The following is a 138,256-nucleotide window of genomic DNA, read 5'->3' on the forward strand; positions in this document are numbered from 1 at the left end:
TATACCACATTTTATTTATCCAGTCCTCTCTTGGAGGACATTTAGGTTGTTTCCGTGTCTTTGCTATTGTAAACAGTGCTGCAATGAACATTGGGGTGCATGTATCCTTTCAGATCATGTTTTTCTATGAGGAGAAATTTTAATGACATGGGAAGATGGTCAAGTGATAAAATGAAAGACACTGACCACGTGACAGCTGGAGGTCACATGAGCCCATTTTGGTAAAACCCTGGGCCTCTGTCAGCATTTCCCCGGGTTCAAGTTCAGAGCCAGTTGCATGGAGCAAAGTCCTGAGACCATAGAGAAGGCCACCCCCTCATATCCACTTGCCTCTATGTCCACCTAGTGAATCAAATAATGTCCATCCATAGTTATGTCCACCCAGAACCTTAGAGTGTGGACTTATTTGGAAATACAATCTTTTCAGATGTAATTAAGATGAGGTTATCCTGAATTAGGGTGGCCCTTAAATCCAATAACTGGGGGTCCTTATGAAAAAAAGGAGAGACACACAGAGACACAGAGAGAAGACAGCCTTGTGAAGACAGAGGCAGAGCTGGGCCAGGGTAGGTGGGGTGACTACAAGCCAAAGGATGCCAAGACTGCCAACAACAGAGACCCTTGGACTGCAAGGAGATCAAACTAGTCAATCCTAAAGGAAACCAACCCTGAATATTCATTGAAAGGACTAATGCTGAAGCTGAAACTCCAATAGTTTGGTCACCTAATGCGAAGAGCAGACTCATTGGAAAAGACCTTGATGCTGGGAAAGATTGAAGGCAAAAAGAGAAGGTGGCAGCAGAGGATGAGATGGTTAGATAGCTTCGCCAACTTAATGGACATCAGTTTGAGCAAACTCCGGGAGATAATGAAGGACAGGGAAGCCTGGCGTGCTGCAGTTCATGGGATCGCAAAGAGTTAGACACAACTTAGCAACTAAACAACAACCAGTGGCAGGAATGGCCTGTAAGGGCCCTCCTAGAAGAGTGAGCATGGCTCTGTGACACCTTGATCTCAAAAGGGGAGAAAGCCTTTCTCCTGCAGACATGCTGGCCTCATATTTCCTGCTTTCTCATCTGTAAAATGGGGATGTGTTACACAATGCACAGGATTTTGAAGAACCAATGTGCTTATACGTACAGAGCACTTAGCACAGCCTAGCTCGCTGTCAATACTCAATAAATACTGTGAAAAAGATGACTCTGAGGCAGGGACAAGCAAGGAGGAGGAATGGGGACGGCCCTGATTCTATAACAGCTGCCAATGACCTTCCCTTTCTGGGCCTTGGGGTTCCCATCTGAAAACAAAACACGGCTGATATCAGCTGCGAAACAAAGAGCTTTATGGGACACCTCACAGAGCCAGACCAGGCAGGTTCTACTTCACTCCTTGGTACAGGTGGGGACCCTGAGACTGTGGCCCATCTGCCCCCGGGGCCACTCAGGGTAGTGGAGACACGATGCTACCTCGGAGAATCTGGCCCTTGTGTGCACCTCCGGGGTGAAGCTGGCCACCAAATGACTCCCTTGGCCAGGATGCTGGGAGATTTTAAGTGGAGGGTCAAGCAAGCAGAAAGCACTGGATGAACATGAGTTGCTACTGCTGCTATTGTTGTTATTATTATTATTGAAAGCAGCAGGAGGGGAGGAGGTGGCGGATGGCGGGGTGCCCCTCCCCTTAAACCCTTTTCCGAGCTTATTAAGCGCTTCGGGCCGCGGCGATCGATGGCCACTGGGCGCCGGCTGCAGTATCCCTCCCGGCTGCGGGCCGCGCATGCGCGCGGGTGCCGGATTGATCGCGACAGCCTCGGATCCATTGCTCTCCGGCCCCGCCCCTCCTCCCGGCCCGCGTTGCCAGGCAACCGCGGCTCGGCGCGCTCCCATTGGCCGGCGGCGCGCCGGGGTCCCGGGCGGCGCGTGGTCAGTTGGTCAGCGTGGCCGGGGGCCTGGCTCCGGGCGCGGGTCGATGCCGCCTCCCATCTGACCTTTCCCGGCTTGGGGAGGGGGATGCAGGCGGGAAGGGGGCCAAGGGAGGATGGAGCAACCGGCCCGTCTTGGAAAAAAGTTTATTGACCCGTGTGTTATCTCGGGGACGCACGTCTTCCTGAGGTGGGGGCGACTGAACAGCCAGGGTAGGGGGTGAGGCGGCGGTAGGAACCCTCCCCAGCGCTCCCTTGGCCCCAGGATGCTCCGGACTGCATCGGTGAGGTCCACCCTCCCTGGCTTGGCTGGGCCCGTTCCCTAACTGGGGAAACCTAGACTGGTAAGAGCTCAATACTTGCCTGAGTCACAGGTGATAGGATGAAGATGGGCCTGCTACCCAGAAAGTGTGGCTCTGGGGCGTCGGATTCTCTCTGCCACATCAGTCTGACCACTAGACACTCACACCCAAGGGAGATAGAAACATTTATTCAGTGCTCATTGGGTCCTACGTGATCACTCCCCCGTAAGGAAAAACAATGACTTAAACTAAAATGTAATGTTAAAATTAAGGACTTGGGGATGCTGTGGGTTCTTCTTGTTTAAAGGGCACCCCACTTTCGCAGAAGTCTAAGGAGGCCCAAACTGAAGAGTATGGACTTCAGAAAAGACACTGTTTATTTTGAAAGGGTTGGGAAAGTGTGAGGTGTCCTAAACCTCCCAGTTTTATAAAAAAAATCCCCAAACACCCAATAGTCAATTGGGTTTGTTAAAATGCACAACTGGATTTTGTCAAAGGAAGGTTTATTTTAAAAATAAAGACGTTGTTTATAATAAAATGGTAGGGTTCTTGACATGGGCAAAAAATATTTCTTCGAGGGTGAAAAACAGGATTGAATTATTTGATGCAAATGTGGACTGTTAAAAAATTTAAATATACACAATAGTTTTAATATGCATCCTGGACCAAGCCCAGTGCTGAGAGGTTTATTTAAATGATCTCAAACACACACAGCTGCAAATCAGTGTGGTTTTGCGGGGCGGGGCGGGGGGGGGGGGGCTACTCTAAATTCAGTTCTATAACCACTTTAAAGGGAACAGAAAAGGACAAAACTACTGGCTGCAGTCTCTCCCACCTAAAATCAGCTGTGGTCTTTCTGCTCAGGCCTCCCCAGCCTCTCTGCCGCACGCAGACACACTTTATAAGGCTGTCAGCCTCCCCTGGCTTTGTATTTATTTTATTTTATTTTTCGCATCATACTTCACCCAGTCTCCTTCCCTGGCCTTTGCGTTTCTAACTCTTAGCAACTGAGGAAGGTTGCATTGACCGGTGGAGTGTGTGGGGGTTATTTTTGAAAGCAGATGCTGGAATTCAATTTTTATTTTAACCTGGTTATTGAGTGGAGTGGGGGAGGGAAATGGAGGTTGGCCAATTCATGTACAAGATGAAAAAGCTGGATTTTATCAAAGGCTGGGCTGTTTTGACAATGGCTGATTGGGCTTGTGACATGTGAGTGGTTCCTTGGCAGTCCAGAATGTGTGTGTATGTGTGTGTGCAAATCTGGGTGCACTTGAGTGTGTACCTGTGCATGCATTTGAGTAGCTGTGTGCACATATGAATAGGTATGAGTGTGCGTGTGTGCACTGTATGAGGAGGTAAGGAGAGGGAGGAGGCAGAGGCTGTTCTGTGCATGTGACTGTATATTCTTTGTGTGTGTGCGTGGGTGTCAGTGGGTATGTGTGTGTGATATGGATGCACGCATGCATATATTTGTGTGTGTGTGTGAGCATGTGTATCATGTGTAAGAGTGTGTGCAGGTATATTTATGCAGGAGTGTGTGAGAAGATACGTGTGCAAGTGCATGCCTATGTGCATGTGTGAGTGGTTACAGGTTACACAGGTGTGTGTGCTTGCAACCATATGCCTTGCACCTCCACCCCTCTAGCTTTCCTCGCTCGCCCGAGCTCAGCTCCCAACTTTCTGAAGCTGGTCTGTCTCTGCCTGGCTTCCCTGCCTTTCCTTCTGAGGTTCCTGCTGCAGGGAACCCTCTACACAGCTGACCCTTCTCGGGAGCCCTAGGATTCACCACTCAGGACAACACGCAGAGAGGCATTCATTCCATAAAGGTTCACGTCCCCTGGGAGCTCTCTGAGGGCAAGGTCTTGTGTCTGAAGCATGGCTTGACCCTCAGTCCCCAGAGCCCAGGACAAGACAACCGGACACAAGAACATGACCTGGAAGATGTGACTGGAGACTAGTTATCTGGACTGTCGGTGCCAGCACCCTGTGCTGTGGCCGTCGTGGATGCCTCCTTGGTGGATGGGAAACTGAAGCCCAGACAACAGGCCCCACCCCAGGATGTGCCTCCTGCCTCACCAAGTCCTGACACCACTGGGTGTCAGCAGTCCTAGAACACTGTCCCAGCTGGACGCAGCCGGGTGCATGGATTTCCGAAGCCATCTCTCCATTTGGCAGCTTTATGAACCTAGTTCGACGGATCGAGTGATTGACGTGTTCGCTTATTGGCTACTCCTGCCCTCCTAGGACATCAAGCAGGTGCGCCCACCTCCATCTCTATCAGCCCAGGAGGACAGGGGACACCAGGACCCCCTTGCAGACCCATCACACACACACACACACAGTTGCTCACAGTTACATACTTGTGGCAACTGTGTCCATTTGAGTGGATCTTTCCAGAAGGCAATGTGCCAACATCCAACAAAACATTTAAAAGTCAAATTGAAAATGACAGTTTGGTGAAGACAAGGACTTTTATCTGTCCCCTTCCTCCCTACCTCAGGTCCTGAACACCTTAAAACCATGCCCAGAACATGATAGGTGTTCAGTAAATAGTAAACAAATTCCCCTGGCCTGTGTTCTCATTGCTAGAAGTGTATTCCACAGGGGCACACACAGTGTGGCCATATTCAAGAGCCTGTTCTCAGCGCCTTGCATTGTTCCAGCAAAAATCTGGAACCAGCCTGAACAGTCAGGGATAAAGTGAAAGTCGCTCATTCATGTCTGACTCTTGGTGACCTCATGGACTATAGCCTGCCAGACTCTTCTGTCCATGGAATTCTCCAGGCAGGAATACTGGACTGGGTTGCCATTCCTTCTCCAGGGGAATCTTCCCAACCCAGGGATCGAACCCAGGTCTCCTGCGTTATGGGCAGATTCTTTACTATCTGAGCCACCAGGAAATACAGCCAGGGATAAGATGCTGTTGAAATCACCTACAGAGCGCCTGCAACTCTGAGCATGACACGGCTGTTCCAAAGGCGAGTGTCACCCAGGCAGCAGCATTGAATGTTCCTAAGATGTATTTGGTGCAAAGGTTGACTGCCCCCAAAGAAGCTAGCAACTTATGTCCACGCAAAAACCTGCATAAGGTTGTTGAAGGCAGCATTATTCTCAATTGCCCAAACCTGTAACAAATGATGCCCTCCAGCAGGTGGACAGATCAACCAGATGATGTGGACTCAGCACTAAGAAGAAAGGCGCCATCAAGCCCCTTAAAGACAGGGAGAACCCTTAAACAAACATGACTAAGTGGAAGGAGTCATCTGAAAATATTCCACACTGTGGTTCCAGTTCTGGGATGTTCTGGAAGAGGCGGGGCTCTGCAGACCATAGAAGGATCAGTGGTTTTGGGGAAGGGGCATGGATGGGTGGGGCCAGAAGTGTTTTAGGGCAGTGAAACCATTCTGTTCTGTGTGGTGCTATAATGGTGGATGAACAGTATTGTGCTGGAAAGCCCACAGGACTTAACGGCAGAAAGAGTGAGCCTTCATGTAAGTTCTTGCTATTTAGTCACTCAGTAGTGTCCAACTCTTTGCGACCCTGTGGACTGCAGCATGCCAGGCTTCCCTGCCCTTCACCATCTCCTGGAGCTTGCTCAAACTCATGTCCATTGAATTGGTGATGCCATCCAACCACCTCATCTTCTGTTGTCCCTTTCTCTACTTGCCTTCAACCTTTCCCAGCATCAGGGACTTTTCCAATGAGTCAGTTCTTCCAATCAGGTGGCCAAAGTATTGGAGCTTCAGTTCAGCATCAGCCCTTCCAGTTGAGTATTCAGGGTTAATTTCCTTTCAGATTAACTGGTTTGATCTCCTTGTAGAGACTCTCCAAGGGACTCTCAAGAGTCTTCTCCAGCACCACAATTTATTTATTTATTTATTTTTTAATTTTTATTTTATTTATTTTTTTATTAGTTGGAGGCTAATTACTTCACAACATTTCAGTGGGTTTTGTCATACACTGATATGAATCAGCCAGAGAGTTACACGTATTCCCCATCCCGATCCCCCCTCGCACCTCCCTCTCCACCCGATTCCTCTGGATCTTCCCAGTAGCACCACAATTTAAAAGCATCAGTTCTTTGGTGCTCAGCCTTCTTTATGGTCCAAGTCTCACATCTGTACATGACTACTGGAAACACCATAGTTTTGACTACATGGACCTTTGCCAGCAAAGTGATGTCTTTGTTGTTAAGTACACTGTCTAGTTTTGTCATGTAAGTTACGGACTTTAATGTGCCTTAACAAAGGACCTCAAACCAAGTGGCTTAAACAACAGAAACGATGATTCCCTCACAGCTCTGGAGGCCGGAAGTCCAAGATCAGGGTGTGGGCGGGGCTGGTTCCTTCTGAGGCCATGAGGTCGTGTCTGATCCAGGCCCCTCTCCAGCTTCTGCGGGTCGTTGGCAATCCTTGGTGACCTTGGCTTCTGGAAGCATCCCTCCCCTGATCTCAGCCTTCATCTTCACATGGCCTTTTCCCTGTGTGTGTGTTTCTATGTCCAAATGTCCTCTTCTTAAAAGGACATTTTAAATACCTATTTAAATATCTATTTGAAATACCTCTCTCAGCTCGATCATCTGCAAAGACCCTGTTACCTAAAAAGGTCACATTCACAGTTACTGAGGGTTAGAACTTCACTCTTTCTCACAAGGGACACAATTCAACTGATAACAATTACTTGTAATGTATTAATGTTGGTTCATTAATTGCAGCAAGTGTACCACACCACTGCTAATAGCAAAGGATGCTCAGTGTGAGTATATGCATGTGTGGTGGGGGTGTGTATAGGAATTTCCTACACACTGTTCATTTTTCCTATGAATCTGAGACTATTCTAAAAAAAGCAGAGACCAGGGCTTCCCTGGTGACTCAGTATTGAGAATCCACCTTGCGAGGCAGGGGACACCAGTTCGATCCCTGGTCCAGGAAGATTCCACATGATGCAAGTACTGAAACTTGCATGCCCCAGAGCCCATGCTCCACAACAAAAGATGGCACCATGCTGAGAAGCCCATGCAACACAACTAGAGCATAGCCCCTGCCCTCTGCATCTAGAGAAAGCACACAGACAGTAACAAAGACCCAGTGCATCCATAAATAAATAAATATTTTTTAAAAGCAGAGCCTATCATTAAAAAGAAGAAGCTAAGTGCCAAACAGTGAATAGAGATGCTCACAATTGAGTGCAGAAACCGGGTTATGTCTATGGGGGGTGGGCTCCCACTTGTCCTAATAGAAAGACCTCTGAACAGGGGCTGACACGCCGCCAGGATGGGGCCGGGATCCAGCCCCTCATAAGCCCACCCTCTTCTTACCACCAAACCTTTGAATATGCTGTTCCCACTACCTGGAATGCTGTTTCCACTTCACTTAATTAACTCCTGCTCTACCTAGAGCTCTCAGGGCAAACGTCCCCTTCTCAAGGAGGCCCCAGGCAGCCTGTCCAACCTCCTGGTCCCCCTCCCGTTCAGCCTCCCTGAGTCTGGGTCACGCTTTAAAGTCTGCCAGCTCCAGACTGGGGTGCCCTGACCGCTGTCTCCCATCCAGTGCTGGCGCACAGTGGGTACAATAAAGAACATCTGAGTGATTAAAAGATTAAAATAAATGGAGACTCCACAGCCTCCTGCAGCAGGAACTCAGCAAACAGGATCACTGTTTCAAGGGTTATTAGCAGCCGTCTGGAGTCCCTCCTCCCTGAGCCCCCCAAGCCTGAGGAGGGGACAGAGGCCCCTTTAAGGGTCCACCATCACCCAGCACCCACCCACCTGCTCAAGCAGGCCATTAAGCGATTTTTTTCCTCCACTTACAGCTAGCGGCATCGACAGCGATGCTCAATATCTGAGGGGCCGCTGGCCTTGGAAGAGAGATTGCAGCCGCCTCGATAAAATATTCCCTCTTGTCAGCGCCTCCCCCGCCCCACCAAAGCTGTGCGTCTGATCCCCTCCCTTAATGACTTCGTTCTCTCCCCTCCAGGAGGATGAGAAGCTGTCCCCCAGCATCCCTGGCCTCAGGCTTTCAAGGATGAGATGACCCCCCCGCCTCAAGCTTTCAAGCTTAGCTCAAGAGTTGGGGGTAGTGGTGGAAGAAGACCCGTTCTCATCTCCCTCCTCTGTCCAGATTCTGGTGGGGTCACCTCCCCTAGGAAGCCCTCCCAGACCACGTGACCCCAGGCTCCAGATTCTTGCAACCCTACTGAGCTCATGCTTTGAGAACAGGAGGGTAGGGTACACAGAGGGACAGGGGCTTGAGTGGGGTCACCCAATAGTGTCTGCATGCCACCATTCTCAACTGTCCCTCTGCTCAGCAGAGAGGGAGGCATAGCCTGGTACCCCCAGCCCTGTGGGGACAGCATGAGGGGCCGGGCAAGGTGGGGTGGGGGCACCAGAGCTACAGAGCAGGGAGGGACCTAAAGAGTGCAGGGCTAGAGGAAGCCCCCTCAGGATGTGATGGCAGCAAACTGAAGGGCAGTCAACCCGATATGACTGGTCTCGTCCAGTCTGCCCAGGAAGTGGGGATGTGGGTCTGAACCCCTGTGGCAGGGGAGGGAACTCAGATGGCTAGGTTGTGGGGGACAGCCCCTCTTCACACAGAAGACCTCCAGTTCTAGCTTCAGCACCAAGAACAGCTCCTTCCTCCTCTCCAGATGGGAGGGTCTTCATTGATCAGGGCACTCAGAGCCCAGGACCCCCAGAGTCATGCCTCACAGGACCCCCTTGGGCCTCCTTGTCTTCAGTAAAATGAGAATGGTGCCTCGCCCTCAAGGGGTGGGGGAGTGGGGGGCAGCAGATGGCAATGCTGGAGTGAATGAGTAAATAAATGACCCCAAAATTTCCAATCTGACTCAACCTCTTGTTCAAGAAAAGGGAAAATGAGACCCAATGAGGGTGTGGTTCTTCCCCTCCTCCCTAGCCAGATTCCAGAATCTTCTTTTCAGGCCTAAGGGTGGGAAAATTGGCAGAAAGAGGTGGAGAGGGAAAAGGGTCTCTGGGGTGGGGGTGGGGTTGCCGCCCACAGAAACAAGCCCTTGTCATTGTCCAAATACTGATCCACTAAACTGGGCAGTGCCGGAGTCCCCGAGGGCCAGCTCTGGTCTGGATCTCAGGAAGCCTCCCCCAAGCTGGTGGGGAGGGAAGTGAAGGGGTGGCTGGGTGAGCCGCAGTGAGAACCCCAGGGATTGGGAGTCCCTGAGGGAAAGTGAGGATGCTGGGGTCAGGGGGCCAGGGAAGGGCACTGAGGGCTCTATCTGGGAGGGGAGGACAAGTTGTATAGAGTAGGGGGCATTGGGACTGGGTTCTGCAGACAGAGTAGGAGCTTCCCAGGGTGAACAGAGAGACAAACTGAAGCTCAGACAGGGAGGCGAGTGAATGTGAATCATCTGGGGAGGGTTGGGGGGAACTCAGCTTGGGAGGATGCCCCCCCACGGGGGAGGATGGGGGTGGTCTGGGAACCCACGGGTGCCTCGGCCAGGACTAGAAGCAGGTGGGGGCTGAGGGGGGCCGTTGGAGGCAGGGGGATCAAAGTTTCACCTTCTCCCCACTAGCCAGACATCAAACCCAGCCTCCCTGTCTTCCAGGTTATTAATTTTTCAGAGAAGAAAATGCTTTTTGTATTTTTTTCAGGCTAAATATTGATAATGGGCTTAATGTGCCTTTCCTGCTTTTGTGTGTTGAGAGGGCTTTTCCATCGGCTGCTGCAGAGACTGCAACGGACCCTACACACACACACACACACACACACACACACACACACACACACACACACCCGCCACAGCCCCCCATCGACAGACCCGCTCAGCTGCAGAGGCCCGGGTGTCAGCAGAGACTGCTAGGAGTGGGGCGGGGGTGTTTTGATTGCTGCAAGGGGGGTTGGCGCAGCCCCCTACCCGCCTGGAGCGCCCCACCTCTGCCTGCACAAAGCCAGACGCCTGCCCGCCCCACGGTGGGTCGATGCACCCTGCCAGGGGAGCTGGTGTTTCCAGCGGCTCCAGGCTGAGAGACATCTTCGGGTTGTTTGAAATTTGCCTGCCTTTCTCTCCTGATGATCAGGAAGCAGGAAGGTAGGGAGGCCATTTGTCCATCCATCCACCCATCCATCCTTCCTTTCATCCATCCGTTCACTCACTCACTCACTTGAATGTCACCCAGTCACTAGGTACCTGCTATATGTCAGGCTAGGTGCTGGGGCCACAGCCACCAGCAGGTAGCCTTTTACCCCTGCCCTTTTGGAATTCAGTCTGGTAGAAGAGAAGGGTACTAACTCAAAAATTCCAGGAAAAAAAAGATATCACTAGAAATTGTGACAAGACTGCTGTGACAGACACAGGAGTATGAGCTCGTAAAGAAGGGAGGGGGCTTCCTTAGCACCGTGACACCAGCTGAGTCCTGACGGACTAGGAAAGTCGACCTCTGGGAAGAGGGGCAGTGGGGTGCTAGGCCCTCCTCAGAGCCTGTGCAGGGCCCTGAGGAAGCAGAACCTGCTCTCAGTGGTTCTGAAACACAAGCATGTATCATGGTCCCATGGAAGGCTCAGTGATGCCAACCCAGGCTGCCCCCGCCTCTGGGGCACTGAAAGCCACTGCACCAGGGGAGGAGCCAGTGACCGGTGAGAGCCAGACAAGGGCCAAACCTCCTGGGACAGAGTAAGGGGGGGCCCTGGGGCTAGACACCCTCAAGGCCCAGTTTATTCTCTATGTGCTCTGGGGTGGTGGTGTGTTCACTTCAGCCTCCAGGCCTCAGTTTCCCTATAGGGAAAATGAACATGGTGAGCATCTCTATTTCTTACAACTAGAGAGGGGACAAATCTACATGATTAAATGCTTAGTGCAGAGCCTGGCACACAGAAGGTACTCAACTAATGTGAGAACCTGTGATAATTGTATGTGTGATCGATGAAGGAGCAGGAGACCTTTCCTGAGTTGGTGCCCAGTCAAAATGCAGAAAGCAAGAGCAGGTCACACCATGTATAAGTTAGCTACTGCTGTATAACAAAACTTCACAAATTTACCAGCTTCAAAAAGCATACACCTGTGATCCATCACAGTCTGCAGGTCAGGAGTCTGGGCACAACTTCACTGGGTCATCTGCTCTGGTCCTACAGGCCACAGTCAAGGTGTCAGCCAGGCTAAGCTCCTTTTCCAAGCTCACATGAGTGTTGGCAGAATTCAATCCTTATGGGTGTAGGACTGAAGTCTGGGTTGTTCCCCCCTCCCACTCCAGCTTTCAGTAATGAATATGCCAACTGTTTCCCAATACCTGCTCCCCTCCAGGGACCTCTCACAACCTGGCAGCTCAGGGACTTCTCTGGTGGTCCAGTGGTTAAGACTTTGCACTTCTACTGCAGGGGGGCACAAGTTCAAATCCTGGTTGGGGAACTAAGATCCCACATGTTATTCAGTGTGGCCAAAATTTAAAAAGTTTTAAATTTAAAATTTTCTTTAAAAACAAAGAAACCCCAACACACCAGGGCAGCTCACTCCTTCAAGGCCAACAGGAGAATCTGCTGGGACAGGGGCTTACATAATCACGGGCAGACATCCATCACATTTGTATTCTACTGGCTGTATGTCAGCCATACTCAAGGGAAGAGATGATATGGGACTGAACACCTGTGGGTGGGGACCCTCCGGCCATTAGATCTCTGCTAAGCACATATTCACATGCACACAGGCCCAGGTCCAGACTTTGCAATGGCCACAAAAGTGGTTGTGGCCATAGATAATGTTCATACCAGCAACTGTTTCTCTTTTTGCATTGGCTGCTGGGGAGCTCAGCTCCAGTACTATGGCCCACCTGTGCCAAGGGTTTAGAGCCACCTACTGTGGGTTTTGTGGACTAACTTCTCTTCCAGCCATTGCTTCTCTTGAGCTCATTTCTAACTTATTTTCTCCAGCTGCCTTGCCTCTCTGCAACCCCAGCCAACTCAACTTTCTGGACCCCAAACAGGCTGAGAAGCACCAAAGTTCTGCTCTGCTCAGCATCAAAGCACCATTCTAAGGACTGTACATGAATTCTCTCCTTCTATCATCCCTAAAACTCCCTCTTGTAGATGAGGGGATGGTTTCACAGAGAGAGTGTGAGAGCCAGCCCAAGGACAGCAATTAAGAAGAGGAATAGAGAATCCAGGTTAGAAGCTGGGCTCCATTCTAGGAGGCTCATTGGGTTTGAGATCTTGGGCTGTATGCAGGAACCAGGCACCTTTAATGAAGACACCCACAGAGAATGATCTGTGAAGCAACCTTGGAGTGGGGTGAACCAGAAGCAAGGATGCGCTCAGTCACCCCCTCCTTGACCCTGAGCCCTGAGCTGGACTGTGGGGTTGCCCCAGCATGAATAACCTTCCACAAATGTACCTCCACCCACACATCGATCTGCGGGTGGGACAGAAATGCTGCTTCAGGGAAACAGTTGCTCAGGGCACCAGCCTGCTGGGGACCATCCTCCAGCCGCTGGACAAAGGCCAGAAACCATGTCCCTCCCAGAGACCCCCAAAGGGAATATGAAGGTCCTGGGGCCAAGGCAGGCCTCTTGCTCACACCACATCCTCTTGAACTGCCTAGGTCCCAGCCGCCACTGAAGTGGCATTGAGCAGACCTCCAGGCAGGTGTTCATCCCTCCTGTGCACCCCTGGCCTGAGCAGAGTGATGGGGACACCAGGGCTCTCCAAACCTTCTGCTTGTGACTTCTGGAGATGCCCAGTCTGGGAAGAGAGACAGTAGACAAGAGAGAGGGCAGCACATGCTTTGGACAGAGAGTAGATGAGGCAGGAAAAGACAGGATTCAAGGGGGACCTCTTGGGGTGCAGTCCTCAGATACCCTGGTCCCCTTTCCAGACCTGCTTCTCTTCAGGTTTGTGCAGCTCTGGGTTCCAAACTCAGACCTGAATATTCCTCCAGCAACCCTCATTAGAACAAAGGCCTTGCACTTCTCTTGCATCAATTCACAGAAATTCCCCATCAGATGGGGAAACTGAGGCATAGTGAAATGGGTGTGTTTCCCAGAGTCCATCAGCGGGGGCTGAAGCTCACATCCCCAGTAGTTGTCAAGGTAGCTGGGGAGCTGCTCACCTGTCAAACGGGAGAGGTCACCCTGGCCTTGTCCCCCAGCCGGGACTGGGGCAACAGTGAGCTGAGACCCACACTCTGATGATGCCCAGCGATGCTGGATCCTGGCCCCCACCACTGCCCCTCCCTTCTGTCATTTCTGCCCCATTGAAAGAAGCTGGAAAAAACACCCTGCCCTGGGAAGGTCCAAGGAACAGAAAATCGGGGGCTTGGGACACAGAACCCACACAGGAAACCAGGGCTGGCTAACTGGAGGCACCTAAATCTACCATGTGGGCCGGGCACTGCGTCCTCAGAGCCCCCTGTGAAGTGGGGCTGGGGTCTGGCCAGGCCTGCGGGGGTTGGGGGTGGGGAAGAGGGGCCTCGCTGGCCTCTGCCCGCCCCTCACCCTTCTCTCCTGCCTCCTCCCAGGATCAGTGTGGGGTCAATGCCAGGCCCTGCTTCAGGGCTCTCTGCCCCCACCCCGACGTGGTTTGCCCTCACTCAGACACCTCTGAGCGGCCGCAGCAGTCACAAGCACCTCCTGGATGACCCTGAGCTCATACATGCATGCTTTGTGTTCATTGCACAGACAAGAAAACTGAGGCTCTGACAGGACCCATGATGTGGGGAAGAGGACCCTGGGATTCAAATCCTGAACTCACCTTTGACCTTGTGGGGGTGACCCCTGATACCAAGGACCCTGGGCAATGAGCACTCACAGGGGGTTGGCGAGGGCTGGGGCCAGTGGCCTCAGCCAACAGTCAGCATGAGGCTCAGCCTTCCTACCTGTGAAATGGCCAGTCCTCGGCAGGGCCCAATCAGCCACGGAGGGCCTTAGCTGGCTTGACGCACATGGTCCACCTGCTCCCTGTCTCCCATGCTGCTTCTGGGACCTCCAGAGGGCTTTTCCCCAGGCAGCTGAGAGGCTGGGTTCCACCTCAGAGTCCTCACCTAGAAGACAAGCAAGGGGTTGACCAGATGACCCTCAGCCCTCCCCAACCCTTCCCCCTCCCACCACTGCTGTGGTCCCCGGGGGCTCTTGCCTGGGCCGCTCCTGACAGGAGCATCTCGCCCTCCCCTCTAGGTGGAGGGTGAGCAGGCGAGGAGGGCGCTGGAGGGGGGTTCTCTCCCAAATTTCCCAGGAAGACATGCCACTGGGGGCCTGGCTTCCTATCTTCCCAATGCACAGGGAGTTCAATAATAATAGAAATGTTGTGTTGCATGTGTGTGTGTGTGTGTGTGTGTTAGGTAAGGAGGAGTTAGCCATGGGTTCCGACGCAGCCAAAGTCAGGGATTTATTATGGAGACAATTACACGGGAGCCGGTGGGGACTGCTGAGGGCCAGGGTGCTTGTTAGGGAGGTGGGTTAACCAGCAGTTACAGCTGTTAGCGCCAGAGGGGAGAAGAGGGGGAGAAGGATGGAGAGGCGGGGAGGGAGGTGGAGGAGGGAAGAATGGGGAAAGCAGGAGGGAGGCGAAGAAGGAAAGGGTTGGGAGGAATAGGAGAGAGCTGGAAAGGAGTAGAAGGTGGGGGAAATGGAGGGAGGGGGAGGGGAGGGGCATCAAGACCCCCTCTTTCCTTCCTGGCAGAAGAAACTGAGCCCCTTCTTGTGGGGTGTCTGGGCCAGGCTCTGCTCTCCGCACCCCACCCCTGGGATCCTCAAAAGTCAAGTTGGAGAGAGTTTGAGGAGGGACAGCAGTGGTCTTTTCTGGAAGAGCCTAGTTGTCTCCTCCTTTCTCGGTTCCTTGACCGAATGATCAGATGCGGGGCCACCAAGGAGGATGCAGGAGCCCTACAAACTTGAGTCCCAGAGGCCAGGCTGCCTGTTTGCAGGTGCCAGAATAGGGGATGCCCCCAAAGTGCAGGCTGAACTGTCCCTTCCAGTCTCCTCGCCATCGCCCCCCACGTGCCAGGGTTTGAGGGAGCCCCGCATTCCCTGGGATTGTCCGAAGGACTCCCCACATCCCACAAATTCCGCTGGGACTTCAGCACTGCAGCCAAGACCCACTCTATCCCTAACTGCACACACTGATGCGTCCACAACAGTGCACACTTGGGCACACACTGGGACTAGGCCCAGGGTTGGCTCATGGGCTGGGGGCCTTGGGCACCCCCAGACCAGCCTTCTGCCTGTTTCCTCATCTGAAAAATGGGGATGTTAGCCTTGCTCCCTCAGAGTCTCACCTCCCCAGTGGGCAGCAGGCATTGTGGAGGATGGTCAGGCAGGTAGAACCAGGTTCTGCTGGGCACATGACTCCCCCAGAGTTGGGGCCCCCCACCCCCACATCTGGGGAGGGAGGAAGGAGGCAGCAGATGACTGAAGGGAGGAGAAAACAGTTTCCTTCCAGCCCGGTGGCCCCATGTGACTCACCTGCTGGGCTCAGGAACAAACAGCTCTTCCCCCACACCTCGCTGCCCTGGGGGGAGGGGAGCCATTCAACCCCCAATACATCCAGGAGGATGTGTCTTTGTGTAGACTGGGGCTGGAAGGGTTGTTCTAAAGGCCACTGGGACCCTGCCTGCGGGCCTCCCAACCCAGGACAGAAAGCCCAACCCCACTTAGCCTGGCCTTCAAGGCCCAGTTTTGACATCCACCCCCTCCCGTCAGATCCCAGCTTATCTCCTTGACTTACTTAACAAATATTTCCTTGATCAAGGCCTGTGAGCTAACGCCAGCCTCCTGCCACTGCTCCATCCCCCTTTACCCCAAATTATTATAAGGGGTCTTTTCATCCCTAGACTAACCTTACCTAACTCAAACTCCTGCACATCCTACAAAACCCAGCCTCGAGGTCCTCTCCTCCAGGAAGTCTGCTCCCTCCTCCCAGTCCTGACCTCAGGCACCTGAGTGACTGTGTAGTCTTTGTCTCCCCTTCCCCAGTACAGAAGCTAACCTGGAGGGTGGGGCTGCCCAGAGGGATTTGTTAAATCAGGTGAATGCCAGATCCCTTCCTCCATCCCTGACTTGTAGATTCCGCTTTGTGGGGCGTGCACCTGTCTCAGCATCTCAGTGTCCCTCTGAAGTCTCCCGAGTTCCCTCAGCCCAAAGGGGTGCAGGCAAAGGACACAGACCTGGAAGGCGGAAAGGAGGAAGGGGGTGGACAGCCGTGGGGAGTGGGGCGGAGCCCCCTGCCTCCCTTCCTCCTTCCTGGCAGGGCGGAAAGGGCACGGGTGTGTTCAGATAAATGGCACATTAATGGGGCGCCAGGCCAGGGCGAGGCTCGTTTGCCGGATGCCGGGGGGGGGGGGGGGGGGGTTACCCACGGGTCGGGGCCTCGCACCTTCCCAAAGTGGGAGGACCGGAGTCGTCCCTACCGGCTGGGGCCTCTTTCTCCGCGTCTGGAAAGTGAGTGCTCTCCCAGGCGGGTGCTCCCCACCCCCGCATCGGGTCGTCTTGTCCTGGGCTCTGGGGACCCAGGGCAGGACCCTCCCGGGGGTCGAAGCTGGCATGCTGGGGCTCAGCAGAGCCAGGGCCATGACTGGACTCCGGCCGAGGTGGCTCCCGAAGGCGCCCCCAGGAACAACTCCGCTGCAGCCCGGCCCGGATACCCGAGCCTGGGGCTTCCCGGAACGCACCCACTCCGCCCCGCGCCACCCGCCGCTCCAAGATCCACCGGCTGGCTTTCTGCAAGGAAGAAAGCGTTGTGGGTTAAATATATACACATTTACGTTAGTCTTCAAAGGAGAGACCCTGCCGGGAAGGGCCAGAGGGCGCCCAGGGCCGCCCGGGGACGTGGGGGCGGGAGCACCTCTCGCTCCCCTGTCAGGACCCGATCTGGCGCGGGGTGGTTCTGCCCCTCCGGAGCGGGCGCCGAACGCGGGTTTCGTTGCTGCGGGGAAATCCGCGGCCCACGCGGTCAGCCGAGGCGGCCAGCGGGGCGCCCTCTCCACCATCTTCTGGAGGCAGCCGCCCGCGCCCTGCCTGCTTTGGTCTCAGTTTCCCCGACTGCAAACCTCAGAACAGGCTCCAAGTTTCCTCACTACTAGGGTTTCGGGGGGATGTGATCGCGATGGAGAGGAGTGACCGGGGGTTCGGGCCTGACGGGCGGATTCGTGCCCTCAGTCCCTTCTGGCTGCGTCTCCAACTAGGTCTCTCCGTGTTTACGAGGCGGGCGTCCGAAACTCCGGCCAGCAACCCAGCTCCCGGACCTGCACGCGATCCCCGGCGCGCAGAGGGAGCGAAGGCAGAAGGAGGAGGCGGCAAGAGCGCGGGCCGACCTCGGGCGCCATGGGAATCCCGAGCTCCCGAGGATCACTTTCCAGACCGGACAGGCTGAGCGGCCCCAAGCTACACAATCCGGGCGCCCGCGCGCCAGTCGGGGCCTGGCTGCGACCACCCACCCAGAGTCGTAGAGGTGGGGGTGGAACACCCTCCGTTCTCTGCGCCTGGAACTCCTGGGCCCGCGGAGGCCGAGCTGCTGGGGCAGGCGGAGGAGGACGCGGTGCCCCAGGGAAGCCCCTGCCAGCCGCGGACTCCCAGCCCCGGTGCCCCGGTGCCCCGGTGCAAACAAGCGCGGTGTTTGCAGAGAGCGCGGCGGACGCCGTGGCCCGAGAGCGATGAGGATTCGATGGAGCCGCGCGGCGCGGCGGGGGCAACCGAGCCGGGGCGGGCTCGGGGATCGATCGGGCGCAGCTGTCGCCGACACGCCCGCGGGAGCATCCACTCGGCGGGCCAGCACGACCGGGCGTCCCGCGACCGTGGGCAGGAACCTTGGACCTTCTGTCCGCCAGCGGCGAAACCCCAACGTCGTGGCGCCCCAGATTCGGTGCTGAGATGTCCCCACACCCAACCTCGGTTCGAGAGTGGGATCTTCGGGGCGCCGTGCGCCCAGTGTGGCCGGGACCCCTCGGCCGGAGGAGAACAGTCTAGCACCCTCCCCGCACCCCCCAATCTAAATAAAATCCTCCGACCCGGCCGCAACGAAGGCGCAGAGTCAGGCGGAGCACGCGGGTCCAGCCAGGTGTACACGGCCAGAATTTGGGGTCGTCTGCCGGTTTGGGGGTCCGTACCGGGGGCTGACAAGGGTCTCTGGCTTGGGCAGGACTTGAGGGAGATGTGGATCGCCACTATTTATTTAAACCTCGCTCTAATAAAATGAAAGAACGCACAGCAGTTGGTGAGTTTCATTTCCATGGGGGACAAATCCAATCACAGAATCAGCCACCAACAGTGGAGGGGCCTAGGGGAAGCACAGAAAGGGAAGACTTTTGAGTATAATACCCACCCACCCACATATTTTTAGCTGCCATCGCGAGCTAAAACGACAAGGAACTCAGCCTATCCATGAAGGCAGGAGATGGACGATTCTGACTCTAGCTATGGTAGAGGTGGGCAGGAATCCTGGCTGGAACCTGGGAAGAAGGCTGGGTTCCCCCAGAGTGGGGAGGAGATCTGAGCCCCAGCTAAGCCTCCCAGCGACTGGATGGACCCTGCAAGCCCTCAGGTTAGCCAGAGGTGAGGTTTGCTTCTCAGCTTCTCCCAGGCTGTGAACAGAGAGGGTGGGCATTGATCAAGGCAGCGCAGCCTGGGTTGAGACACCTCCAGGTGCAGACCTGGGCTCCAGGGGTCAAATTCCAATATTCTTGGAGGGGATACTGAGGCCAGACAGCCTCTGCTACTTGGCCAAGGTCTGGGCAGGGTCTAGGATCAGGGGTCGCCCTGCCCCCATCTGGCCCACCCTCCCCCAACCCGCAATTTGCCTAATGACTGAAGATCGATCAGGGCCCCAGCCACCGGCCGGTCCTCGGCCAGTTCAATTCTATTTTACTAATTACTAAAAGGTTGCTGGTGGGGGAAGCCCATTCTGGGGTTCCAGAGGGCTCCCCACTCTCTCTCTCTCTGTGGAGGGTGGCAAATTTTCGCTCAGTCTCCCGGGGGAACATAGTCTCTGCAGGTGCGGAATCCCCGCCTCTGAGGGTGTCGGAGTGTCCAGGCTGATTAGGAGGCTCCATGTACCTGGGGGATGAGGCTGGTCCCCCCACCAGGAAGCCCTGGCCCAGAGGAGACCTTAAGAGTGTCCCGAGGCAGTGGAGGGGAGGGGGCCCCTTCATCTCAAAGTGGCTGGTCAGCCTCTTTCAAAATGGATGCTTTCCCTGTTACAACAGTCACATAAGCTTGTTATGAAATTGAAAATGATAATCAAGCTGGAGGAACTATACAAAGATGGAGGTAAAAGGCTGCATGCTCCCGACCCCCACGGAGCACCCCTTAGTTGACTTTGGGGGTAATTCCTCCATCTCTGCTTTCCCACCCATAGAGACCCCACCCCCACAGCACCCCCCCGCCCCCAGGCCTGATTTGAGCTTGCTGGGCCTGGGATGCAATCATTTTATGAAGGCTGATTGATTTTTAGATCCTACGATTATTTTTAATTATCTGTGATTGTTGGCAAGTGAAACAGTTGGGGGTGGGGGTGGGTGGCTGGAGCCGGGCAGAGCCAGAACCCACCTCCCAGACTTGGAATCTGCATGGGGAGGGGTTAGTCAGTTGCTCAGACCTGTCCCTCTCTGCCGCCTCTGTTTCCCTATCTGGAAGATGGGTGTCCCTGAAATTCTATGTAAATCCTGAATTGAAAATTCAGTGGACCAGGACCTGGGGGAAGTGTTGGCACTTGGATAAAAACCCAAACAGCCACAACCGCCACTCTCCACCTTGGTCCTGAGGTGGATGCTGAACAGAGGCACAACTTCCCCTTCGGTAAAGCAAGAGTGTGTGCCTGGTGAACAGTAAGTGGCTACTAAATGCTGAGTCCTAAGCACAAAGCACTGGGAGGCAGTGTTTTTTCAGTGCCCTGTTCCACCCTAGGAAATGGCTCAGGCCATTCTACTGTCTGATCCCACCCCCCACCCCCGCCATGCAAGCTGAGGGTCGGATCATCTTGGTCCCTCAACCTCCTTGCACTGGTGCACTGGGAGACAGCCCACCCCCTCCCCACTATGGTGGACAGCAAAGACGTGCCCAGGCTCTTGGGGGGGGGGGCAGGCAGGAAGGCACCCTCCCCTCCTCTTACCCCCGCCCCCCAGTCAGGGAAAAGGAAACTGGGACATAGGAGCCACCACACAGGCACCAAGTCCAGTGGCAGTTCCCAGAATCAAACCTCCAATCCTGCTGAAGGTGGTGAGATGCGACGTGCCCAATGGTTCGCATGGAGGGGGAGCTCCCTAACAGGGCCTTCCCAGCCCTCCACCCACGGTTTAGAGTCCTGGCCCTCCCTGCTGAGGTGGGGGTTCCTGGGGGACTCCATCACAGACCTTACTAGCCCTACCCTTCTCCTCCCACTTTGGGAAAAGGCAATGGTTATCCTCTGGGCAGGAAGAAGGGTTAGGGCTGGTTTTGGGAATCCCTCCTTGCCCCACACTCTGCTCTTCAGTTGGGGGCACCTTTTGGGGTCTGACTTGGTCACTCTGGACTCCCCTTCCTGACCTGCATCTCATTCCCACAAAGGGATCACGGTGGTGGAGGAGAGGTCTCTGAGTGTGGAAGGCTCCCTCATTTATCCCAGCTCCAGGGGTCCCTGGGCCTCACTTGTCTCCAGGTGGTGAGGGAAAGGAGCACCTTCCCTTCTCTCACCCCAAAGAGAAACCCCAGGGAGAGGGTGGAGTCTGACCAGGGAATTCCTGGGAAGCAAAGAGGATGTGTGTGTATAGGCCTGCCTGATCTGGAGGGGGACAGAGATTCTTTCAGAGTCACCCCCAAGCTGCTCCCACGCTGGAGATGGAGGCAACTAGAAGGAACTGGAAATAGGAATAGCCTTTGGCATCCCTGAGGCAGGGTGCTCCAGTGTACAGTTGGGGAAACTGAGGGCCCAGTGCCTACACATGGGAGCAGATCCATATACTCGGAGACACAGGCTGGGAATCAGCCTGAGGACCTTCCTTTCAGCACCCTCCCGCCAGAGAGAACTTTGGAGGCAAGATGTGACTCCCGACCTGTGCAAGGAGAGAGGGAGGAGGTTTGCGAGCAGAGGGCCCACCTCCTAGGGATCTTCGTGAGTAGGGAGCAACACCTGGATCACAGGCCCCACTGAGCCACACTCCGGTGCACTTCCTAAGGATGGACTCACAGGTGCCAGGGAGGAAAGTAATCTTCACGACCCTCGGGAGAGACAGAGAATCTGAGCCCCACAGACGAGGTCCGCAGCCTCGGTGAAGTCTGTCCTCGACCTCCGTCCATTGTCCCCAGGTACTACTGATCCCCAGGGGGCACGGTGGAGGCAGTGGCAGGGTGTCTGGCAGAAGCCCGGAGTCTAACCCACTCCGGCCAGCCTGGCGCTCCAGGGGGCCAGGGCGGGCGGAGAACTAGGCGGCGGGAGGCGGCGGCGAGGGGAGCCGGTGGGCGGGGGCGCTGACGTCAGACCCGGGCCCGGGCGCCGGCGGCCGCTCCCCCGCCACATCCTGGTGGCCGCGCTCGCAGCTGGGCCGGGCCGTACGCCGCGCAGCCGGGCAGCCTCGCGCGCAGCCACCGGGGAGCGGGCGAGGGTCATGCGGCGGCCTTGAGCGCGCCGGGCCGGCGCCGAAGAGCGCGCGCGGCGGGCGGGCGGCCGAGCCGGCGAGGAGTCCGCGCGCGGCGGCCGAGCATGGAGCTGAGCCTGGAGAGCCTGGGGGGCCTGCACGGCGTGGCCCACGCGCAGGCGGGCGAGCTGCTAAGCCCGAGCCACGCGCGCTCGGCAGCGGCTCAGCACCGCGGCCTGGTGGCACCGGGGCGCCCCGGCCTAGTGGCCGGCATGGCGAGCCTGCTGGACGGCGGCGGCGGCGGCAGCGGTGGGGGCGCCGGGGGCGCGGGCGGCTCGAGCGGCGCGGGCGGCGGCGCTGACTTCCGCGGGGAGCTGGCGGGCCCACTGCACCCGGCCATGGGTATGGCCTGCGAGGCTCCGGGCCTGGGCGGCACCTACACGACGCTCACGCCGCTGCAGCACCTGCCCCCGCTCGCAGCCGTGGCGGACAAGTTCCACCAGCATGCGGCGGCCGCAGCCGTAGCCGGAGCGCACGGCGGCCATCCCCATTCGCACCCGCACCCCGCCGCCGCGCCGCCCCCGCCGCCCCCGCCGCAGCGCCTGGCGGCCAGCGTGAGCGGCAGCTTCACCCTCATGCGCGACGAGCGCGCGGCGCTCGCCTCCGTGGGCCACCTCTACGGGCCCTACGGCAAGGAGCTGCCCGCCATGGGGTCGCCGCTGTCGCCGCTGCCCAATGCACTGCCGCCCGCGCTGCACGGCGCCCCGCAGCCCCCGCCGCCGCCGCCACCCCCGCCGCTGGCCGCCTACGGCGCGCCGGGCCACCTGGCCGGGGACAAGCTGCTGCCGCCCGCCGCCTTCGAGCCGCACGCCGCGCTGCTGGGTCGCGCGGAGGACGCGCTGGCCCGCGGGCTGTCCGGAGGCGGCGGCAGCGGCAGCGGCGCAGGCGGCGGGAGCACCGCGGGGCTGCTGGCGCCGCTGGGCGGGCTGGCGGCGGCTGGAGCGCACGGGTCTCACGCGGGCGGCGGCGGCCCGGCCGCGGGCGGCGGTGGCCCCGGGGCGGGCGCGGCGGCGGAGGAGATCAACACCAAGGAGGTGGCGCAGCGCATCACCGCGGAGCTGAAGCGCTACAGCATCCCGCAGGCCATCTTCGCGCAGCGCATCCTGTGCCGCTCGCAGGGCACGCTCTCCGACCTGCTGCGCAACCCCAAGCCCTGGAGCAAGCTCAAATCGGGCCGTGAGACCTTCCGCAGGATGTGGAAGTGGCTGCAGGAGCCCGAGTTCCAGCGCATGTCGGCGCTGCGCCTGGCAGGTAGGAGCTCAGCGCGCACCGCCCGACCCTAGAGGTCCTGCTTCGGGGGGCTCCCTAGCACCAGGCAGTGCGTCGGCGGAGAGTCCCGGCCCCCTCCCGATTCGGTGGCCTGGCACTCCGCCGCCCGCTAGGGACCCCCTTGCAGGAGGTGAGAGCGCGATCTTCGCCCCTGTCCGTCTGTACCGTCACCAAAAGGGGGGAAAGGACTGTGCCGCCGTCCCTCCCCTACGGGAGTCTACACTCCCGCTCAGTCCCTCCAGGAACTGGGAGTGGGGTCCCTGGGTCCCTTCAGACTGCTGGAGGACCCGCAAGTTGCCAGCAGGGTCCTCATTGTGTGCGATGTGTATGTGTATGTGTGTGGCGTGTAGGGGGTGTGACCCAGACGTGCCGCCGCTCTCAGCTCGGAGTGCCACCCCCTCCCCCCGAACGGCCCCTCGCTGCGCCTCCCGCTCCGAGGGCAGAGTGTAGGAACCGTGCACCGAACACCGGCGCCTCCGCAACCAGAGCCGGGCCCGCGCTCAGCCCCCGGCCCCAGCGCGCGCTTCTTTGTAGCTGGGCCTCCGCGATCGATAGCCCCCTCCCCCCTCCGGCCGCTGGCAAAGGTCACTCGAGAACGGGCGGGGGAGGGGCGGCCCCGGGGACCCGCGGCCCGGAGGCCTTCACACCCCAGCCGCCCCACTGCCCTCCCCGCGCGGTTGCTCCTGGCTCGAGTGCGCGCACCGAACCCGCCTCTCTTTTCCATTTTGTGTTTCTCTCATTTCTACTCTCTCTGTCGGGGCAAACTGGTATCTATTTCTTTGCTCGATCCACGTTTTCATTCTTCCTCCTCCTCTCTGTCCTGCTCCCTCTCTACCTCTCTCTGCCTCCTCATCTTACTCCCACTGATGCTCATTGACCCCCTTCTCCCTCCCAGCTGACAAGAGCAGGGTCCACACCTGCCCCTAGCCAGCCGGCGCCCAGGACCCCGTCTGCTGAGTTGGGGGGGATGCAGGAGAGCTCCCACTCTCACCGTCGTGGCCTGGCTCGGGTGGGGGAGTCTTTTCCTGGCCACTCCGGGGAGGGACTGAAGCCGCCCCAGCCATGGGGACAATAGCAGCCCCAGGCACCTGATCGATCGCTTCTGTGCACAGGGGCGAGTGGGGCTGGTTGGAGCTGGCTAACTCAACCAGCCGACCCTGGAGCAGGGAGGATGGGAGGGAGCAGGGGCCGTGTCTGCAGCCTTCTGCTGTGAAGACTGGGGTGCCAGTGGTGGGTGGAGAGGGGTCCGTGTTATTTGTTTCCTTCCCTCAGGCAACCTGGACAACCTGGGGACCCTGCACCTACATGCGTGCCTCAGTTTCCCCTCTGCAGAGCGAGGTGATTGAGCCTCTGATAGGCTTCCTTCATCCTCCACGTTGGGGAATAAATCCTCCTTTCATGTGGCAGGTGACCAAGTGCGTGGGGAGGTTGCCATGAAATGTTAGAAATGGTGTCAGGAACCTGGGTGGTCTTGTTTGAGGACAGGATCCACTCTGTCCTGCCCCACCCCCCTCGTGACACATGCAGTGACACAGGTATGTTCACAGGAGACACTCAAGCACACCAATGCACAATCATGGCCTGCCGTGTGTGCGTGATGCAGGTGACATTAGGGAGCAGGCCAAAGGCAGAGTTCTGACACCACACATACTAAGCGGCCCTTGTCGAATGGGGTCACTGGTGAGGTCTGACTTACCGCCACTCACCACTCTCGCCACCTTTGACCTCCTCCCCAGCGCATGTATTTCGGGGACATTGTGTCTGACACACGTGTACACAAAAGACACACACCAGTTTCCTTTTTTTTTATTCCACTGTCACAGCATGTAAGAAACAGAACCCATTTGTGGCATTCGAATGGCACATTTCCGGGCCATGCAAGAGATTGATCAGGGCGTCGTAGAACGGCAAACCTCAGGGGAGAAGTCCCCGTGGGGGTGCTGCTGTGGGAGAGCAGCGCCTAGCGGGCAGGGCAGGGGGGCGGGAACTAAGGCCGAGCTTGCATCCCGGCCGGCCCTCCCTGACTTCTGTGGCAGCAGAGAGCCTCCTCGCCTCTTTGAGCCTCGGTTTCCCCATCTGGACTGGGACTCAGAATAGCGACCGTCTGGGGGCCCCTAGGGGAAATGCAGGGGATGAGGCAGGGCCTGGCACAGGCTCAGATCCAGGGGACACTGAACCGCAACACCCGGCCTGTTGCGGTTGTTTCCCCAGGCCCCTGCCCACTCTGTGACCCTGCCGCCCGCCTGGTCCGCGCACCGGGCCCTGGGCACCTGCCGCACCTTGGGCGCGCTCAGGACCGCGTCCAGAGCGCGGGGCTGGTCTTAGAATGTTAGAGGTGGCTGGGCCGTGGGGTAATTAGGAGCCGACCGGCCGACAGGCCTTTAGTTCCGGTCGCTGCGCAAATGAAAAGCGGTTAAGTGGCGGCAAATCGCAGCGGTTAGGGGGAGGCGGCCTGGCTCATTCCTACCCCACGCGCCAGCCCCGCACGCGACAGCCTAAGGCGCCTCCAGGCCGCCGACCCTCACAGTCCGACCCCGGCAGGCCGCACTCACCGCCCTTCCTCCTCCCCAGTCCCCATCCTGAGCCCAGCGAAAGTTGCCCGCCATCCCCGGACCGACTGGCAGCTCCGCGCCCCAGGCCCGCCCCCGCGCGCTTGCGGGCCTCTGTCTCCGGCCTTGCTTCTTGGCCCAGCAACTGTGGGCGTCCCGTCGGGGTGTCCTCCCCACCGCCCTGGACCAGGAGGCGGTAAGGACGGAAAAAGACACACGCAGAGACAGGCAGAAAGACACAGAGGTAGGTAGGGAGAGATACAGTGGCAAAAACAAAGTGAGAAAGGCAAAGAGACAAAGAGGCAGAAAAGGAGACGGGAAGCTGGAGGTGAGGGCTTCCAGCAGCCGCTCCTCAGCTGGAACCTGACAGCTCCCAGCTCCTCCACCTCTCTCCCTCCCCAGGAATGAGGGACCGTTTAAGCCAGTTCAGATAATGAACCCACTTTACAGACCACCGAGCCAGGGCTGAAAGCGACGCACTTGCCGAAGCTGCACCGCAGGGAGACGTGGAGCCGGCAGTCCTCTGGCGTTGAGGACTGAAGGGGGATTTCTTTCTTTTGAAGCACCCAAGAAATCTGGCCAGGTAGACCTCAGGGTTCCCCACTCCGTTGCTCCCAGACCTGTCTGTTCTTTGTGACTCAGTTTACCCATCTGTAAAATGTGTGCATTGGGGGAGACAGGCTCTGGTTCTGAATTCTGAGATTCTGGGGACGGCCCATCCTGCAAGGCCCCAACCCCACTGCCCTGGTGGGGTCTCACCCTGCTCCACCCCCAGGGTCCTTAGAGTCCCACAGCTTCCCAGCCGCCACCTCTTCGAAGCCCTCCCTTCGAAGACTCGGTCTCAAACGGTAATTACGGGAGAGGGGCTGGGGGAGGGGCTGACGGACTCCTCTGCGGGGGCGGGGTGGTCGATGAATTCGAATTACCGGCTCTAATTCATCACCGCCGCCTGGTCGATAACTTCGGCCGTCTTCAAATATTGTTTAAATTGCAACTCCGGAGGAAAAGTATTTTTTGTAACTGATCAGAAAATATATATAAAATATCAGATGGTGGCGATTGAAGGAAGGGTCCCCTCCTCCTGGCTCACTAGTGAGCCCGGAACCCAGAATCCCTGAAGGATGAGGGAGACAGTTGGTGGGGGAAACTGAGGCAGGGAGGGAGCCATTTCTGGAGCTGAAGGGGGTGGGCACAGTGAGGGCAGTGACCGGTGGCTGGGAGTCTGGGGGGGACGGTGATGGAAGGGGAAAAGACACACCAGCTGCCCCTCCCCTCAGACTAGGACAGGCCTGTCCCCCACCCATCCTGTATCCACCATCAGGTGTTGAAAAGCTGGCGGGCAGGTGGGGTGGGGGCTTTCCTAGACTGAAGAGACTCAACTCAGAGGTCTACTCTGGGAGGACCACTACCCATCCCTCATAAATGCTCTGCCCACCCCCCACCAAAGGCCAATGTACCTTCTGTAAAACTTGACCTTAAACCAACTACAAGGGCCCACACCCCTTACAGACCCTATAGAAAAGACATCCCAGCTGAGAACTGGCCTCACCTGGGTTCTATGACTAACTCATCCTGGTCAAGGGTCTGAGTCTCAGTTTCCTCATCTGAGAAATGGACAGAATCAAGTGCCACCTCCGAGGTACTTGTTGAGGTTTTTCTTCTCAACCTGTTCCCTACCACCACCACCAGAACCCCTGAGGACACATTCACAGAACCTGCACCCTGAGGCCACATTGCTTACTCACCCTCACCTGCTCACACCCACATCTCCTAGTCTGTAGGGAAGACCCGGGTCGCCACCGGCAGCCTGTGCTTCGTGGAACCCACAGAGAGTGGGCAGGGGAGCTGGAAGGGGGTCTGGGACCCAGTGGGGACACTGCAGACCTCCCCCCTGAGAAACAGGGAGTAGGGGGAGACTGTCTGGTGCTGTGGGTACCAGAGCCTTGTGGGTCTGGGTACAATGCCCAGGGGCCTTCATACCAGCCTCCCATTCTAGAACACAAGCCCCAAGTGGGGTGGTGCCAGCTCCCTGCCCAGGTTCCGTGATTCTGGCTGTCAGATGGGGAGGGGGCTGTCTGGGGTGCCCAGAGCCCTCCCTCTCCCCTAGGAATAATGGACTGTTTAAGCCAGTTCAGATAATGAGCCCACTTTACAGACCACCAAGAAAGGGCTGAAAGGGACGAACTTGCCGAGGCCTCACAAGCAGGGAGATGTGGAGCCAGCAGTAAGTGGGGCTTGAGAGGCTCAGGCTCCTATCCCACTCAGGGCCCAGCAGAGACAAAGGCTGGGAGGCGAGCTCAGCGGACTGAGGCCAGGACTAGGAGGAAGGCTCTCCAGGTTACATCCAGGTCCAGCTTACAAACACTTGGGTGATGCTTGGACCAGGAGGGACGGCCTGCACTTTCCTCCTGATACAGAGTTGGACAGACTCCTGCGCCCACAGGAGACCCCCCATGGACCACCAAAGACCCTCGAGGGGGGAGGGGGGGGTGGAGGTCGAGTCCCAGTGTCCTCCTGCTGCACACAGAGCCACCTGCTTCTGCTCCTCCTGGCTGCCGGCCCTCAGGGGGAATTTGGGGCACTGAATGTCCAGCTTCCCTGGACCCCAGGTCGGAGAACTCCTTCTTGCCTGAGAGACTGGACGGTCACCCCCACGTGGCAGAGAAGCACACAGAGATACTGGAGCTGTGCTTTGGCTTCTTTATTCTGAAGTCTCCTTAGCTGAAAATCGTAGGGCTCACCAAGACATGGCCATTTTCCCTCGCCTCCCCCGCCCCCCGACGCCCCGCCCCTATCAATTATCACCACTCTAGTCGGAGCAACCCACCTCTGGCCGCCGCCTCCTCCACTCTGGTCTCCAGGCTCCACCCCCTCCCCTGGAGTCCTCTCCGCTGCTGGAGTGGGCTCGCCATTCCTCTTCTTAAAAAACCATGCCTGGTCGCTCCCCAGATACCAGAAGTGGCGGCAACTTTCTGTTCTGCCTCAGAGCGGGTGGAAACACCAAGGACAAAGGCTGGGAGGCGGGAAGCCAGAGCTGCTGTAAAGATGGAGGCCGGGCCCCTACGGCTGGAGTCTTTGTGTGTAGCAGCGAGTTCGGCTTAACCAGGGCAGCTCAGGCTGGTTTGAATCAAGTTTTTAATTAAATATGGCCCTTGATCAATAAGGAAGGCTGTGCTCCTAGGGGAGGGGAAAAGCTGGTCTGGAGCCAGGACCAGCCTGGGAGACCCATCTGACTTTGGGGTGTCCTGGGGCACCTGCGGCCTCAGTTTCCCCTCGGCCAAATAGGTGTGGATGTGAGTGGGGCCGGTAAGCGGATGGGGCCAGGATGTGGGTGGGGCCAGGATGAGGGTGGGGCAGGGTCCCTCCTGCCGCTGTTGTCTTGCCGTACGGATTGATGTGGGAGTGGGCGAGGGGCTTAGACCTAAAGAATCACACGCACAAAGCCACAGAGTGGCAGAAGGAAACAGACCAGTAGGGCGTCCATGACTGGCGCGGGCCGCCGGAGAGAAAGGACGGAAGTGTAGACGTGCCCGGGACGCAGTGTAGACGCGCATGGGGAACTCAAGCGGAGATGCAAAGGAACGGGGATGTGAGGGTAGGTCCTCACGGGACACAAGTAGGCGCCCACGTCCACGCTAGGACAAGAGAGCGCAGTCTTCGGCTCAAGTCGGGTCTGGCGATCCGAGGCAGCACCGGGCGCTGGGGGTGTGGGGAAGAACCCGCTTCTCTCTCCTGAAACTGCTGCGAGCGGCCAGGAATTATTCCTGGACCCCCAGCTAGGCCGCCTGACCACTTCTCCACACCCGCTTCCAGGCAATTGCTGTCCCACCTTACTCCCTAGTGCTGGGGGCTTGGGAGAAGGTCGCGTCCGCGAGCGGTGACGGGGTGGGCAATTGGGGGCCTGGTGCGGATACAGCAGTGTTCATGCTTCTCTACGAAGCCGAGCGCATCCGCGCGCGCCCTGGGGAGGATGTCAGTGCCTTGATTCCTACTGCCCCAGGCCGCCGCCGTCCTGCAGTGTCGGCCAAGCCCCCGAGTGCAAAACCCGGGCCGCCGCGTTCCGCCGTTCTGTCCCCGGCGGACGTAGAATCTCCCAGACCCGAAAGGATCTAGCGTGTACCTGCCTTCCACAGCTCGGCGGGAGGTGGACGCGCGCGGCCCGGTGTAAGGAGACCGGAACCCTAGCACTGCACACCCGCGGCGTCCCAGCAGGGTCACCGGCGGCGCTCGCGTCCCACCACTGCGGGAGGGGGGTGGGGGGGGCGGTGAATCACATCTCACCCAGCGGTAGCGATAACTGGGTTCGCCTCCCTCCCGGCCCAACCCAGGGCGGCGTCTGACTTGGCGCGCTCCACTGTGCGCTCGCTTGGAACGTCGGGTCGCTGCGCCTGGAACGCAAACGGTTCAGCGCGGGGGGACACGGGGCGCTCCCAGAGAGGCAGGCACGGGCCGGCGGCAGCTCGGGCCCGTGACCGTGGACGAGGCGTGTCCCCTGAGCACTTCCGTTTCCCCAAATGGAGACTAGAATCCGCAGTTGGTCGGAGCACAAAGCGGATAAAGAAAAAAGCTCCTGTGTGCTGGGGAACCTCGACAAAGACCCTGCTCACTCCCTCCTCCTGCCTTCTGCCTCCCCAGCCTGTTCTTTTAAAAAAAATGCTGTTTTGGTTTTTTTTTTTCCCCAAAACAGCGGACACATTCGCCAAGTCCTTCTTTCTATAAATTCCAGTCTCTAATTCTCCTTCTAAAGAGAAGTGACACTTAATCCAGCACCCCTTATGCACGTTTTCTTTTTCCTCTTCAAAAAAAAAATACCACCGAAAGACCACCCACCCCCACTCCCCCGCAGTTCTCCTGTGCTTCTGCTTCCTGCCACGGAACATCCACATCAGGAAAGAGAGCGCCTCGGGGGTCCTTTTGCCAGCTGCGTAATATTCTCTTTGGCCGTTCCCTCCTTTCTTCAACCACCTCCCCGCCCGGTGGACAGCTGGGAGGTTTCAGGTGGTTTGCGGTCTGCCCCAGGCCGCAGCGCGCACGTGCACCGCCACCATTTCGCTTGTGAGTTTATCTGTGGCTGAGTTTCCCAATCACCGAGATGCCGGCTTCCCCTACCCCTCCCTTTTCTGCGCTTCCCCCCACCCCTCCCTTTTGTGCGCTGGCCTCTCTACGCTTTTTCTTATCACCGGTTCCTTTCCTGTCATCTTTTTCAAATCCATTTCCAACTGCTGGCCGCTGTGACTGTTAACAGTTTTTTTCTTTTTTTTTTAATAAAAGCTCTGTGTGCACACTGATGCGGTTTGCCGCCCCCCCCACCCTCCCCCGTAGTGCCTGAATGGGGAGGGGGTTAGAGGCGTGAGAGTTGCCCCTGGACACCCCCAGCGTCCCCCACCACAGGCGTTGCAACCACCAGATGGAGCCCCCCTTACCCCCCCCCCCACCAGGGGCAGCCCAGAGTCCAGTGGAAATGCTCATTTCTCTGATAAGTCTTTGAAAGGCTCAGAACTAATTTGAAAATGCGGCCATTAAAATCCCATCAGGGGAAGAAAAGGGGGGAGGTATCGAGGGAGGGAGGGAGGGAGGCTGGGCGACAGCCAAGGTGGTTCAGATGCTGGGAGATGGGAGGTGTGGACCTGGCAGGCAGGGGAGGAGAGGACAGAAGGACAGAAGGAGCGGGTGTGGAGAGCCGAGATGCAGCAGAGACAGAGGGGGCTGTTGAGGCTTCCAGAGGGTCCTCGGTTTCCCTGGAGATGACTCTGCCCCCCATCCATGAGAACCTCTTACTGGGGACCGCAGGGATGCAGGGTGTGTTACGAGGATGGAGTTATGAATGTGCTCAGCTCCCCTCCTAGTGGCTCACCGTGTGACCTTGGGCAAGTCACTCACTGTCTGTGGCCAGGGGAGGCCAGCGGGGGATGCTGAAGGCAGACAGCCCAGTGGGGACAAGCCACCAGGTGGGTGTATCAATGTGCCCCACATCTGGGGCTGGGCAGCTGGTGGCCCGGGCGGGATGTGTCGCCAAGGAAACCAGTCATCATCCCAGCCGGGGACTTGGCTCCGTATTGAATTGTCTGCTCCAAGAAGCTGAGCTGAGCTCAGAAGGTGGCCGGAGGGAGGGGACAGCGACTCCAGCTCCTGCTCCCACACCCCAACCTGTGCCCAGGTAGATGGACACTGTGGGGTACAGGCTTACGGGGCCAGGGGGGCAGGGGGCAGACAAGAGCAACTCTTTGGGGACCTTGAACACAGCACAGAGTGTAACACAGGGACTGAGACAACGCTCCTGGGTCGCTGATTTATGGGGCCACCGTCTGGCTGTTGTCCTATCCTGTCAAACCCAGCCTTTCTTGGCGGGTGTCACCCTCCTAGTGTGACCCTGGCTTCTGCCTCGTCTCCCTGGGCTTCATTACGCCTCTCCCCCGTTGTCCCCAGATGTCATGCTCGGCCTCATATTTCACCCTCCATGCCCAGATCTGTTCCCACTCAGCCAGCCTCAGGTCTTCCCCTACAAATAGCCCACCCACACCCGCCTCCACCCCCGCTGCACATTGGGGCAGCCATGGGTCTCCCTATATCTCTGATTGTTTGGCTGGCATGTCATCACATCAGATCGCGGTTCCATCAGGCGGAGGCTGCATCCATCTTACTCACTGCTTTCCCCAGCAAAGCTATCCAAGCAGCGCACACAGTAGGCGCTTGATAGGTGTGTGGAGAAAGAGCTAGTGAAGGGAGGAGTGACGGCTGCAGGCCCACTCTGGCCTTCGTTTGGACTGCTGTACGGTGGGACCCCCACCTGCATGGAAGGATGGGGACATCAGGACCAGGGTCATAAACCACGGATTGTATGCAAAGGGCCACTTGGCCCCCGGAGCCTGCTGACCGGGAAGGAGAGGGTGGCGGTGGCGGTGGCAGGGGGGCAGCTAGCAATCCCAGGACAAGAGCAGACAAGAACCACCCTAGGGTCTCGGTGGCCCATCCTGCATTCTGTACACTCAGACCCCCTGGGCTCAGGGCCACCCACACTGGCTGTCACACCCAGAAGTCACATTATGCCCTTGACTCTTCACACAGCACCCTCCATCTGATGTCCACGCTGTGTCCCCTTCACCCCCCAGGCCAGCTGCAAGCCCAGGTCACGCTGAGGTCTGCTGGCCCCTGGGTCTTCCCCTACTGCCCACTGACCAACCACATCCTCTGAGCCTTCCCACACTGTCCCTCCCATCCACCCATCACACCCACGGCTCTGCCTACCATCATAGGTCACTTGCTGTCACTCACACTTGGGGTCTGCTCTGCATGGACACCCCCCCAGTGCAGCAAAGCGCACTGCACACACCATCTCCCCCTCAAACCTCTGTCCACCTGGCCAGGCCCTGTGCATCTTCACACAGGCACACCCAACAGACAGGGACAGACAGCCCACGTGGTCAGCTGGCTGGGCTAGGGATGGTCCCGGACAGGCATAGCGGGACCACTCATTCTCCAGGTCACCCTGGTGGACCACAGCGGGCCTCTGGAGGAGGAAATGGAAGGAGGAGGGAGAGGAGGAGGGAGGAAGATGCTGAGGAACCTGAAGGGGAGGGGGACACTGGTGGGAGAAGGGGAAGGCAGAGAGGAGAGAAGGAGAGGGGCTGTCTGGGGAGAAGGAGGGGGAAGGCGGCAGGTGTGGGTCAGACCGGAGCTAACAGGTGCAACCCCGACTTCCCCCAGTCGGGGCCTGGTTCTCACCATCCACTGAGGGGGGTGACTGAATCCAGGGCCCCAGCTTCTCCCTGGCTGACTGCAGACAGGGTGCTCTGGGGGTCCCACTGCCTTACCCGGCCCTCCAGGGCAGTGGCCACGAGGTCTCCCTGTGCAGGGTCTTCCAGTCTGGCCTGGTCCCCCACCACCCACAGTGGGAGGGGCGTCAGTCAGTGGACAGACACAACCAGTCCACAGCCTCCTGTGTATCCACTCTGTGCTGGACATCAGAGGCTTCCCAGGGAAGGGAATTGGGGCTCTGCTGAGGGTGAGGGGAAGAGTTTCCTGGGGCAAGGGCCTCAGAGGCTGGGCCTTAAGGGATGTGTAGGAGTTCTTTGGCTGAGGCAGCCCTACTCCGAATCGTGGCCTCTCCATCTCTCCCTTCTCCAGGAAGACTCCTGGGAAGGTGCTGAGGCTTGAGGCATGTCCTGAGGTGGGGAGGCACTTCACAGCTGCACTGCAAATGGGGGCTGGAACCTAGCCCCTCCCCCACACCCCCAGACAGGAGCTGAGAGTCTCAGCTCAGTGCCATTACCCTATTCAGGACTTTCCCAGCTAAACCCGTTTGCAGAGCCTGGCAAGGCAGGGCTCATGACTAAGACCATTTTCCATGTGAGGAAACAGGCTCAGAGGTGGGCACCTGGCAGTAACCCACGGGCTCCTGGAGGTGAGCAACTTCCTAGAACGGCAGGAGGGACAGAGGTGCTGTGGGAGCAAGCCTCAGAGGGTCTGAAATGAAGGGGAACTTGAGGGTGACCCCCACTCTGTTCCCCTTGCCATCGCCGCCTGGATGCAGCCCAGCCTGGCTGACCCTGCTCCCCGGAGCCCGTCCTGTGCTGGGGCGGAGACCACTGCCTACTGCCTCCTGCCGGTCACAGCGGGGAAACTCGGGTCTGACCGACAGAAAAGCCCACCCTTAGCCCGTGAGGGGCACCCTAGGAGCGAGCTAATTTGGAAAGAGGCCTCTTCTGTATCCCCTTGGATCGCCTCTGGGACTCCCAGGAGCCAGCCCCAGAGACCCCTCATCCCTGGACTCCAAAATGACTGACAGCAACGAGGTGGGGCCCCTGGATGCTCTAAAATCATGGAATCTGGCTCCGAGTATCAGAGTCTCCATCCCTGAGATCATGGAGGGCAGAGACGAGAGAAAGTTGGAGCCAGAACCCTCATTCCCTGAGAGAATGATAAATACTGTCAGGGGAAAGGGAAGAAAAAAGCTGAGCAGGGAGAGTTTGCAGAATTAAATTGGAGAGGGGGGTCAGGATGGTCCTCGCAGGTGAGGTGAGAGCTTTGAGGGAAGATGAGAAAGAGACGAGGGAGCCATGCGGAAACGTGGGGAAGAGCAATGCAGGCAGAGGTGGCAGCCAGTTGCAAAGGCCTGAGGTTGGACTGTGCCAGGGGTGAAACCAGTGTGGTTGTGAGGCTGTGAGCTGAATCGGGGCAGCAGGAGGACATGAGAACAGAGAGACGGTGGGGATAAGGGGCTGAATGAGATGGAGGGGGCAGATAGCTGACAGCACACTGAAAAATGTTTGAAGGAGGCAGAGGGTCCCAGTTTTGCAGCTGAGACTGAAGCTGGCCTTGTAAAGGAACGGACTCCCCCGGGGTCCCAGAGAGACAACCCCCCCGCCCAAATCCCACAAGCCAGCCCAGCTGGCTCCTCCTGTGCTGTCATGGCAACCATGGTTAGTGGTGTGGGCCTGAGTCTGGAGCCCGCCCCCCTGTCCCCCCCACCGCAAGCTGGGAAGCCCTGGTAAGGGGACTGGGCTATGTACTCCCTGTGCTAGTCACATACAAAGGTGAGCCCTATGATGGGGTTTGATGGTACAAGTGAGGATATTGGAGGAGACAGTTGTGGAGGTGATAAAATGGATGGTGTTAGGAGTGCAGGTGGAGGAAATGATGAGAGCAGAGGTGGTGTTGATGGGGTGATGGAGGTAGACTGTGGACGGAGGTGGTGGTGTTATAGGTGGCGGTAACGGTGGAGGAGGAGGTGATGCTGGTAGAATTACTGGTGGAGCTGGAGGTGATGCTGGTATAATTGGTGAAGGTGGAAGTAATGGAGGTGATGATGGTAGATGGACACCATGGTGGTGGAGATGAGGTGAGGGCAGAAAAGGCAGCGATGGTGGAAGCAATGCAGGTGGAGGAGATGGTGATGGTGGAGGTGACAGAAACAGAGGTGATGGAGGGCATGATGAGGTATAAGCGACTCTGATGGGGGAGGAAGAAATGGAGGTGGAAGAGTCACAGGGGGAGCAGGTGATGGTGGAGGGGATGGCGGAGGAGGCTTTGTAGGCACTCCACAGTGGTGGTCCCCAGGGGAGATCACTGTGGGAGAGGCGGCCCTACAAGTGGCAAGGCAGCGTCTGGGGGCGGTGGGTGAGGAGGCCCCAGGCTGCCCCACCCAGCCGTCTGTCTTCCCCAGGGCTACTTCCTGCTCAGTCCTCTCACAGCCTCTGTTTTCACTTCTGTGAAAGGGGCCCATTCCCTGTCCTCTCCTCCTCCTGGGGCTACCTCCAGGGACTGCAGCGGTTTGGGGGCTGGACTGGGGTGATCCTGAGTGCTGGAAGGGATACTGGTGGGCGGAGGAGGCCGCTCTGGGCCGCCTCCCCCACCCACACTGACACCCCCGCGGGGCCAGGGGCCTCCAGGCCGGCGCCGCTGGGGGCTGTGGGGGATGAAGCGGTGACAAAAGCTGCTCGCGGTAAACAGCTCCGACTGGAGCCCGGATCGATCCGGGCTGTGAGGAGCTGTAATTAGATTGAACGCCCAGGAAGGGGGTGGAGAGCGGAGCCTCTTTTTGCTGTGATCGACAAAATGCGAAGTTTTTTCACGACTCTGCTGTGGCTGGCCCCTCCCCCAGCCTCTGCCTCTGAGGCCCCCACTGGCTCTGGATTGGAGAAGAGGGAGGTGGGTGAGGAAGAGGTGACCCCCTCCCATCTGCCAGTCAACCCTGGCTCCTGTCCTGTCCCTGCCAGGACTTGCTGGGTGACTGGGGAAGTGGCTTACCTTCTCTGAGTAAGAAAGAATATCCTTGCCTTATGGAATTATCTTAAGGATGAAAAAAAAACAGCACATGGAAGGCCCTGGACGTGTAAAGCTCCTGCAGGCTTTCTGAAAAGTGTTTGTCTCTCTGCCCTTCCTATAAATGCATGTTGAATTTGTGAGAACAATTCTGAGTGAGTGAATGAAAGCATGAGTGAATGAATGAATTGAAGGTCACAACAGGTGGCAAGAATGTAAAGGCCTGGGCTGAGTTTTGACTCTTCCCTGGTGTTCCTGCCTGAGATCCAGCTTTTCCTTAAAAGGATGGAGATGTGGCCTCCTCTTGTGAGCTTCACAAGCTGGCCAGTTCCAAGGAGATGACAGGTCAAGGTGGTTCCTGGTGCTTCCTTTCCGTGTTTCTTTCTTTTAAAATTAATCCTTATGTTTAATTGAAGGATAATTGCTTTACAATATTGCATTGGTTTCTGCCATACAGCGACATGAATCAGCCATAGGTATGCATATGTCCCCTCCCTCCTGAACCTCTCTCCCATCAAAGTTTCTTTATGCAGATAAAACGAACAAATGTTCCCTCTCCCCACTTTGTATACAAAAAAAAAAATTTACAAAATGTACATTGTTCGTCTCCTAGGTTTTACCTCATACAGTACTAGGATTGCTGTCTCCTTTCTTGTACAGCTGTTTGTTCTTCCAGGAATTTATGGTTGCCTATCACAAACTCTCCCACATCCTTCAACAAAATGCAAAACTAACACCTGTTAGGACATCTCCCCTTTCTGCTTCTGTTGATGCACCAGCTCTGATCTGGGGCTGACCTCATGTCCTTGATGCCTTTGTCCTGCTTTCAGGATCTCCCTTCCTCGAATGGGATACCTCTTTTCCTTTCTTCTAGGTTGAATCACATTTCCTGAATCCCACATCTTCCTTTTTTTAATTTACTTCCTCATGTTGATAAACCATGCCCTCTAATAGCTTTCTGAGAAAAGAGTGCACAAAAGTCAACTTTTGGAGACCTTGAATGTCTGACTATATCTTTAGTCTACCTTCATGCTTGAGTTTGACTGGGCACACAATTCTAGCTGAATATAGATTTTGCTCAGAATTTTGAAGGCATTGTTCCACTGGCTCCTAGCTTTTGAGAAACCTAAAGCCACTCTGATTCTTAGTTCTCCAAATGGTAGGTGGCTTTCCTCTCTGGGAGCATTTATCTTCTTTTCACCCTGGGTCCCTGACATTTCACAAGGGTGAGCCTCAGGGAGTCTTTCTTCATTCATTGAGCTGAGCATTTCATGAGCTCTTTTAAACTGAATTCTCATGTCTTCCAACTGCTTCTCAGGTGGTGCGGTGGTTAAAAAAAAAAAAAAAAATCTGCCTGCCAATGCAGGAGACACAAGATATGTGGAGAATCCCATGGACAGAGGAGCCTGGCGGGCTACAGTCCATGGGGTCATAAAGAGTTAGACATGACTGAGCGCGCGCGCGCGCGCGCGCACACACACACACACACACACACACACACACACACACAGAGACACACATTATTCTAATCATATTGATATAATTTGTTTGGGCTTCCCTTTCTCTCGTTTTGGATGGCTTCTTGCTCAAATGACAAACCTGCACATTCATCCTCAAACTTTGTTATCATCTTTCCCTCATTTTCCATCTGCATCCACTTGTATTTCCAGGGATATTTGCTTTATGTTCCAATTCTTCTTCTTCTTCTTCTTTTTTTTTTTTAAACTTTTTGGCCATGCCACATGGCTTGTGGAATCTTAGTTCCCCAACCAGGGAATGAACCCGGGCCCTTGGTGGTGAAAGCAGAGTCCTAACCACTGAACTGCCAGGGAAGTTGCTATGTCTCAATTCTTACATTGACTTTATTCCTGCTATAATATACTTAAATTCTAAGAGCATTGTCTGCCCCTTTCATGGTCCTTTCTATTGAACAGCATCCGGTTCTTGTTTCATGGATACAGTATTCTTCTCTTACCCCTCCCAGAATCTGACTTCTAATTGCACCCGTCTTATCTGTTTCTTCTGAGACCATCAGCCCCCAGTCTTCCTCCCATTTTTCTCACTTTCTCTCTCTCTCCTTCATTAGAGGCTTTTTCTGAAAAGTCCAGTAACCTCTGCCTGCCACTCTTATTTAATTATGAAACCTGAAACAGCCAATTAGAAGCACTGTGTGTTCCAGGTCAGAAGAAGCCAGAGAAGGAAGTGGTGCATCAGTTCAAACAGAGGGGGGGAGCTTGGTGGGGGAGAGGGGGAGCTGTCGTCACTGAGAAATGAGCCACAGCACAGGGGACATTCATTTATTTTTTACGGACGTGTGTGGACATTGATCTGGCATGTCATCTGGTTCAGACTGTTCCGGAACCAAAAAAAGCCAGCTTGGTATGTGGTCCCAGCAGGCCACCAGGGCTGGCAGCAGAGATCTGCTAGTACAGCCTGTGCCACCAGCCACTCTGGGGGTGACGGAGTCGCTGGGGCAAGTGGTTCGTGGGAAGGCAGGATGGGGTGGTGTCCACCACCCACTGTCCCTGACTGGTGTGTGGACAAGGAATTGAGACCCTGATGGAGTTTTTGCTGATGTCGCCAGTCCCCAGGTGGAGGTAGCCAGCTTTAGCTGGTGAAGATCATGTTTTCCACCCACTGGCCCCACAGCATTGAGGGGAGGGGCCCACTTTGGAGCTGGTGCAGGGGGGAGCATGACCATAATCTCCACCCTAGCTCTACCACTCTGAGATGCTGTCACTTCTCCTTTGCAAGCTTCCACCCACCACAGGGGGCTTCCCAAGTGGCTCAGTGGTAAAGAATCTGCCTGCAATGCAGGAGATACAGGCAAACATGAGTTCGATTCCTGGGTTGGGAAGATCCCCTTGAGAAGGAAATGGGAACCCAGCCCAGTATTCTTGTCTGGAGAATCCCATGGACAGAAGAACCTGGAGGGCTACAGTCCATAGTGTCGAAAAGAGCTGGACATGACTGAAGTGACTTAGCACATAAGCACTGACCATAGGGCGCCCTCCTATGTCTTCCCCATCATCTGGGCCACCTGGCTCTGGCAGAGGGAGGGTTGGTCTTGCAATTCCCCCTCTCCAGAAGTTCCCTAGGGGACCTGAGGGATGCCAGGCCTTGGTCTCAGCCTGCTGGTGGAGGGAGGCCAGAGTAGGGGCTCAGAGATCAGAATGAGACCAAGTGGATGACCATGTTAGCTGAATTCTGGATCCCTAAGCTGATCAGGCCTCAGGTCACCAGGGAACGAGGCTTGGATTGTCACCTGTCTTCTGAGACCCTAGTTGCCCCATCATTCCAGGGGGATGTTCCTAGAGTTTGTGATCCCACTCCCCCCCCCCCCACACACACACCCAGCAAAGAGGTACTAATTAACCAGTTCTTTCACTCAGATCTACACTGAGCCAAATAACTCACATGTAGAAATTCTGGGTCATTTTCCCCAACATCCCCCAGGTGTGGGCTGCAGGAGGGAGGGCAGAAAGCTACCAACATTAGTTGTACTCTTGAGGTCAGGATTCTTGGGTGGTGAGGGGCAGTTTGGGGACATGAGGCTGGGAGGGGGTCAGAATGCAGAAAGGGTATGGGAGGGCGTGACGACCCGTGCCTGTGGAAGTGTGCTCACACTATGTCCCCTTCTTTGTCTCCCCTACCCCCCCATCTGCCTCCTTTGTCTGTTTCCCGCCCACGACTGTCTGCCCCCCTCTCCTTCCATTACTGGTGGTCTCTATCGACCTACCACCTTCTTGCTGCCTCCTGCTCTCTGTGTCCCCTTGTCTTTTTGGTCCTGTCCCCGTGTCGTCTCTCCATCTCGCGTTTCCCGCATTTCTGTGTTTGCTGATGTCTCGGTGCTCCGGGACACGTGGCCTGTCTTCTCCCGTCCGGCCGCGCGGTGGCGCCGCGTCCCTCTCGCCCGCCCGCCCGCGCTCGCCCGCAGCCTGCAAGCGGAAGGAGCAGGAGCAGCAGAAAGAGCGCGCGCTGCAGCCCAAAAAGCAGCGCCTGGTGTTCACCGACCTGCAGCGGCGCACTCTCATCGCCATCTTCAAGGAGAACAAGCGGCCCTCTAAGGAGATGCAGGTCACCATCTCGCAGCAGCTCGGCCTGGAGCTCAACACCGTCAGCAATTTCTTCATGAACGCGCGGCGCCGCTGCATGAACCGCTGGGCCGAGGAGCCCGGAGCTGCCCCCGGGGGCCCCGCCGGCGCTGCCGCCACCTTCACCAAGGCCTGAGGCGCCCCGGCTGCGCGCCCTCCCAGCCTCCACGGCCCGGGCGCTGCCTGCCCCCGAACCCACGTCCCCCCCACTCCCCCTGCCGGCCCGGAGACCCGCCCCAGGGCGCACCTGGAGGGGCTGCCGTCCGGGCCCCAACACCCAGGGAAGGGACGCAGCACACCCCCAGCCCAAGTGCACAAAAAGGGTCCCCCCTCCCTCCGTCCCCATCCCCTTCAGGCCAAAGGAAGCCCTCCACCCCACCCCACCCCCCCAGAGGGAAAGGGGTGACAGAAAGGAGCGCCCCGGCTCCCTTCAATTCAGGACGCCCGGGGGGCCTCGAGGAAAACCAGGGCTCACGTGTCGTCCCGAAAGCGGGTCAAGAAGCACATACTAGAAACAGAAACCGGGTAATTTCAAAAAGGAATTTAAAGAATAGACACTCCTTCGCCAGCTCCCGCCCGCAGGAGGGAGGCAGGAAGGCTTCGTCTCCAGCGGTGCCCCACGGACCCTCCCCCAGAACTCAGCTCCTCCGAAGTCGCCAAAGCCCACGTGGAGCTGAATGCTCACGCCGCCCCCTCCCCCCACCAAGACCACCCCCGGTCCGCCGGCAGAACTGCCCCCACAGCCAAGAACCCAGCCGCCCCTCCCGACGGCCAGGGTTCCTTGTGCCAAGAATTGCCTGCCTTAACGTCTGGGGAGGGGCCTGCCTGCAGCCGCTACCGGTGAGTTCCCATCCCCACCCAGTCCCGGACCGGAAGGGACGGCAGCTCAAACAAGCGGGTAATTCCAGAGGCCTCTGTCCCAGCATCCCTCTGTCCGGGATGCACTTTACCGCTACGCACCTTGATGAATGATGCGGGGAGAGACAGACCCCAGGCAGCGGAAGAAAACACCCAGATTCCACAGAGATGCGGGCCCCGGGAGGGCAGGGGCGCACCTGAGCTCCTGAGCGCTGGGGTCGCGGCGCCACCCTCGGCTCGGAATCTTCTGGAACCCGCCCCACCTGCCAGCGCTCCGGGCTGCGGCGCTGGGCCTGCAAGGGCGCACTTGTGCTCCTGCCTTTTCTCCAAAGAGAGAAAGAAGAGGATGAACAAGGTGGAATCTGCTTGCTCTGATTTTTGCCAAAAGAAAAAAAAGACAAAGGGGAAGGAAGGGTCAGAAACGAAGATAAGCACGCCCCCTCCCCACTCCCGCCTCCTCCAGGTGACCTCCAGGATTGGCCGGCAGCTGGATCCCAAGAGCCTGCTCCCCGCCCCCCCAGCCGGGGGTTCAAGAGCCGGAGGCTAGAAGGAGCCTCTTCCCCCACCCCAAACCCAGCTGACCCCGCCGCCTCCCAGGGAGGTGGCCACCCCCTCCCACCTTTGAGAATGCAAGAGACACTTCTAGTGAAATGCCCCTCCCCCTCCCCAGGTAAATGCTACCTCACTCAAATGCTCATGTCTGTGATTGGAAAAATCACGCCTGATACCAAAGATTTTCCCTCCCGAGGACTTGTGCTGGATGCTAAGATTCCCTCACCCAGGTAGCAGGTGTGAGCGAGGGTCTGCTTTGGGGCCCCGCTCTCCAGGTGCGCCCCCCACCCCTGTCCCCCACCAGAGAGAGCAGAGAGAGATAGAGAGACAAAGAGAGAGAAAGAAGAGAGTGAGAGAGAGAGGGAGGGAGAGAGGGAGAGGGTGGCGAGGTCGATGAGTGCCTTTTTCTTGAACCAAAGACATGTGTGATGTTCTCTCGTCCTTATCGACTCGCTGTTCTCCCCGCTTTTCAAGCAAGCAACCGGATCTGAGTGATGCTTCTAGAACCTTTGGGTGTTGGGGCAGAGTCCTGAGAGTCCCCGTTTCCCGCTCGGCAACAAACTCCCCCCCCGCCAGACACACACATACACACTCCTGTGCGCACGCCACTCACCGAGCTGGGGGCTGGGGTCTGGGTGGGCTCAGCTTCTCCCTCCGCCCACTAGGGGCACGTGGACCCCACTGGCTGGAGCACCTGCCAGCAGGGTTCAGGGCTTCTCTGCAGGTTAAGTCACTTGCTGGTCCTGCATTCACGACCCAAAGGTCAGAGGCCAGGGCCTGGGTCTTTCCCCTGCTGGACACTTAGGAATTGACCTGGGGCCCTTCTGGGGATCAATCCCTTAAGCTTCACTGACTCTGGTCACAGATACGTCCCTCTCAAACACCCTATGACATGTGCACACTTGTGCTTCGGCACACACACCATTTACCTCCTGACACCACCACCCCCACCTGGCCAGGCCCCCTCCCCCAGTCCCCCCCTCCGCTCGACCCAATTACCCAGCCGGTTGTCACACACCAAAGACCATTCTCCACCCAGGGAATGACACTTCCAGCACAGCTCCTTCGAGCCTTTGACAATTTTCTCTGAAATACCTCAAGATATTTAATGTATAGTTTATGTGATTTAAAAAAATCCTTAGCTAGTTTTTGGAATACGTGACTTGAAGCTTTATACCGTTAAATTATAATTTTGCAGATGATGGTATGTCGTTTCTTTGGTGAGTTCCATGGGAGACGCGGTGAATGTCAGGGGCGGTCAGAGGCGAAGGGCCGAGGGAGCGTGAGCGAGAGAGTCCAGGAGAGCGCGAGGAAGGACCAGCGGCGTTTACAGATTTCTTATTTCAATGAGTCCTTTAGGAAAGAGAGAGAGAGAGAGAGAGAGCGGGGTACCTTTCTGTTCTCTGGCGTGTTTTGTTTCTTGTTTGTTGGAGTCATGTCTTATTAGACTATTTATTATTCTATGTGTTCTGTGTTCAAATGTAATTTAAGGAAAAAAAGGAAGAAAAGTGAAAAAAAGACGCAATGGAATTTGATTTGATGCATGACTAATGTACTTTTTCTTGAAGATGATGTACTGGGCGGGAGGGTGGGGGGTGGGGCGGGGCCACGCGGGGGCTAAGCCCCAGGATTCTGCGTCGCATCTTGTGTTTCATGCCCCAGGGGGCGCTGTTCGGTGCTCCATGGCGCTGCTCTATGCTACTTTCTCCCTTTCCAAGGATCTGTGTCCAGCCGGCGGCGCATGGACGTGCCTCAGGTGGGGAAGGCAGGCGACAGGCACTCAACCTGCACGCCCACGTCTCCACCTCCTGGCGCCGAGTCCCTCCGGATTCTGGTCCTGGGGCGCCAGTGGGCGTCACTGCCACCTTGGGTCCCCCACTTCCCCGCCCCTGGGGCCGGTTGGGTTTCACATTAGCATGAATTCCCAAGTGTCTTGTTCAGAGGAGTCAGACAATCAGCCAATTTGAGTCATGTCGCCCAGGGTGGTGGGGGGCAGGGATGTGCCCCAACTTCCCCACATCCAAAGGACCCTCCTGAAACAACCCCCACCCCCCCCCAGGCAGGCACCTGCCCTGCAGGAACTCCACCCAGACACCCCAGCCTCCTAGGGCCTGTCCAGGCATGACTTCACCTTTCTGTCTGGCCTGGGAGGTGGGTGGTGCACCTGTGGAGCTCCATTTCCAGCCCACAGTAGGACCCTAGAGAATAGAGGGTACCCCCCAGAAATCATGGAAAGGGGCTCTGGAGCAGTCTCCTGGCCTGGGACTCCACTTCTGCCTCCAGGCCCCATACTCCCACCAGGGGAGAGCCTAGTTTCTAGGATAGGCCCCAGATAAGGGGGGTGGGGTAGCCACACGCTCTGAAAGTCAGAAGGTCTGAGTTTGGAGGGCTGGGCCTGGGGGTGCAGATTCAACCCATCTGAAATGACGATGGGAGTGGGTGGAGTGTGTTCTAGGGCCCCTGCACAGGCTGGAATTGGGGCCACTCATATTCTTTGCTCAAAGCAGTTATAGTCACACCAACCTATCAGTTCCTGGGCTCCTCCTGTGGCCCCAGAAGACCCCTCCCCCAAATGGCTGGTCTTTGGCAGGGGGATTCTCTCTGCCAAGGGTGAGGGAGGGTCAAGAGGCCACGTGGCCCTGAATGTGTAATCATGACTGGACACTAGGGCAGCTTTTGGGGGACACACAATTTGGGTCATCCAAATAGAGACCCCTCCACCTCACCCTCAGGTGACAGACTTAAAAGTTAAAAAAAAAAAAAAAATCCTCATCGTTGTGAACCATTGCTGTGCTGGATTTGTTGTTTTGTTTTTCTCCAATAAATTATTTTCTAGTCACCTACCTGGGCTTGTGCATTGGTTGAATGTTGGGGGTAGGGGTAGGGGTTGGCAGCGTAGGAAGGGGAAGCATGGGGCCCAACCTCTGTGAAGGGAGAAGGGGAAGAGGGAAAGAGTAAGTGGGCCTCTCCACTCTGAACACAGCCCTCCCTGAGATCCCACCCCCACAGCGCTCCACCCTCCATGGAGCCTTTGGGCCACTCGAGCCTCAGGATCCTGTGGGCTCTGCTTCTGAGGCATCACTGTCCACTACCTTCTGAGCACCAAGTATAAAGTGATTTGCTTGAGGAGAAGAAACCAGGACACCCTGGTGGAGGGAGAGGCTGGGTGGTGCCAGGGCCTTATAAACTGTGCCGAGACAGGACAACAAGCAGCATGCAGGAAGCCAGCGCTGGTAAGCAGTCTGCTCTGCACCTTCCTCCCTTCTGAGAGCAATAAAACTTTTATCCACATTATCTATCCCAGAGTGAAAAAAAAAAAAAAAACAAAAAAACCCAAAGCAGTCCAGCTTTCCCCGCAATTCCCCATTATACCACTAGAGGACAGTGTTTTGATTTTCTTTTTCTTTTTTCCTTAAACCATAAAGACTTCCATGGGGCATCACAAAAAGAAGTCTAGGAAGAGGGAGCCTCAAGGAGTCCTAAGGTCAGACAGACTGTGATTTATTAGGGAAAGAAGAGCCGGTGGAGCCCTGTCTTCAGGGGATGGCCTCATGCTTGCTGGATGATACTTACTATGCCTGAGCAGTCACTGATGCCCCAGGAGTCAGGGAAGCTGCTCTGCCAGATCAGGTGCAGCTTGCTCCCCACTGGGCTCTGGCAGCCACTCCATAGGCGACGGCTCCCTCTCCACAGGTGAGGGCTCCACCTCCATTGGCTGCTCGCTGATGGATGATCCTTTTGCACTTGGTGGTACAGTTTCCATCACAGCACTAAGATTTGAGCTGGAAACTGGCAATATCCCTTCCCTGTGGGGCTCGGGCTCCTTTTGCCAGATGTACGGCCAGTTCTTCCAGGACAGTTTCCGGATCTTCCAGAGGGATGTCTTCTCCTGTGGCAGGTATGCTGGCTGGCTCTGCAGGGACGTCTGGCTCGAAGGCAGCATCTGGCTCTCAATAGAGGTACTTTGGCTCTCTAGAGTCGACAGTGGCATCTCTGTTGGTGGCAGGCTCTCAGGAGAATATGCCAACTTCTCCTGTGAAGATCCAGATGGCCAGGCTTTGTTGAGAGGGTGGGGATGAGGGGCAGACTGCTTGCCCATCCATGGTCAAGGAGGAGCTCACCTCAGAGGGAGGCTGCATGTCCTCAGAGGACACCTTCCCATGGTGTGAGTGCCTCTTCCTCCCCAGAAATGACATCTTCCTTGGGTACCACAAGGACTCCTTCATGCTCCCAGATGGTTCATCAGGTGGCACTGTGTGATCAACCAGCATGTCACTGTTGACCCCTGCTGACCTCCGCAGAATCGTGCCCTGGGTGATGAGGTTAGCATAGCCCTCCCGATGGGAGAAGGCATAGCTGGAGCGCCGGGCCCGTGACTCCCTGCGGATACAGGGCACAGGCTCCACGGTGATCTCCTCACTTATGACTTTCTCTACCTCTTCCTACAGAACAAAAGAGAGAGTGGAAGTCATCAGGCTCCCAAGCCATGTTGATGACTTTCAGATCACCTGCCCCTCCAGTGAGGGCCAATCAGTCCTTGGCCACTATTGATTGTCCAAGCTCTTTCCTAGGCAAGTTGATCCAGCTAGAGTCCTCCATGGGACCTGACTTTGGACCAACCAATCAGATTCCTCCCCATGGACCTGACTTTGGACCAGCTAATCAGAGTCCTTTCCCTGGGACTTAACTCTGGGCCTGCCACCACTCGCCTTGAGTGCCCTCTGGTGGCAAAGTCAGAAATTATCCTGGGGCAGCCCCATGTCCAGCCTGTGTGGCTGAAGGTGGCAGGTTTGTGGCCATGTCCCAGTCCACCATTCCAAGTCAACTCTGGGGCCCATCCCAGCTTCAACTCATCCTTCTAGATTCTGATACTATGGTTAGTGAGTCCCATCTCCCACCTTTTTTCATTGTGGTAAAATACATATAACATGAGATGTACCATTTCAACCATTTTTAGGTGCACAGCTCAGTGGCACATTCACACTGTCATGCAGCCATCCCCATCACCCATCTCTAGAACTTTCTCATCTTCCCAAATGGAAACTCTCTCCCCATGAAACAATGACACCCCCTTCCCTCCCCCAGCCCCTGGCCCAACCATCTGCTTCCTGTCTCTATGGATCTGACTCCTCTAGGGACCGCCTGTGAGTGGGATCAGACAGTATTTGGGCTTCTGTGTCTGGTTTCCGGCACTGAGCATCACGCCCTCATGATTCACCCATGTTGTAGCAGATGTCAGACTCTCCTTCCTTTTAAAGGCTAATATTCCACTGTACGTATATATCACATTTTGCTTACCCATCATCCACCGATGAACACTGGGTTACCCCAAGTCCCTCTTTTGCCTATCCCATCTCCAAATCACTTCTGTCACCTCAACCCCCAAGCCCCAGTCACTTCCAAGTGGAAGTCTGGCTATGCTCCCACAGCATCCACCCCAGGAACCACAGCATCCACTTTGGGGCCCTTCTGCCTGTCATTTGGTCCCTTGTGGGGACACTGGGTGTGTGTCTGGCTCTGCTTCTGCCCCATCTCTGCCTCTCCTTCAAGTCCCGGTTCCCAGCACAGGCTCTGGCTGTTGGGGTCCTCCATGTGTGACGTGGACCCCCAACCCTCACCTTGCGCTGTGGCTTCTTGAGGGCTTGGTAAATGACTCGGAAGGCCAGCACAGGCAGGGTGTTCAGTGACACATTCAGCAGGATCACCAGCATGATGTGGGGCTGGGACAGCACGTTGAGGTCAGCGTCTGGCAACAGGGCAGAATCACAGCTGGCCTGGGCTATGGCCTCACCAGAGCCTGCTCGGTGCCTCTCCCTTCCAACACCCTATCTCTTTCTCTTCCCTTCACCCCAGGGAAAGGAGGTGAAAATTCTAAGGAGACATTGACACTTCCTGCGCACACACACACACACACACACACACCCCTACCTCACCTGCATGGCCAAGGAGCCTGAGGTTCAGAGGGGCAGAGAGGTTGCTCCAACAGGCCCCCCACCATCACTGCCCCATCCCTGCTAGGGGCTCACATAGAAATGGGAAGGTCTTGGGGAAGTGTTTGAAAAGCCACAAGCTCTGGGTGAGGCTGGTCATCACCACGTAGAAGCAGAGGCTGAGGAAAATGGCCAGCAAAAACAGGACGGTCCAGTACTTGGTGATCAGGATGATCTGCACAAGGAAGGGGCGTTAAGGCAGGGGGGATGAGGAGGGAACCGTGGGGTGGATGGAGGTGGATGGGGTGGGGAGGATGGAGGCCCAGCTCCCGGGGTCTGTGAAGGGGCAGGTCACTGCCAGGAAAGACCTTAGCTTGTCCGAGGCCCACCCCACCAGGGGAGGGGCAGGCAGATGGCCACTCCTACCTCCATAGTGATGGACAGCAGGCTGGACAGGGCCACGACCACCGCAAAGGACTGGTAGTCACTTAAGCTGACAGGCCCAGCTGAGTCCTGGCTGATCCACAGTGTCATGAAGAAGTTGACCAGAGAGGTGGCCGTGCCATGGGCGAAGGCTTGCAGGACGACCCAGTAGTTGAAGAGCTCGTCCTTCTGGCCTGCGATGTACAGCTCCGGCAACTCAAGGCTCCGCTCTGCGCTCACATCCTGGCGAGTTCACAGTGGGGAAGCTGGCTCTTGGGACCAGAAGGGGATGGCCCCTACCCCACCCCAGGCCCCAGAAAAAGAAACATGTACAGAGAAGGAAGAGGCAAGACCTGGAGCTGCTCACCTGCTCAAAGAGCCCGATATAGAGGACCAGGAGGGTGCTGTACAGCAAGTTGAAGAGCGCCAGGAACCAACCTTCGTACAGAGGCTGGGGTAGGAAGGTAGAGGACGCAGACAGGGGAGGGGAGGGAGAATGCAGTCAGTCTTCAGAGCCAGACAGCCAGAGACAGAAACGAATCTCTACCTAAGGAGACCCATCCAAGATTGTTTGTCACCTGGAGAGGATGCCAGGTGCCTTCGAGAGTCAAGTGACAATCAAGGTTGGGGCTAAGATCAGGGCTGCACGAAGTGATAAAGAGTGGAAGAGAAAAGGCATGGAGAAAGGAAAGGCTACCCACTCCAATATCCATGGACTGTACAGTACATGGGGTGGCAAAGAGTCAGATGCAACGGACTGACTTTCACTTTCATTTCAGTGCTTTTAAAGTAGCACCTTGAGTCTGTTTCAAGTGATGACTTTAATACAAAGTTTACAGGAGGGAAAATGGCTAGAGAGTGTGTTTTAAATTTTTCTTCTTGCCATGCTGCACATCATGCAGGATAGTAGTTCAACCAGGGATCAAACCTGTGTCCCTTGCAGTGGAAGTATGGAGACTTACCCACTGCACTGCCAGAGAAGTCCCTAGATCATTTTTTTTTTCCCCTAGATCATTTTTGATTTAGGAAGTCAGTGATGGGTAACAGAGCTGGAAGAGATCTCACAAAGAGACCAAGTCCCTTCCTGAATGCACAAATCAGACAAGTGAAAAAGCATGTTTCAGTTCCCAGAATGGCTTTACGTGCATTCTGGGGTTGAACAAATAAGTAACAACAAAAAATTTTTTTTTACCAGAATCAAGTTTCTCACCGTTGGAGATGAGTCACAAATGAGCATGTGGAAAAGGCTAAGCTGAGCCTTGTTCTGTGGTATCAGTGTGAACTCACACACACATAGAGAGGTCAGTACACACAGGTGTGTCTGAACACAGGTTAGTATGTGCATATCTCCTGCCTCTTTCTACAGGGAGGATACTGGCATCACGTGCGATGAGCACACCAGGTGCTTAGACCTTGATTTCTAACAACCACTCTCTGGTGAAGAGAACTGGTATTCCTTGAGGGAATGGTTCATTCCAGGCTTGGGATAAGGAAAGGACAAAACGAGCCAGGAAGCTCTTGAAGTGCCAGAAAGTGAGGACATGCTCAGAGGAGAGCAGGCACAGGGCAAACGGACAAGTTGGATACAAAATGAGCAACAAGGCATAGAATAAAATGAACATATGTGAGTCCATACTGATAGGAATAAATATTTAAATAAATATATGTGGGGAGAAGGGACATTAATTACAGTTAATAAACACAGAAAGACTAAACACCGTCCCCTCTGACATCAGGAACAAGACAAGAATGCCTGCTTTCACCATGGCTATTCAACACTGCACTGGAAAAGCCCTCACTAGAGCAATTAGGCAAGAAAAAGAAATAGAAAGCATCCAAATTGGAAAGCAAGTGGTAGAGCTGTCTCTTTTTGCAGAGGACATGATCTACATGCAGAAAATCCCAAAAGACTCACAGGAAAACTATTAGCCAATAAAACAAACAATAAAGTTGCAGGGCCCAGATCAACACACACACAAAAATGTGTTTCTATACACCAGTGGTGTTGTTGCTGTTTAGTTGCTAAGTCTTGTCTGACTCTTTGTGACTCCATGGACTATAGCCCACCAGGCTCCTCAGTCCATGGGATTTTTCAGGCAAGAATATTAGAGTGGGCTGCCATTTTCTTCTCCAGAGCATCTTCCTGACCCAGGGATCAAACCCGTGTCTCCTGCATTGGCAGGAGGATTCTTTACCATCTGAACCACCACATGGTACCACTTCCTATACAGCAGCAATAAGCAATGTCAAAAGGGAATTAAGGAAACAATTACATTTATAGTAGCATCTAAAAGAATAAAATACCTAGCAATAAAAGGTAAAACAAAAATATATATTTATGAAGAGTGCTCTTGTAAAGCTCCCTCTCGGCTGTCTGGGTATTGGTGACAGGAAGGCCATTCTGTCTCATGAAAGTCTATTTTCAGACCACAGGGGACATCACTGCCCTATGTATGACTTCTCTGACACACTGGAGAGCACATCTAGTATTCACCATAATATTGTCAAGAATCTTGAAGTCAGGGACCCAGCCCTTACAATCTTACCTTCTCTGAAGTTCAGGTTCTCATTTTTTCCCCTTGAAGAATGTATGTCTGGAGCACCTGTCCTGCCCTTGCTTCAAAGCTCAAATTTGCCAAATATCCCTGAAAATGCTCAGCACAGAGCTGGGCAAGGAACCATCCCCCCCTTTATGTAGATTCTATACCTCTGTTAATGCAGCCAGATATTGATTGAAGGCTGCTTTGCTCTGTGGCTTCAGGCACACTCTGCCCCCTGAGGACCTCCGAGTGGGAGCATGCCTGCTGCCTTCCTGTAGGCTACAGGAAGGACACAGCATCCCCTAGAGGGGAGGGAGTTCCCTCCAGCGCACCTGGGCAGTGAAGCCGTTGTAGAAGGAGAACCAGATCTGGACCATCATGCTGGCCAGCGTCTTGTAGAGGAAGCAGCGCAGGAACTTGCAGACGCGCATGTAGGACCAGCGTCCGTGCACCAGCAGCAGCCGCCGCAGGAAGCAGAACTGGGCCAGCACGTAGTCGCTGTTCTGTACTGCCTGCATGCCCTCCTGACCTGCCACCCCCACGCCGATGTCTGCAGCTGCAGGGGCACACACAAGCCTGTCGGCCAGGGGACCCCAGCCCGCAGCTCCCACCTGCTGCCAGCCTCCCCCGGCCCCACTGCCCACCACCCACTCTTGATCATGTTGACGTCGTTGGCGCCATCCCCGATGGCCAGGGTCACCACGTTCTGGTATTTCTTGACCAGCGTCACGATCAGGGCCTTCTGCTTGGGTGTCACACGGCAGCAGATGACCGCTTGGCATCGGGAGGCCAGCTCCACGAAGGCCCGCTCCCGCTGCTTCTCAGCGATCCGGAGGGTCTTGGAGTCTTCGTGCTGGGGTATCAGCCCCGAGCTCCGCAGCTGGATCCCCAGTGTCCGCCACATGAGGGACAGGCGCCTGGCCTGCAGGAAGTCCACCCTCTCCTCTCCCGGCTCCTGCCAGGACTCCAGCGGGTCCACGTTCACGTTCTGGACCAGGGCTCGGGGTTCCTTGCGCAAGGACAGCAGTAGCTGGTCCTGGCTCGCGGGTGACAGGGGCAGATCACTCTGCTGTACCCCTCCCTCTCCCGCCCCCTCCCATGAAGGTGACAAGGGCAGATCACTCTGCTGTACCCCTCCCTCTCCCGCCCCCTCTAGTGAAGCCCTAACTGTGCCCTCCTCCCAGCCAGACCTGACTGCACCCTCCCTTGCTCTGGCCCAACTGAGAACTATCTCTCGGGGTGGCCGTCCCCTTGGCGGTCCAATGGTGCATCTGAGGGCCTTTCAGTGGAAGCAGCTCCAGCTTCAGACCGCAGCTCCTCCCAGGCCCCTCCCCGGGGTACCAGGGTCCCACTGTCCACTCTGACCTAACACTGACCAGGAACTCCCCGTTAATGACCAAGGCCATCTTGAACTGCAGGGGAAGCTCTTTCTTTTTGCCACCTTGCAGGTTGTTGTTCTCCCAGTAGACCTCGAGGATCCGTCTGCACGGGGGTGGGGGTGGGGGCCCAGCCAGGCCTCAGCCACGTCAGCCACACAGGCTTCCTTGCACCCACACCCCAGCCCCAAGGAGACCGGCCTGGCAGACCCCAGGGCCATGGCTGTGTCGTGGCGCCCCATCCCCACCCTGACCCCCCTCCCCCGTCAGGATCGTCCACCCCATCCCCACTTCTTACACGATCTCCTTCTCCTCCAGAATGATCATGTTCTCTGAGAGCAGCTCGCAAGCAAAACCAACGTTCACGGCTGTCTCTGCAAACCAACCCAGTTCAACCCCTGCGTGGAGGTCCCCCTGCCTGGAGGCCAACCCCACCCACCTTGCCCATCAAAGCAGCATGCCCCTCCCACTAGCCACAGCGATTGGTTCAGGGGAGGGCATGTGACCATGGTAGCCAATGAGAGTCAGCCCTGAGACTTTCCAGCTCAGCATACCGAGGACTCCACTCCTGGCTGGGGCTGGGCGGCTGCAGGCAGGTGAGTCTGGGGCCAAGGTCAAGGCACTAACCATAGACATTTCAGTGCTTAGGATCCCCACAAAATGATTTCATATCTGGGGGCGGGGGAGTGGGTGCAGAGAAAAACGTGACTTCTTTAAAAAAAAAAAAAGAAAAGAAAAAATGAATACAGAAATCCAGCCTTGGGGGCTTCCCTGGCAGTCCAGTGGTTAAGACTACATGCTGCCAATGCAGTGGGCCCAGGTTCCATCCCTGATGGGGGAACTAAGATCCCACATGACCGGCAATGAGGCCAAAAAAAAAAAAAAAAAAAAAAAAATCCACTTTGGAGATTGGTCTTTACACCAGCAGAGCTGTTAAATGTCATTCTAAATATTTGGAGTGTACGTGCCTCCTGCCCACAGAAGTCCTAATGGAGCCCTGCAGGTACCAATTCCCAGAGAAGGCCCCCCAAGAAGCCTCAGGGGCTGGGAGAACCAGGGCTCCACAGCCACAGGACCAACTTGGCCCCTAGGTGGCTGGGCAGCTCCAGGCAGGTGCTCAGTGCTCTCTGAGCCCTGGGAGGTAACCAGGGCCCCACCAAACAGAGCTGCCAAGGGGGCAAAATCCCCAAAAGGTGCTCAGTATGGCACCAGCCCACCCAGGAGAGGCACCCAGGGTCTTGGTTCTCCCTTCCCAGGGACACACAGTGGGGGGATACAGTGAACTCAGACAATACGGAGGGCCTGACAGTGACTCTGGGACGGGATGAGCCCTCCCTGGGCCTCCCTTCTGCCTGAGCTGGGGGCTGCCACCCTAGGACCCACCTTGCTTGTCCCCTGTGAGGACCCACACTTTGATGTTCCCCTGCTTGAGACACTTGATGGTTTCGAGGACACCGTCCTGGAGCCTGTCCTCGATGGCTGTGGCTCCCAGGAGCTGGAGGGGGGAGGACGGAGTGGGCGAGGACAGACTGAGCAGGGACCCAGCTCCCCGGCCGGGCTGGGGTGCGGCGCCCTGCCCCCAGCTCCACCCACCTGGAGGCTCTGCTCCATCTCTTCGTACAGCTCGTGCAGGGCCTGGGTGCGGTTCTGCAGCAGGATGCTGGCCTCCTGGTGCCGCTGCCGCCACTCCTTGTACACGTCCTCCTCCACCTCTTTGCAGGCCAGGCACAATGTCCGCAGAGTCTCCGTGGCAAAGGACTGGGGCCGGTAGGCAGATGACGCTGGCACCCCTGCCACTCTGGGGAACCCCTGCAGCCCTTCTCCCTCTGCCTGGGCCCCCAACCTGCCCCTGCCCTCCGGTGGCAGGGGGAGGCTGGGACCACACGCCACCCTGCTCCACACCCTCTCTGTCTCAACCCATCCCCGCCCCCAGACACTCCACTCACTCTGTTTTGCCTCCAGATCTCAGCCTGCCTGTTCCTCTAGCCAGGAACATCCACCCTATGATTTGTGCTGCAAATTCTAACCATTAGGCAAGACCCTCAGTGAAGCCCTGCCAGACCCCTTCCCAATCAGGATTCTGCCGTCCCTGGAGCCCTCTCTCTGCCTCACTTCTCAAGGAACTGAGGTAGGGGGTGGGGCACAGGAAGGATCCTGTGGGGCTGTCTCCAGGCCCAGGGGAGGACCCAGGGCTCTCTCGCTCCATCGCAGCTCTTCCTTTCTAGGCTCCAACCCTGCCCCAGGTCTTTTGCCCCAACAGGCAGCCCCTCGACTGGCTTCTGCTCCTGACTGACATGGGCTTGGGTGGCTGCATGTGGACATGTCGAATGCCCCAGACAGGCCTGTGCACCTCCTCTCATGCCTCAGTTTCCCTGTCCATACTGTGGGCAATTGAGCCCAGCCATCCTGCCGAGCTCCTGGGCTCTGGGTCACTGCTGTGACTGCACTTCGGTTCTGGGTCAGGACCGAGACATCTGCTCCCCACCACTCCCTCCCAGCAGAATAGGACACTTTGGGAGACTCCTGAGCAGAGGGACAGAGGACATTCTTTCCACAGACAGTCCTGCTGGGCCCTGTGCTGGGTGAGGCTGGGGACCCATGGGTTCAGGACTGGGCCCTCATGGCAGGACAGCCCATGTCAGGGTCAGGGCAGGAAGAGCTCCCTGGAGGTGGGGACCTAGGTCTGAACCTCAAGGACAGAAGGATGCCGAGCACCTGAGTAGAGGAGAACAGAGACTAGCATGTGCAAGGGCCCTTAGGCAACACCAGAAATTGGGGTTCTGGGAAACCCCTCGAGGGCAGGGAGACCAGGTTAGAGATGACAAACAGCAGGAAACAGAAAGATGAAGCCTGGAAAGTGGGGCCAACGCTTTTGGGTTTCACCTGTGGAGATGAAAGGTTTGGGGCAGGGTGGGCTGAGTGTGCCCCAGAACCTAGGCCTGGCTGGAAGAGGGGGGTGGCATCCAGGGCAAAACCCACCCACAGGGTGTCCTTGCCTGACTCAAAAGAAGATGTCCCCTCTGGGCAGTGCAGCTTGAAGTTGGGCTCCATCTTCAGCCCCTGAGTGTGTGTATGTGTGTGTGTGTGTGTTGGGCAGAACAGTGTGCAACTTGACCAACTGTACATGGCTTCCCTGAGGCCATTTCTCTGCACACTCTTCTCCCCTGCCCCTGTGTCTTCGACTCTACCCCCCCACCCTCCCTTCCCACAGGGACTCACGGCCAAGGCCTCCTCTGTGGCCCATTCTGTCTCGCCTTTCTTTTTTAGGCGCTCATAGATGACTGTGTCAGCCCCTTTGGTGTAGAGGTAGATGGAGCCCTCGGGCTTGCGGACTGTGGAGGAAGAGGCCTGGCTACCCACATACACTCCCCTCCCCACCTCCCCCCACCCCACCCAGGACCACGGGCACTCACCTAGCACTGACATCCGCTTGCGGATGCTGTTGAAGTCCATCATGGCCAGGACCTGGTACACACACTCCTCCCCCAGCTCCATCAGGGTGATGCTGTCCTGCGTGCGTGCCAGGAACACGTAGCCAAAATTTCGGGCTGCTGTGACCAGTGCCTCCTCGTCCGGGGAAGCTGCCTGGTACACTAGCTGGTCTGGCCAGGGAGGGGGCAGGGCGGGGAGGGGTCTGAGAGCTTGACCTTGTTGGAGACCCACCACCCACCTGTCTCCACCTGCTTAGTACAGGGAGGAAACAGAAACAGGAAGTGCCCAACATGTATTTGTGGGACGAACTCTAAGCCCAATAAAAGAAAGTGGGTGATTGCATCCCAGTCCACAAGTCCTCCTCCTCTCTATACGATGACAGGCCAAGTCACCCTTGGTGGCAGGGGCTAGGTGGGGTTTGTGCTGGGGGCCTGGGAGCTCTCTAATCGTGATGAGAGGGCCCTGGGAGTTGGTGGGAGAGCATCTGGGGAGTCTGGGCCCAGCCACCCCCGGGATTGGGGGGGCACTCACTGTTCATCTCCTGCACCATCACCGTGTGGCAGATGGCCAGCACGCGCCAGAACTCGCGCACCCTCCAGTCCTGGTTGGCCCGCACGGCCTGCAGGAGTTGCGTGTTGCAGAACAGCAGCTTCCCATCAGCAAATTTGTTCCAAAGGAAGGGGTTCTCCTGTGGGGGGGGGCGGTGAGGCACAGGCCAGCCCTGGGTGGGTCACTGCGCGTCCCCCCACCACCCAGGGCTCCGGGGCGGCCAGGGCTCACCTTGCCTGGGGTCTCCTCTGGGCCTGGGGAAAGACTCAGCTTTAGGCCTCGGCTTCCAGTGTCCGCATGGGGTCCCACAGCATCCCCTCCCCGGGCCAGGATTCCTGGGGCTGCTGGCTACAGCTAGACCAGCCAGGCCTGTGCCCTGGACCCAGCGCCCCAAGCCACCAAAGACCTCATCCTCAGCTTCTGCCTGGAGGAGAATAGGATGCAGCCATGTGTCCCAGGGCCCCCCTCCACGGCAGTGGGGTGGATGGTGTATGGGAGTGGGGTTCAGCCCCATAGAATATATTTGGTTTGACCTCCTCCTGGTGTCTTTTTAAAATTTGGACTTGGCCACCTACTTTGAAAAATAGGGTGATTTCACAGAAAAACCTGGATCCATAGCACGTCTAGAAACATCAGAGACCTGCTGGGGTTGGTGCCGCTCAGCACGGGCCTGGTGCCCTACCTGAGGGTCAGGTGGCATCGACCCGAGGGCGGGGCCCAGGTCTGTCATGGGACTGCCCAGGGGGCCCTCTGTTGGCTCCTGGTCTAAACTGTGTCCGCTGCTTAATCAACTAGACCAGAGACTGGTGAATGATGCCCTCACCTCGGTACCAATTTCTGTGTGACCTGCAAGGCTATAAACGTTTATCACATTTCTAGAGAGTTGGCAGAAACCTGAAAAGAATATTATCTTGTGCAACACATGGAAATGGTATGAAATTAAAATTTCGGAGTCTGTGTGAGAGCAGCAGCTGCTTTCTGGGGCCAGAGACCCAGTGGCCTTGGTGGTCAAAAATATTGACCCATGAGTCCTTTACAGGAATAGCTGACCAACCCCCAAGTGAGAGGAAGCCCCTTGGCAATAGTGGTGGGGCACCAATTGGTGTGGGCTGCTGGATGCCGGGCCACTGCCGTGAGACCCTGGACGAGGGGAGCGGGGCGCAGGCGGGGTCCCACCGTAGACAACTCCATTGATGCAGCACTTCTTGAAGGTCATGATGTTCTGGGTGAGCGTGCCTGTCTTGTCGGAGAAGATGTACTCCACCTGGCCCAGCAGGTCGTTGAGGCTGGTGCTTCGCGCTTTGGCGGGCAGGTCCTGGGGCTCGTAGTACATGTGCTGGTCCCAGTTGATGTAGACGCTGTTACCCAGGTAGATGAATTCGGCCCTGCTGATGCATGCATGCACACTCGCACATTGGGGAGCACCGCCTAGCCCTTGGGCCTGCTGTCCCTCCCCCACCTTCCCTTCCAGCTCAGCAGGGGGTGGGAGGCCCTGGGGCTCACATAACAAACATGGCCATGGGCACCAGGACGCTGAGCAGGATGAGATAGCCCCAGAAGATGAAGAAGGCCTCCACAGCCACACTGTGCGGATGCATGGCAGACACGTAGTAGTGATGGCCCTTGAACTCCTTCACCTTGTGCCAGAAGCCAAAGGCCAGGGCCATGGAAACCACCACCATGGACACAAAGATCTGCGCGGGGAGGGGAGGAAGGGCGCAGCGTGAGGGGGCCTGGGTAAGGCACCTCGGGGACGCACGCACCCTTAGTGTGAACGGACAAGCACGGGGCAGGGAGCGGGTGTACCCCAGCACTGCTCCAGGAGGGGACAGAGGGTCGGGGTGGGGAGGGACTGGCAGTCCAGGGGAAGGGCAATTTGCAGGTTTTCTGCCGAGCTTCGCAGCTGCGAAATTACTTCGATAATTTTTAAAAAGGTAAAGTTCATTTAGGCAAAAAATTAAGGATTTTTAAAGGTCAGTGGAGGATAGGTGGGTATCTTATTATTTCCTGCAGGTTTTGGAAACGTTGCAATCAAATATTGTTTTATAAAACCTTCCCCCCCTGCCCCCTCCAAATCAGCATTTGAAGAAAAAATTCTCTGGCCTGTCCAGGGGATCAGGCTGCATATTCTTCAGAGGAAGAAACCTGAAGCCTGGAAGATGACCGCCATGGGGCTTCTGTGCGGTGGGGCCCTTTCACTCCCCTCCTCCATGGCCCCCCACCCAGGGCAGGGGGTCTAAGGAGCTCACCAGGATCACCAGTCTGTTCATCAGATGGTCTATCTTGGTTCTCTTCAGATGAATCTTGCCACAGTTCTTCATGATCTTTGTGTCAAAACCTGCAAGATTTCCATCCACCCATCCATCCATCCATCTACCACCCATTCATCATCCATCTATCCATTCATCTATCTATTCATCTATCCACCATCCATTCATCCATTCACCCATCCCTTCATTTGTCCATCCACCACCCATCCACCAATCCATCCACTGTCCACCAACCATTCATCCACCATCCATTCATTCATCCATCTATCCATTTACCATCTGTCCATCCATCCATCCATTCATTTATCCATCCACTCTCCCATCTGCTCATCCATCCACCCCACCCTCCATTTCTCTGTCACCCCTTACCCATCTAGCCACCTACTCCACCACCCATCATTCCATCTGTTATAAATACCCCCATTTCTCCAGTCAAAACAAAGGTGCTGGCTCAACATGTCCATTCCTGCAATTTCAGAAATGAGAGTCCAGAGAAACCACGCCAGGAGCCCTTCATCCCATAGCAGCAGACATGCGGTGGCCAGACCCAGCCTTGTGACTTCCTGACAATGACTTCAGGGTTCTCACCCACCCAACCCCTACCCCTGACCTAGACAGAATAGGCCCCAGGGTCCCTGGAGAGCAGCTGTACCAGCGTAGATGACCAGTCCATAGCAGGTGTCTGTGTTCCGGACCTTGCAGCCTCGCAGGAGGATGTTACCAATATCCAGGGGGTATTTCTTGCCCTTCCACTCCAGGCACCCAACGAAGTGGTGCATTCGGCTGTTGGGTTCCTCACACACCACCTTCCCTGTGGGCAACCCAGTGTTCAGGGAACCACGAGCATGGTGCAACTCAGCCATCCCTCTTCAATATGGGTTGGGGGTGGGGGACTCAGGGAATGTTCCTGTCATTCTCCAGCCAGGGTCACCTACACGGGCCCCACACTACCCCAAACCAGCCCCACTGGCACCTCCACCCCCACTATACAACACAGCCTCCTCCTGGATGCTCCAAGATGGGCATTCCTGGCCGCAGGGCCTTTGTGTGTGCTATCTCCTGTGGTTGTACACACACCTCCTCAGGGAAGCCCTCCTTGATCCTCCAGCCAGATATGGTCAACCCCTATTGAGCCCCTTCCTCCCCCCCACCCCACCAGTGTCTGATGTCACCAGATGTTTATTCCTGCGGCCGTATCGGTAATGTCTGTGAGGGACTTCCTTGGTGGTCCAGTGGCTAAGACTCCCTGCTCCCAATGCAGAGGGCCCAAGTTTCATCCCTGGTCAGACAACTATCCCACATGCCACAACTAAGAGTTCCCATGCCACAACTAAAAAGGTCCCACATACCAGCACAGCCAAATAAATCAATAAATATCTTTTAAATGTTTGTAAGGTCCACCAGTGCAGGAACCAGCCTTATCTCAGTTGAGCTGGGGATACCAGGGCCCAGTCCAGCACCTGACACACAGTAAATGCTGAATACATGTGTGAGGAGGGAGGGAAGGAAGGGGTGCCCCCATCCAGCACCCTAAACTACAGGGACCAAACACAGAGCACAGAGTTCCCCAGCAGGCAGTAGGGGAGGGCCTGTCCACCATCACCCTGAGAGAGTACAGCCACTGGTCTCACTTCTGTTTGACAAAACCCACCCAGCGTGCAAAGACTGGCCCAAGACAGCATTTGGCAGGGAGTGGGCTGGGGGGCCCACAGGGTTCCTAAGTGACCCCCACCCTTCCCTCTCAGGGGCTGGAGCCTGTGTTTCCTGAAGGTAGACATGAGAGCTGTCTAGGGAGGAGCGGGAGAAGGAAGGTGGAGCCATGGGGCAAGCCCACACCTCTCACTACCCCTCTGAACTGCAGTCTCCACCTCTGCAAAATGGGCAGGGATGCTGGGGTAGCTGGGGTGGGTCAGGACCCAGAGAGAGCTGTCAGGATGGCAAGGCCTTTCCCCAGATCCGTGAGCAGACACACAACCAGTGTCTGGATGTCAGGAACAGAGGGGCTGTGCTTGGAGAGAAAGGTTCTGGCATGCTCCAGAACTAATTAGAGTAACTTGCCTTTGCAATGTGACAGGAAAATAATGATAGCGAATAGTAACAATTTTAAAAAATTATCCCCTTGCTGGGTTTCAGCAAACAGTAACTGAACCAATAGGTGTGAAATGTCATACTTTCCTGGCAAAAAATAATAAACCTGGAGATGTCCCTGTGGGCCTCTCCCAACATGTAGGTGAATTGCTAGCCAGTGTACATGGGCTGCCTTGTTTTGTTTTGTTGTTTGTTTTTTCTTTCTGGTCGCACCACTCGGCTTGTGGGATCTTAGTTCCCTGACCAGGGATTGAACCCAGGCCCTGGCAGTGAAAGTGCTAACCAATGGACCTCCAAGGAATTCCCATAGGTTGCCTTTTTGAATAAACAACCAAAAGCATTTGCTTTAAAGTGGTCATGGGTTAAAAATAAAATGTAACACTTGATCAAAGGCTGTAGCACACCTTGTAATAACAACAGAAACACCTCCACTGTTACATTGGTTTAAGGGATTTGATATGGACCTGGAAGAAGTCTGTCTGCTAAAAATTCTCTCAGCCCCAATGGTCTGGGAATAAATAAGACAGGACAATAGATGGTAATGTGCACATCTGGATGTCAGAAGCTGCACAACACCCTCCACCCAGCAGGTGAGGAACCTGTGCTCCCACTGCGGGGGGTGGGGCGGGGGGAGACAGAGCCCAGAGGGGCTGAATGGGTTTGCCAGCTCCCACCTTGGAAGGAGGCTATCTTCCTTATACTGGTCAGCTCGTGGTGCGTGATCATTGGGGCCTGCCTGAACTTCAAGTTGGTCTCCCTGGTGACAAGAAGAGGAGCAAGACAAAAGGTGGGGACAGACAGTGCCCGGTCAGGGTGTGCCCAGCCTCTTTCCAGAGCCACTCTGGCATTTCCCCTAAGTACCTACAGTGCGCCAGCTGCCAAGAAGGAGGTTGAGGCCCAGAGAGGGAGAGGGCCTTGCCCAAGGTCACACAGTATGTTTGCCAAAGGGCTGAGGCCAGACCCTGGGCCTTCTTGCTTTGGCATTTGGCTCATGGTGGGTAGGGGAGATGGGCTTCCAGAAATGGTGGTGCATTTTATTGCCCCAGCTGGCATTCAAGTGTCCACATGCTCCCAGGGCAAAGGACCACAACATCAAAGTAGGCTGGGTGTGCAGCCCCCAAGTCCCCAAAAGCCCTAGTGATGACCTGGTCTCACCCGTCGATGTCAGCCGTCTCCACATAGCACAAGCTGCTGGGCTCTGTGCTGGCCAGCAAAACCAAGTCAGCCTGGGGTGGGGAGCAGGGTGGGAGATGACAGCCTTGTATGGGGGCAGAGAGGGGGGAGACCAGTGGTGGGGGTAGGGGGGCAGCCCTGCCTCTGAACCCCCACCCAGCTCACTGACTAGGCGATGATGGCCTTGCATAGGGGCAGGGTGAGGGGCGGGGAGGAGGGGGGGAACTGCCCTGTCTCTGGAGCACCCCTCTGCAGCTCACCGGGACAATGCTGTCTTTATGCAGACAGACCAGGTCTCCCACACGTATATTCTTCCATTTTCTCCACAGAAAGCTGCATGGGTGGGGGTGGCAGGGGTGGGGTGGGGGGTCCTCCCAGCCCCCACACCCCCGCCCTGATTGCTCCCTCCTCCCAGATTCCAAGGCCCTTCAGACCTTCCTGCCCTCCCCTTTGGCTGAACTCTGCTCCATGAGGGTGAACAGTTGGATCTTCAGTCCCTGCCCCTTCACAGGGCCCACCCCAAGCCTAGTAAACAGCAGGCATCTAATAAGTGCTGGTCTGGGTTTCCCCTGGCCCCACAGGATGTCCAGGAGCTCCAAAGATGCTGGATGATCTTCCAGGCACAACCCCCATGAGTGTCCATCCCTCTGTCATGCTGGGGTTGCCTCCCTTGGGTAGATCATGCACCCAGCTGCTGCAGCCTCACCTCTTCCCCGTTAGGATCTGACACGGCCGATTGTTGACGATCTTGTCACTCTTGTGTCGCCCCTGGGCCGATGGGGGTAGGTCAGAGCAGCAACAATTCCCCTCATGCCACTCAGGTAACAGGACAGACACAGGTGCCTGGCTAGAGAGCCCAAACTCGCGGTGCCTGTCCAGTGACCCTGCCTCCGGGAGAGTGTTGGCGGCAGAAAGAGGGCGGTTTTCTGCAGGCCGCCCGTGTGGACACTTGGATGACGTGCTGAAGGGACACTGGCACCTGCCCCAGTGGCCACAGAGCACAATGGACAACACAGCCCACTGGGGCTGCCTGTGTGGACCTTCCTCCCACCACACCCAGGAGTCAGGAGGACCCACCTGCCTTCACCCTGCCCCCACCCCATCCCTGCTTACAATATCATCTACCAGGTCTCGGATGGCCCGGATGGTGAGGAGGCAGATGAGCGGGACGAGCAGAGTGAACGAGGGCAGCGTGGAGATCTCGGGGATGCTCTGACACAGAGGATGGGTCATGCCAGCCAACGCTCTTGGGCACCCTGACCACCTCCCTTCCCCCCAATCCTGCACCCTCCTGCCCATACATCCAGCACCACAACCTCACATCCTGCCGCTCCCACCTCCAGGCAACTCCCCTCTAGGCCCTCTCCCCGCCTGGACCTCCTGCCCAGCACTGCCTCCTCTTCCTTCCATGCACCACCCCGCCCCAGGTCCTCTCCTCCAGGAAGCCCTCCCAAACCTACACTTGTTCCCTCCTCAAGGCCTTGGTTCTCATGGGATCCCCTCTGTGCAACCTCAGATTTGCCCTCAGTACCGTCTGGGTGGGTGCCCGCCCCATCACTGGTTGCTACCATGTGGTTTAATGACAGTCATTTCCCCCAGTCCTGGGCCACCTTAAGACAGGTGTCAGGGCCACTACTGGGTCCCCAGTGCCCAGAACAGGACCTGCATACAGTAGGTCCTCAATAAGTGTTTATTGGCTCGATGGATAAAAGCAGTGTCTCACTTTACTCAGATCAGAATGAGATACTGGGTATGAGTTGGGGTGTTTTGGAAACTTCCCACACCACACAGGGTCCCATCCCTACCCACCACTGCTCACCCATCTCCACCCATGACCAGCCTGATGCCAGGAAGGAGCCCAGTGGGTCCCTAGAATCTGATCCTTCCTCCTCGCCCTCTGGGACCTGCTGAGGCCAAAGGGGTCAGGAGGCCTCCTCATACCTGGAGGAGCCATCCATGCACTCACATCCTTCAATAGATATTGAGCACGTCCTGTGTTCCAGGTCCTGGGCTGGGCAGTGAGGATCCAGCCATAAGGGAACTTCCATTGTGTGGAAGATGGACACTGACCCACTAACCACACAAACACATGGGTCTACAGAGCCATGTGGGAAGGTGGGAAGTCCCTGGGGTGGGGCTGGGGGCTTCCTGGAGGAGACAGCTCAAGCAGGTAGATGGAGTGGAGTGACCATGGGCACTGACTCCTGGGTTGCCCCCACCTCACCTGGAGGAGGATGATGAGAAGGAAGTAGAGGTTGGAAAAGCGGCGAAACTGCTCGTACAGGTTCAAGGGCAGGAAGGAGAAGACATTGTACTTGGCCGTGTGGATGATGTTCTTCTGGAAGGAGAGCTGGCATGGGGGTCTGCCCACCCAGCCCCACCTGGCCTCCACCCACCTGCACAGCCTCCAGCCACGAACAGCGTGAACAGAGCCCCTACTGGGTGCAGGCTTGGTGAGCTGGGTTGGTGACCCCAGGATTCCCTGCAGGTAGGTAGAGCCTGACGGACACACTGTACTTTGAAGGCTGCCTAGGAACGTATTTAGGGTAGAGGAGCCACGTGGGGCATCCGTGCCAGACCAGTGACTCTGCGAGGGCAGCACTACAGTCCTCAGGACCAAGTGGGAGAATCCAGCAGGCAGAGCCCCGGTGGCCACTCTCCCTCACTGGCAGGTCCCCAAAGCCCGTGGGAGCAGGGACAGGGGAGGCCTGCCCACCTTGTACTTCTTTCTCTGCCAACACAGAAAGACCTTCTCCTTGAACTGGCTGTTGTAGGCCTGGTTGTTGGCCTGCACTTCCCAGGTGAACTCTGGAGGATAAACACAGGCTAATGACACCCCGGAGGAGGGCTAATGGGCCCCCGGGGGATCCAGCTGGTAAACAGACAGGAGGGCCCTGAGCCTCTGTACATGGCAGACACTTGCTCGGGGAGCCCAGGTAGATCTGAGGATCCAGCCACCCTGAAACAACTCCTAGGCCATGGGAGACCTATTCACACCCACTCCTTCTACAGAGGGGTAAACCACAAGGCCCCAAGGATGAGCTCCAAGGTGTTGGAGGCTCCATGCCCAGCTCAGGTGCTCTGGGTCCCAGGCTTCCAAGTCCTGAGTCCACCCTTCAGTCCCAGGGTTTTGAACTGTCTGTAACCCCATGAGAACCCCACACTGGGCCTCCTGTCTCCCCACTTCAGCCACTGCACTTTCTAATGCCCCTTGGTGGAGCCCACCTTGTGCCCACACCTTTGCCCCCACCCTATGCCCACGCTTCGCCCAGACATGCACCTGAGTTCTTCTCCTCTTCAAGGTCTTCTCGGTACGCGAGACTGCCCATGCTGGTGGGGCTGTTGGGCAGAGTGGCCTGAGGTCACACTGGCAGCCGTACAGTGCCCACCACTCCAACCTTCTTGGAAAAATAATTTCCTACGCCCACCTGCGAGTCTCCTCCCCAGAATCTGAAGGTCCCGTCACCAGCTGTGAGTCCTTGCTCACTGCTGTGGTCACCTAGTCACTGTTCCCCACCCCACAGCCCCGCACAGCTCTCCGTAGTCCAAGCCCCCCATTGCCGTTCCTGGAAAGGCTGCACACGTGTTCTTCACATAGCACATGACATCCAGTCTGGTCAGGTGTTCGATCTATTTCTTTGTTGACAGACTAAATGGGCCCCCAGTGTTCCCTGTCATATCTCGAAAGGAAGTGTATGCGGCCAAGGGGCTGAGAGGTCTGAGTGTGGCCCTGGGGCAGCAACCACCAGACTTCCATAGAGCCAGGAGCCCGGCCCCTCCTAGTCCGTCAGTGCCCCTGGCAGCTCCCCAAATGACCCACAGCCCCAGCACTGCACACCCCTGGTCCCGCTGTTCTCTCTCCCAGGAGGACGGTTCCCTCTTAACAGGCTGGCTGGAGGCTCCTCACCCATCTGCTCTCAGCTCATATTTCTCCGACGGCCCAGGCTTGTTCTGGCGCCTCCTCTGGGCCTCCCTTCTGCCTGTAGGGTCCCCCATCCCAGCTCTGATCATCCTTTCTCTGCTTCTTCCCCCATCTGGGCTGCCTGCTGAAACCGGAACCTCCCAGAGCAGGGACTGCTGGTGTTTGAGTCATTGGTGTCCCCAGGGCCCCCGGGTGAGGTGGGGGGGAGGGCCTGACTCAGGGCCGGCGCTGACGCTCCCGGGAGCCTGATGAAAGCCAGTGCCCATCCGCCAGATGAGAAAAAACGAGGCTCGGGGTGAGTGAGGCTCAGGCTGTGGGACCAGAGCCACTAGGAACCCGGCCCGGGCCAGATGGGGTTAGAGGGTTGTGCTGGTCAGAACTCACGCAGAGTGTATCTGGGGACGGCAACACGCCTCCCCCAACAAGGACTTGCTTCCTCCTCAACGCACTCTCGGCTCACCAGAACGTCCACTAACCCCGGGGAAATCCCGAGCATTCCCACAGCGAAGCGACGCAGGATTCGATGCCCAGCCCCCGGAAAATGCACCGGGAGATCTCGGTCCACCAGACACCCTGAGCTCCGGCGCCCGTCCGGACCCTGGCCCGCGCGGACTTCTAGGGGGCGCCTCCTCCGCCACGGCCTCCCGCCTTCAGGCCCGGCGGAGTTCAGAGAGGGTGCGCGGGCCCACGGAGATACACAGCTGTGGAAGCGCCACCGCTCACCTGCGCGGGCCGGGGCGGGCGGGGCCGGGCTGCCTGGGGCAGTCCGCTAGCGTTCAAAGCGACGGACGTGGTGGAAGCTGTTAGCCGCGGGCCAACGGGCCTGAAACGGGCGGCGCGGGCGCGGGGCGGAGCTGAGCTGAAGGGCGGGGTCTAGGGCCGAAGGCGGGGCCAATACTAAGGTAGGGGCGGGGCCGAAGGCGGGGTCGAGCGAGGCCAAACTGAACAGGGCCAAAAGGGGCGGAGCCGAAGGCAGGGCCCAGTGACCTCGAGGAACGGGGAGAAAGCGGGCGGGGCCAAGGACGGTGAGGGACGTCGAGGGCGTGGCCTGAGCGGAAGGTGAGCCCAAGGAAGAAGGGCGTTACCCAGAAGCAGGGCCAATACCGAAGGCGGGGCCGAGAGTCATCCACGCCGAACAGGGCTCAAGGGGGCGGAGCCTAGTGTGACCTCGCGCAACGGAGTTAAAGGAGGCGGGACCAACGGGCGGGGCCGAAGGCGAGGCCTAGTGAGGCCTTGACAGCCGGGCTTGATGGAAGAGTCTTAATCTGGGCTTTTGTATTAAGGGACTATGACAAACCTGTTAGTTCAGTTCAGTCGCTCAGTCGTATCCGACTCTTTGCGACCCCATGAATCGCTGCACGCCAGGCTTCCCTGTCCATCACCAACTCCCAGAGCTTACTCAAACCCATGTCCTTTGAGTCAGTGATGCCATCCAACCATCTCATCCTCTGTCGTCCCCTTCTCCCGCCTTCAATCATTCTCAGCATCAGGGTCTTTTCCAATGAGTCAGTTCTTTGCATCAGGTGGCCAAAGTATTGGAATTTCAGCTTCAACATGAGTCCTTCCAATGAACACTCAGGACTGACCTCCTTTAGGATGAACTGGTTGGATCTCCTTGCAGTCCAAGGGACTCTCAAGAGTCTTTTCCAATATCACAGTTCAAAAGCATCAGTTACTTGGTGCTCAGCCTTCTTTATAGTCCAACTCTCACATCCATACATGACTACTGGAAAAACCAAAGCTTTGACTAGACGGACCTTTGTTGGCAAAGTAATGTCTCTGCTTTTTAATATGCTGTCTATGTTGGTCATAACTTTTCTTCCAAGGAGTAAGCATCATTTAATTTCATGGCTGCAATCACCACCAGCAGTGATTTTGGAGCCCCCAAAAATAAAGTCTGTCACTGTTTCCATTGTTCCCCATCTATTTGCCATGATGTGATAGGACCAGAAACCATGATCTTAGTTTTCTGAATGTTGAGTTTTAAGCCAACTTTTTCACTCTCCTCTTTCACTTTCATCAAGAGGCTCTTTAGTTTTTCCTTGCTTTCTGCCATAAGTGTGGTGTTATATGCATATCTGAGGTTATTGATATTTCTCCTGGCAATCTTGATTCCAGCTTGTGCTTCCTCGAGCCCAGTGTTTCTCATGATGTACTCTGCATAAGTTAAATAAGCAGGATGACAATATGTAGCCTTGAGGTACTCCTTTCCCAATTTGGAACCAGTCTGTTGTTTCAAGTCCAGTTCTAACTGTAGCTTCTTGATCTGCATACAGATTTCTTAAGAGGCAGGTCATGTGGTCTGGTATTCCCATCTGTTTAATAATTTTCCACAGTTTGTTATGAATGACAAACCTAGACAGAATGTAAAAAAACAGAAATATCACTTTGCTGACAGAGGTCCATATAGTCAAAGCTGTGGTTTTTCCAGTAGTCATGTATGGATGTGAGAGTTGAACCATAAAGGCTAAGCCCTGAAGAATTGATGCATTTGAAAAGTGGTGCTGGAGAAGACTTTTGAGAATCCCTTGGACTGCAAGGAGATCAAACCAGTCAATCCTAAAGGAAATCAACCCTGAATATTCACTGGAAAGACTCATGCTGAAGCTGAAGCTCCAATACTTTGGCTGCCTGATGTGAAAAACTGACTCACTGGAAAAGACCCTGATGCTGGGAAATATTGGAGGCAGGAGAAGGGGATGATAGAGGACGAGATGGTTGGATGGCATCACTCACTTAATGGATAGGAATTTGAGCAAGTTCCAGGAGATGGTGAAGGACAGGGAAGCCTGGCGTGCTGCAGTCCATGTGGTCGCAAAGAGTCAGACGGGTCAGAAGTCAAAGTCTTCTCCAGCACCACTTTTCAAATGCATCAATTCTTCAGGGCTTAGCCTTTGTGGTTCAACTCTCACACCCATACATGACTACTGGAAAAACCATAGCTTTGACTATATGGACCTCTGTCGGCAAAGTGATATTTCTGTCTTTTTTTTTTTACATTCTAAGTTTGTCATGGTCCTTTGTGGTCGCAAAGGACACAGGGGCAAGTCCTTTAGTGGTGGAATCTTGTAAAGCTTGCACTCGGTGAGGTGGGTTGGACCTCGTTGAAGCTGGGTGGGGCCACAGGGTTGGGGAGAGGCTAGAGGCAGAGGAAGGACGTTGGGGTGTTAGATAATTGGGAACTGAGTCTGACCCATGGGCCTCGGTTCTTTCTTTCATCCCATTTCAATGAGCATCTCCTATGCACAGGTAAGAGTGTTGGGCGTCTGGTTGGGGAAGGCTGTTAGAACCACTGAGACCATCCTACCAGGAAGCAGCACAGAGGGTTACAGCCTGGAGTTTGCCTACTCAGCAACCAGCTAGGGCTCTGGGGGCCTTCTTGGAGGGGGCAGGGGTGGGAGACAGCAATGAGGCTTGGGCAGCATTCAGGCCACAGGTAGGGTACTTGGGCCAGGGTGGGGCAGTGTGTGTAAGGCACTACTAAAGGTAGGGTCCTCTTAGGAGGGTCAAGTTTGAGGGTTCACAGGAGGTGATTAAGCTGTTTCTCATTTTTTTTTTTTTTTTTACGTTCTACCACTTTATTGCTACCAACCCATCTCCCTCCACCCTCGTGCACACATGCTCAGTCATGTAATCCCATGGACTGCAGCCCGCCAGGCTCCTCTGTCCATGAACTTTTCCAGGCAAGAATACTGGAGTGGGTTGCCATTTCCTTCTCCATGTTTTTCATATTCTTTTAAGGAACCTTCTGAAGAACAGAAATTAGGAAGGTAATTCCCCAACTTTGGAGTCAGTTCCTCCCTCTGGCCAGCTGTGACCAAACAGACCAAATGTGCCTGCCTGTCCTGCCTTCCGAACTGATGTTGGGTGAATGAATGATGCGGTGGAGACACAACACAGGAGCTGACCACCCCGTCAGAGCAGCAACCTCCGCCCCCATTTCTTGGGGAGCCCTGAACATCGAGCAGCATCCCGCTCTTCCAGCCCTACCCAGGGCTTACTGAGAAACACCCTGGGGAGGGACTTGGACAAATTGCTCCAACAGCCTCCAGGAGACACCACCACAAGGCGTGTGCCTGTGCAGAGGGCATTGGGTACTCAGTACCGCCCCTCCCCACATGGTGACAGAAGAGAAAGCAGTTTCCCAAGCAGACAGAATCTGGTTTGCAAAGGCTCTTCAGCCTCTGTGAGCCAGCAGTTTTGGCAAGCTGAAAGCTTTCGTCTCACTCCCAACCTGACCCCCTCCCCTGCATCTGGAAGCCCCTTCCCTAGTTGCCCAAGGCCTCCCTGGGGTACTCATGCTCTGGGGAGGGGGGAGAGGGATGGAACCCACACAGCAATGTCCTTTGGAGACGTGCTTGCATCCTGTATTTAGAAAACCACTCCTTGTTCAAAAAAAGCTGGGGGGGGCGGGGAGGGAGTCAATAGGTCACTAGAATATGGGTCATAATGGGTCCCAGAGGGTCAGGATCGTCAGTGGCTAGTGGCAGGGGCTTGACTCTTGGCTGCTGGCTGTAATCACCAGCAATGGGAAGGGTCTGGAAGCATGGGGCCCTGGGTCCACGAGGGAGAGCAAGGTCCTAACCCTCCACCCCCCAACTAGGGGTGACAGTGACCCCCACTGTGCATGGAAGCCACACCTGACAGCAAGAACACACCAGATGCCAGAGGCTCTAAAATCCGTACAAACGTTTATTCTGCCCCTGCCTGGGGGAGAGGGGGTCTTGGAAGGGGGCTGTGGGGCTTTATAGACAGCCCCCAGGGGAGGGCAGGGCTCTGGCGGGAAGACAGTGTCCAGAGGCCAGTAGGCCCTAGGGTGTCCAGAAGGCGAGGCCTGGGGGGCTGATGGAGGGGCTGGATTGGTTCCCAGAAGCCCCAGATAAGCTGGGGAGGCCAGATCCCACTGTCCAGGCCCAGGCTAGGTGGAACTCCCAGGTCCTGGTGGCCTTCGGGGTGCCGGCTGCGCTCCCAGCTCCACCCCCATCCCCCAGGAGGGAAGGCAGCACCGGGCTCTTGCTCCTCCAGGTAGGGAAGACAACTGTCAAGTCATCAGGTTTAAATTCAAAATAATAAAAATAATACAAAATAAAAAGACAAACCCCTGTCACAAACAAACCCTTAAGCCTGCCACCCCCGCACCCTCCACCCACAAGAAGGGGCACCAGCAGGGCCTGTGGGGATGGCAGGCCGGCCCTGCCCGTGGAGTCAGCAGCAGTCTCAGAGGACAGAGGTCAGGGGCAGAGGCAGGGATGGGCAGGAGCGCAGAGGGGCTCAGGGCTCCGGGGTCAGTCTCGGCGCTGGGCTCACTGCCGCCGGCTCATCTGGTTCTCTTGGTTTTCTGTGTCTCGGCGACGTGGACAGGGTTAGCTCTCGAGATTTATTGCACTGTTTTGGAAGAGGCCTGGGGTAGAGGACGGGCCGGGGCTGTGGGAGAGGCGGGCGGGCGGGCAGGCGGCGGTCACCGCTTGGTCTTGGCGTCTTCTCGGATCTTCCAGATCACCAGGTGCATGCAGGCACTGGCATCCTCGCTGGAGCTGTGCCCGTCCACTGCAAGCAAACAGGTGTGTCAGGGCCGGGAGCCTGCGGCCCCCATAGCCCTCAAGGCCCCCATGTGCCCATGCCCCAGCACTCACCATTGTCCTGAATGATCTGTCTGAGGTAGTCAGCCATGAGATTCCGCAGGGAGCGCTTGTAGGGGAGGCCCAGGCGATGCGGGAATAACACGGACGTGTCCACCACGGTGCTGTGGATGACCTGCAGGCAGGTGGGCAGGCGGTCAGGGAGGGTCCCAGAGTGCACGCCGGGGCCTGACCTCAGACTCCACAGCTCCCTCCCTGGACTGAGAACAATCGGCCCTAGCTGCCTTCTGGGAACCTTCTGGGAATCAGGACGGAGGGAACAGGGTACCTTCAAAGCCAGCAGGTCGCTCTCCAGACTGTGACCAATGAGGACGGTGTCTGAGCTGAACATGCTCAGCAACACGGCCTGGACATCCCGGAGCGAGATGCTCGTGTCTGCAAGGTCAGCCTCGGTCACTCCTGAAAACCTGGGCGGGAGGACAGAGGCATTATGGAGCTGGGAGGCCCCAACCTGGGGCCAGGTGGGGACTGGGCTGCAGGCAGGGGTTGGGCTGTGATGGGGAATGGGCAGAGAGCGCGCACCTAGTGTTATAGTCAACAATCTCGTTGTCTGGCCTGACAAAGGTGTCGTACACAACCTGGAGGTCCGTGTCCACCACCGTGACGCGCGTCAGCTCCAGGCCGTACGTGGTGTAGGACTGTAGGGCCAGGGGACACGCCTCAGACGGAGGGTCCTGACAGCCCTTCCCACTCCACAGCCCAGGGTCCCTGAGCCCCACAGGTGGCAACTCAGGCCCCGCTTTTAGATACGGAACCCATGCCAGAGGGCTTCCAGGGGCTTCTCTGGGGGGAAGCCCCCAGAGGGAGAGAAGAACATGGGTGCCCGCCCTCCCCACCCCAGAGCTGAGCCAAGGGCTGTTTTGTGCACCAGGCCCTCAGACTCAGGTGCTGGCCAGGCTGTAACATGAGCTCGGCAGGGAGGTGGACTCACTGCCAGACACCCTCTTCTCCTGATGCTGGCGCAGGCCCGAGGTTCTGCAAGAGGGACTGGGAAGCCCCTCCCTCCTGGGCAGCAAGCCCCCCAAGGGCTGAGGAAGTCCAGGTCAGCCAGGCCCACTCACCATCTCACAGTCGAGGGCATAGACTCCTGGATGCGCATCTCCTGAAAGCTCTTTCTCAAAAGTCTTCACAAACCCTTCTAAGTTTTCCTTCCGGCCATCCTGCACGTGTTGCTTGGGGTAGGAGGAAGGGACAATCAGGTGGTGGGCTCGGAAGGGCACGGCTGGACTCGGGCTGAGCTGTGCTGGCTGGGCTGGGCTGTGCTGGCAGCAGTCCTTTACCCAAGGTCCCCACACCAGGCGGGAAAATCAAGTATGGGAAAAGGGAGGCTTGGGGCCAACACTCCCCAGGACAAGGAATGACCCAGGACACTTACCTTGGCGACCTGACAGCCAGTAGAGCCTATGGCAGCTGAGCAGCATGTGTACTGAGTCTCCCAGCCACCGGCCACTACAAACAGATGCGGTCAAGCAGGTCCACCCGACGCCCCAGCCCAGTCCACCACACCCCGTCTGCCCGGTGGCCAGGGGCTTCCCAGGCCCCTTCCCTAGGGGGGCACCAGGCCCAACCAGGGTGTGAGGGGCCGAGACCCCTGGCAGACCCCCTCCCACTCTCACCCAGCACCAGTTCTCCTCATTAAGCAGTGCGGGCGAGCTTGGTGTGGCCCCATGGAGGTTTGCCCACCCAGAGAGGGTCTAGGGCAGCCAGCGGGCAGAACTTAAGGAGGCTTGTATGTGCCCGTGGTTGGAAAATGGCCCCACTGGCGACAAAAGGAAGCAAGCAGTCACAAGACAGGATGAAGCCTTGGTTCCCTTGGGCCAAACTGCCCCTATTCTTCAAAGGCAACAGGGGTGGAAAGGGCACCCAGTGGGTGGGGCGAGAGACCTTCCTTTTATGAATGTTGTCACAGGAAGGCCTTTGGATTATCTTTTCCATAAAAACCCACAATCGAAAAAAAGTTACAAACAATCAGAGCAAGTGGCCAGCCCAGCCCAGCCGGGCAGGGGTCTCACCTCGGTTCCGGCGGAGCCGCCCCCAGTGGTAGTAACACTCCTCCTCGCGCATGCAGCGGCCAGAGGAGGACACGAGGTACTCAGCGCCGCAGCGGCAGCAGATCCTGCAGGAGGCTACCGGGTGGGGCGGTGTGCATCAGGCCAGCCTGCCTGGCCCAGAACTCTGTGTCCACACCCGTTGGCTCTAACACTCCATCCCCAGATGGACCCCTCCCCAGCCCCTGCACCCCAGGGCAGTGGTGCAGGGTACTCACAGTCCTTGGGTTTCTTCTCCTCAGCTGTGAAGATGATGGCGCCACCAGGCTTCTCAGGGTGCGGGAAGGGGTAGCCATTCTCCTTCAGCTGGCCCTCCGTGAGCAGGTACTCCTTGAGGCGGCTGTACAGGGCGGCCCCTGGGGACACAGGAGAGGCGGTCAGCCCACGGCCACACTGGGGCCACACCAGGGCCCAGGCAAAGGCGGCTGAGAGCTGCCGGGGCAGCCCTGCAGGAGCCAGGCTCACCTTTCAGATCCTCCACACGGGGGCTGCTAGGGCGGCTGAGCGAAAAGCTGGTCCTGGCAGCCAACTTGCCCCCCAGCACCACTTCATGGGACACCACCTTCCGGCCGCTGGTTTCTGCAAGAGGGTAGTGAACACAGTTCATCCTGAGTCCTTCCAAGTGCCCTGCTCCCCAAAGAAGGGAACATCCTGACCTCCTATGACCTTAACTCTTTGGGGACCAGTAGGCTGCCTGGAAGCCCCGCCCCCTCCCTGGGGTCTTCACCACTCAGAAGGGAAAGCCAAGAGCTCCACACGGGAGGAAGGGGAGCCAGCCCGTGGCAGACGGAAGTGCAGAAGGCGCCAATGCATTCTGTAAGAAGCTTAAGAAGCGCCCTCCTGCCTCAAGCTTTTGAAGAGGCCCCCCATTAGCAGCGGCCCCACAGTTCACTGAGGAGGACGGTTAACAGTGAGAGGAGGCTCTTTTGAGGGCGCAGGGCCAACATCATCCTCCACAGGAGCCAGACAACCGGGCACAGCAGAGCCTCTGTCTGACAGCCTCCTGACGGGATGGGGGCTGCTGAAGGCCGAGGCCTGGGTCTTCTGGACGTGACTTACTGTTGAGACCTGCTCCGGCACCTGGGCCCAGGCCGCGCAGCTTCTTGAGGGTGTTCACAGCCACGTTCAGGTAGATGTTCTTGCTGGGGCTGCGGTCGTAGGCTACCTTCTCCTCGTTGAGCGCCTGTGAGAGGACATGGACTCAGCCCCACCCGGCCCCGCCTCCCACCATGCCCCCTCTCTCCCACCCTCACCACGCACCTTCTCTATGGCTTCCTGGTTAGAAGAGCAAAATTTGAGGCACTCTTCAATAAACAGGTTGAGATACCGCTGGCGGATGACAGTGGGGACTTTGCCCCCGAACTCTTTTGGGATAATGGGCTTCTTTAAACTCTAGAGGAACAGAGACCAGCAGAGGGTGGCACGCTTGCTCCCACCTGACCCTGGCCTGACCCAGCTCAGGGTCGACTCAGTTAAAGGGAGACAGCAGGCAGTACCAAGGGCTCACCTGTAAGGATGGGCTGTGCGCCACACGCTTGGGGGCCACGGTGGTGGTGGTCTTGGACGCCATGCCCGACAATGTGCGCGTCTTCAGGGGCTGGCTGCCTGGCTCGGGGCCGCTGGGGGGCTGGCTGCTGCTGGCCGAGAGGGTCCTCTTGGCACCTGTGGGGGCTGCGGGGTGACAGGGGCCGTGAGAACAGGAGGAGAGCACGCCCATCACCGAGCTGCAAAGCACCAGGCGGCCGTGGCCGTGGAGTGCCAGCAGGACATGCATCTGGGAGCACAGGGGGAGGGGCCGGGGTCGGGCCCGAGGGCTGTGGAATGACATCAGGCTCTATCAGCTTTCGGGTAAGTCCATCGAGGGGGCGGGGGCGAAAATGGGGCTTCGGAGGCCGGCTCAGGCAAGGTCACCGCCGGTGTGGTGCGGCGAGTGGTGGGGGGTGCAGGGAGCCTCTGCCACATGTTCCGGCCCCTGACTCCAAGGCATGGAAGTGTGAGGGACGAAAGGCCCTGGCTCCCGGGCTGAGCACCAGAGCATGCGGGTCGCCCCCGGCCCACTCATTGTGACCAGCTGGCTGCCTGCAGCTGCCCCAGTGTTCTGCCACTCCCTTTGATGAGGTCACAAACCAGACAGAGGAGGGGGCCGCCAGCAGGGCTGTCTCCAAGGGCCCCAGGCAGAGCAGCAGCTGGCAGTAAGGGTGGGGAAGGGGCATGGGGACAGAGTGAGACCACCAAGGCGCGGACAGAGTGATGACCCAAGCCTGCCCACACCAGGCTCAGCCATGAGGGAGGTGAGCTCCCCACCAGCCTCATCTCTAAGGATGCACACTTCTCAGTGACGCTTTCAGAGTCACGTAGAGTAGGAAGCATCGGCAGGTGAGTCCCCCTGAGGCTTAGGGGAACCGCCTTGCTGCCAGAGTGCAAGCAGTGACACCGCCAAAGAACTGTCCTGTCATCGGAGATGACCAGACAGCCCAGAGTAAGGTTAGGCTTCTGAGATGTGCGCCTCAGGGCCACGGTCCAGGGCTGTCTCCCTGTCCCCTCGTGCCCTGCTGGAGATGGACTGCATGGCTGCTGGGAGCTCCGGCTCAGACACCCTGAGGGGAGGGCCAGGAACACCGAGGGCTTCTCCTCTGGGAGGCTCTAGCACCAGGAAACCTAAGGAGCCTTCAGACACCTGGAGCCATTTCCTCGGGGCTGGCTCTTAGAGGGGTTTGGAAGCAGCAGCAAGGACACCTAGGGAGGTGGTCAGATAGCAGGGACTCCCACCCAGGGAAGCTGAATTCTCTGCATCTGGATGAGCCTCCAGGGGCTGCATAGCCCTGCTCCCTTTGCATGCCTAAGCCCCACGCTTGTTGGACTGTTGGGGTGTAACCCAGCTTTCAGACAAGCCCAAGTCAGAGGACAGTGGCCTCAGGGTGGGAGGGGAGGAAACCCAGCCCCAATCTCTACCCCAGATCCACTGGTTTGACTGGAGGGTTGAAGGCCTCCAGAGTCACCCCCTCAGTAACACCTTGTGAGGTGCCACACCTAGGTGGGAGCCTCTTAGACCAGGCTGGCAGGGGACGAGTGGAGAGTCACTCTGGGTCTGGGGACAGACAGGGAAGGGAGGAAGCCACCCTCAGACTCCCCAGGGTAGCCCCGCCAAGCACCTCCCACTAGCATCGGGGCTGCTTCACAGATAAGCATAGACATCCAGCCTGCACTGCTCAAGGCCACAGCCCCTGGCAGAGCAGGAGCCAGGCAGGGGCTCTCCCTGCTGGTGGCAGCATTCCCCAGCCTCTGGGACCCACCTGCGGCCAGGAGGGGGTTGGGGACATGGGCGATCCTCCGCTTCTCTCCTGGGGCCGAGATGTGGACAGAGCTCGGCTTCTCAGCCAGCTGCTGGGCGGCCTGGAGCCAGCCGGCTGACTCCCTCTGCGCCTGCTGGGCCCGTCGGTAGCACACCTCCTGGGCGGTCGGGGGCCGAGCAGGGGGCGCAGGGCCTCTCCTCGTGGGCTCCGCCTGGGTGAAGAATTCCAAGCCCAGGACGCTCTGGATCAGAGGTATCCAGAGCAGGCCTTCCAGGGCATCAGGACAGGGGCAGCACTGCGGGATGGGGCAGGCCAGCCCAGGGACCTTCGCCTGGGCAGGCAAGTGCCCTGAAGGGAAGCAGCTGGCCTTCATCTGAGTCTGCTGACCGCCTGAAGAGAACCAGCTGGTTTCCTCCCAAGTGTGCTCATACCCAGGCAGGAACCAGCCTGGCGCTTCAGCACTCAAATTCACCATGACGCTCCACTCTCCCCAGCCCCGCCCAGCCCTGCCCTGCTGGCTTCTGCGTGCCCAGTCCCTTCAGCCCTTCTGTAGGCACAGGCTGTGTGTTCCCACCCACCCGCTAGAGTATATCCTGCTCGATCCAATCTTCTCTGAAGAGTACTTTCAGAATGCCCAGCGGGGTGCAGAAGGACTGGTGAGTGGATCACCTCCACTTCTGTCTTCTGCCCCAGCCTTCCAAGTGATAGCTCACTATCAGCCCCACGGTGACTGACAACTGATCATGTCTGTACACTACAAGGGAAGAACCCTAGACTCAGAGATGTGGCAGCACTTGCCCAGGATCAGAGCCCACCTCTGAACTCGGGCTGGGCAGTGTGACCCTGCCGGAGGGCTGCCCTCATCTGGTCACCACACTCCACACTCTGCCCCCAGCACTCAGCACACCCTGACAACCAGTTGTGGGCCCCAAGAATGGCTCTGCAGGACACAGGCAGAGCCAGAGGCCCCCAGAGCAAGGGAACGTGGGGAGGCTCTGCCTCTGTAGATGGGTGACCATTCCCCCAGGACCCAGAGGCAGACACTTACCTCCTTGCCTTGCTTGGAGAGGTGAGAAATCCTCCTCTTCTGCCCGGGAAACAGTGTGGTCAGGCCTGAATGCCCCTTATCCGCAGTCTTCTCCTCCTTGGGGGGCTGAGACACAGATATGTCCCTCAGCGAGCCCACCCCACTCCAGCCACAGTTCCTCTCACTCGTCCTGGCCTGGAGTACACCCCAGGCTTGAGACAGGAGCAGGTGGGAAGACACTAACTGGCTGCCTGGCTGTAGAGGGGGTTTCAGGGTTCTCACCTCCCCCCAGAACACACAGGCCCTGCCTCCAGGTGAGGATACAGACTTGGCACCCGGGCCCACCTCTCAGAGCCCCCAAAGGGTGAGTTCTGCAGACCACCCAGTCCATGCTCCCGCCCACCCAGCACAGGGACTGGTGCAGGTTCACAATTGTGGGAATGAAGGAAGAAATGGGAAAAGCAGAGGGCCAGGAACAGGGTGGGGCACTAAAGAGGGGGGATCAGAGGGTGGGGCCAGGGTCCCACTGGGGATCCCCCAGCAGCTGCACGTTGCCCATGGGACTGGCTGTGCCAACTCCATTCAGAGCAAAGCTCCCTCTGGTGGTGAGGTGGGGACACTGCAGCAGGAAACCAGAAAGGTGGAGCGTGGCTGAGTTTGGGGGTCTCAGAGGGAGGAGAGGGGAAAAGAGGGGAAACGGGTCTGCAAGGAATCCGGAAGAGGTGACAGAGAGAGAGGATAAGCAGGATCAGGAGCGGGGGAAGTGGTAGCCATCGAGGGGTCTGAATTCTGAATGAGCTGGGAGGCTGACGCTGAGAAAGCCATCTCCACTGGGTGCTGGGCCTCTGGTCACAAGGGAGTCAGGGAGGTGCCCAGCTGGCCTGCCCTCACCTGCCGGGCCAGGCGGCCCTTGTCCTCAGTCTTGATGGCTGTTGACTCATTGAAGATGCGCAGGCACTCCTCCATGGGGTCGGAGTCAAAGTCAACCTCCTTCTCCAGGGCCGAGTAGTCCACATCAGAGCCCGCCCCTGAGGAAGAGGATGAGGAGTGGGGGGGCGGGGAGGCCTTGAGGCGCTTGGGCGGCCCCTGCGCAGCCGACAGGCCCAGGCTGGAGTCCGAGTCTGAGTCCGAGTCCGAGCTGGAGCTGAGGCTGGGGGGAGCGGGAGGCCGGGTGGCCGGCGCCTCGGGCCGCGGGTCCTCGTCCTCACTCTCATCCCCGAAGAGCTCGGCATGGCTCAGGGCCCGCCTGGGCAGCTTGGGGGCGTCCCGGGGGGCGCCCTCGTCCAGCGAGCGGGCCTTCCTCTCTGCCAGCTTCCCTGACAGGGTCTTCCCAGCCATCCTATCTGGTGGTTGGCGGGCTGCCCCCGGTGCGGGGCTCGGCAGCGGTCTTGGCCGTTCAGGTCGGCCTTTCCCTGAGCTGGCCACCGGAGTGGCTGAAGATGGCTTTTTCTTGGTCCCGTGGGGCCGCTCTGCCTTGTGCCGGGGGCTGCCAGCCTGCGGGCCCCTCCTGTCTGCAGTAGGCTTCTCAGTTGGCCTCCCTCGTGCACCATCCTTACCCTTATCTGTCTTCCGGACGCTGTCCTTGTGGTTGGCAGTGGGTGGAACCCCACTTTTCTTCTTAGGCCTCCCCTCCTTGAGGCTGCTACGCTCTGGCGCAGCCCTAGCTGGTGAGCTAGGCTTAGCCAAGGGTGGCCTGCCTGGGCTCCGAGGCGGTGGCCCGAGATCCTCCACGTCACACTGCACCGCCATCTCCTTGGTCTCCCGAAGGCCGCCCTCCTCCAGCTCGGGGCCCTCCCTGGAGCCCGGCTTCCCTGGGGCTTTGCTCTCAGTGCCCCTTTGAGCTCTTGGGGGGCTGGTGGTGACGGGTTTGTCACCTGGAGCGACAGCAGCGTCATCGTCAGAGTCCGAAAACCTGGCGTCGCAGCTGCCAAAGGGGTCACAGGGCTTCTTGGGTGCAGGTGTGTAGGGCTCGCTGCCACGGGAGCACCTGGGCCGCTTGGGGGCCCTCTCGTCCTTGGTGCTGGCCCTGCTAAGCAGGCGGGCAGAGAAGTTGGACAGGGGGTCATACTCCAGGTCTGTAGACGGCTTCGAGTTGTCCACCACGTACTTGCTGCTGGAGACGGGGCGGCCGTACCGCCGGGGCTGGCCCACAGCCTTGGGGACATACTCCAGGGCACCGCCACCCCCTCCACCATGGCCCTGAGCCCGGTCTGGCGACGCTAGCGAGTACTTGCAGCCAGGCTCAGCGGTGGCAGCCAGTGGGGTGGGCTGATAGCTGGCATCGGGGCTCAAAAGGCCATGGCTACTGGGGTTGTAATCGAAGGATAGTGGGAAGGTGTCCCCATCCAGGCTGGTGGCGGGGCAGGCAGCAGGGCCATGAGGTGCCAGGACAGGGGCCTCGGCCGAACCACACTCCCGGGCCGTCTCCAGGAGCTCCTGGTAGCGCCTCTGCTCCAGCTCCACCTCAGAGCGCACGGCCTCAATGGCCTGGTTGACCAGCTCCAGCTCCAGGATATCTGAGTGGGAATCAATGCCTCTGCCCAGGGTGCCATTCTCCCTCTGTGCAGGGGGCTTGGGCAGCTCAGGGTTGTACGGGTCATAACCAAGTCCTGAAACAAAGAGGAGAAACAGCCATGAGCAGGCTGGTGCAGCAGCGGCCCCAGGAGCTGGTGACCAGCCACTGCCTAATGCCAGGCCTTGACCCTTGGGGCCAGCAGGGAAGAGCAGAGGACTGGCCTTCCAGAATCTGCCAGGGCCAGGCCTATGGCCGGCCGCACAGAAACTCTGGCAGAAAGTCAAGGAACCTGGAGGGTCCATGCAGGTCCTACCACCAAGTAGGGTGTGGGGTACAGAGCCTGGGGTCTTCCTGACCTGGAACATGGATGGTGAGGTCTGGGGAGCTGGGCAAGGGTGGGCTTCCCACATGGCTCAGCCCACGCTGAAGTCATACCATGCAGCTCCCTGAAGCCAGGGAGGCAGGAGGCCCGCCAGCCAGCCAGCGAGGGCCAAAGGCACAGTGCACAGAGCCGTCTGACTCGGGGGTAGGGAACAGAAGGTGGCCTGACACAGTCCACCCAGAGCAGCAGGCAGACACGCACAGCCTTGCCTGGTGACTGCGCCTTTAGGCTCTGTCCTCCCACACACTTTCTTGCCCACAGGGAAGTTCCACCAGTGGTGCATATACCAGTGAGAACATGCAAAGTCCTGAAGTGTCGACTGTAAGGAGGTGGCAGCTGGGGTGTACGCAGGACAACACGGCAAACTTCACAGAGGAAGCGAGGCACGCTGTCCCCCAAACGATGCCAAAGTGTAAGATATTCAGACAACGCATGACACGGGGAAGCACAGTGGGGTGGATGGCAGGGAAGGCATGGGACACACTCATGTCTGCATCAGAACAGGAGTGGTGGGGCAGCTGGTGGGCAAGCAGCTGCTGTTACTGACCCGCCTCCAGGGTATATTACACAGGAGCAGCCCAACACCACCCAAGCTAGCAGGGACCTCACAGGAGACTCCCTTATGGACAAAGGTGCAAAGCTTCTCCGTAAGATGTGAGCAGGTAAAGCCCAATGCTCCCAGAAGGGAGTAACACACTAGATTCAACTGTTTCGGAATTTTAAATGGTTCCTGGTTAGAGTGTCTCCCAGACAGGAGTCTGTGAAACTCTGAAGAAAAAGTGACTTGTTTTGATGCCCTGTGCTTGGCCACACTCCAGGAGCCTCAGGATGGAACCAGCTGTGCCCCCACTCTGGGCCTCTGACCTCCAGAACTGCCAGAGGAAACTCTGTGCTCTTCTAAGGTACCTGGTGAGGGGGGCTCTTGCTGCAGAAGCCCCAGGAAATGCATAGACCCCTGAGAAAGGACGCACAGGACAACTGGCGCTACTGCAGGACAAGGGTGGGTAGCTGGGCTGCTGGAGGACCAGGGGGCCAGGGGTGCAGGTTCCATCACAGACCTACTGTCCGGCTTTTACCCTGGAACCTATTTCTCAGGTGACACTTGAAAGGACGTGTATATCTGTGCTTCAGACCACCAGAGACACACCCAGCCTGCAGGTTATGGAAAGAATGGTAAAACCGAGTCGCACAGGCCACGGCAGGACTGGGTGCTGGTGACTGGTCAGAACACACAGCCACTTGCCCCTCTGCCCCAGAAGAGGTTCAAGATGAAAGGACCATCCAGAGGTCCAGAGAGAGGGCCAGAAGCCCCCAAGGGCAGGATCCACGGCCCTTCCTGCAGCTGACCCTAACCCACAGCGGGCCCACAGGCACTACCACAGACCCACCCCAGCTACTTGAGGCCCATGTGAACAGAAAAGCCAGCACCCTCCCCTCCCCTCAAAGTCTTGGCTGCCCAGCAGAGTGGAGGGCCTAGAACACAAGCTGGGGGGCACTGACGGGGCATGTCCAGTAAGGGATGGGCTGGATCCTGCAAGTCTTGGGGGGCCTCCAGCCCCAACCCCCCTCACTCCCTGACCTCCCTTCCTGAGGCTGAGATGGCTCCCAGTAGCAGGGCTCATCTGGGGGAAATGCCCCTCCCCCCGGAGGGGTTCTAATGGATGGAGGTCCTCCCCACTCTGACCAGCTCTGGAACAGGCAGCAAGGTGCCCCAGCAACACAGAAACGCCCCGGAGTGCCTCATGCCCTTCTCATGCCAGAGTTCAGACCTCTGCACTTCATGAAGTGACAGGAATCCCATCACAAACAAGCCTGCACTTGGGAAGCAAGGAGAGGAGGGAGGTACCCAAAGGGCCAGGCCACAAGAGGGCGGCAGGCTGCCAAGGCCCCAGGGGGCCCGCTGGGCGCCCTGATGGGGAGAGAAGCTCCTGCTCTCTGATGAGGGCCTGCCCTAGCGTCAGGGGGCTTCTTGAGGGCAGTACCCCCTCCACTTCCTGCAGTCTCCAGGGCCCAACTCAGACTCTGCCAAGGAGTAAGCCCCTGGCCAGGCCCAGCCCCCGAGATCTGGGCATCCCAGAGCCCTGCCAAGGTGGGATGTTTCAGTACCAGGGAGGCTCCCTCTTCACATCCCAACAGGCTAAATTGAAAAAAACAAAACAAACAGCTCTAGGAAAGGGGCAGAGGGTTTGGTCAAGACCCTCCCCTCTAAGCCTCAGTGTCCCTGAGGTGACATAAGGCTGCAGGTCTAGGCACATGAAGCACACAGCTGCCGGGGCTCAGCCACAGCCCCTGCGGCTCAGCCACAGCCCCTGCGGCTCAGAAATGAGTGTGAGGGGCCCAGAGTTCGACCCCCATGCTCCTGCTGAAGCTTCTGGAGGCCTCTGGGGGGAGGCAGGTAGATGGAGAAGGCATTTGTGATGCTACCTAGCCCCCACCCCACCCTGCCTCAAGGGACTAGCCCTCAGGGGACCAGAAGGAACTGGAGAAATTTCCCAAGAAAACCTTTGCCAAGCGACAGGTGACCCTCAAAAGGTGGAGAGGTGCTGTGGCGCCACAGAAGCACCTTCCTGTTATTAGGGAATTAATCTGGCTGGAAGCCAACGGGCGCTCCTTTGGGGTTTGTACCAGGGAAGAATGCCTTTGGTAAACAAGACTAATTGGCTGTTTTTCAGCAAGGGGTCAACTCTCAAGCTGACTGGGAAAGCTCCTGGAAGGCCTGGCTGCTGGGGTTACTCTCAGGAGAAGTTCCTGCCCCAGACCCAGGGCAAGAATTGGGCTGCCAAGCAGGGCCACCACTGAAGAGAGACCCTGGGGAGGCCCCTGGGAAGCTTCTGGGCTGTCCCTGGGCCCGGTTTTTGTGCGCCATCCCCTCTTGGTTTTGGCACCCCGGGGCCACTCTCCCTGTGACCTGGTCCCAACACGCCCTGGTCACCAGCTCCAGGTGACCAGGCATCCAACTTGGCAGAGCCCAGGTAGGCTGTCCCACCTTTAGCCAGGAGCAGACACTCATGGCCACGGTGCTCAGGGAACAGATCACCCAGAGCCCACTTCGGGTGGAAGGACAGTGTGGGGTGGCAGCTACCCCAATCCCTCTGAGCCCTGCCCTCTGCTCCCCCTACCACCCTCAGTTGAGGAAACACTCCGCAGACACCCGGCCCGCAAGCTCCAGCTGCAAGTGCAGTTAATGAGTAGACAAGTGGGCAGGAAGCCCCCATTGGGAGTCACGGGCCCCAACCCAATCGACTCTAACTCTGAGGCCTTCCTCTTTAATCCTCACGCCCATCCTGCCTGCTGTGACCCCCTCACAGAGGAGGCTGAGACTGGGGCAGTGCCATACCCCAAAACCCTGGCTCCCCTCCTCATACAAGAAGACCGAGTGCCGCCTGATCCTCTACGGTCCGAAGGACTCTCCACCACCCTACCTTCCCCTTACTCCTCTGCCCCCATCAACAGACGATATGCATGTGGCAGTGCCACTCCCTACTTTGTGCCCTGGTTAGACAACAGTGGGGACTCCTTCACCCCAGGGGATGGTCACAACCCAAGGGGGCAAGTCAGGGGGCCAGGAAGAGACAGGCAGCATCCCTGCCACATGAGATGAGTAGGACAAAAAGACCAGTCAAAGGAGAGCAACGAGGCCCACTCCTTCGACAGGAAGCTGCCCAGGCGGCAGAAGCCTCGAAGGCAGAGCAAGGAGGACTATCAGCTTCCAAGCACCAGGCAGACTCCTATTCATCCCTCAAAACCCAGCTTAGCAACTGCTTGCCTGGGAACACTCACCCGACTTGTTGCAACCACAGGTGCCAATGGCTCACTCTCCTGGATTCTGGCCCAGATATGTGCTGCTGGACACTCCTTCCCTCCCAGAGCCCCCCCAGGTGGTCTACAGATGAGTACTGAATTCAGACAGATCTGAAGAGCCCTGGGAGGGTGCCAGAGCCAGCTCCGGATTTCACAGCTGACGCAGAGGCTGGGTGGACCATGCCTGTGTGTGTCTGGCCAAGCTCACAGCTAAGATGGCCAAGGCCCCCCACCCCCACCAAGAGCGCTCAGGTCTGCCAGCCACCCGTCCTGCTCCCTACACTTTTCTGGGCTTCCAACACTGCCTGCCACCTGTGCAGACTGCTCGGGGAGGGGTCAGCCTTCACAGAGCGCCTCAGCCATGGACCCAGCACCCTAAAACGACGGGTACAGCTTATGCTGGGAGTCAGATCACACAGACAGAAGTCGACCTTCCACACAGGGATGGCTTCAACACCAACAGACCAAGTTCCTGAGCAACCACTGTTCAAGTGCAATGCTCTGGTCAAGGGGATTCAGAGGGAGGAGCCAGGACAGGGGGACGGCAGAGCAAGGATACTGCGCAGGACAGCTGGGTGAGACGGGAGAGGCGCACTGCTTGTTGAGGGGCCTACATCACCACCCCACCTTGCAGAAGGGGTGGCCAAAGCAGAGGTGGTGACACTGAGCAGTGGGAGGCTAGGCTCCTCACACCATGGAGGATGTTGCTCCAACACCTTCACCTGAGGCGCTACTCCACCTGCAGGGCTGCAAGTCTGCCATGGCGCTTGTGCCTCCCCTCTGCAGATGCTCTGGGGATGGGGTGCACTCAAGCATCCCGCATAGCTCCCGAGCTCTCTGGGCTGCTGTGCTGTCCTCGCCGATCCAACCCTGGTGCTTGGGTTGTTCTGCCTCTCACCTTGGGTCGCGGAGGAGCTGGGAGGGCTGGTGTGGCAATTCTCGGGGTGGTGCTCTCTCAGCAGGCCAAAGCTGGCTGGTTCAGCCCATCCTCAAATACAAAAGCAGGCCCGGGCTGGGACACAGTGCAGGTTCCTCCATCTCGCTTGGCAGCACGGACACTTGGAGTGGGACAAGGCCACGTGTGCAGGGAAAGGGAGCCGGCCCGGGCACCGTGACACGCTGAGCGGCGTCCCCGGACACCCCTTCCCCCACCCCGCCGGTGCTAGGAGCCCCCTACTTCCTGACAACCACAGGTGTGTCCCCGGGAAGGTCAGCATGAACTCCAGGCGAGACACTGCTTTGCTGACACTAAGCAGAGAACTCTAAAAAGGCAAAAAAAAAAAAACCCAGCTCTGGAGGCAGGTATATCCTTATTCAAATGGCCCGAGCCTGGATCTGGGCAAGAAGGCCAGTCTAGAAAGCTCCCCAGGTGCTTAAAGAGGGGCCACCAGGTGTGGGAACCAGAAGCACGAGGCAGGCCTCGCACCTCGCTGGGGTTTCTGCAACCTCGACAGAAGGACCCAGCTCCCAAGAAGAGCAGGGTTACAAGCACAGGAAGGACAAACCACATCCCAGGCTGGGAGGAGGCACAGCAAGCCTGCTGATGCAGGACTAGGGGCATCGCCACATACACGACCCATCTCTTTTGACTTTCCAGCATTTTCCTGTGTGTTTAAAAAGAACATTACTCTGAGTCCCAAAAAAAGCACTCTGAACAGAGATGACTTAGCTGGGATGGGACACTGCCTCTGAAGACGGGCTGCACGACCCACTGAATCTAGACCACCCTCGTCCTGGCGTAAGAAAGGGATTCATGCTGCTCTGAAAACCCGCAGCACCTTTCCTCCACTCCCTCTTCACAGAAAAGTCAAGAACAATGGAACAATGGAACCACCCACTGGATGGCAGTGGAGGCTCCTCCCCTGGGAGGTGGCAAGCCTGTGTCCCCTGAGCCTGGTGGCCCAGCTCCCTTGGCTGAGCTGCACTTGTGCACACAGCTCCCCAGGAGGGGTGGGGAGGTGAGACTGATGACCAGGGGTCTTTTCCGGGGTGCTCCTGCCTCCAGGGAACACTGGGTGAAGACTGGGGGACTCCTGGCATCAAAGAGGTGGGGCCAGGGAGGCTGCTCCACCCTGCACAGAGTCCAGGATGTGCCCCCCCACGGCCCCCCACCAGTTTCTGGTATTCTTCATGGTTCCACCCTCTCCCGACAAAGTCGGAGGCCCTTGACAAGCCTGACCCAAGACCACACCTGGCGGCAAGCTAGGGAAGCCCTGGGGGTCGTCAAGTACCCGGCCAGACCTTCAGATACACAGGTGACACTGCTCTCTGCTGGGCTTTCTCCCCCAGGAAAGGGAGGAAAGGGTGTGTATGGCTCACTCAGGAAGAGAAAGCACCAGACAAGAGGAACACTTTGCTTCTGCCTCTGAGCACGGCCATCAGGGCAGTGGGGAGTCATGCCCTCGTGAATCCTGCTGGCCCCCAGCCCATGGGGAAGGCAGCGAAGGGCTACTGCCCCTTCGGAAGCACGCACTTCTGTGGCTGCACCCTCCCTTCCCACCTGACTCCTGGCCCTTAGCTTCCCTTAAGAAGCAAGGCTTGCTCTCAGAACACCACACCACAAGGGTCCCCCATGTGAGACCCAGGGGAGCTGCGACCACCACCAGCTGGGGCCACCCTGTCTTCCAGCACGAGTCAGGGATTCCTCCGGCCAGTCTTCAGGAGATTTCAGTGCTCAGGCCCTGCAGCATGGGTGAGGCCCTTCCCCGGGTCTCACTGCTGCCTCTCAGCCTCGGGACACAGCACTGAGTCCACACATGATGGGCACCCAGGTGCCCAGCAGCAGGAAGTGAGGCGGCAAGGGCCTCACCGCCCTGATCCGACCCCATGAGGCGCACTTACCGACTGTGTGTACACAGGTGCATGGCTTCCCCTCTCTGGGCCCGTCTCCTCGTCTGTAAAATTGGGACAATTGTCCCTCCCACCGGTTAAGGGTCATGAATAAAGAGCATGCCTGAGGGTGCACGGCAGTAACTGGGCAACCCCAGCAGAGCATGGGGGTGGGGACCGTGGAGCACAGGAGAGCGGATCTAAGGGCCGGAAAAACTGGGATGGGCCCTACATGGGCCTCAGGGGGCCAGCAGACCAAGGCCGGAGGTGCTGGAACTCCTGCATCCCACCTGCAGGCAGTCAGTACCATCTGCATCCCTGCCCAGCCCACCCTGGCCGAGCATCTGCTCTTGGGCCATGTCAGTCTGCTCACGGGGACCCAGCCAAAGTCTGGCCTGTGGCTGCAGGCTCTGCAAGCCCCACAGAAGTGTGCCTGTCAAAGTCCAGAGCAAGGGGGAGCTAAAAGGTGCAGGGGCGGGGGGCACACCTGAGCACGCCACAGAGGAGGAAACAGCATCAGAGAGGCCCCACAGCAAGACGGAGGCTGAGCTGCAGGAAGAGACCCACCCCCACCCCCCAGAGGAGAAGAGGACTGCTTTTTCTCACCTGCAAAAGGAAAATGCAGACACTGGGGTCAGGGGTAGGCAGCTGCACTTTTTCCTGCGGGAAAGTGAAGCAGACAGGACCACATCACCAATGGGTTCTCAAAAATGACACTTTTGCAAACTGGCCATTTGTGATGCAGGAAGACATCAAGAGACCAATGAACTAGGAAGAATACACGAAGAGATAAATAGCGCTCTCAGATGGCTGGAAGTCAATCTGTGGGCCTGCAGATGAGTCGCTGCCCAGGGTCTGAGGAAGCTGGCCTGTCCCGTTTGTCCATCCCCTAAACATCAGGGGCTCTCTACAGAACACCATGCAGACTGCACCAGCATGTCAAAAGATGCAGCGAGAAAGTGCACCGGGACAGGGTGACCACCAAGGAGTGTCCCACACTCAGGCCTGAAACTCAGGCACCTGTGGGCACAGCTATCTTCCTTCCTTGAGGGAAGGTTCCCAAGAGCCAGGCCGGTGTCCCACCCAGGTGTGGAGCCTGACCTTGAATGATGGCATCTGGGCAGCTGATGCAAGGCCAATGGGCCAAGCAAAATTTAGGGTGGAAATCTGAGACAATTCTACCTCCCCCCCCCCTTTTTTTGGGGGGGTGGGGGAAACAGGCCTATGACTTCATACGAGCAAGGATGCTTCTCAAGTAAAAAAGCTCTGAAATGAAGATCTGTGTCTTAAGCACAAAGAGAGGATACTGAACAAAGAAATCTGGGTCTGATGGAAAGAGGGAGCCAGTTCCCGAGAACAGGGGCCACGGAGCCTAAATTCCCCTGAAAGGAATGACACACATCCTCCCCGTGGACCTTTCCTTGTGATGCTCCTCTTTTTGCCCCCGTTCTTCATGTTTCTGCTCAAAGCCCACACCTCCTAAGAAAAACAGTGCCTGCCTCCTGGCAGCTCTCACCTGAACTCTGTGACATTGACAATCACCACGCTGAGACACGCACAGCCTCTGAACGTCCTCTCCGAAGTCTGTCCCCCATCCCAACACACACACACACGCAATCAGTCAGGTTTGACTCCCTCCCTGACCCTAGTATGACACACGGGGCTCGACACCCAGTCGGAGAGCTCCTAAACAAGACCCTCTCGACTCCGCTGTTGTCAACAGGGGCGGCCACGAGCAGAGGTGCGGCGGGGGAACGAGCGCGGAAGTAAACAACGGCTGCAACCAACACCCCGGGGAGGGGAGGGGTCGGGAACGGTTCCCACGGGAGGAGTCCCGAGCCTGTTGACCAGTGCTGGTCGCGCTCTTTTCCCGACCCCCACGCGCTTCACGCTCGCGACACCTCTAGGAAGGCAGGTCCTCTCACTGTTTAGGTTTTACACTCGCGAAAACGCAGGGTCAGAGTACCCGAGACCGGCACTGGGCTCCGGGGTGGGTGACCCCGGCTTGGAGGGACGTCGCTCGCGAGTATACAGGGAGAGATGAACGGGGAACGGGAAACCAGGGAAGCCCGGGCGCTGGGGTCCAACCCGCGACGGGGAACCGAACTCGAAGCGGGCAGGTAGACATTACCTGCTGCGGGGGACACCGCTCCACCTTCGCCGGGCGCGCCCGGGCCCCGGGCCCCGCGGTGCCGGAAGTGGCAGTAGGGCCGCCGGCAGGGTCCCCCGGGCGCCCCAGCCCAGTAGGGGCAGTCGATGGCCCGGAAGAAGCCGGTGGAGCGTAGCATGGTCCGTCCCGCGGCGGCGCCCCGGCCCGGAGCCGCCGGGCCCCCGGGCCCCCTCACTGGCGCCGCGGTCGCCCCCGCCCGCGCCTCACGGACCCCGCCGCCGCCGCCATCTTGCTCCGAGGTCCCCGGAGGCCCCCGGGATGCTGCCGCAAGGGACCCCGGGAGCGGCTGCCCGAAGTGCGCCTGATCAGAAACGCCTGCTCTCGCGGGACCGAGACGGATCGCAGGCCCCTGATCTGAAACAGATGGCCCCCAAGGGAGGGATAGAGGACACAGGCTGCCCTGTCTGAGGCCTCAGAGTACCTCGCCGGCGCCTCCGGCGGGTCCTCTAGCGGCAGCAGCGCCATCTTGAGCCCCTGGCCCCTGCGGCGCCAGGGCTGTCCGAGGCGCGCCTGATAAAAAAAAAAAAAAAGAGCCCCTCACCGACCCGCTACGGCTTATTTGCATTCAATTTGCGTTTTATTGGCTTGTCTTCCTAAGGCGCCCTCTGCTGGTCTACTCGAGTTCTGCAGATGCATCTCAACCGCACCTGAGTTACCCAGTTCAGGCTCTGAAACTCAACTCGGCCCGGTTGACTCGCAGTAAGTGCTTCATTTCTCCCACCTGGACACTTGCGGCAGTTAAATCTACAGGTCCACCAGAGGAGACCTGTTCCGATTCATTCATTGGTATACCTGATATTTGAGCACCTACTGAAGATCAAGGCCATGCCACAAAGTATTTTATCCAGTTACCAGATGATGGACATTTCAGCGGTTTCTGGTTTTTGTCTATGGTGAATTGTGCTACTGTGAACATGCGTCTATATGTATCTGACCACAAGTTTTGTTTCAGTACTAGTTTTTCAAATGGTGTAAATGTGCTTGTTGCCCGTTTAAAAAATTGTGGGAGGACTTCCCTGGCGGTCTAGTGGTTAAGACTGCGCTCTCAATGCAGCATGGGTTTGATCCCTGGTCAGGGAACTAAGATCCCAAATGGCTGCAGGGTGCGGCCAGGAAAAAAAAAATGGGGGGGGGGGGGGAATGTCGGAAGAAACTACAATTTCCAGGCTGTCCACCATCTGGCAATTACCAAGCATCTCCCTAGCTCAACCACCTGGCCCTGCAGACACAGAGGCTTGAGACCCCCTCACCCTCGGGGATCTCTCCATGCCTCTCCTCCACTGCCAAAAGTAGGGTGGGCTCCTGAACAAAGCAAATATCCTCACCCTGGTGGAGGTAGTGTCTACATGCGGACAGACAACAGGAAATCAGTAAGTGAGATATCACAGTACAAGGTGAAAAGTGCTATGGGGTGGGGGGAGTAGAACGGAGTAGGAAGTTCAGTCTCTCAGTTGTGTCCCCTTCTCCTCCTGCCTTCAATCTTTCCCAGCATCAGGGTCTTTTCCAATGAGGCAGTTCTTCGAATCAGGTGGCCAAAGTATTGGAGTTTCAGCTTCAACATCAGTCCTTCCAATGAATATTCAAGACTGATTTCCTTTGCGATTAAACAGAGTAGGGGGCTGGGAAAAGGGAGTGGTCCATGTAGTCCTATGGGAAAGGTGGGATTTGAGCAGTTCTGAAGAAGGAAACAACGCTGAGCAGACATCTGGTGGAAAGACATTCCAGGCAGAGGGCACAGTATGGGCAAAGGCCCAGGGGCAGGACTGCATCAAGCTTATCGGAGCAACCGCGGCGAGGAAGCCAGTGTTGGAGCAGAATGAACGAGGGAGGAGGGGAGAGCAGGAAGGGGACCGGGCAGGTCATACAGGGCCTGGTGAGCCTTGGGGAAGATTTGGACTTTACCCAAGGGAGGTGGTAGCCCTGAGGGCTGTGGGCAAAGGAAACCTGACTCAGGTGCTCACGGGCGCCCCCTGGTGGCTGTTATGGGCGGCTGTGGGTGCACCAATCAGGGAAGCTGGACTGGTTCAGGTGAGCCACGACGTGGGACCAGGTGGTGGCAAGAGAGGGGAGAAGTGAGTGGACTCTGGATACGTTTTGAAGGTAGAGCTCCAGGGAGATTTCCGGAGGTACTAGATGTGGATGGTGAGCCAAAGCGGGGAGTCAAGGACGACCCCAAAGATTATGCATACTTGGAAATATGAATATGCAGTAGGGGAGGGGTAAGAACACACTGGGCCCGAAGTTGAGGGTGAGGTTGGCGTGAACCAGGGGTTGTCTTTGCACAGGGGCACCTGAACCTGGGGAGGGGGGCTAGGAGTCCCCGAGATCACCTGCCAATGGAGCGTCTAGGAGGCAGAAATCCTCCTGGTTATTCCGGGACACGGGGAGTGTGTGCAAGAGAGATTTAAGGGGGTTCTGAGTTTGCGGACCTAGCATTCCAGGAACCCTGACGCAAAGGAGCAGAGAAACCTACCAGAGCTGGAGTGGGACAGAGATCCGGGGAGGGAGGAGGGATATCTGCGGGCTTTCGGGCCATATTCCAGTAAGAAAGAGAGCAAGAGGGAAGGGGGTTCCAGAAGGTAAGACGAGGGCCACGTGTCTAGATTGGAGCGACCTTGGCGGCCCCAAGGGCAGGACCCTGGGGAGAAGAATTAACGGAGCCGGTGTTGCAATGCCGGGGGCGACCACCAGGTGGCGGGGCTGCCGCCTTCTCGAGGGCGGGAAGTAGCAAAACCCTGGGGGAGTGTCTGCGCTGCGTGTCACCGCAGCCCCACTGTCCTTCCGGGTTCTAGAGATGGCTGGAATCTGGGGTGCACCTTTCCTAAGAAGGGGATCAGAACTCTCACCAATTTCCCAAGGCAACTTCCCCTCCCTTCCATTTGGGAGCCGGCATACAGCAGGCATACAATACAGGAGCGGCCAGACGACTGGACACAGGAGCCGGGCCGGGGTGCGGGGTACCCTCGGGAGGAGCCCTGTAGAACAGTGTAGAGAAGTGCGGGCTCCCCGCGCCCGCGGCGCCGGGAAGGGGCGGGCAGCAGACGCCCCCGGACGCCATGTCACCGCGCCTCAGTTGCCGGGTAACGGAGCAGGAAGGCGGGCCGGGGGATCAGATGCCCGAGGTGTGGGTGTGGGTGCCGCTGGTCTGCAGCGCGAGCTGAAGAGGGCAGCCCCCTCCTCCGGCCTTAGGGGCGTTGCCAAGACCGCCAGCAAGTCCGCGGATTCACCAGCCCACTGGCTCAGTTCCCGCAAGACGAGGCTGAGGACCCTCACTGGCAAGGGGGACAGAGATCCACCGCCTTGGACCGGCGAAGGGAAAAACCACACAGGCTCCGGAATCGGGTTTAAAAAAGACTTGTTTAATTAAATACCAGGATGAGGCTAGGCAGGACAGGGGGCAGGGAGTCACCCGAAAGCAAAGTCCCTTAGGGCCCTCCCCCTCAACCCACCTCTAGAGGCCACAATTAAATGGCTGGAACCAGGTCCCAGTGACCACCGGTCCCTTCAGGCCCCCGGACACTGGGGAGGGGCGGAAGGGCGAGTTCTCAGCTCCCTGGGTCCTCAGACCACAGTCCACCTCCTGTGGAAAAGCACCGGCCAGCGCCGGGACAATACGGGGAGGGGGCATCCAGACGGACACAAAGGGAAACAAGGTTAGGCCCGCCCCACCCCTCCCCCCCACCCCGGGCTAAGGCATCTCACCATGGCACAGCCTCCCTCCCCGGGACCCTAGGCGCTGCCCCTGGATCCTGCCAGGGCCGGTTTGGGTCCACACTAGTGCCATCCAAACGCCCCAGCCCTCTACTGGGAGACAGGAAGTTTCTGGAACAGGTTGGGAGAATGCCACAGATCTGCAGCCAAAGGCTATGGAATAGGCCTTTTCACGGTAAGGGACAAGAGCCTGGGTCCCTTCCCATTCCAAGGCTGGGGTCTTCAGTCTCTGTCCAAAATGAAATCCTACCTCAGCCACAGTGGGAGGACCCCAGGAGGGGATGTGGCATTTATCCCTCCCCTACCCTAAGTTTAGACCACGGAAGATCCTCCCCCCACACCCACAACCCCTGAGGACAACAGACCACCCACAGGGGCCCAGATCAAGGAAGAGATTGGAGCCTGAAAAAATATTCTACCCGGTCCAAAAAAAATCGAGCTACACTTCCCGCCCCCGTGGGTGGGACCTCAACCGCGGGTCCAGGGGCCACCTGGTCACCACTGCCAGGGGAGCAGGATGGAGCCAGGGCCCAGGGCCTCTTCACCCCCAGCCGCAGTGCTGCGCAGGGGTCCATTTGGCCCAAAGGCTGTTCTGGTCCAAACAGGAGGGACTGATTGTCACAAGATGCTGCTCAAGGCCAGTGTCGGGGACTCTTCCCCTGCAGGAGGGAGGCCGGTGATGGCACCAGCTTCTCCCAATCTCTCACTCACACACTCGCACAACCACCCAGCGAGAGGCAGTGCAGCCCCCACTCCAGCAGACAGAGGACAATAAATAAGCCTGCATTTACTCGTATCCCGTGATACCACCCCCCCCCAAATGAGTCTAATTGCTCTTTGGAAGAACCCCCATTTCTCTCCCTCCCTACCCCAAGTCTCAGAAGCAAAATCAGGACCCTTTGTAGAGACCCTACCACTTCCCCCACCCCGCCCTGGAGGCTGGGGAGCTGAGGGGCCCCTCCCTTGGGCAGTGGGCCAGAGCCTGTGGACACCTGAGATTGAGTACCCGAATGGGGGCGGCCAGGCCGCACCCTGTTTCCCTGAACGTCTCCAATGGCTTTCAATGGGGTGAAGGGCTCCCGGGGCGGGGTATGGGGGGACAAGAGGCAGCCCACGCGGTAACCCCTAGTTCACCTATGGCTCTGCACACTTCATCCCAACCTGGAGAGAGGGGCCTGGGGGCCAGGTCTGAACGCTGGTTAGGGGGTGCCTTTCCTGGGGCACCTCCCCCCAAGGCCCACATGCCACCCAAAGCAGGGAGGTGGTAGGGAGAAGGGATGCCTTCTGGCCCCCCACCTAGGGTCCCTGTTCAACAGCTGGGAAGAGAGTTAACATCATGGCTATATACAGACACGGGGCCATGCTTCTCTGGAGAGCGACCTCCAAGGCCCAGATGACCCCGCTCCAGTCTCAGGCCCCCTCCTGGTTTTCTCGAGGGGGCAGGGGCAACTCGGGGGGGGCCCTCAGGGGGACACTGGAAGGGGCCGGTCTGGCAGTCAGTCCGAGCCCCACCAGGGCCCGGGACAGCAGGTGGGTTGCTGGTGCTCCATGCCCAGGCCCAGCGGGGGTGCACTCAGGGCGGCTGGAACAGGGCTCTACAGGCCGGCTGGGGCCGGGCTGGGCACTGGGCTGGGCGCAGGGCTGCCCGCCAGGCTGCAGGGCAGCGAGTCGCTGGGCGAGGTGCTGCGGGCGCCCTGGCGCCGGAGCAGTTCCGGGCGGAAGCCGGGGTGGCGGCGCGCGTGCTTGGTCAGGTGGTCGCTGCGGGTGAAGCGCTTGGAGCAGAGCGGGCAGGGGAAGCGCTTCTCGCCAGTGTGCGTCCGGTGGTGGCGGGCCAGCTCGTCAGAGCGTGCGAACTTCTTGTCGCATCCCGGCCAGTCGCAAGCGAAGGGGCGCTCACCTGCGTGGAGGACAGACAGTGGTCAGTGTGTGTGAGGAGAGAGCGCCGTCCCATCAGATCTCAAAGGGTGCTGGTCATTTGTCTCACCCTCCCTCCCCCGCAAAACTCGTTCGAGAGGCTGAATTCTGGGTGTGAATTTAAAACGTGTAAATGTATAAAGAAAGTGACCCCAGCTCATTTCCCGAACCCTGTGAATATCCCCTCGTCTATTTCCTACGACTAATGGTAATTACTAGCTTTCCCAGGTGGCGCCAGTTAAAGAATCCGCCTGCCAATGCAGAAGACAGTTCGATCCCTGGGTCGGGAAGATTCCCATGGAGAACATGGCAACCCACTCCAGTATACTTGCCTGAAGAATCCCATAGACAGAGGAGCCTAGTCGGCTACAGTCCATGGGGTCGCAAAGAGTCGACACGACTGAACCGACTGAGCACAATGGTAATTACAGACTGGGAGCAGCTGCCACGAGTTGAAAGGAAAACCTACAGAGACTCGGTTCTCCCAGGCCTGTCCGCCTACCTCTACCCCCAAGACGGCGTCACCTCGGTGACATGTGTCTCCCAACGTACTTGCCACACACGTGCCCGCTCCGATCTTAAGGCAACAGTTCTGCTGTCCCCGCCTCCGCGAAACTCCCTTCTACCTTTCCTGTGGGGCATTCCGAGGGCTCCCAGGTGCTGGCGATCCCAGCTAAGCCCCTTCCTCTGGGAAATGACCACCAGGGGCGCAGGTGCCGGGCATCATCTGGGCGGTTTCCCGTGCCTGAGGCCACCACTGACCCTTGTGGCCCTCTATGAGCAGAGGAACATGTGAAGGGACACCCCCAAACCCGGGCCGCGCTAGCAGGGTGGGAAGGGTCAGAAGGCGCGGCGGGGACTGCCCCTGGGTCCTGGCGCGGGAAGGGGCGGAGCCCGAGGCAGCCCAGGACTTGTCCCGCCCCCGCAGAGCAGAAGGCTAGGGGAGGGGCGGGCCGCCACCGGCAACTTCCTCCGCAGACCCCTCCCACCGCCAGGCCGGCCTCGCCCATCCTGCCCCGGCGGCCGCCGCCATCCCCGCCCGTCCCTTCCCGCCCATCCCGTAGGGGTCTCCGCCTTACGACAGTGCCGCCCGATCCCCTCTCCTCAACCGTCTATCGTCAGCGTGTCCCCAGCCGACTCGGGGGGACCTCCGCCACACCCGTCCTAGGGGCGGTGAGCTCCCCAGAGTTTGCACCCTCCGGGACCCAGCGCGGGGTACCTGGGACCCCCCAGACGTTGTGTGCCCAATGTGCAGGGGGTTTGCGGGGTGTGTTGGGGGGAACATATGCGGACAAGTGGGCAAGGTCTCTCCTCGCGGCATAAAATGGAACCCAGAAGAGGAAGGGGGGATGCCAGCTGGGGGACAAGAGACGGGGAGCCACAGTGGGGTAAGGGTAGGTTACACAATGGGAGGGCCACACCGGGCCCTGGGGACTTTGGTGACCCAGGCTGACCGTGCCTCAGAGAACACGCCCACCGCTGGGGGGAGGTGGCGAGGGAGACAGGCTTGAAGGGTGTCCTCTGCCAGGGATAAGAGAAGCGCCCTTATGGGGGAATACAGAGATGACCAGGAGCCAGCGGCAGGGGCCATGGGACAGAGCTCCAGCCGTGGGGGAGTGGGGGAGGGCTGGAATCTCAGAGTGACCCAGTGACATCTCCGCTGTGGAAGCAAGGCCTGCCTAGGGAGAAAGGCTAGGAGGGAGGAACCGCAGAGGGGCACCAGCAGACTTCCTTCAGAGAGGCTCCTACTATCACCCGCGGCCCAGGAGGCCCAGTAAAACCTCCCCTCCCCCATCCTTCCTCCTGGCCAGACTCGGGACACCCCCAGCACGGCACAGAAGGGTTCCAGTAGAAAACCCCCCAGAAGATTTCTTGTGGGATACCTGTCGGTTATGCTTGCAGCTGGGGGAGGGCAGGCCCCAGGGGGCTGCGAACCCAGAAGTGCTGGTGCCACCTCCCTGGGGGAGGGGAGTTGCGGGCCACAATCGTGCTGCTGGGGGGAGAGCAACTGTCCCCAAGACCACAGGTGGCCCCAAATCACCGAGGCTGTCCCCCACCAGCACTCGCCTCCCCTGGAACAATCCAAAAGGCAAAGTCCGCAGCAGCTGGGGGAGGGGTCGGGGCGGGGGCCTCCTCAACGGAATCACGGGGCTCAAAACAGTGCGGGAAAGGACCCCCCACCCCACTTGGGACCGAAGTCTGGGGGAGGGGGAGTCTGGCGATGGGGGCGGGGCTGCTGGCTTCCAAGCAGACAGTGGCGGGAGGGGGGAGGGACGCCCCTCCGTGGGGCATGCGTCCCCGTCGCCATCTTGCAGGGCGCAGGCGGGGAGGAGCGGAGGGGCTGGGGGGGCAGGTGGTGCCGGTGGGGGTGGGGGTGGGGGTGGGGGTGGGGGTGGGGGAGGGCCCTCCCGCCCGGGTTGGCTCACTTCCCCATTTAGGGCAACGGGGCTGGTCCCGCCTCCGTTCCTCCGCCCCGCAGCTCTCCTCCGCCACCACCCGCAGGTTGCGAGAGCCGTGCCGGGGCCCGTAGGGGCTGAATGCACGCAGCTGCCGGGAACACAGCTGCCGCACGTAGCTCGGCGGCGGCAAGGACAGCCGCAGGCCCAGCCGGCCCCGCTCACGTGGTCCCGCTTCCGCCGGGGCCGGGGGTCGCCCTGCCAGCTGGACGCCTGCCAGCCCCGCCCCACGCCGGGTTGCCCAGGAGTGCGGCGCACGTGCACACGTGGGTGGCCGTCCCGAAGCGCAGGTTTCCCGCCCCCACAACGTTAGACGAATGCCTGCAGGATGCCATGTCCTGCCACCCTCTCAGGCCACTGGCGGGGGTGGAAAGGGAGGTGGGGGTGGGCGTGTTGTAATATTCGGAAGCTCAGAGCCTGCCTGCACCTGGCCTGCCGCCTGTCTCCAGAGTCTACCTGGGCGCTGGAGAAGGATGCGGTGGGCGGGGCTGCGGTGGACTTGACCCTCTGACTTGGGCTGGGCTTTGGGGTGAACTCAGGACAGTCAGAAAATGAAGGCCAGGAGGTCCGGCCGACCGTGCGCCAGGCCTGGCTCAGCCTGCTCCGCCTTTGAAGAGGGCGTGGGGTGGGGCTGGGAAGCCGGTAACCCACCTCCCCGGGCTGGGGGCCAAGGATCCGACAGCTAACCTTCTCCGTGACCTCCGGAGGTCATCTCTAAGGAGGGGAAGGTGCAGCCCATAGCCAACCCTTGCATAAATGCCCACCTGCCAGGCGGACTGCACGGGGGGCGGGGCTCAGGTAAGGCAGCATCCAGGACAGCTGGAGAAGGCTGGGGCTGCAGTAGGTGGCAGGATGGGGGGCCGGAAGCAGGGAAGCTTTCCAAAGGAGATGGGGCTGAATAGGCCACAAAGAACCCAAAGGGCAGTACAGAGATGCAGCCAAAAGAATGGAAAATTGATGGTGAAGTCTGAAGAGCCATGTGCGCTGGCCATCCTGAAGGCTTTTCCAAGGACCAGCAGGCATGAGGATCCACTCTGTGATCTTAAATACCCCCCACATGTTAGCCCCCTTCCCCCAAACCCAAGACCTCCCACCTCCCTCCCTCCCAGTCCCCACTCTTCCTATAGGTTTTCCATTTCAATTGCTCTGCCAGTTGCACCAAAAGCTTATTAGGCAGAGATCTCCCAGGTTCTCATCTTCCCAGGTGGTACCTGGCAGCAGATCGCATCAGAGCCCCCTTCAAAGTATCTCCAAACCTCCCTGTCTCCAGGCCCTAGCTCTGGCTTGGAATGGTGAGGCCCCTCGCTGGTGCCGGAGCCAACTGCTCAGTGCTCTGCTCTCGGGCTCAGAGTCCAGGCTGAAGTCTTTACCGCAGCCTGGCTGCTCCTCACACCCGATTCCTGCTGCCTGGAACCTCTACTCCTTCCTCCATCCCATCTCTTCTCTACCCTTCAGAGCACACTCTCCTGGCGTACCCCCTCCACTCTCCCCATTCTCAGCTTTCCTATGCTGGAGCTCAGTCTCTCCTGGATGTGATCTCTGCCCCCAGCCAACCCTAAAGCTGAGGGCGCAAGCCTGGCCCCCCGAGGGTGCGTGATACACATGTGCAGAGTCTACAGGGCCCGAGTAGACAGAATGATGCTGGAGTGGCTGGCTCCAGCAGCAGCTAACCAGCAGCCAAATGTCCTGGTGCATCATCTGGTTTACCCCCCAACCCCCAGGTAGGAGCCACCCCCAGCCCTGTTTAGTTAAAAGGCGGGCCCCCTGCTGCCTCACACCCTGCCTCCCTCCCTGGGAACCCAGGCAGCCCTGGCTTTACCACAGCCCCACCCAAACTGGCATCTTCAGCGTCGGGGCTGGTGGCCCTCTCAGTGCCTAGGGCTGAGGGGTCACGGCCCCCTCAGGCCCCCAGAGCATGTGTGTTCCGGAGCCCTCTGTTCTGGAAATAGGACTGGGCGAGGATGGCTCCCTCCCTCTCCGAGAGGCCGGCTCCTCAGGCTGGTATCATGTGCCCACTCCCGGGCCATCTGGGCCACCTTTATCAGGAAGCCTGGGTGGGGGGTGGTTATCGCCCCCACAATGTTGGGGCACCCTCTCCACCCCCAAAAAATGTTGGGGCATCCTTCCCCGGCCCCCAGCTGGGGGTACAGGCACTGCAGGGCCAGTCCCAGCTGCTCACTGCATTACTGCCAAGAGGAGGGGGCTAGATGGGGAGGCAGTCCTGGGCACTTGCACCCCCCACCCCACCTCGGCACGGCCACACTCTGGCCCCCCAGATAAGCCAGTAGTCTCCTGAACACCACCTGCCCCTAGGGGCACTCATGGCTCTGCAAAGGGTAGAGGTGGGGTCTGCTTCCATACATAGCCCCCATGCCCGCTGCTGCCTCAGTCTCCCCTCCTGGGGGCCTGTTCAGCAAAAAATACCCCCACCTGCACCCCCCACCCTCCTCAGTCAGCACACAGGGGTTCCCCTGGCCACCTCTTGTCCCCAGTGTCATGGGGCTTCTCTTTGCCTCCACACCACAGCCCCACTCCTCAACCCCTCTCCTGGACCCTAATCCCATCCTCATAAACGGATTTTCCTCTGCAAAGCTGGCCTGCTTCCCCGCCCACCCCCACCCTGCCCTAGGGATTAACCAGATCGCTCACCTGCTCGGCCCCCTCCCCACCTTCCCCCAGAGTCTCTAGCCTCCCAGTCCACCCCCAGGGTCCCTGCCCCCACCCCCTGCAGCCATGGTGCTGCCTTTCTCCTGAGACACGCCCTTCCAGGCTGCAGTCAACCCACAGCATCCACCCGAGAAGCTGCTTCCTCCAGGAAGGCTTCTCCTCCATTACCACTGCTGTCACTGCCCCCCCACAACATTCCAGGGGTCCCGGGGGACAGGGATCAGGTCATCCCCACGGTGTCCCTCTCACACACAATCAACGCTCAGCTACTCTTTCTCAGACATAACCAGACAGGGGTCTCAACAGGAGAGATCCCGCAAGCCCTAGGGGACAGTGTGTGCTGTCTGAGAACATCTGTTATTGTCACAACTGAAGGTGCCCCAGATGGGGGCCAGGGAGGCTGCTGAACACCCTACAGTGGCCAGGATGCCCGACAGAGAATGACCTGGTCTAGGAGTGAGCAGTGCCAAAGACTAACAGTCCCCCCCACTCCAGATCTGAGCTCCTTGTGGGGAGGGGCCCTGAGCGCCCCAGGAGGTGCGGGGCATTGGGGGGCTCTGGGGCAGGAAAACAGTAGACGAGGGAGGTGGGGAGAGCAAGTAGACTGCCAGCTCGCCTCCGCCCCCGCCCCACCTCCCTCCCGCTCCATCTCGGTATCCATGGCAACCGCGTCAACATCTCCTGCAGCTTCCAAGTCTTTCCCTGCCCCACGCGGGAAGCAGGGGAGCTCATTGTAGGCCAGGGACTGCAGGCCAGACCCAGGGGACTGGAGGCCAGCCATCCTTGCTCCCAGCTGCTCCCCTGCAGCTGTGTGGCCCCGAGGAAGACCCCATCACCCCTCCACATCTTCCCACCCCAACCCTCTGTGCCAAATGGAGCAGAGACGATGACGGCTCCTGCTGGGTCTGCTTGCTCATCTGTAAAATGGGGCCAAGCCAGGAAGGGAGTTCTGTATACAGACAGAAGAGCTACTGTCAGGCAGTGATGGGGGGGGACAGGACCCCCTCCCAAAGACCCTTGGGGCACACTGGCTCCTGCAGCAGACAACCAGCATCTAATTAAGGCTGTTCATCAGATCTGTCCCCAGGTTTGCCCCTGGCAGTGGGCAACACCACTCTATTGTACAGATCTAAGACAGGCAAGACTTCCCCACCCCTGGGGGCTGGAAAAGCCAAAAGGCCTTGATACAGGGGCATTTGGTAAGGTAGAGTCTACTGGGCCTGAGTGCCAGAAAGATGCTGCATTAGCCATCATTAAGCATGAAGGTACCCCAAAGCATCCAAAACTGGAACCAAGGGAGCCTGGGTGCAGGACTTTGACTCTCAGCACCAGGGTGCCCCCCAGTGCCCAATTATTATCCCCCAGTTATTATCAAGGGAGCAAGGAATAGAGGAATGGCTCCTTGCCCTCCCCCACCCATCACTGGAACACCCCGACTCGGTCTCCTGGGTCTCAGTTTCTCTTTAAAGCCAGAAATGGCAACACTGACATACACACAGGCACTGGACAAGGGGTCCTTTCTCCTCCACGGGCGTAGGGGGCAGTCAACACTGCCTAGGGACTCACGGAGGTCCTTAAAACCCCAGCAAACCCTGGGAAAGTGTCCCTGCAGAGCCACAGTGGGAAGTGGCCTGCCCCCTCACTCTTCACCTGACCTAGAGAGCAGGACAGAGTGGGGGAGAAAAAACCAAGGCACCAGGGGGTCTGAGCCACTTTCAGGGGTCACACCATCCGTGTCTCTGCCACAATTCCAGGGCCAGCCCCGCCTCGGCCCTCCACGTGTCCCTACAACGGGAGCATGTCCACCGAGACATGTCCATGTGCCCTGTGGCCTGACGTGACCCACGTAAGGACCCTCAGGAGAAGCCGGTCAGAGGGCCCTTTATACAGACCAAAAACCCACCCAGAAGGGGAGGTCTAGTGGCAGAAAGTGGCAGAACGACCGAGTCCAAGCCCACGCCCACCCAGCCTCCCTGCCCTTCCCAACCGAAGGATCACCTCCAATGCTCAAGCTCAGGCTGGTGACCACCATCCCCTGGCCTCCAGTTCAAGAAAAAATTCTCAGGGTTGAAGGTGGGACTTTATAGGGAGAAATGGGAGGAGCCGCAAGAGAAAAAAGAGTGGGGTGCCCGAGTGAAAGGGTGGCCAGAGCCCCCTACCGCCGGGCTGAGCTGTGAGACGTGACAGTATCGCCGTGCCCTCCCCCACTCCGCCACCAAGCCTCCTCGGTTCCCGGAGCAGGTGGGAGGGATGGGAAACAGGGGGAAAACGTGACGCCCTCAGGGAGCCCCCTCCTCCTGAGGCTCAAGCCTTAACCCGCACTCCCAGCCTCGCCTTCCGCCTTATTAAAACACAGCAAAGGACAGAAAGAAAACGTGCCGGGCATCCCCCAACCTCGCCGAGCACCAGGTGCTCGGCCGCTCTCCGGGATGAATCCTCGCGGCCACCTCGGAGGCAGCGCCACGGTGCCTGCTGCCTTTCTACAGATAAGGAAACCAAGGCAGGGGAGGGGACGGGAACCTCAGAACTGAGCGCTTCGACCACGCTGCCCACCGCCCCGATCCGAAACCAACGGAAAACAAAAGAGAAACCAGGCCAAGGGCGAAGGGGACTACCCGGGAGCCCCGATCCAGCCCGTGGACCCCGCAGCAACGAGCAACCCACGAGCTCCTGCGGCTGCCTCTGCGCCCGCCATCCGCTCGCCGCCCGACCGCGTGGCCGCCACGCCCCCCGCGCGCGCCCCACCCACCGAGGCCCCGCCCCCCCGGCCGGCGCGGCGGCTGCCCGGGCGCGCCCCCCTCCCCGCCCCCGACGCGCCACGCAGTTTCGGGGTCCCGGCGGGGGAGGGGGCGTGGGAGACCGCCCCCGCGCGGGTCCAGCTCGCGATCGGGCTCACCTGTGTGCGTCCGCAGGTGCGACTTGAGGTGGGAGGACTTGTAGTACGCCTTAGCGCAGCCCGGGAAGGGACACCGGTGGCTCTTGGCGGCGGCGGGCGCGGCGCCGGGGGCGCGGCCGGAGGACGGGGACGAGGCGGCCGAAGAAGAGGAGGCGGGCGAGGCGCCCCCCGCAGCGGCGCTGGGCCCACCGCGCAGGTCGGCCAGGATGCTGGCGGCCAGCAGGTGGGGTGCGGCGGCGGCGGCGCCGGGGCCTGGGCCTAGGACAGCGGGGGCCGGCGGCGGCGGCCCAGGGGGTCCGGGCGGGGCGGCCTCGCGGCGCGGCGCGCGCACATCCAGGCCGGTGGCTGGGCCCGCGCCCTCGGGGCCCGGCCGCCCGCGGTGCACCACGGCACCCGAGGAAATGGCCATGAGCACGTCGGCGGCGAAGTAATCCACGCACGCCACGGCTGCCGACATGCCAAGCAGGGGCGGGCGGCGCGGCCGAGCGGGCGGAACGGAGGCGGCAGGAGCGGCGCCCGTCCGGCCGGTGGCGGCTGCTCAAGTGCGGGAGGAGGAGGAGGCCGGCGCGCGCCGCCGCCGCCGCCGCCCGCGCTCTGCCCGCCCCGCCCCGCCTGACGCGCCCTGACGCACCGGAGCCCGCGGGGGCGGCCGCGGCCCGCCCCGCCCGGAGGACGCCCCCTCGGGGCGCGCTGCCACGCCCCCCGCCCGGCGCGCCCTCCACCACCCTGCCCTCTGCGCGAGGCCTCCGGGGGCGGAGCCCGGGCCGAAGGAACCGCCCCCTGTCGCGCCCACTCTGGCTCCGCAGTACGCCCCCGTCCCTCCCCGAGCGCGCCTTCCCCACGCTGGGCAGCAGGCTGAGGAGCCAGCCCGCTCTGGCGCGCCTTTCCCTCAGTAGCTCCCTCCGGTTCGCTCCCAGAGCACCCCCTCCTCACTCCAGGAAGCTCCGCCCCGTCCCTGGTAGGGTCCCGCCTCCGGGGCGAATCCCGCCCCATCCCGGCACGCCCCTCCTTCCTTGGTTGGGTGGGCCCGCCCCCTAGGGCGAGCCCTTCCCTGCTCGGCGCGCGCCCCGCCTCCTCGCGGGCTCGCCCACCGCGCGCTAAGGCGCGCGGCCGGCGGGGTCCCGCCCCTTCCCCGGACGCTTCCACCCGGTCCAGGGCGCGCCCCAGGTCGGGATGGGGGAGGGGTCCGCTCCCCACGTGGCCCGGTGGGGTTGCTGAAGCGACCAGCCCCGCCCACCGGCCACGTGCGCGACCCTTCCCCCTCTCTTCTTCCCCAGCTTGTGGCCCTGCCGGACCGCGTGCCCTTGCGATTCCTCGCCCTTTCTTATGGGGGACCCCATCGCTTTTCTCGTAGACCCGTAGCTAGACTGGGGAGGGAGGAACTCCTCTCCTGGCTGTGTTGAGCGAGCTTGTGTTCGTTTCTCTTTTTGCGCCCCATTTGAGAGTTAGGAGGACCGGGGTCACAAAGGGCGGGCAGGGTTCGGGGTGCTTTGGGGAGAAAGAGTGGCTCAGCCTTGTCAGAATACGGGAGTCGGGAACTTCGCTCCCCGGCGCTGGCCTGGGATCTTTGGGGCGCGAACAGGGAAAGTGGGGCCTCGCCCCCAAGGACGTCCAGGCCAAATTGTTTAACTTCGTCGGTAACGCGGGAAAGCAGACGCCCGTGGTCCGCCTAACCCGCAGGTCTGAAGCAGCGGGCGGCGGAAGTGGGGCGATGGGGGTGGTCCCCTCCATTGCAGCCACGCCCCCGCCCCTTCCTAGGCTGGCCACGGGACGATGCAGTGGCCGAAGCGACCTCCAGGGGGCCTTCCGCCACGGGTTCGTCTTCTCAGTGACCCACCCAGGTCTGGGTGTGGACAGCAGCCGGACACTCTGGCCCAACCCCCATCCTAGGGCAGTATTCTCACACCCTCTCCATCTGCAGCAACCCCTCTCCCTCGCCCTGTGGCTTATATAGCCTGGCTCAGACCCTTGTCCCCAGGCCTGTCGCTATCCCTCGGGTCCATCTGGTTTAGGCCTGACCATCCTTGGTGGCGCCTTCCTCTCTGGGAGAGAGAGAGGTGTGCTGGAGCTTTGACTTCAGGCTGCAGTGACACTCAGCCCCTTCCTCTAGCATAGAAGCCCAGTCAGGACAACCACTGTCCAGGTAAGCACCCACTGGGCAATGGGGGTCAGCATTCCTGCTGGCCTTTGCCTCCCATGCCTTTGAAATTCAAACAGGGTGGACCACCTGGGCAGGCATTCACCCACCCCATCTCCACAGCCCTCCAGGGCCTCAGCACCCCAGCCCACAGGTGGTTCCCAGGCCCTGAGCCCAGCCTCTCCCAGGTCCAGGTAAGGCAGGAAGTGCTCTGCAGGCTGCTCCATAGGCCCCAGCTCACCCCAGCACGAGGGGAAGGAGCAGGACAAGAAGGAGGCAGGGACCCTTTGTCAGTTCCTTTCAGTGGTGTTTATTGGGCCCAGAGCAACATCACCCCCCATAGCCTTGCCCTCCAGGGACCCAGAGTCTATGGCAAGGCAACTGGGACTCAAACCTGATGCGTGGAGGGGTTGTGGAAGTATCCCAGAGCTGGCTCCACCTGGGGCCTGCTGTTCAAGGGGGCACCCAGAGGAAAGTGGGGCAGTAACTGAGGGGGACCTTCTCCCCACGGGCAAGGTGGGGGTTGGACCATGTCAGAGCAGTGGTCAGCACTGTCATCCTGGCAGGCCTCGTGGCCCTGGACAAGCCTCAAACACGCACCCACTCCCAGGGAGAATCAGGGTCATGGAGCTGTGGTTTTCATCTACCAGCCACTCTGCAGGCAGAAGACCCCAGCGGGGCCCACTCTCAACTCACAGTGTTTCTGTTCACACCCTGGGCCCAGGGGAATGTGAGTGACCCGTGGAGCCTGATGACCCTCCTGACCGTGTGCTCACTTCCACCTTAAGTTCTGTCACTCTGTCCTCACTACTACCCTTCAAGAGTTGTCAGCCCCATTTCATAGATGAAGTCAAGGCTGGGAGAGGATCCAGAAGTGGCCTGGAGCGGCTGCCTGCACACAGAGCTAAGAGGCAGCAGAGCATCTGTCCTGTCTGGGCAGCCACACAGTGGTCAGTCCTCTCTTTCTCCAGACCTCAGTTTACTGATCTATAAACAGGGGTCCATCTCCAGCCTTCCCTTCTGGAACCAAGGGGTTCACAGAGATCTCGCACCAGACCACGGGGCCCACAGAACTATGCTGCACAGGGGCAGACAGAGGAAGTTACAGAAGGGGAGGAGAAGATAACATACAGGGGGTCCCTGACAGGTCAGGGTCAGAATCAAGGCTGCGGTACAGATGTGTATGTGTGTATGTGTGTCTGCATGTATAGACATGCTGGAAGGGCCATAGCTTTTTTTTTTTAAACAGTGAAGTCTTTACTTTTCTTTTTTTTTTTAATTGGGATACAGTTACTTTACAATGTTGTTAGTTTCTGCTGTACAAAGAAGTGAATCAGCCATATGTATACACATATCCCCTCCCTCTTGGGTCTTCCTCCCACCCAAGTCTTTACTTTTCTCTATAGGTCAACCTTTTTATAATCCATGTGTATCTATTACTTCCATTTTGTTTTTGTTTTGATTTTTGGCTGTACCCCACAGCATGTGGGATCTTAGTTCATCAACCAGGGATCAAACCTGTGCCTAACCACTGGACCAGCAGGAAAGTCCCCCCGGAAATTTTTTTTTTTTTTTTGCCCCAGAAATATTCTTAAGGAAACAAGTATGTCTGTGTATGGCTGCACTGTTGTAATGGGAGAAAAGGAGAATGGACAGATGAACTTGAGTGTCGGTCACTGCATCACAGAGCACGTGGCCATGGGGGCCCAGGACACAGACAGGGTCGGCCACTGTGAGCGCCAGCTCACTGGAAGTCACGTGCCCCCTCACGCTGTGAACTCTTGGTGTTTCCACCTGTCTCGGCAGCCTATTGGTGCACAGTGGCCTCTGCTTGCCTGTCCATAGTGGTCACCTCCACAGGGGCCAGGAGGCACAAGAAAAGCGAGGGGACATGGTGGGGAGTAGGGGTGGGGGGGTCCATCTTCTCAGAGCAGCACACTGGGCAGGCAGATGCACCCATTTCTGCCACCTGCCTGGCACCAAGTGACCTTCAGCCTCTCCATGTGGGTCCTTCTTGTGGCTCTCAAAGGACCAAAGCCCCTATCCCTCCTGGAGATGAGGTTGCTGCACTTTGATGAGTGTTTTTTTTTTTAAGATTCACGCCCGTATTGCCTTGTCTGTAACCCATCCGTGTTTATTTCTAACATGTGTCAGATTACTCACTGCAGTCCAAGGGGTCGTCACACAGAGGAGATATAGTGGGCCCCTGGCCAGGCGTAGGCAGGCAGTGGGCATGTGGCTGTCTTCCCCCACGGGAGGCGCCAGGCCCCTCTCCCAGTTGCAGGGAGAGACCCAGGGCCCCCATATCCCTTCTCTAGGAGGCGGGAGGGAATAGGATCTGGCCTGCAGGATCAGGGCTCCTTCTCATCCCCACTCCTCGCTGGCCCGGGACCCTCCCTGAAAAGCATCCACCCCCAGAGTGCCTTTCAGATGGGCAGTTGCAGTGGGGATCACCCGTGAGTCTGGCCTCCCCGTGACCTTCTGATGGAGGTGACAAGCCCTCTTCTGTAACGCGGCAGGTTGGGTGGCACTCTGCTAGGCTTTGGAGAGCACCTGGCCCAGCTCTTCCCAGCTGTGACCGTGACCGCAGTCAGGCCCGTTTACCTCGCCAGCACATGCTGTGGACACGGACGTGGCTCTGACTTGTGTCCCTGGCCCTGGTGTCTAGCAGCACAGAGCTCGCTGTCTAGTTGGGGCATGCCTGTGTCCCGAGACCGTCTGAGCAGCAGAGTCCAGGCCTGAGCCCTGAGCAATCTCCCCTAAAGTGGGGACAGCAACCCCAGCAGCCCAGTGTTGTTGACGTTAAGATCCCCTTGTCACACGGCAGGAGCTTCAAAACTTAAGAAAGGGGGACCCCCACGCTAGGCTGGCACCCCCACCTCATTGGATTCCACGGTTAACAGGCTGGCCACAAACCAGACAGACATGTGCCTGCCTGGGGGAACACACAGGCCTGAGATGGGGACGCAGGGGGCCTTGAGAGGTGGCACCCACCCCGAGGCCCCTGCTCGTCAACTATAGCCACCAGGGGCTGAGGACACTTAACCCCCCCCACTCTTCTGGAACCTCTGAGGCCCCCAGTTCACATGGAGAACCAGAGGGGTGGGTCCCACCAGCTCAGTCTGACTGACAGGTAGTCAGTGAAGCAGGGTCCCCAGAGGAAGGGAGGGGAAGATCGATGGCTGGCCCTTGGGGGCTGGGACTCCAGAGCCCACAGGAAGTCCAGTAGGGGCTCCTCAGGGCGAGGGGCCTGTGCACAACCCAGATCCCACCCTTGAGAACCCCACAGCCCCTGGGCAGGCTGTATCCCCTGGGGTCTCTGGGTGTCAGGGCGTACTCAGGCCTCTAACAGAGAGCCAGAAACCTGCTTCTGGGACCCAGGGGCCAGGTGTCAAGTGGGGTGTGGCAGGCCAGGTGTCAAGGGGAGGACCTGAGGTTCTGGGGAGCTGTGGCGCCTGCTGAGCAGGGGAGAACGCTGCCACTTGTGAATACATGTGTCCTGGGAAATTCACAAAATGGAGAACCGAAAGTTGGCCCCTGTCCCAGGCGGCCTGGCCCATGGGCTGTACCAACTGAAAGGAAGAGGGGAGCATCCCGGAAGGTACCACTGGCATCCCCCCCATCGAGGCCCCTTTATGGTTCCCCAGAGGCCACAGACTGAGCCCCTCAGAGTCGCCCACAGGCCAGGCCAGCCTGAGGAGCCCTTGGCCTTAGCTTATCCCTTCTGTTCATTGGGCAGGCATGCAGGGGAGGAGGGTGGTGTTTGTAAAAGCAGGGGTGTGGGGCTCCTGACAAAAGCTGCGGCCTCAAAAAGGTCAGCACTGGGGTGCAGGGGAGGTCCTAAAGTCTTAAGTTTTCAGAACCCTTTCTAACAGAACTAGCATTACACAAAAGGCATGCAAGCCATCAACTACTTCTTAGTTTTCTCTTGACTTTCCTGAGGGGAGATGGGGCCTCTGGACACCCAGTAGAGAAGTCAGCAAGGTTCAGGCTAGCTGGGATGATAGGGTCTAGAAACAGGCCCCCAGGCACCGAGAATTCTCCTGTGGTCAAGGCTAAAAGGTGGGCCTTAGTCGGCAAAGAATGGCTTTTTGGGAACATGGAATTGGGGACAAACGAATTGGGGAAAAGCAGTTTGGATTCCTATCTCACTCCTTCCCAGGAGTCGGTTCTAGAATTAGATAAAAAATTTAAACACATGTTTAAAAAACAAATTATTATATTTACAGAAAAAAAAAGTCAAAATGTTTTATAATCTTGAAGTAGGGAAGGTATCTCTGAGCATAATTTGAAATGCAGAAGCCATAATTGATAAATTAATGACTGATAATGATTTTAAATGCCTGGCAAAAAGAAAATTAATAAACACAAAAAAATCCACATACAATCCAAGTCAAACCCAATGATAAGTTGGAAAAAAATACTTTTTTTTTCTTCACAGTGGGATAATTTCCTTAAATCTGTTCCTAGCAAACAATAACGCCAAGAACTCAATAGAAAAATGGGCAAAGAATGTGAAATACAAATGGCTTTTAAATCTACTGTTTAAAATAGTTTCCAGTTTCAAAATGACCATATTAGTGATAGAAATGATCAACATAAAAAAAAAAGTCTGACAGAACCACTGAGATGTTTTGATTATATTTCTAGGAAACACAAATGAAGCTACAATGAAATACTATTTTAAGAGATCATTTGCCCATTTACAGATCTATGGAAAGCCCTTCTGCAGTAAGGAATTCAGTTTCCAGAAATACCGGTACTTAGGAAGAGAAGTGTATGAGGATACTGGACCTAGCATTGCCTGTTACAGACTTGGGAAAAAAACCAAATTTCGACCAAAAAGTAACAGAATGAATAAATTACAGTGCTAATAAAATATAGTGCAGCCATTAGAAGGACTGAATCCAATCTATGTAGGGGTAACTGAACATTCTCAAAGTCACGATGATAACAGGATCACATTTCTGTATAAACTCTGGCAACACATGCACTTCCTCTGTTGACACCTAAGAAACTGTCTGTGCCGCCGTGGACGGGAACACTGGGAGGGAGGTCAGGGGTGGGAAGAGCAGTGAGTTATCACCCAACACTCTTATACTCTGAAGTTTTTACTCTGTGCCTGAAAACATTTCTGTTCAGTCGTAAGCCGTCGCTTTGGACTTGCTGCACCGCGGAGCCCCAGCCCTCGGATAACTTGCATTCGGATGGGGTGAAAAGCCGCGGGCTCTGTGACAGGGGCAGCAGCGGCGGTCAGTGGCAGCACAAGGCAGGAGGATCAGGGTAGGGGCTTGCGGAAGGAATACTGCAGCTGACGGCCGAAGAATCGGACGTGCTGGGAGGGATCGGTAAAGACCGGGCTACTTCAGTCACCAGGACCAGCCAGTACCAAGGAGGCTCTCTGCTCCCGGGAGTACACAGCCACGCTCAGTTTTGCTCTCAGACGTCCTGGATTATCAAACGGGAACCTAGATTCCCAGCGGGAGGGCCCGGGGACTCGGGAGGGACAAGTCTGGGTAACGTCCTCGGTCGGGGAACTCAGGACCAGCGCTCCCGCCGGGCCGGTCTCGCGTGCCCGGGGCCACTCTCGGCTCTCCTAGCACCCCCGGCCCGAAGCCCAGTTGAGAGCACAGAAGGCGCTGACACACACTCGCCGGCGTCGGCCAGCCCGCTGGGCGCGCCCCCACGGCCGGGACGGCGGCAAGGGCAGGGCCGGCCGCCGAGCCGCCGCCACTTACCCGCCAGGCCGTGGCCTCCACGCGCTCCACGCCTGCCACCGTAGCCAAGCATCACCCCACTTCCGCTTCCGCTCGGCCGCGCCCCTCGGCGTCATCCCCGCCCCCAGCCTGAGACACCGCCCCCTTTAAAGGGACCACGAACCCCGAGGGGACGAGGCGGAAGCAGCGGTGGCTCCCGGCCTTGCCACTGCCTGGTGTCGGGCACACCGAGCTGCCGCCCGACTTCGGCGTGGACAACAGGTCGCCCGTCTCTAAAGCCTTCCGCGCTCTAGAACGCCGCCCCTGGACGTCGCAGGGGCACTCCGGGGGACGGTGGTGAGCCGGGAGTTCTGCCAGGGTCCCGAAAGATCTAGGCCGTTCCTGTCTTTAAGGGCATCCCCCGCGGAGTAGTGCTGCTCGTGACCCCATTCCTGGGGAGGCCGCAGGGGGCCTCGGACCTGCCACTGCCCTCCGCTGGCCCAAGCGTGCAAGACTCTTCTTGGCCCTCTGCGCAGGGAAAGCTAACCCTAATCCTGCGATGTCTACCACTGTTACGGAAGGGTGCCTGTCTCGCTGAGGGTCCAGGGCAGTCCCAGTCTAAACACGCGGCGGCCACTCCCACCCCCAGGGTTGTCTTGCGAACAGGGAGCCAACCACCCTCCCCAGGCGTGCCCTCGGAGAACGCAGGGTCCTGAATTCGAATGCTGTCGCCCCTCCATCACCACCTAGGTAACCGACAGCCTCAAGGACGGGAACTCTGGCCTGGCATCTGCAGTTGTGAATTCCCCTGGGGGGGATGGGGTCAAAGCCTGATCCCCCCGTCTTGGGCTCACTGAGCCCCATAAAGAGCACGCACAAGCCAAGAAAGGAAGAGGAACCTTAAAATTTTAAATCTTTAATTTCTGTTTTCACGTTTTTCCTTCGTTTTGCTTCCAAAAGGAAAAGGAGCGCATAGCTCCGTCACCTGTACATTGTCCACGGCCCAGGGGCCAGGGCAGGTCCCGACCCCTGCCGGCCAGCTGCCTCTAGGGCGTGGGGCGCCCGGGGGTTCACATGCAGCCCCCGGGGCCGGGGCAGGGTCCGGGCGCCGCCTTATTGCTGAGGTCCCGGCGCGGCTCGGGCCGGCCACTAGGCTAGGCGCGCTGGCTGGGCAGCTCCTGGGAGATGAAGCGGCGGAGGCGCTCCAGATACTGGCTGTAGAGCTCGATGTCGTTGTGCCCGGCGCCCTCCACCCACAGAGGCTCCACGGCCTTGGGGCAGCGCTCGTAGAGTGCCAGCCCGTGAGAGAAGTCGATCACCTCGTCCTCCGTGCCGTGGATGATGAGCACCGGCGACGTGATCTTGGACACCTTCTCGATGCTGCGGGGCGGTGCACATTAGGCCTCCGCGCCCCGCCCCGCCAAGGTCCCGCCCCACCACCAGTCCCCGCCCCTGCCCGCCCCGCCCCGCCCCGCGCTCACTTGGGGAACGCGTCAAAGCAGTAGGTCTTCTTGGTGTCGGGGAAGGCGACGCGCATGCCCGAGGTGAGCGGCGAGTGCAGCACCACCGCGGCGCACTCGTAGCGCGAGGCCAGGTCCACGGTGGGCACCGTGCCGATGCTCTGCCCGTACAGGACGATGCTGTCCGGGCTGATGCCGTACCTGGCAGCGGTAGGGGCAGGATCAGCCGCGAGGCAACTCACACACCCCTCCCACTGCCTGCCCTCCATTTTCTGCGCAGGCTCCAGGAAATATGATAGGGACCTGGGATCCTCCCCTACCTGCCAGCACCGAGGGGGTTGGCTCAGCAGGGGAGGGCCCGCAGCCCAGACCCTCAGTTTCGATAGTATCTACTTGGTCACACCTGGGCAGTACACCTGTGAAGGCCCTACCAGCGCTGTGGTTCCTGGAGGCAGGTCCCTGGGGTTTCTTCCGGTCACCCGGCCCTCCCGACCGGTACACACACTAGACCAGGGCCACATGCAGAACCTGCTTGGGGCCTTCCTGCCGCTGCAGTTTGGAATTTTGACAGCCCTTCCTGGTCCCACTGCAAGGGGGTGTGTTTTACAGTCACCCTCACCCACTCCCTTGGTCTCGGGGAATGAAGACAGTCCTGCCCAGTTATCTCAGCCAGTATGCAGCCCCTCAGGTGCTTAGTAAAATGTGGGTAAGCAGGAACAGTGGCCCCTGAGGGGAGTGAGTGGTCACTACCTCCTTCCTTGAGCACCTTTCCTACATAGTGGTCAGGTCCTATGCCCCTTCCCCGTGACTCCACACAGACCTCCCAGAGCACCACCTCAGTACAGTTCTTTCCTGACCACTCAAGGACCCACTCACCACCCTCCCAGTATAGGAGGTCGCCATGGTCTTCCCTCCACACTCCCCCAGCTGTGATCTCAAAGGGGGTGCCCCGCTTCCAAGTGGCCAGGGCACTCGGGCACCCAGGGATCATCAGCACCTGTCCCTGCCCTCTGGCCCCCAACCCTAGGCCTTGGGGATGCCATCCAACCTTGTGCCAACCCCCCTTGGCCACTCCACCTCAGCCTGCTCCCTGGTTTGCCAGGAGTACCGCTGTGCTGAGCATCAGCCCGGTTCTACCACCCAGCTCCGGGGAGGACTCTCAGCTGCACCTGGCTGTCTCCACCTGGACAAACGCAGCAGGTGCTGGATTCCATAGCTTTTCCAGCCCTTCCCCGCCCTGCACCACTGCTTGGGCCCACGCCTCCCGCCCTCTTAATGATTCTCAATTGTTGGGGCTGAGGGACAAGGTTGCTGGAGGTCAATACTGGCAGCAGGACAGATGACAGAGCTCAGAACCCTCACCCTTCGGAAGGGTGTGATTCTACTAGCAACCCCCAGCCAGCGGGGACAGGCTGAGGCAGCTGAGTGTGGAACACCTGCACCAGGTCACCCAGCATGAGTCTTCAGTACCACAGAGGTGCCAGGGGACCCTGCTCCCAGGGCCTGCATCAAGCACTCCTGGTGCATCACTACAGCAACCAGGGCCCCGCCTCCCCAGGGCAGGCTGGCTGTGGGCCCTGCAGGAGCTGGTCGCACCAGTTGGCTAGGCAGGGCCAAGGTCGGACCACCCTGGGAAGGCAGAGGGCACCATCTCCAAGAGGCTGGGGGTCAGATGCTCCCTCCAGGGCAGCATGGGGCACCAGGCCACAGGTTGTGTGTGCTGGCTCTGAGACTGAGCCACCATGCTTCAGTGAGAAAGCATGGGGAGGAAGGGGGCTGTCAGGACCTGGATGACAAGGGCGGTGGGCTCCAGGGGCAGAGGCGTAGACCAGACCACAGGGACCCTGTCTGAGTCAAGCCAGCAACTGTGCTGGGTATTGTGCCTGGGGAGGCCCCAGCCTCTGCTAGCTAATCTCCCACAGGGGTTGTGCTGGGAACTAAGCAGTCTGACAACACCTCCAGGCCCAGAGACCCTCCCCAGAATGAAGCCAAGCTCCACAACAAGGGGCCTGGCCCCTCCCCACCCCTCAAATGCTCCCTTAGGCATGGGGATCTCCGAGTCCTTTCACACCACCCTCACTCAACACATCCCAGGCCCAGGAGAGGCCTGGGTCCTCTGCCTAACTCCTCCCTCCAGGCGGAGCCTCCGTTCCCATGGAGAGAACCCCAGGCCCTGTCCCTGCCCCTCCCAGACTGGGGCTCCCAGGAGATCACTCCAAGGAGGGCGGAGGGCCCCCATTCAGCCTCCCTGCACACCAAGCAGACAGAACTCGGGTCAGGCTTCACCCTGCGGCCCCCTACCTGGGCTTCTTCCCACGGGGTCCAGTCACCTGTGAGAAGACGCGCACCCCTGCCCCCCAACTGTGACCTGGGCTCACCTGGTGCGCAGGGCCTGCCAGGCGGCATCAATGTCAGCGTAAAGGTTCTTCTCGGAGGGTTTGCCCGAGCTCATGCCGTAACCAGAGTAGTCGTAGGAGAAGATGTTGCAATTGATGCGTGTGCCCAGGCCGATGTAGAAGCTGCTCATCTGGCCCAGGTCCACTGCATTGCCGTGCGAGAACAGAACTGTGTACCTGAGGAAGTGGGGAAGCACAGGTCAGAGGGTGACGGAGGGAGGCGCCTGGCACCCTGCCAAAAGCAGCAGATGATTGGTTCTGCTCACTGGGACTTAGGCCAGGATAGTCAGTGAAGCCTCAGGCTCCCCATCATCCAGGAGACCACCCAGTGTGAGCCCGAGAAGCCACAGTGACCTTCAATAGATGGCTCTGGGTGGCAGCTGCCTCCCCCCGGAATCATTCCTGATGGAGCGACTCTGAGAGCCTAAGGATGACGGTTCATTTCCCTGCTGCTCTGAACCTTCCTGGAGGATGAGACTGCAGGCGCTCCAACCACAGGGAGGAGGGATAGCCCCTGTTCACTGCGAGGCGGCTCTTCCCTCCCCACGGGGAAGGACCAGGGCCCTTATCTCTGCCCAGGGTCCCACACGGCCCTGCCAGGCAGTCTTGTGAGAGCAGGTGACCAGTCTGGATGGATCCTGGTCAACAGGCTCCCAGAATCTTCTTCCTCCAGCATCACTGGGCCCCAGCCCAGCCCAGCCGAGAGGTAAAAGCCTGCCCTTTGGACCTGGCCTCCTCTGCGGGCAGAAGTGGCTGGAGGCCCCACCTCTGTGCCACCCTGGGGCTTGGGGAGTCAGACCTGGCCCCAGTTGCCAGCCTGGTCTCAGGACCACCACCCAAAAGTGGGTGCCAAGGCCTCACTGGGCGCTCAGGGCCCACGACACTGACCCAGGGCCTGTGAACACTGAGACCCAGAGGCAGGAGGCTCCCAGAGAGGGCCCCCAGGAGGCCGCATGTGGGAGGACCCCGAGCAGTTTCCCGGTGGCTGTGGGCAGCTCTTATCTGCGGCTCCTTGGCAGGAAGAGTCTCTGGGGCGCTCGCCTACCCGAATGGGCTTTCGCTGGCCCTGGCCCTCTGGTGGTCTCCATGGGCCACGATGAGAGGCTGAGCACAGAGCGTACCTGGGGCCCCCACCCCGGCTGGCCCCTCCACCACAGGGCTCGTGTCCGCGCGGCTCACCTGGCACTAGGTACACAGCGCACGTACATGCAGGAGATGCGGTTGCCCCGGCTGCTCTTGGTCAGGAAGACCTCGATGGTGTCCAGCTCGCGCTGGCTGTACTGGAAGTCGGCACGCTCCATCAGGTGGAGCTTCCAGCGCCCAGGGGTGCCAGCCAAGGCCCGCAGGTTCCCTGAGGGGGCAGCCCCAGCCCCACCAGGCCCGGGCTCAGGCTCAGGCACCAGCGAGTAGGTGGGCTCCGGAGGCAGGAAGGCGAGCTTAGCGGCAATGCGGCCAGGGCAGGGCGGGCAACAGAAGAGGCAGCAAAGCTCGGTCACTGACAGGCCGTTCATGGCGGGGGCCAGGTGCCGGGGCAGGCCTCACCCGGCAGGGGAGGGCTGGGGGTGCTCGGAGACGTGGGCAGGGGACAGGGCGACCCCCGGCCACCGCCCCAGACAAGAGCCCCGTTAGGAGGCCGTGGCCCAGCCCCATCGCGGTCCAAGCTGAGCCCTCAGGAGCCTCGCAGCCTCGCGTGTCCGTGTGGCACAGAGGGAAAGCCTGTAGGGGGACAGCATGATGTGGGGTTCCCCCGGGGCTCCCATGGGTCCCAAGCCCTGGGCCTTCCCCTCCGCCCAATCTCCACAGCTCCACCCACTGCTCCACAGCCTGGCCTGGCCTGCCCTCCCTGGGGCACCAAGGCCTCCCAAGTGACCCTGGTGGGACCCAACCAGCCCCCTGCCTGCTATCACACTTCCTCAGCCTGCAGGTGACTTTGCCATTTAACCCCATTCATCAGTACAGCCTCTGCCTGCAGGCCATGCTGGGTGATCAGCACCCTGCCTACCCAACTCTCCCTAATACTGCCCCTGCCCCAGGTCCAGGGAGACCAGTACCCCCAGACCTCTGCCCACAGAGCTGGCCTAGACTCTCCTCCACCCCCTCCCATCCGCCACCCCCAGGTGACACAGCTCAGCCAAGGGAGGACAGACTGCTAACCACAGGGACCCGGGAGCAGGCTCCCAGGGCCTGCGACGTCCGGAGACAGGAGCCCAGGCAGAGGAAATACAACAAACAAAGGCTCTGGGAACAAAAGCAGGATACATCTCCAGGCTGGAAAGGCCCAAGGAGCCATGACAATGGCTCTCTCCTGTGCTTGGGGCCAGGCCCCAGTGGGGGTTGGGATCCACAGAAGCCTGGGGCACCTTCCTCTGATCCACCAGCTCAGGGTTCTGTGGCCTCGGGGAAGTCACTTAGCCTTCGGGGCCTCAGTTTACACTTCCATCAGTACAGATACCACACAGGTCACAAAGAGAGTAAATGAGATGAAGGGAAAGAGGTGGGACAGGCAGGGCTCAGGACAGGCACAGAATGTCCTGAACCCGATCTCGAGCAGACTACAGCTGAGCTGCTAAAGCAACTACACTCAAATATGCACGGAGCTGCCAACAGAGAGGCTGGAAGAAAATACAGAGGTCTGAGAAAAACCTACTCACTTACTACGTTGTCCTTACAGCCTGGAGCGAGGGAGGGACACATGTTCACAGCTCACTGCTGGCAGCAGAGCACCTAAGACTATTCGCTTTCCGGGCCAGCGCATTTGAAAACCACTGGGCCAGGACCACATGGATGCAGAGCATGTTGGTGCAGTCCAAGGCCCAGAAACACACCTGCCCCCTGCAGACCTGCGATCTAAGACTGGGGGCCGCAGAAAGCTACATCTCACAGTCACTTGGATCAGGGGCACATGGAGGGGTATGGGAGAGGGAGGCAGGCACACAGATGACCTCCAGGAGCCCCCAGACTCCCAGGTGGGATGGTTGTGTTACATTCAAGTATGTTCAGAGGGGAGAGTCTATCACATTGGTTCTCAGACCAAGGCAAATTTGCCCTCTGGGGACATGGGCCAACCACTGGAGAGATCTATGGCTGTCATGACTTGGGGGGGGTTACTACTGGCATTGAGTGGGTGGAACCCAGGGATGCTGCTCAACACCTCACCATGCCCAGGACACACTCCCCAGAGTGTCAATCAAACTGAGGCTGCTCCAACATACTCTCAGAGATGTCCGGGCCCCAACAGGTTGACATTCCACTGGTGCTTTCATGGTGTGGCGGGTCTGGAGTTTGGGCAGCAAAGCAAGGCTGGTTTTGAGAGGAAGGCCTGGTTGAGAGCCAGTGGGCAGGTAGGAGGCCCCTGGAGACCCAAGGATGAACAGGCACCCCAAGATGGGCAAGGGCCTGCTGACCAAGTCAGAAACCAGATGACATCCTTGACACCTCCCTGCATCCTCAGACCGGCCCATCTCAGGGCTCTCTCCCTCCCACCACCACCGGGGGCACACACAGTCTCCTTCCTCACTGGTTCCCCCCCACCGTTGACCACTACCACCCTGTTCCACGCCATTCTGCCCCCTGCAGCCAAAAGATCTTTTCACAACACAAATCTACCAGCCACTGGGCTGTTCCAGGGGTCCCACTATTTTTATGATGGAGATCAAATCCCTCACCACCATCTGCTGTGGCCGACCTCTCCAGCCTCCCTTGCTCATCACTAACCCACTCTTCCCCGATGAACCACACTGTCCTCTCCTGCCTCAGAGTTGCAGCCCCAGCAGTTCCCCTAATCGCACGGCCTGGGCTCCCTGTCCCATTCACCATTCACATCTTCCAGTGCCCTTCCAAACAGGTGAGTCCCTTCCCCACAGGCTCCAGGCTCCAGATCTGACTCCACAGCTTGTATGTATAAATTCAGCCTTCACCCTCCACCTCCAACTAAAGAGAAACTCCATGAGGGCAGGACCACCACTGGTTCTCACTCAATCAACACTGTCCGAATGAACGGACAAAGGACCCGGGGGAAAGGGGGGCTCTACAGTCTGCCACGCCAGCAGATATAATCTCTTCTCAGGCCTCCCAGACCTGGGACCTCCCATGGTCTTACACGGATATCAACGAGGGTGCCAGATATCAATGAGAGTGCTGGGCCTCAAACTGCAGCACACACCTAGATGCCTCACTCACTGGGCAGGCACTCCCAGCACTCAGAGCCCAGCAATTCTGTCCACAAGCACATATCCAGCACCGCGCTGCCAGGCCCAGTGTGGGCTGCTGGTATCATGAGGACCAACAAGGAGCCAGGTAGTTACAATTCTCCAAGACGACCTAAATATGGACAACTGTGACCGCACCTCTCCCAGTCAGTCTGAAAGGCGCCTGCAAAGTGCCTGGTGACAGGGGCCAGGACAGCGGGGAAAGGATAGTCAAACCCCAGAGATGACAGCGGGTTCCAGGAACTAGGGATCCTGGACTAGACGGACACTGGGAGGAATAGTGAACAGAGGGGTCCTGGAGAGAGCTGGGTCAGGCCCCGCCCGTGAATCCTACTACAGAATTTGGGGGACATTCATCCTGGAGGAAACGGGGAGCCTAAGGAGTGGGGGTCTGCGGTGGAGCCCATGGGTTAGGGGCTGTGGATGGTGCCCTGGTAGCAGCCTGCAGATGGGACTGGAGCAGAGGCTGGGAAGCCTGACCAGGTGTCCAAGCCGGACGCACTTGGAGACGTTTAGGAAGCAAGGCTCAGCACCGGTTGCCGCGGCGGGCGGGGTTGTGAGGCTGGGGCATTTGTTCGGGGCCGGGGGTCAGAGTCCGCGGCTCGGACAGCGCACTCCTCGAAGGCGGGGCCGCGTCCCCGAGAGGGTGAGCGCATATCCCACGTCGGAGGACTGAATGGACTGCGGACGGAGCTCTGCCAGAGTCGGAGACGCTGTCCCGCGGTCCCGGGCCCTGATCAGTGGTCCTCCACCCGGGACCGCGGACGCCCCGGGAGTGCGGGGTCTCAGTGACGTCCGGCCGGACTGCCCCAGCCTCGCGGCCCGGCCCGGCTCCCCAAACGGCCGCGGGAGGCACTGAGACCGCTCAGAGCCGCCACGCCAGCCCCTGCTTGACACTCACCGCCGCGGCCCGCGCCCCCCGGCCCCGGGGCCGCGCTCCATGGCTCCCGGCAGCCCGTCCGTGCGTCCGTCAATCCCTCGGCGCCCCGGACCGGTCTCCTGCGCCGCCACCGCCGCCGCTCCCCCGCGGGCGGAAGTGAGCCTCACTCCCGCCACCGCCCCGGAAGTGACGTGAAGTGTGCGTGGGGGCCGAAGGGGCAGGGGTTCAGGACCGGGAGCGGGCGCGGCGCGCGTCCGGGGGCGGGGTTAACTCTCATCGTGGGCGGGGAATCTATGATGGGCGGGGCGATTGGGTGGGCAGGGGCCGAGCTTCAGGTTCCAATCAAGATTTCAGGGAGTGGAGACTCATAACCGGTCACTTAATCCTTCTCTCATTCCAGGGCTAGCACTCTAGTGAGGAACTCTTATGGTATCAAATTTTACAGGGTGCCAAAAAACTCAGTGGGGCTTCCCAGGTGGCGCTAGTGGTGAAGAACCTGCCTGCCAGTGCAAGAGATGTAAGAGACTAGAGTTCGATCCCTGGGGTCTGAAAGATCCCCTGGAGGAAGGCATGGCAACCCACTCCAGTCTTCTTACCTGGAGGACCCATGGACGGAGGAGTCTGGCGTGCTGCAGTCCATAGGGTCGCACAGAGTCAGACACGACTGAAGCGATTTAGCACAGAACAAAAACCTCAGTGGTCAACATAACTCTTAATGCACTACTAAAAAAACATAAAGTTTTGGTGGAAGTAAGCCCCTGGTTGGGATGATTCAGCCTTTATTTCAAATCTTTATGTGTTGTTCATCATGGGTCCTTTTGCATCACTTTAAGCTCCCCCTCCCCACACCCCCCAACTCCCAACCAACTACCCCCACCCCCGGTTCCCTGGTGGCTCACTGGTAAAGCATATGCCTGCAATGTAGGTTTGATCCCTGAGTCGGGAAGATTCCCCTAGAGGAGGAAATAGCAACCCGCTCCTGCAGTTTTCTGGCCTAGAGAATCCCATGGACGGAGGAGCCTGGCGCTACAGTCCATGCGGTGGCAAAGAGTCAGAGGCAACTAAGCACACCCGCATGTTAAGCGTTTTCACTGAGCATTAAAATATTAGGGTTTCCGACCCTCTCCCACTCAGCTCACGCTGCAGGCAGGGAGGCAGCGGCTGGTGACACAGCTGAAGGCAAAGCAGATGGACAAGAATGAGGCTTGGGAAAAAAGTGGCAGTGTGGCTGAAAGTAACTTGGGTGGTCAGGGCAGGCCTTTCCGAGGAGTGATTGGGAGGAAGACAGAAAAACTGCAGAGGCTGACAGTGCCTAGCCAAAGCAGGACAGCGAATTAGTGGGACAGCCTTGGCCTTGGGCAAAACAGCCTATCGCAGCTCAACATCCGCTCCACCCGCTGCAGCCAGCCCCAGCTCCCTGTCCTCCCCCAGAGAATCTAACTTTCAGCTTCATTTGCAGAGATAAGCCTCCCTGACCAGTCCTTCCCCAAGGCCCCATTCCCTGGGGGTCAACTGCGGGGAGAGGACTCAGGCTCAGGACTGGACACTGTCCAGAGGTGGTTTCCAGTTGGTTCCCTCTGACCCCTGCCCGAGCCCTAACTGACCCTCCCTCAGCTGTGTGCTCCAGGGGGCTGTCCCTGGGTGCCTGGAGACGTCCCTGCCTCAGCTGTCCCCTCAAGGCTCCCAGCATCAGCGGTCCTCCGGAGGTCCAAATGTCACACCTAAGCCAGGCTCCTTACATTTCCTTGTGCCAGAACAGGAAAAGGCCTGTCCACAGCCTTCCTCCACACTCCCCCACCCCCTGGCCCCATCTTCCCCTCCTCCCCTGGGCTAGAAAGGGCCAGAGCTGCTGCAACACCTGAAAGCCCAGCTTGTTCAGGACTGAAATGCCCCAAGGGGAACACCTGTGTATGTGTGGGAGGGGGTGGCCAGGAGGAGGGGATAGGCTCAGTTCCCACCCAAATGGGGCCTGCCCCACCCCTGCAGAGTTCCCCCACCAACCAGAAGGCACCCAGAAAAGATGAAAGCACTGCTGTGAATTCCCCAAGGTCTCTGAAGGTCAGTCCCACCGCCTTCCCTTCCCAAAGCACCTGCTTGGTGTTGCCCAGCACCTACTGGCCCATTTTTCCCACCTCTTTGCCCTTGCTCTCTCTACCCCAGCCAAGCCACCCTTGAGAAGTTTGTCCCTGGTTGTTCAATCACTCCGTTGTGTCCAACTCTTTGCAACCCCAGGGACTGCAGCACTCCAGTCTTCCCTGCCCTTCACCATCTCCCAGAGCTTGCTCAAACTCATGTCCATCGAGTCAGTGATGCCATCCAACCATCCCGTCCTCTGTCATCCCCTTCTCCTCCTGCCCCCAATCTTTCCCAGCATCCGGGTCTTTTCCAACAAGTCACTTCTTTGCATCAGGTGACCAAAGTATTGGAGCTTCAGCTTTAGCATCAGTCCTTCCAGTGAATATCTAGGATTGATTTCCTTTGGGACTGACTGGTTTGATCTTCTTTCAGTCCAAGGGACACTGAAGAATCTTCTCCAACACCGCAGTTTGAAAGCATCAATTCTTCGGTGCTCAGCCTTCTTTACGGCCAGCTCTCACATCCATACACGACTACTGGAAAAACCATAGCTTTTACTATACAGATCTTTGTTGGCAAAGTGATGTCTCTGCTTTTTAATATGCTGTCTAGGTTTGTCATAGCTTTTCTTCCAGGAAACAAACGTCTTTTAATTTCATGGCTGCAGACACTGTCCACAGTGATTATGGAGCCCAAGAAAATAGTCTGTCACTGTTTCCATTGTTTTCCCCATCTATTTGCCATGAAGGGATGCGAATGGATGCCATGATCTTAGTTTTTTGAAAGTTGAGTTTTAAGTCAGTCTTTTCTTAAAACTGGATGAAGCACAAGCTGGAATCAAGACTGCCAGAAGAAATATCAATAACCTCAGATATGCAGATGACACCACCCTTATTGCAGAAAGTGAAGAGGAACTAAAGAGCCTCTTGATAAAGGTAAAAGAGGAGAGTCCTCCCCCAAGGCCCCATTCCCAGGGGTCAGCTGCTGGAAGAGGACTCAGGATCAGGACTGGACACTGTCCAGAGGTGGTTTGCAGCTGGTTCTCTCTGATACCCTGCCTGGGGCCTAGCTGCCCCCTCCCTCAGGTGTGTGTTCCAGGGTGCTGTCCCTTGATTCCAGCTGTGCTTCATCCAGCCCAGCATCTCGAATGATGTACTCTGCATAAAAGTTAAATAAGCAGGATGACAATATACAGCCTTGATATATTCCTTTCCTAATTTGGAACAAGTCCATTGTTCCATGTCCAGTTCTAACTGTTGCTTCTTGACCAGCATACAAGTTTCTCAGGAGGCAGGTAAGGTGGTCTGCTATTCCCATCTCTTTATGAATTTTCCACAGTTTTTTTGATCCACATAGTCAAAGGCTATAGCATAGTCAACGAAGCAGAAGTAGATTTTTTCTGGAATTCTTTTGCTTTTTCTATGATCCAAATTTGTCCCTACCTCAGGGCCTTTGCACAAGCAATGTCTCCTGCCTGGAATGCCTCCAGATAGACACATGGCTGGCTCCTCCTCCTCCTCCTCAGGCACCTGCACAAATATCACCTCCTTAGGAAGCCCTCGCTGACCTCCCTCAGCCAAAGTCCCTATCACACCCTATTTATTTTTGTAATAGAAAACTTGCCATCATTTTACTGAGTTGTTTGTTTGTCATCTATCCTCCCCATATTCCATGAGCTCCAAGCTCCCTCCCAGGGCAGGGAGCCGGGCTCTTGTCCACTATGTCCCCAGCTGTCCCCATGCTTTCTGAGGAGTCAATAGATGCATGGGAGTAGGATAACTCCCAGCCAAGAGGAAGGCTTTCAGGAAGATGGAGGGAGGCTCTGGAAACTTTTGGTTGCCACTGGCACAGACCTCAGCCTGTCGGGAAAATAATGTGACCACAGGAATCAATGGTCTTAACTTTTTTTTTTCCAAACTTTAAAATTTTATTTTGTGTTGGAGTATAGTCAGTTAACAAGGTCATGTTAGTTTCAGGTGAACAGTGAAGAGACTCAGCCATACACAGTTATGGATCCATTCTCCCCAAGGTGGTACCAGTGGTAAGGAACCCATCTGCCAATGCAGGAGACCTAAGAGATGTGGGTTCAATCTCTGGGTCAAGAAGATCTGCTGGAGGAGGGCATGGCAACCCATTCCAGTATTCTTGCCTGGAGAATCCCACAGACAAAGGAGCCTGGTAGGCTATAGTCCAAAGGTTCGCAGAGTTAGACACGACTGAGCATGTATGCACCCCCCTCCACCAGGCAACCATAAGTTCCTTTTCTAAGTCTGGGAGTTTCCTTCTGTTTTGTGAGTTCATTTGTATCATTGCTTTGAGTTCTTGCATATGAGGTGTGTCATACAATGTTTCTCCTTCTCTGTCTTACTTCACTCATATGACACTCTTTAAGTCCATGTTTGTTGCTGCAAATGACATTATTTCATTCTTTTTAATGGTTGAGTAATATTCCATTGTATACATGTACCACATCTTTATTCATTCCTCTGTTTGTGGACATTTAGGTTGCTCCTATGTCCTGGCTATTTTAAACAGTGTTGCAATGAACATTGAGGTACATGCATCCTTTCAGATCATGTTTTTGTCCAGATATAGGCCTAGGAGTGGGATTGCAGGGTCATATGATAGCTCTATTTTTAGTTTTTTAAGGAACATCCACACTGTTCTCCATAGTGGCTCTATCAGATTACGATCAACCAATAGTGTAGGAGGGTTCCCTCCTCTCCGCATCCTCTCCAGTATTAGTGTTTTCTTCTTCTTCTTCCTTTTTTTTTTTTTTTAATGCTAGCCATTCTGACCAGTGTAAGGTGATATCTCATTGGAGTTTCGATTTGCTTTCACTACTAATTAGCAGTGTTGAACATCTTTTTATATGCCTGTTGGCTCTCTGTATATTCTCTTTGGAGAAATGCGTATTCAGGTTCTCTGCCCATTTTTTGAGTGGGTTGTTTGTTTTGATGCTGTTAAGTGTCATAAGCTGTTTGTAAATTTTGGAGACTAATCCCTTATTGGTCACATTATTTGCAAATATTTTCTCCTAATCTGTGGGCTGTCTTTTCATTCTGTTTATTGTTTGCTTGACTGTGCAAAAGCTTTTGAGTTTACGTAGGTCCCATTTGTTTATTTTTGTTTTTATTTCCATTGTTCTGAGAGATGGATCGAAAAAGATGTTGCTGTGGTTTATGTCAGAAAGTGTTCTGCCTGTTTTCCTCTAGGAGTTTTGTAGTGTCTTGTCTCACATGTAGGTCTTCAATCTATTTTGAGCTTATTTTTGTGTATGGAATTAAAGAGTGTATGGAATTAAAGAGTAACCTTATTTCATTATCTTAGATGTGGCTGTCCAGTGTTGTCTTTTTTTATTTCCTAAATATTTATTTATTTATTTGGTTACTCCGGGTCTTAGTTGCAGCACTTGGGATCTCTTAGTTGTGGCATACTAGATCTAGTTCCTGGACCAGGGATTGAACCCAGGGCCCCTGCACTGGGAGTGTAGAATCTTAACCATTGGACCACCAGGGAAGTCTCAGGAATCAATGGTCTTAAAAGCAATCCTGTTTAAGTAAAAGATCAAGAGATTACGTGTTTCCCATCTTTGGGGCAAGGGAACACTGCACACGTACAGAAAAGCTCCTTGGGTGTCAAAGAGGAAGGGCTGCCACCCCATAAGAGGTGATGACAAGCCTCCCCATAGGCCTCTAGACTGGAAAAAAGTTGTGCCCACGTGTTGGGGAGGGTCCTAGGGTGGGCGAGGTGTGGAAAAATAAACCAGGTAATTGGCCAAAGGTAAACAAAGACCCTGAAGAACTACCATATATAAATGATTTAGTCGTCTCTTCACTGCACTCTTCCTTATTAGGGAAGATGCTCGCACCCTTTTCCAGGTGTAGGGGTATCTCTATCTTGCTTCAGTCTTTTTTTTTTTAATGTTTGGCAGCTCTTTAAAAATATTTATTTAAAAATATTTATTATTTGGCTGTGCCAGAATCTTAGCTGCAGCATGTGGGATCTAGTTCCCTGACCAGGCATTGCACCCAGGCCCCTTGCACTGGGAGCCCAGAGGCTTAGTCACTGGACTACAGGGAAGTCCTTTAACTAAACAAATTATTTCTCTGTGTGCTCTCCAGCTTGTTGTGTTGTGTCTCTAATAATAAGCTTTGTAGTGTTTCTACACATTTTGGCCTCCTTGAGAAATGCATTTTTCAATGAGGTGAACAGCCAGGAGGAACTCTGCTTTAAGCCTGAGGCCCCTGGTGGACTAGTAGTGGCCAGGATTTCATATTTTCATCCAGACTACCCAGGTTCAGTTCCGAGGCAGGGAACTAAGACCTTGCTTCAAGCCAGAGTTCACTGCTGTCTGTCTCTGCGATCAATCCTGCCCGGATCAGTGAGCTCCAGTCAGGTGCTATTCAAAAGGGGCTTCCCAGGTGGTGACAGTGGTAAGGAATCCTCCTGCCAATCCAGAAGACATAAGAACCACAGGTTCAATCCCTGGGTTGAAAAGATCCCCTGCAGAAGGAAATGGCAACCCACTCCAGTATCCTTGCCTGGAGAATCCCATAGACAGAAGAGCCTGGAGGTCTGTAGTCTTTAGGGTCCTAAGGAGGCAGACATGACCCAAGAAACAGCACACACACTATCCAGTATGGAGGCCATCAGCTCTGAGCTGCTATTTAATTTTAAATAAATGCATGAAAAGTAAATGCAATTTAAATTGGACTTCTTCAGTTGCAATGGGCTCCTTTCAAGTGCTAAAGAGCTGGGGGCTCCCATTGTGGAAGGCACAGGTGAAGAACAAGTCTGTCACTTGGAAAGTTCTAGGAGTTTCCGTCTAACCACTGAACTCCAAAACAAAAAGCATCTATCTGCATTGGTGTCCTTTTGGTCTCCTGTGTATCTCTGGCGCCCAGTTTGGGGCTCAGCATTCAGTTGGTGCTCAATAAATGCTTAAAGTAGAGAGGGGAGGTGGGAGGGAGGAAAGGAGTTCTTTTAAGAAGCAAAGTTAATCATCCAATGAACACTGCAAGTTCTGTCCATAGATCTTCATCCCTGCATTATTTACAAGAGCGCAAACAGAAAAATATCCTCAAAGTGAAGAGAGGAAATTAAATAAAAAGATTATGGTTGGGGACTTCCCTGGTCATCCAGTGGTTAAGACTCCATGCTTCTAGTGCAGGGGACACAGGTCCAAATCCAGATCTGGGAACTAAGATCCTACAGGCTATGTGGTTTGGTCAAAAGATTTTCTTAAAAAAATGATTATGGTTGATGCTTGATGAAAAAAAACTGTTCTTGCCTGGAGAATCCCCATGGACCAAGGAGCCTGGAGGGCTACAGTCCGTGAGGTGACAAAGAGTCAGACATGATTGAGCAACTAAGCACCCTGAGGTATGCAGACCATTACAAAGATGCTAGTCTTTTTTTTTTTTTAACAGCTTTACTTTGACTTATATTTTTATGGGAAATAATATTTATATGGTTCAAAATTCAAAGGATCTATACGGTTGTGCAGAAAATATCTCTGCCCCAATCTTGTTCCCCAGGAAACATGACCCCATCTCTCAAGGCGGCCACTATTCCAAGCTGCAACTGATTCAGGGTTGAGAAACTCTGGCATCTGTGTCCACCTATGAGCAGGTGTAAAGAGACTGTCCCATTTATTATTATTATTTTTTTATGTTTTGGCTGCTCCCCACGTCATGCAGGATCTTAGTTCCTCAACCAGAAATCAAACCCACCCCTCCCCTGCAGTGCAAGCATAGGTAGAGTCCTAAGCACTGGACCACCAAGGAAGTCCCTTTTTTAAAAAAAAAAAGTCATTATTCCCTGTTATTATCATTGATACACACAGCAGCTCTTAGCAACACTGCCCAGATGGTCACTTCTTCCCCCTGGGCCCATCTTGCAATCCTATCATGCAACCCCAGGGCTGGCCCCACTGCTGGGTATTCAGTCACCTCCTGCTGGACAAGTAGGTTGCTTCCACTGTGTTGTTATTCAGTTGCTAAGTCATGTCCGAAACCCCACGGACTGCAGCATGCCAGTCTCCCCTGTCTTTCACTATCTCCCAGAGTTTGCTCAAACTCATGCCCATTGAGCCGATAATGCCATCCAACCATCTCATCCTCTGTCGGCCCCATCTCCTCCTGCCTTCAATCTTTCCCAGCATCAGGGCCTTTTCCAGTGAGTCGGCACTTTCACATCAGGTGACCAAAGTATTGGAGCTTCAGCTTCAGCATCAGTCCTTCCAATGAATTTTCAGGGTTGGAAGGATATCAACCCTTTAGGATTGTCCTCTGGGTAGGACTAAAACAGTACCTGGGGCATTTCCCACTGGTGGGTGGAGATTGCGGGGAGGTTTCCTGGAAGCAGAGGATTCTAAGAAGATTCATGCTGTTTCCTCCAAGAAACAACGCAACCCCAGGCACCACTTGGAGAAAAACACACCACCCTGGGAACGGGGAAGATGCTGACAGATGAGGTTACAAGAGATTTTTTTTTCTCTTCCTCACGCTTTGATGTGTCTTCTGAGTTTGCATTGGTTTTGCTCGGCCAAGGGAGTGTTTCACTGTTAGGATCGGTGAGTAGCTGAAATAAAAACTATATGCCCAATGCAGTGAACACAGATTCAATCCCTGGTCGGGAAACTAAGATCCTACATGACATTCAGTGTAGCCAAAAAATAATTCATGCTTGTGTTTCTCAAGTTCAGACCTGAAAGAATTGAAAGTCAGGACTCAGAAACTGTAGAAGAGTGTTCAGAGCAGCATGATTTTTAACAGCCAAAGATAGGAGCTGCATGAGTGGCTTGACGGATGAAAAAATGTGGTCCATCCACACAGTGGAATGTGGTAGGAGATTCTGACATCCACACCTTGGCTGGACCTTAAGGACGTGATGCTCAGTGAGAGAAGCCAGACACGGAAGGACAAACACTGTCTGATTCCACTCACAGGAGGTCCCTAGAGGAGTCAGATCCACAGAGGCAGGAAGTAGATGGTGGGGCCAGAGGCTGGGGGAGGGGAGGAGGAGTCAGTGTTTCATGTGGGCAGAGCTTCAGTTTGGGAAGATAAGAAAGTTTTGGAGATGATAATGGGGATGGTTGCAGGACAATATGAATGTATTTAGCGTCATTGAGCTGTACACTTAAAATATGGTTAAGATGGCAAATTTATGGTATGTGTATTTTACCACAATTAAATATAACTTGATGAAACCAAGAGGTAGGGGGACGTCTGCAGGCCAGTGCCAGCATCCTGGTCAGAGAGCCCTGCAGTCACCTGAGGTCCCCCGCTCAGGAGGATGTCTGCAGGCCAGTGCCAGCATCCTGGCCAGAGAGCCCTGCAGTCACCTGGGGTCCCCAGCTCAGGAGGGATTTGCTTGTGTCTTGAAATACTTAGGATTTGACCAAGGGCATCTGCACTTTCATTCTGCTCTGGGATCTCAATGTTATGTGGCCCATCGTGGTTTGGGGAAGGGACCCACGCATGGTCAGGGTTTGGGAGTTGGTGGAGAAACACTCTCATGGACACGTTTTTTATTGCACCACCCCGTGGTGGGGGAGAATGAGACCCGGTCAGGAAGTGGGCTTCTGAGAGTCAAGGAAGGAAGTGGGGGGGGGTGGGTTGCATCTGAAAATAGCACTGCTCACCCAGCTGATTGTGGTTGGGGGGTGGGGTGGGGAGCATGCATGGGACTTTTCTGAGGAAGACCCCTCCCCGGAAACCAGCCCCACTCTTTCCCTGTGGACACAGCCAGGTCCAGTCAGCCTGGCTGCCCGGTCTCAGTAGCTGGCTTTCAGAACAAAGTGGTGCAGGAGAACCAGCCTGAGAGCTGGGATGAGGTTTCTCCAGAGAAACAGAGCCAATAGGATAGATGAGGACATAAATGTAGATACACTGCTGCCCAGAAAGAGATGTATAACCAGGATGATGGATACTGAGAATTCCCTCCATCTGAACCTGCTGTCTGCGAACTGGACACCCAGGGGAGCTGATGTTGTAAGACCAAGGACAGGAAGTGACGGGTGGTCCTGCCGGCCATCAAGCAGAGGGGACAGATTCCACTTTCCTTCGCTTTGCATTCAGGTCAACAACATGTGGGTTGATGCCCACTTAAGGCCATCTGCTTTAGGGAACCTATTAGTTCAAAGGACTGCCTCATCTGGGAACCCCTGCACAGACACACCCAGAAATCATGTTTGAAAAAAAGAAGATATATTGGGAATTCTCTGGCGGTCCAGTGGTTAAGACTCCAAGATTCCACTGCAGAGGACACAGGTTTGATCCCTGGTTGGGGAATAACCAGCAAGCTGCATGGCCAAAAAAAAACCACCAAAAAAGGAAAGAAACAAATAGTCCTTAAAAATTGCACACAAATATATACAAGCTCACTGTGACCCACTGCCAGCCCTATCCTCGGCCCTCCTCTCCCCAAAAGCTCCCTCTCACCCCGTCCCAGTTCCTCCCCTCCCAGAGGTCACCAGTCGTTGACTTTCATCACCACCGATGAGTTTTGTCCAATTTTGTACTCTCCCTAAATGGAGTTCTACAGTTTGTTCTCTCCCAGCCAGATTCATCCTTTCCACACTGTGTCCCTGGGATGCAGAACAGGTTGCATGCAGCAGGCGGGTACTTTTTTCCTTACTGCATAACATTCCATAACATTCCATTTTGTAACCATACCACCATTTTTTTTTTAACGTGTTAAAAAACCACTCAGTTTTATTAATTTACATATATTAAGTTCACAAATTATCTAAATGAAGTCTTTCTCAATGCACTGTATGAGCCTAAGGCAAAATACAGATTACAAGAATTCACATGCATTCTTGTTCTTCTGATACAATGACCTGAGAATTGTTTGAAATATACTTGATTTGCAATGTTGTATTAATTACTGCTGTATAACAAAGTGATTCAGTTATGCCTACATATACATTTTTCTTTCCTTTTTCTTTTTTTGGTCACTGTGTGGCATGTGGAATTTTAGTTTTCCCACCTGTGGTCCCTGCAATGGAAGCACACAGTCTTAACCACTGGACCTCCTTGAAAGTCCGTACACTCTTTTTAATATTCATATATATATATTCTTTTCCATTGTGGTTTATCATAGGATATTGAATACAGTTCTCTGTGCTATACGGTAGGACCTTATTTATTACATACCACTTCTTTCTTAAATATTTTATTTATTATTTATTAATTTGGCTGCTGCTGCCAGATCTTAATTGTGGCTCTCAGAGTCTTCACTGTGGCATGCAGAATCTTTTTTAGTTGAAGCATCCAGGATCATAGTTCCCTAACCAGGGGTTGAGCCCAGGTCCCTGAATTTCATGTGAAGAGCCTTAAGTGCTGGACCACCAGGGAAGTCCCACATACCACTATTTCTTGACCCAGCTCTCAAAAATGGACACTTGGGTGGTTTCCACTTTGGATCTATTATGAACACAGTTCCTATGAGTCTTTTCCTGGATATAAGCACTCGTATTCTTTAATTAAATTAAACTAATTCGTTAACTAATTTTTGGCTGTGCTGGGTCTTCGTTGCTGTTTGGGCTTTCTCTAGTTGCAGTGAGCGGGAGCTACTCTCTAGTTGGGGTGTGTGGGCGTCTCACTGTAGCGGCTTCTCTGGTTGTGAAGCCCAGGTTCTAGGGCGAGTGGGCTCAGTAGTCATAGCCTGTGGTCTCAGTAGTTCTAATGGACAGGCTTAGTTGCTCCGTGGCATGTGGAATCTTCCCAGACCTGGGACTGAACCTGTGTCTTCCACATTGGCAGGCGGATTCTTTACGGACTGAGCCATTGAGGAAGCCCCATGAGTATAGATCTGATCCACACTGCCAAATGGTTGTCCAAAGTAGCTGAGCTTTCTGGCTCCCTGATTTATCTCCTCCCCCTGCCCCAATTTTCTCCACACTCAAACCCCAGGGAATCTTCCAGGTTTCAATGTGCAGAACCAAGTGCTCAGTCACTAAGTCATGTCCAACTCTTTGTGGCCCCATGGACTGTAGTCTGCCAGTCTCCTCTGTTCATGGGATTTCCCAGGCAAGAATACTAGAGTGGAATGCCTTTTGTTTCCTTCTCCAGGGGATCTCCTGACTCAGGTGGAGCTACTGGTAAAAAACCCACCTGCTGATGGAGGAGATGTGGATTCCATCTCTGTGTCAAGAAGATCCCTTGGAGGAGGGCATGGCAACCGCCACCAGTATTCTTGCATGGAGAATCCCATGGATAGAGGAGCCTGGCGGGCTGCAGTCCATGGCATTGCAAAGAGTCAGACACTGATGGAGCAGCTTTCTACTTCACCCAGACCTCTGTCTTCAGGGTTTGATTGGGCACCGGTGTACAGAGGCTGAGCTTTTGGTAGTAGCAGCACCTACCTTCTGTTTTCTGTACAGCACTTCCTGTGAGTCTTGGAAATGACCGAACTTATTTATGTGTTTAGCTGCCCTGAGTGTTAATTGTGGCACTTAGCCTCTCTGATGTGGCATGCCAGATATTGAATTGCAGCATATGGGATCTAGTTCTCTGACCAGGAATCAAATCCAGGTTCCCCTTAATGCTGGACCAGCAGGTAAGTCCCAACCTCATCTTTATTTTATCTGACTCAGTTATTATTTGTCTCCTTCCACTGCTCATGAGTGCTTCTGGAGCAGGGACCTAGTCTGTGGTCCACTCCATGCTCTGTGTCCAGGGTCCAGGAAAGAGTGACTACTAATGAAGAGGGGGACGTTTCCTTTCTGGGAGATAAAAATCTCTGAAATAGATTGTGGTGCTGGTTGCACAAGTTTGTGAAAACCAGTGATCTGTGCGATTTAAATGAGTGAAGTATAGGTTTTGATATTATATCTCAATACACATGTTACAAAACTTAATCATTGTATCTAACTGTAAGGCCAAAGGAGCCCAGGCCCCTCCCTGTCCACCCCAGGAGGTCAGATCTGGCAGTTATGACCCTAGCAGGTGGAGGTCCAAGAACCACAGCACATCCCCTGGGCTCACTTGCCTGGATCCTTCTCTGCAGAGCTGGACTTGAGTCACGTCAGAAGAACTCCACTGTAGAGGTAAATACAATTTTATTTCAATATATTTAAAAATCAAAATAAGGAACTCCCGTGGTGGTCCAGTGGTTAAGACTCCGAGCTTCCAATGCAAGGGCCAAGGGTTCAATTTTTAGTTGGGGAACTAAGATCCTGCATGCCTTGTGGCACGGCAAAAAAAAAAAAAAAGTACCATGGTTAACAATGTAGTTGAGCAACAAAAAACATTACAAAAATCAAAATTAATGCAGAAAACAAACTTATGGTTACAAAGTGGAAAACGGTGTGGAGAAGGGATAAATTAGGGGTTTGGGATTAGCAGATTGTTTTTGTTTTTGTTTAGTCACTCAGTTGTGTCCCACTCTATGCAACTCCATGGACTGCAGCACACCAGGCTACCTCTGTCCTTCACTATCTCCCAGAGTTTGCTCAAATTTGTTTCCATTGAGTCAGTGATGCTATCTAACCATCTCATCCTCTGTCACTCCCTTCTCCTCCTGCCCTTAATCATTTTCTAGCATCAAGGTCTTTTCCAATGAGTCACTTCTTTGCATAAGGTGGCCAAAGTATTGGAGCTTCAGTTTCAGCATCAGTCCTTCCAGTGAATAATCAGGGTTGATTTCCTTTAGGATTGACTGCTTTGATCTCCTTGCAGTCCAAAGGACTCTCAAGTGTCTTCTCCAGCACCACAGTTCCAAAGAATCAATTCTTTGGCACTCAACCTTCTTTTTGGTCCAGGTTGCACATCCATACATGACTACTGGACAAGCCATAGCTTTGACTATACAGGCCTTTGTCGGCAAAGTGATGTCTCTGCTTTTTAATATGCGGTCTAGGTTTGTCATAGCTTTCCTTCCAAGGAGCAAGTGTCTTCTACTTTCATGGCTCCAGTCACCATCTGCAGTGACTTTGAGATGCTGCATACATCTAAATACACATGAAACTGGGAGGAAGAGGAGGAGAAGCAGACCCTGGGGGCCACCCTCATTTATGCTGTCTGACCATTTGGCATTTGCCTTGGTGTGTAGTGTGAGCATGGCCTCAATTGAATTAGATTCCATTTTTCCTCCCAAATAGCAGGGGCTTTTTGACCTGGGCACTGCTGCTGTTGGGGTCAAACAGTCCTGAGTTGGGGCCCTTCTGGGCACTGTAGGGTACCGGGCAGCATCCCTGGTCCCCAGCTGCACCGTACCAGGTGCACGCTCCAACTGTGGCAAATGCTGGGGAGCAAAGGTGGTTGAGGATTGCTGCTCAGGGCCTGGAGGGTTGCCTCCCGGGGGCTCGCTGAAACACCAAAACACAGAAGGCTCGGCCTCGCCCCAAGTTTCTGATTCTGCAGGTCTGAGGATGAGCCGAAGAATCTTTATTTCATCCTTTTTTTTTTGGCCGAGACACGGCAGGCCTTTGTTCCGATACCTGGGATTGTACCGGGGTCCCTTGAGTTGGGAGCTCAGAGTCTTAACCACTGGACAGCCAGGGAAATCCCAAGTGTCTGCATTTCTAAAGGACCTCAGGTGGTGGTGGTGATGAGGACCGCGCCTCGAGATCCACTTCTGTCACGCGGCCCCTGCCTTGGTGAGAGCAACCTTGAATCAGATGCTGCTGCTTTCTGGTGGGAGGCGCCAGGGGCGGTGGGCATGGATGGTTTTTGGGAAATGACCCAATAACTGCATTCCCAGATCCTGAAGATGAAGTCCAGGATTCGGGTCATGCTACCTTTGGCCGGTAGGTGGCGACAGTGCCCGCTTGATCCTGGAGGGTCGGCGAAGGGGTGCAGGCTAGGGGCAGGGAGAGATGCGTGAGGGAAGGACTTGCCTACATAACAAGAAAAACGTTCCCTGTTCACATGCGTGTGCTCTCTGGGCAAGGGGGATACCGCAGTAGACAAAATTTCCAGCCATCTTGGAGCAGACATTCTGGATAAATAAGATCACCAGCTAGGGACTTCCCTGATTGTCCAGTGGCTAAGACTCCATGCTCTCAATGCAGGGGGTCTATGTTTCATCCCTGACTGGGAAACTAAGATCCCATATGTTGTAACTAAAGATGATGGGTGCTGCAACTAAGACCTGGTGCAGCCAAATAAATGAAAGGAAAAAAAGAGAAAGAAATCACCAGCTAATATAAATGCTGGAAAGACAATAAAATAAAGAGTGAGCCAGGAAAGAACAGGAAGACCTGGAGATGGGGTTCCTTTTTGACACTCCACTCCCAGGTGGCCAGGGATTTGGGGAGGATCAGTTGGAATGTGTGCCTGGTGGGGTGCGTTTCCAGTCCCCCTGACAAGAGAAGAGGTCATTCTATGGTTGCAACTCAGGAAGAAAGGTTTGTGGTCTTCCTAGCTGTGCCAGGGCCTGTTTTTGGCTAAGCTAGGCAGACCTCGGGATGTTAGTGGTGGGAGGTGGGGATGGCGGGGGTGGGGTGGGGGGGGCGGTGCACACAGAAACCTAAGGATGAATATAAAATAATCAGAAGGACACAGATGCAGTGAAAGAGAGCTGGGTGGTTAGGAGATTGCATCAGTTTGCTCATCTTTAAAATGGGTTGCTAGTGGTGCTGTCTTCCAGCGTTATTGAAAAGACTAAATGAGATAATGTAAAGTGTTTAGAATGGTGTCTTGTAACAAACAAACACTTAGTAGATATTAATCACTGTTAATTATCATCATTAATTTCAGCATCTGAGACCTGACAACTCAGAGAACAAAGTAGGTTATCATTGTGTGTAAACTAAGGGTTAAAGGGCTGTGAGAAAAGAGGTTGCATTTCAGAATCTTGCAATACTTGAGTTTGCAAAGGAAACTAATGTTTTCTGGGCTTGGGAAATTGCCAGATGACAGATGGCTGGCATCAAAGCTCTGGTTTTTCCGGTAGTCATATACGGCTATGAGAGTTGGACCATAAAGGAGACAGAGTGATGAAGAATTGATGCTTTTGAATTGTGGTGCTGGAAAAGCCTCTTGAGAGTCCCTTGGACTGCAAAGAGATCAAACCAATCAATCCTAAGGGAAATCAACCTTGAATATTCATTGGAAGTACTGTTGCTGAAGCTGAAGCTGCAATACTTTGGCCACCTGATGTGAAGAACCGACTCAATGGAAAAGACCCTGATGCTGGGAAAGATTGAAGGCGGGAGGAGAAAGGGGAGACAAAGAATGAGATGGTTGGAGGGCATCACTGACTCAATGGACATGAGTTTGAGCAAACTCTGGGAGATAGTGAAGGACAGGGAAATCTGGTGTGCTGCAGTTCATGGGGGTCCCAAAGAGTTGGACATGACTTAGCTATTAAACAACAACAGATGGCTGGTGGTTGATCTTGTGTGTGTGTGAGTGATAGAGTCACGGAGCCCTCTTAGAACTTGATTAACTAGGTAAGGATTCACTTGCTGAGTGTCCTGTAACTCCTGGGAAGCAGGGGCTGGCAACTTTCCCTCCAGGCTCTCGCAGCTTTAATCTGCCTTCCCTGGGGAGCTGAAGGCAGCCCCCACAGCCCATCTCCAGGAAGATCCCCACAGAGGCGGGAAGCATCTGAGTCCCATACAGATGCCCATGGCAACCTCAGAAAGTCAACAGGATGAAGAGCCAGATACACACAAGCCACACAACTTGGCACAAGAAATGTTGACTTTGGCCCCAGCCCCATGGAGATAGGGTGGCTTGGAGGGAAGCCTCTCTCCCCCCAGGACACATTTGTCGACTGCCTGCCCTGCAGAGGAGAAAGGCTAATGACTGGCAGCTGACCCAGGCTTCTGACTAACTCCAGGGTGCAATCTGCTGCTGCTAAGCTTACAGTTTGGGAACCGATACCATGGTTCTGCTGCCTTTCAGTTCTGGACACTAACCTGCCATCGTGAGTTTTGATGGTCACATTACTTGTCGGATGTGCTGGATGAAGGACCATGTCAAAACAAAAGGAACACTAGGAGCTGAAACTCTTGATTTTCAAAAGCCTGAAGTATGACTCAAAAAAAAAGAAAGAAAGGAAATGTATGGATACCAAAGGGGGAAGGTGGGGAGTGGGGTGAATTGGGAGGTTGAGACTGACATATATACATTATCGATACTGTGTATAAAATACATAACTAATGAGAACCTATTGTATAGTACAAGCAACATGATGCTCTATGGTGACCTAAAAGGGAAAGAAATATAAAAAAGAGGGGGTATATGTATGTGTACAGTTGATTCACTTTGCTGTACCGTAGAAACTAGCACAACATTGTAAAGCAACTATATTCCAATAAGAATAAAAATAAATAAAAAAGTTCCTCGCACACAAACACACACGAACCCAAACCAAATCCACAGGAAAGACCAAGGGTGTCCTGATTAGGTATGGCTGGATCAAGGTGCTTAAACAATGTTGTTAAAGGCATGGACTTCTCTTTTTCTCTAGGATCTGCCCTCCTCTGTTTTGGCTTCATCCTAGACAAGATCAGCTGTGGGGTGGCAAAACATAACTCCTGGCAGCTCCAGGCTTTCACCCTAAGGAACCATGAGTGACTCTGCTTATATTAATATTTCTGACAGTCTCCCAGCTGACTCTCATTGGTCCAACTTGAGTCACAAGATCATTCCCCAAACCAATCACTGTGGACAGGGGACCCTGCAGGCAGACAGGTGGGTGGGGGCCAGCCAGCAACTGTCAGGCTGTGGAGAGAGGACTGTAGAAATCTTGTCTGTCTTTGTTCTGCAAGGAAAAGAGGGCAGGAGGAGGTAGGAAGTCAAGGACCATTTCTTTTCCTCTCTTTTATGTTGTTCTTGTTTTTAGGAGAATTTCACACAACAAAAAATTCACCAATTTGGTACAATTTGGTGGTAGAGAAGACACATCCACAATGTGTATAACTGTCAACTCTAATTGTAGAACATCTTCATTTTTAAAAATTTTCTTGGTCATACCACACAGTATATGTGATCCCAGTTCCCCAACCAGGAATCAAACTGTTGGCCCTTGGTACTGCAAGTATAGTATCTTAGCCACTGGACCACCAGGGAAGTCTCTAATTGTGGAACATCTTTATCACCCCAAAAGGAAACCTCATACCCATTAGCAGGCACTTCTCATCCCCTCTCCCAGACCCTGGCCCCACCATCTACTTCCTGTCTCTGTGCATTTGACTCCTCCAGGGACTTCCCCTGAGTGGAATTAGACAGTGTGTGTCCTTCTGTGTCTGCTTCTCTCACTGAGCCTCATGTCCTCAAGGTTCAGCCACGTTATAGCAGGTGTCAGAATCTCCATCCTTTTCGTGGCTGAATAATATTCCATTAGATGGACCACATTGCGTTCATCTATTCTTCTGATGATGGACATTTGAGCTGTTTCCATCCTTTGCCTATTGTGGATAATGCTCCTACGAACATGACTGTGCAAAGTACCCATTCAAGTCCCTGCTTTCCACTCTTTTTTGTTTATACTCAGACATGGAATTGCTGTATTTTGGGATAAGTTCATGTTT

At 56.8% G+C, this 138,256-nt stretch overlaps 5 protein-coding genes across 17 annotated transcripts; 1 reads left to right on the plus strand and 4 right to left on the minus strand.

The window, feature by feature from the left end:
• Positions 1–21,839: 21,839 nt before the first annotated feature.
• On the plus strand, positions 21,840–40,583 carry ONECUT3 (one cut homeobox 3). Its single transcript, XM_065935282.1, has 2 exons — positions 21,840–23,025; positions 40,291–40,583. Exons 1-2 carry the CDS (start codon positions 21,840–21,842, stop codon positions 40,581–40,583), a joined length of 1,479 nt encoding a protein of 492 aa, XP_065791354.1.
• A 4,780-nt stretch (positions 40,584–45,363) lies between these two features.
• Positions 45,364–66,147, minus strand: ATP8B3 (ATPase phospholipid transporting 8B3). 10 transcript variants are annotated; one of them, XM_065918523.1, is made up of 29 exons: positions 66,021–66,147; positions 64,919–64,977; positions 64,355–64,446; positions 63,863–63,976; positions 62,752–62,850; positions 62,345–62,406; positions 61,899–61,971; positions 61,621–61,691; positions 61,140–61,222; positions 59,030–59,188; positions 58,357–58,445; positions 57,611–57,801; positions 57,284–57,492; positions 56,339–56,361; positions 56,090–56,246; positions 55,540–55,728; positions 55,346–55,458; positions 53,720–53,884; positions 53,510–53,621; positions 52,425–52,500; positions 52,127–52,232; positions 51,402–51,786; positions 51,083–51,306; positions 48,578–48,661; positions 48,214–48,453; positions 47,884–48,022; positions 47,476–47,603; positions 45,979–46,299; positions 45,364–45,890 (listed from the first exon to the last, which is right to left on the minus strand). In XM_065918523.1, exons 2-29 carry the CDS (start codon positions 64,965–64,967, stop codon positions 45,462–45,464), a joined length of 4,182 nt encoding a protein of 1,393 aa, XP_065774595.1. In that variant the 5' UTR covers positions 64,968–64,977; positions 66,021–66,147; the 3' UTR covers positions 45,364–45,461. The 10 variants fall into 10 exon arrangements, with proteins under 10 accessions (XP_065774595.1, XP_065774597.1, XP_065774592.1 ...); XM_065918525.1 differs by having other exon boundaries at positions 65,945–66,088; XM_065918520.1 differs by lacking the exon at positions 66,021–66,147 and adding an exon at positions 65,546–65,669 and having other exon boundaries at positions 63,863–63,973.
• Positions 66,148–70,238: 4,091 nt separating this feature from the next.
• On the minus strand, positions 70,239–89,498 carry REXO1 (RNA exonuclease 1 homolog). 3 transcript variants are annotated; one of them, XM_065918531.1, is made up of 17 exons: positions 89,226–89,498; positions 79,124–80,176; positions 78,459–78,595; positions 77,589–77,693; positions 76,541–76,751; positions 74,755–74,918; positions 74,508–74,639; positions 74,307–74,430; positions 73,713–73,826; positions 73,466–73,603; positions 73,212–73,325; positions 72,575–72,648; positions 72,261–72,371; positions 71,722–71,837; positions 71,468–71,606; positions 71,194–71,314; positions 70,239–71,107 (listed from the first exon to the last, which is right to left on the minus strand). In XM_065918531.1, the coding sequence occupies exons 1-17, from the start codon at positions 89,380–89,382 to the stop codon at positions 71,019–71,021; spliced, it is 3,099 nt and encodes a 1,032-aa protein (XP_065774603.1). In that variant the 5' UTR covers positions 89,383–89,498; the 3' UTR covers positions 70,239–71,018. The 3 variants fall into 3 exon arrangements, 2 of the variants coding, with proteins under 2 accessions (XP_065774603.1, XP_065774602.1); XM_065918530.1 differs by having other exon boundaries at positions 78,459–80,176; XR_010660904.1 differs by lacking the exons at positions 70,239–71,107; positions 71,722–71,837 and having other exon boundaries at positions 78,459–80,176.
• Positions 89,499–92,602: 3,104 nt separating this feature from the next.
• Positions 92,603–103,503, minus strand: KLF16 (KLF transcription factor 16). Of its 2 annotated transcripts, none has more exons than XM_065918532.1 (2): positions 102,909–103,503; positions 92,603–94,872 (listed from the first exon to the last, which is right to left on the minus strand). In XM_065918532.1, exons 1-2 carry the CDS (start codon positions 103,363–103,365, stop codon positions 94,571–94,573), a joined length of 759 nt encoding a protein of 252 aa, XP_065774604.1. In that variant the 5' UTR covers positions 103,366–103,503; the 3' UTR covers positions 92,603–94,570. The 2 variants fall into 2 exon arrangements, 1 of the variants encoding a protein (XP_065774604.1); XR_010660905.1 differs by lacking the exon at positions 102,909–103,503 and adding an exon at positions 95,442–95,759 and having other exon boundaries at positions 94,733–94,872.
• An 8,136-nt stretch (positions 103,504–111,639) lies between these two features.
• On the minus strand, positions 111,640–119,859 carry ABHD17A (abhydrolase domain containing 17A, depalmitoylase). The gene is made up of 5 exons (XM_065918533.1): positions 119,707–119,859; positions 115,777–116,313; positions 114,580–114,774; positions 112,223–112,402; positions 111,640–112,121 (listed from the first exon to the last, which is right to left on the minus strand). Exons 2-5 carry the CDS (start codon positions 116,106–116,108, stop codon positions 111,896–111,898), a joined length of 933 nt encoding a protein of 310 aa, XP_065774605.1. The 5' UTR covers positions 116,109–116,313; positions 119,707–119,859; the 3' UTR covers positions 111,640–111,895.
• Between the last annotated feature and the right edge of the window lie 18,397 nt (positions 119,860–138,256).

Source organism: Muntiacus reevesi, chromosome 1 (genome assembly GCF_963930625.1).
Source record: "Muntiacus reevesi chromosome 1, mMunRee1.1, whole genome shotgun sequence".
Classification (NCBI taxonomy): Eukaryota; Metazoa; Chordata; class Mammalia; order Artiodactyla; family Cervidae; genus Muntiacus; species Muntiacus reevesi.

Bases quoted from the DNA above. Each gene is read 5' to 3' on its own strand.
- ABHD17A (XM_065918533.1), bottom strand. From the start codon at position 116,108: ATGAACGGCCTGTCAGTGACCGAGCTTTGCTGCCTCTTCTGTTGCCCG. The intron at 114,775-115,776 runs GTGAGCCGCGCG...CCACTTCCTCAG, and splicing joins CGCTGTGTACCTAGTGCCAG to GTACACAGTTCTGTTCTCGC. The intron at 112,122-112,222 runs GTGAGCGCGGGG...ACCGCCCCGCAG, and splicing joins TGCTTTGACGCGTTCCCCAA to CATCGAGAAGGTGTCCAAGA.
- ATP8B3 (XM_065918519.1), bottom strand. From the start codon at position 65,649: ATGATCAGAGCTGGGATGGGGGACCCTACAGGCAGAAGGGAGGCCCAG. The intron at 53,885-55,345 runs GTGAGTCCCTGT...TACCGGCCCCAG, and splicing joins CCACAGAGGAGGCCTTGGCC to TCCTTTGCCACGGAGACTCT. The intron at 45,891-45,978 runs GTGAGCTCCTCC...GGATCTTCACAG, and splicing joins ACATGCAGCCTCCCTCTGAG to GAGAAGTTGGCATATTCTCC.
- ONECUT3 (XM_065935282.1), top strand. From the start codon at position 21,840: ATGGAGCTGAGCCTGGAGAGCCTGGGGGGCCTGCACGGCGTGGCCCAC. The intron at 23,026-40,290 runs GTAGGAGCTCAG...GCTCGCCCGCAG, and splicing joins GTCGGCGCTGCGCCTGGCAG to CCTGCAAGCGGAAGGAGCAG.
- KLF16 (XM_065918532.1), bottom strand. From the start codon at position 103,365: ATGTCGGCAGCCGTGGCGTGCGTGGATTACTTCGCCGCCGACGTGCTC. The intron at 94,873-102,908 runs GTGAGCCCGATC...TCCTCCACGCAG, and splicing joins GCACCTGCGGACGCACACAG to GTGAGCGCCCCTTCGCTTGC.
- REXO1 (XM_065918530.1), bottom strand. From the start codon at position 89,382: ATGCTACGCTCCACCGGCTTCTTCCGGGCCATCGACTGCCCCTACTGG. The intron at 73,604-73,712 runs GTGAGCCTGGCT...CTGTGTCCCCAG, and splicing joins CCGTGTGGAGGATCTGAAAG to GGGCCGCCCTGTACAGCCGC. The intron at 71,315-71,467 runs GTACCCTGTTCC...ACCTGCCTGCAG, and splicing joins GCGACCTGCTGGCTTTGAAG to GTCATCCACAGCACCGTGGT.